Raw genomic sequence first — 144,179 nt, forward strand, 5'->3', positions numbered from 1 at the left:
AGTGTTGTGTCACTCTCCTTTCCCTACTTCTTTGAATAATAGACATGGACTTCCCTTTTCCAGAACTTTTCCTAGCTCTTTTCATGGTGGCTACCTTTGCTATATTTGAGGAGTCTTTACTTCAATCCTTGTAGTTTTCTTTGTCCTTGCCTGAGAAGCCCTAGCACTATGGAAAGAATGTAGGGAACAACCCAATGTCATAGGGCTTTTCCCAACAACACTCGAGAGCATAAACAGCTCAGTCGAGAAACCAGTATGCCATGGTTTAGCACACAAATGCAAAATTAGGGTGTGTCACCCACCTCGAGAAATTTGGTTACCTGGCATTCTTTGAAAAGATGCAGGGGAGCTTGAGCTCTTGCAAGCACACACACACTCACAAAACCCTAAAAGAGAACACACAAGTGAGAGGCTGAAAATCTTCTTCTTCTTCACACAAAACTCAACACACCATATACAAAGATAAGAGTACACACAATATGAAAAGGTACTCAACCAAATACATACTAGGGTTCTCTATAGTGTGAACCCAACTAAATGAGCCGGCGCTATAAATATGCGAGTCTCTAGAATGGCTCACACAGCCTGTCATCCCATTGGCTGCATATCACCCATTATCTCACCAACCATGCCAGTGGTGTAAGTGTGGGGCCTATCCCCCAGGTGGGTTATCAGTGTCCACCGCTTCACTAGATGAGCTTGATATCTCAACACTCCCCCTCGAGCTCAACTCCATCTCATGTACACCAAGCGAAGCCCTGAATCTACGGAGCTTCTGTACCCAATGCTTTGGTGAAGATTTCAGCGACCTGATCCTATGTGCTGACATAAACAAGGTCAACATCTCCTGCCAAAACCTTCTCTCTGACAAAATGGTAGTGGACCTCTATATGCTTCGTGTGAGCATGAAAAACTGGGTTCCTGGCCAAATGTATACTGCTAATGTTGTCACAAAAAATGACAACTTGTCTATCCACTGATAGACCCAAATCTGCAAGTAGCTTTCTCAACCAAGCTACTTACATGCTGCCATAGCAGCATCTCTGTACTGGATAGAGCAACCGTAGGAGGCTGCTTCCTGCTGCTCCAAGTCACAACAGCACTCCCCAAAGAAAACATGAAGCCACTAGTAGATCTTCTGTCTAAGATACTACTAGCCCAATCAGCATCTATGTACCCATGTACACATATCTCTGTCCCAGTTTCATAAAATAGTCCACAATGCAAAGTAGACCTCACATACCTTAGTATGCGTCTCAATGCATCCAAATGTGGCTTCCAAGGAACCTACATAAACTGATTCACCAATCCAACAGCATAGCTCAAATCTGGCCTGGTGATCGTTATGTAGATCAAGCTTCCTACTATGCGCCTAAACATAGTAGGATCCTCCAAAATCTCTCCTGAATCTGCACACTCAACTTGCCATTCTGATCCAATGGCATTGAGATAGGCTTACAACTTGTCATACCATACTTGGACAACATGTCCAAGCCATATTGTCTCTGTAATAATCCAATACCATGTGGTGACCTAATCACCTCAATGCCCAAGAAATATCTGAGCTCCCCTAGATCCTTCATCTCAAACTTCAATCTAAGCAAGATCTTTACATCAAAGATCTCTGCATCCTGGTCCCCCATAATGATCAGGTCATCTACATAGATGACAACAAGCACAACCCTCACTGTGTCTCACATACAGCGAGAAATCTGCATTGGCTACATGAAAGCTAATAGTGACAAGATATTCAAAAATCTTATCAGACCATGCTCTTGGTGCTTGTTTTAAGCCAGACAAGGCTTTCTTCAACCTGTAAACATGCTCGGGGTGACTCACATCCTCATAACCAGGTGGCTGCAACATATACACCTCTTCCTGCAAATCCCCATGCAAGAATGCATTCTTTACATCCATCTGATGTAAAGACCATTGCTTAGACGTAGCCACTGCTATCACAACTCTCACTGTTGCCATCTTGGCAACTGGGCTGAAAGTTTCCTCATAATCAATGCCATATGTCTGCGCATATCCTTTGGCTACCAATCTAGCCTTGTACTTGCTTATTCTTCCATCATTGGAGCAAAAGGGATACAAGTGTTATAACCCTGCTACACGTGAGTTGAGGGTAAGCAGGGATGTAGTTTTTGATGAGATGATCAGCTGGTATGCTATTAAAAAAGAAGCTGTTGATGTGAGTGGAAATGTGGTTGCACAGAATGCAAGTCAGCAATCACAGTCTTTGATGAGTGGACCAGGAGAGTCCTGATCTAGAGGTTCAGTTGGTAGACCATGGAGTGGCAGGCTGCGTCATAATACCAGTCTTGCAAATGTGATTAGTACATCACATAAAGGCAAAGAGAAAGTGGTTGAGCCCCTTAGTATGCCTAACATTTCTGCAGGGCATTCTCATGTTGATGGAGAGTCTAGTGGCTCAGAGATGAGCCTTGATGAGGATCTTGGGATACCAGCTATGAGAACACCTGGTGTAAAGAAGGCTATGGAAGCCATGAATGCAAAGCTGCGAAGATCTAGGGGAGTGAAGAATCCTGTGCAGAGGTTTACCTATGATGGTTATGTGGCACATCACTATGCATACATGGCAAAAGTTGTACAGGTTGTAGAGCCCACATGCATTGATGAGGCTATTGGAAATGTCTGTTAGGAGAAAGCTATGGATGAGGAGATGGATGCACTATATGGAAATGAGACTTGGGATTTAGTGTAATTGCATGAAGGCAAGAAAGCCATTGGATGCCAGTGGGTGTACAAAGTAAAAGTCGGCCACCTCCTTAGCCACGTCCACGGCCTCCTCTACCTCGTTCTCTTCCTGAACTTATGTAGAAGGCCTGTTGCTCTGAACTATTTTTGTTTTGTGAAGACTATTGGTCTTCACCCAAGCTCTTCTCTTCTATAATCAACATAGACCAAATCTGTGAAATTAGAAATGTTTTCTCGAGTTTGAATAGACATCTTGAACACCTTGTATTGTGGCCTGAGACCACGTAGACAGACTTTCACCTTATCATCCTCATCATCTATTGAAACGCTAATAGGATGCAAGGGATTCCACAATACCCTTGATCTTTAATGCATAGTCATTCACAGACATACTCTTTACCAGTGGTGGCCTCAATGTGCATACATACACCCAATGGCAAGTGTTTGCCCTCCTTGCAACACACACAATGTCTGCACAACCAATATGTCTTCTTGCAGTTCTTAAAGCAGAGTTCTGCATGCATACACTCAATGGCAACTGTTTGACCTCCTTGCAATACACACAATGTCTGCACAACCAATATGTCTTCTTGCAGTTCTTAAAGCAAAGTTCTGCATAGAATTGATGACTTACCCGCAGTGCTCGAAATCGCCTGCTTTTCAAAAAACGGAGGTCCTAACGCGCCCAAAACGCGTTTTCAGCCCAAAAGTTCTTTCCGATAGAGCATTATAGTTGCCCTATAGCTTTACTTCTGCGAAGAAAGCTCCTCAATCAGAGATCATTTGCCAGTGCCTCCCGTAGATCTCCCAATAAGGGTGTAGTCGCCAACACAAATAGGGAAGAGTAGATGAAACTCTTACCCTTGTACTGCTTTTCCTGTGCTTCTCTTGCTTGTAGCAGCTCAGCCCTTAGCATGAACCAGGCTCTAATACCATGAAAAGATGCAGGGGAGAAGAGAGATTGAGCTCTTGCAAGCACACACACACTCACAAAACCCTAAAAGAGAACACACAAGGTGAGAGGCTGAAAATCTTCTTCTTCTTCACACAACACTCAACACACCATATACAAAGATAAGAGTACACACAATACTCAACCAAATACATACTAGGGTTCTCTATAGTGTGAACCCAACTAAATGAGCTGGCGCTATAACTATGCGAGTCTCTAGAATGGCTGTATCATCCCACTGGCCGCATATCACCCATGATCTCACCAACCATGCCAGTGGTGTAAGTGTGGGTCCTATCCCCCAGGTGGGTCATCAGTGTCCACCGCCTCACTAGATGAGCTTGATATCTCAACATTCTTGTAGGTAGCATTGTCGTCGCGCAGAAGCACCCAAAAGCTCCACTCCACTATCACTACCGCCACCGCACTCTAATGGAAGCTTGACCCTCTTCACAACTCAATCTCACACTCACTCTCTCACATATAAGCAAGCACACATAAGAGCTCAAAGTCATATCATAAGATAGTAGAGAAGAAGAGAACTCTATTGAATTAGCATAAAAGAATGAGTGGTGAGAGTTACATTTTGGTTTTTATGTGTGGCTTCTAGGGTTTACACTCTTGGGTAGCCAAAGTTAAAAATTAGGTCCTAGGGCTTATTCGGTCACTCTAGCTTGTGTAAACACCTAATCCACAACTAGTACTCTCCACCTAAGATTAAGTTATAAGGCTCATTTGGCTACTTTAGCTTATGCAAACACCTAAGATCTTGTGGCGCACCTTTAATAGATAAGAGACGAGACAAGTGGCGATCACATATGCAAAATAATACAATATAAGAACATTTCAATAAAATCCAACATTTCTAGTGACTTCAACCAAAACTGTTGAAGATGGTAAGATGGCTGGCATCGGACATTATAGATCTCTGGCAGCAGTTTAACATGTCTCCCTTCCTGTTGATGATGTATATTCTCTCCCTCAAAAGATGTTGATGAGGATAAGTCGATGCCATATGAGGAAAGAGACACAAATCTTAGCATTATCCGCATAGCAACAAAAATAAAAAGGTTTTTGTTATGTGCATATACTAGGAGGCTAACCCACCCTAGATATATGAACATGGGAGCATGAGAACATGCTCTAGTGGGGCAAGAGTTAGGTCTAACCTTGGGTTGAGGTTAGGGTCAAGCAACCAAGGGTCACACATGGAAATGGAGTGTCAAGAGTCACTTGAGGGTCCTCCTATATAATAGGGGCATGGCTCTCAAGGGATGTTCTCTTGTGTAGAGCATTGTGTCTACTCTCTTGTCATTTCATGCTAGAGCTATGTGTTGCTGGAGTGAAGTCATATCTCTTGGTGGTATGAGACACTAAGGTAAGGTATGTGGTACTTCATTGTATTTATGTGTGCACCCTTGGGCTCGAGGGTGGTCGGATGGATAAGTATATGCCTAGTTTATGCATGTTTATGCATAGTTATTAACTAGAGAGATCTTTAGGGTTTTAACACTGGTATTAGAGCAGTCCCTATTTAATTTTTGATGCTTTTTTTCTATTATTTTTCTCTTATTATTCTAATTTTTTAGCATTTTTAAAGTAAATTTTAACATTTACTAAGCAAAAAATGTTATTCTTTGGTTTGTTTTGGTGGTCTATGCATTAGGAAAGTTAATATGGCGGTTAGAATGCGGTGCTTCTTGACTTGGATGGACATATCGATGTTGCGGGGAAATTTCGTGGAGTGGAAATGCTATTTTTCTCTATTTTTATGGGTTCAATAAGCATTTTATGAATTTTTTACAAAAATACCACACATGATATTGTAGGTGTTTTTTGGTAGAAAGGATTCCCTAAATTTCTACAATTTTTAGGAATTTCTCCTAATTATTTAGAAAATTTTAAGAGTATTTTATGGTTAAAAGGCATTTTTAATGCATTTTTGCAGGTTTCCCACGGGCATGCTATCAATTTTCTATCGATTTTTTGTTGAAATTCAGTAGGGGGCATCATGTTGATGCATCGGGTTCTCTCCCATGTGCGTGGCATTTCTTCCATCTCTCAAATCTGAATTTTCCTTCATTCTCTCTCTCGCATCATGGGAAACACCTCTTCTTTGGGTTGATTAATTATAATTTAATGGCTAATTAACCCACATGGCTAAATTGGATTATCTCATAATCAAGATTATACATTAATCTCTCTATTAACAGAGAAGAGTAGAGAGGAAGAAGATGGTGGAAGGGAAAGAGGGTGTGGAGATGGAGAAGGGAAAGAGGAAGGGAAGGCTCCCCCCTCTCCCCCTCAAATTCGTGCACAAGGAGGGGAGGGGGGGGAGGTTCTTTTTCACTGGCCACCGGCGCATAGCACCCCCCCCCCCTCGGTTTTCTTTTAAAAAAAAGCCTTGAAAAGCTTTTATTTAAATCTTTAATAATCTTTGATTAAAGCTCTTTAATAATCTTTGATTAAAGCTCTTTAAAACAAACCTTCAAATTCATGATTTTTAAAAAAAATCATGTAGAGCCCTTTGACCTTTGGGGTCCTTCTTTTTTACCTTCCATATTCCAGAGTTTTGTATCTTTTCATTTTCCACAACCCTTGGTTATCCACATTCCGGGGTGACTATTTAGATTTTGAAATTTTTTTGACCGTTTGTATTCTAATAAGTTCGGGTACAATCAAAATCTTGAATTTTTTTAAAAATTAGTGAAAAATTAGAAAAAGTTTATTTCTAATTTTTGGAATATCCAGGGTTATCGATCGGCATGTGGCATGTCCGTTCGGGCACTCGTGACAATTCAAATTCCTTAAAATATTTTTGGGCACCTCCTGCTCTTCTACCAAAACAGTTGCTCCGTCATTTGCACCAAAAGTGTACAGTGGTGAGAAAAAGGAGAAGACTCAAGAATGTGTCACTGGCTCAATAGGTGGACTACACTTTTGCCTTTCATTCATTCACTGATGCGCAAAAGCTGTAGATGGTGCAGGGGTTATTAAAAGGAAAGGTATTAACTTTGTGGAAGGATCTCAAAGAAGATTCCATTCCTATCACTTGGCAAAGTTTCAAGGAAGCTTTTAAAAAAGAGTTTGTCCAACCAGAGGATGAATTCGAAATAATTGCCAAGCTTGTTAAAAATAGCATGGGAAATCGGTCTTTTGAGACAATTATGTGCAAAAGTTTAGACAATTGGCTGCCAAAGACAAGTCTAATGATCATACCTTGTAAGATTCCCCCCTAGCCTCTCAAGATGTCCAACATCTTCCCCCTGTAATCAAATCTCTCTTCAGAAATATAAAAGATCTTGTTTCTACCTATTTTGACCTAGAGAGAGAAAATATTCTAGAGAGAGAATATTCAGATTTTGAATATTTTTGGATGGAAAATCTCTCTTCTTATTAAAATAAGTTCCCCCGAAACAGAAGTTCAAAAAGATTTTCAGAAGGTGCATTAGAAATCAAGTATAATCTGTTCAAGAGGCCTTACCTAGGGGTCCAGATTTTCGAAAAATTTCAAATCAAGGTTTTGAAGGGGCAATCAAATTCATCCAAATGTATGAAGAAGATAAATAGAAGAAATAAAAAAAATCCCCCCTAAAAATGAGTAAATACTCACATAAGATGAAGAGTGGACTAAGGACCAAAGCAAAAGCTTTTAAAAATGGATTTTTGACACCTCACAATGGGGATTCCCCCCTCATGAATGAGGCGCCTACTTCACATGTGGGGTGGAGTTTTAAATCTTCAAAAATTGAGATATTTCATCTCTCCTCTCCTTCTTCAAGTCTAGTTCCAAAAAGTAAGCTAAACTGACCTAAAAATGGTCAAAAATTGACCAAAAATGATTTGAAAAATTCTAGAATCAGTTTGCTTGGGTAGGAGCTCACTTTTTCCTACAAATAGAAGCCTCCCCTTTTGTTGAAAAATAATAGTGTTTATGCACTGTTACTCTACTCCTCTCCCAAGAGCCAAGAACTGTGAATTTCTTAATAATTCACTAGTTTTTGACCTTTCCCTCTTCTAAAGATTTGGTGGCCACTCTTGTTACAAACAAGAGTAGAACCCTCAAACCATCAAGCCAAAGGAAAGCTTCCAAAATTTATGTAAGTTAGAAATTTTATATTTTTCTTTATTCTTTTTATGTTTTTCTAATTTTTGTGTTGTTTGAAATGATAAATGGACGCTATGCCTTGGTCGAAAGGCTTTTCCCCTCTCTCTTCTTAAAATCAGTCCTTCTTTATCCTAGTTAAGTGATAATAGTTGGAATTAAACTTTTTATATTGTTTTCTCTTTTATAAGTGAATTTTGATTAGTCTAGATTACTTTAAACTAATTATTTTGTTTTCTCTTTTATAAGTGAATTTTGATTAGTCTAGATTACTTTAAACCAATTAGAGTTAATTTTAAGAAAAATTAAGTAGGAAAAATTACAAAATGGTCTGCCATACAAAGGAGATTATGGCAAAAATTTTCAAAAATTTGAAAATAAGTATTATCTCTTATTATTCTAAAAGAGTAATCCCTATCGTTTCTATATTCTAAAAGTGTCATTTTCATGCCTAGAAGATGCATATTGATTATTTTTTTATGCATAAAAGAATAAATTTTTTATTATGAAAGTGTTACTTTCATCAAAATGGATTTTTATGCATAAAAGAATAATTTTTTTATTATGAAAGTGTTACTTTTATCAAAATGGATTTTTATGCATAAAAGAATAATTTTTTATTATGAAAGTGTTACTTTCATCAAAATGGATTTTTATGCATAAAAGAATGATTTTTTTATTATGAAAGTATTACTTTCATAATCAAAATGGATTTTTTATGCACAAAAGAATATTTTTTTATTATTATGAAAGTGTTACTTTCATCAAAATGGATTTTTATGCATAAAAGAATATTTTTTTAATTATGAAAGTGTTACTTTCATCAAAATGAATTTTTATGCATAAAAGAAAATTTTTTTTATTATGAAAGTGTTACTTTCATCAAAATGGATTTTTAGTTACTTTCATCATTATTGATTTTTATGCATAAAAGAATTTTTTTAATTATAAAAGTGTTACTTTCATCATTATTGATTTTTATACATAAAATAATGCATAAAAGAATTTTTTTATTATAAAAGTGTTACTTTCATCATTATTGATTTGTATGCATAAAATAATACATAAAAGGAAAAAAAATTATTGTAAAAGTCTTACTTTCACTAATATCGATTTTTATGCATAAAAGAATTTTATTTTTATATCAAAATAATAGTTCTCTTTAATCTTATGTCTAATTCCCATGAATATTGGTAAATGATTAAGTAAATACTCTGTGAAAGAAAATCCTACCGTTTCATATTCTCTAAGATGACAATGAGTAAATTCAGTGAAGCTATCAAAATCGGAATTTTAGATAAATGATTCCTCATAGGAATTCGTGATTAGTTTTAAATTCAGTAAAGTAGTAATTGAAATATTTCCCTTTGATAAAGATAGTTCAAGAAGAACCTTTCCAGACTCAAAACCTGAATCAGACTATAACCAAGACATAACTCCTTCGGTCAATTTCAAGAAATGATGATGTGACCAGTTCCATAATCTACACTCAAATCACCCACCAAATCTGAAACTAAGTTGAGACCTTTGATTTTGATCTGAGGATTAAGAATTCAGAATTCGAGGAATTCTGCTTGGGAATCCAGACTGTGATCTAGAAGTCTTGGGATACGAAATTAAGATATACTCATTGTATTCAAAAGAAAATCAAAACTGAAAACTTACATAGAAACCCTGTTTTCTTAAAAGACTATCTTACACCAGAATGCTAGAGGGAGCATTTGGTATATGTGTTTTCTAAGGGAAGTTCGGTTGCAATAGCTGGGGGAGAGTGTTCAACGGCTCACGCGGCAAAGCCTGCCCAGGTCTTGACCAGCCTCGGTATGGTTAAAATGGTGCGCTTCTAGTACGATGGACGAGGGCCGACGAAGTGGTCTCTGAGTGAAGTGCCAAGACACCTAAGGAGGATCTTGGAGGGTTCTGACCAGGCGATGCACGGGCTCGCGATGCCGAGGACACCCATGCGTATGTCGAGAGAAGATATTGTATGATGGACCAATGTTTATTGTAATCTATTACTGGATCTCATTGTTGACCCACTAGTCTCAACGGAGAGTCGAGAGTGATACTGTTTTGTGAGAAACAAAGACTCAATGGAAATTTTGAGTTATGACATGTGTAACCAGTAATTGTTTGTCAATGGATTGTTTTATAAGTTAAAGTTTAAAGAGGAGTGTGTGCGTATCTGTATTCTAAAGTAAAAGTTAAGAAAGGCATTCAATTATGGGTGGGTCAGTACTTGTCTGGTTCTACTATTCCAGTGGTTGTTAGGCTGGAATCAGTAGAGTTTTAAAATAATGAAATTAATTAATAGGAATACGCTTAGAACTCGAGTAGTTAATTAGAATCCTAAAGAGTTCTCTAAAGAATAAATCAATGGCTGTGCCTAATTCAATAAGGAAAAAAGCGTTGATTCCTTCAAGTTAAGTCTATAATAGTTTTCCTTCTATCTGGTTTATTCAGATGAAGGTTAGTTCAGTATCTTGACCTCGTTAGAAAAATCCGTTAAGAAAATAAAAATGGTGGAATCGTCCCCGCTTTCTGGGCATGGAAAATTTTCCCGGTTTCGATTTTTGGAAGGACCACCAGCTAAGTCTCGTGCCCGAACATTCGAGGGCGAGGCCCCGAGTGAGAAACCCTGCCCCGCGTAAGAGGAAGGTACTTCTGCTACTACCATCTGAGAATCTGGTGCACAGAGAGGGCAGTGGGATCTCACATACCTTGTGTGGGATTTTCATCAATGGTCTAGCTCATAAGTATCAGTACGAGGTTAAAAAATTCAAGGTTAGAACGGCTAAGGATGTTATTCATGCAGCTCAGGTTTTTCATAAGACTATGGTCAGCACCAACACTTCAAAACCATCGTCTAATGAAAACAAATCCACATTCACTTTTTCACATAGTGGACAAAAAAGAAAGTTGGTTTTCACACCAAAATCAAAAAAAATTTGACAACACCAGCAAGAAGCCGAAATCTATGAGCAAGGATAAAATCACATGTTTCAAATACAAGGAAAAGGGACACATGAAGAAATTCTATCTTTTGAATGGAGCTACAGCACATTCGGTGCCTAGATAAAAGGCGGCACTGAAGAAGTTTATACCAAAGAAATCTGTACACATTACATAGCTTCAAGGTCAATTTTTTGAAGATAATATTACGCATCTTGAAGGAAGCCCCAATGTTCAGATTGTACTTTCAATAAAGACGTTTTTGGTCCAAACAAATTATTTCGTGTTTATGGATCAATAAATGGACATCAAGTTCATATTTTGTTTGATCTTGGTAGTACTCACAATTTTATTTTGTCAACATTGTGGTACAAAGGATGAAGCTGAAAACCACGCAAAATGATCATATGTACAAGGTCAGGATGGCTAGAGGACAAGTCCAATTCTGGGACAAGAAGGTGTCAAAACTACTGTTAGACATTCAGTTGTACTCAGATAGACTTGATTTTCATGTCATGAGCTTGTGTCATGTAGACATCATTTTAGGGATGGAATGAAAAAAAAATAAGGATTTTTCTATTGATTAGGTCAAACATTTGATGTCTTTCCATCACAATGGAAACCTTGTTACTCTTAAGGGAAACATTGTTGTACCCAAGGAAACTTTTATTAATGAGCTTGAGTTAACGAAAACTATGAACTTTTCCAATTGGTTATGGATCCAGTGTCTTCATGTGTTCATTTTGATGTAAACACTATTTCTTTGGATGTTTGGGAAAGTAAAGTGTTAAATTCCATTAAGAGCAAATTTCAGGATGTATTTCCTGATGAGTACCTCATGGATTACTACCTAAACAAGAGGTGGACCATAAAATTGAGCTAGTGCTAGGTGCAAAACCTCTTTGTATTCCTCCATATCAACTTAGCCAGACTGAGGAAGACGAGGTAGTAAAGAAACTAGCTGAATACTTGAGGATATGTCAAATTAGACCAAGTAAGTCTCCTTGGGGTGCACCAGTTCTCCTAGTTATTATGAAAAACGATCAAGGTACCTGGCGGATGTTTATTGATTACAAATGTTTTTACAAGGTACAATTAAGAACCAATACCCATTGCTAGATCAGATGATCTTATTGATAGGTTGCAAGGAGCTAAGTATTTCATAAAGCTTGATAGTGTTACCCTTTGGTCTCACTAATGCACCAGCAACTTTCCAACAGATGATGAATGATATGTTTTGGGATCTGTTAGGAAAATGTGTGGTGGTTTTCTTCGATGATATTTTGATATACATTAAAACTTTGGTTGCACATGAGGATCATCTTCTTAAAGAGGTTCTAAGAAGTCTCAGGAAGGAGAAATTGTATTGTAAATTATCTAAGTGTAATTTCTTTAAAAAGGAATTGCTATACTTGGGTCATAAGATCTCTCGAGATGAATTATAAAGTTTGAAATATAAAGTTCGAGATACTCCTGTATTAGCCTCACCAGATCCTAGCAGGCCTTACATTGTTGAGACTAATGCTAGTGATTTTATGGTAGGTGCAGCTTTGTTTCACGATGGGAAGCCTATGGCCTTTGAGAGTAAGAAACTCAATGATGCACAAACTAGGTACCCAGTTCAAGAGAAAGAATTGTATGCAATCATTTATGATTTAAAGGCATGGAGACAATATCTCTACGGGTCTTAGTTTATGGTCTTGATAGATCATCAATCTTTGCAGTTCATTTGTGATCAACCAGACTTGAAAGGTAGAAAGGTGAGATGGGCTAAATTGATGCAGGACTTTGATTTCATGTGATTAAATATAGAAAAGGTAGCTTGAATAGCATTCCTGATGCATTGAGTTGAATCGGTGAAGTTAATGAACTTAGTTTCATGGAAATTACTTCTAACTTGTACGATTCACTCAGGGAAAAATGCAGTACAGATATTTTCTTTGAAAAATATTAGAATTTAGCAAAATCAAGGTCCAACTCTTAGGTAGATCAAAACATGGTGAATGAAGGAAAAGCCAACCAATTTTTTATTCGGAATGGTCTTTTACTCCGAAATGATAAGGTTTGTGTACTGGATGAGGATCCTATTTGAGTGCCATGATGCACCATCGCAGGACATCTGGGCATACAGCGTACCTTGGCTTTATTTAGAAAGACCTTTTATTGGCAAAATATAAATAATTTTGTTCAAAATTATGTGGTCAAGTGTCATGAGTGTCAAATTAATAAGGTAGAGTGCCTTAAATCTGCTAGGTTATTACATCCTTAAGGTAGAGTGCTTAAATATGCTAGGTTATTACATCCTCTGGATATTCCGTCTTGAAAGTGGGAAAGTATTTCCATGGATTTTATTATGGGACTTCCACGTACCAACAGGGGTCATGATGCCATTTGGGTAGTTGTAGATAGATTGAAAAAGATGGCTAGGTTTTTACCCACAACGACAACGGTTAAAGCGTAAAAATTCGCTTACCAATTTGTCGAGTAATTGTTTAGACTATATGGTCTACCTCCTGATATTGTGAGTGATCGAGACTCTAAGTTCACGACTCATTTTTGGCAGGAAGTTTTCAAGAAATTGGAAACTATTTTGAGTATGAGTTCCTCTGATCAAACTTCTATTTGTAGTTGTTGGGAACTAGGTTCAACATTTGATCTAAAGTGATATTCAATTTCATCTTGCTGAGATCCTCCCATAAGTCATACTCCTTTATGGAACTGCTAATTTTCTCCTTGCTAGTGGGCTCATCTTAACCTTTGCATGTTCTTTCTTCCTCCTAGTTTGCTTCTTTCTCTCGTTCTTGACTTCCCCCTGTCAATTTTCCATTCCAAATTCTCTATATTTTCTTCTACTTCTTTCCTTGTGGTGCTGCTGCTCTGGGCTGTAATTGACTCCAATTGGCATTCTTGTGTCTTTCCTCCGGTTGCTCTTTTGTTACAAATCGACTTCTTTCCTTCCGCAATTTCCTCTTTCTTCTTGATCAGGCTTATCTTGTCCAAATTTCCTTTAGAGTTTTCCAGGCATGGGCTTTCCTATATCGTTCTCATCATTCCTTGTGCACTTTGCACTAGTTTGGTGATCTGGTACACGGACTTTCTAATGTCTTGCCCACTCCTCTGGCTTCTGTCTATGTTCTGGTTTGGCATTCTTGCCTATTGGCATCTTGACAAGTCCTTGTAATCTTGTCATGGCCATCACTTTTGGTGGCTTTCTCTTTCCTTCTCCATGGTCTATTTTCAGTATATTCACAGTTGCATCATTTCCTTTCGCGTTTGCCTCCCTTGCTGACCTTTTTTTTGCAGTTCATACTGGTGGCACTGAAATATGGGAAAATCATTCTGTCTATGCCCCAGACCATTGCAATCTTCCGTATGGTCTGTTGATTTGAGGTCCTATGGTGACGACTTGGTTCATAGCAGGCGCGTTGCTGCTACTGCCTTTCCACCACCTTTGGGTTCCTATTTCATATGTTATAGTAACATGTCTCTACATAGTGATTGTCCCTTCCACGGATGGTGCACACTTGTTGTGTGCCTCTTAACTGGAACTCCTCTTTCGTGTGCCCTTGGTTGTTGCACACATGTACCAGACATCTGGTCTGAGTACGGATCTTGCATATCCTCCTACAATCTTGGCTAGAGTGGCTCTTAGTTCTTCCGGAACTTTCTCTACCTACTTCTTGTCTTTCTTTTTTTAGGGCTTCCACTCCTTGGCATCCGACTCCTAAGACTGGATTCTTACTCTAAGGTATCCTCTCTAGAATGAGATTCCGAGGTTTCTTCCTCTTGTCCTTTTTCTTTTTGGAGTCTTTGTTTGTTTGCTTCAGGACTCCTTAAGCTCTAGCGACTCCTACCACCACTTGATCAAAGGTCAGGACTTCCAGGTCGTATGAGGTTGTTGCCATCTAGAGCTTCTCCCTCAATCCTCTCACAAACCATTGGCTCAGTGTGGCTGGAGTGGGATGGCTAGGCTGGTCCATGCGCATCAACATTGTTCTTAATTCACCTGCGTAGTCTTTTGTTGGCCTCTTTTTCTGTGTCATCCTCTACAACTTTTCTAGTGCTTCCATTATGGTCTTGTATTTCCTGAATCTCTTCAGGAAAGCCTTCTTCAGCTCCTCAAATGTCTGGAAGTTCTCCAAACCGTATTGGGCATACTAGTTGTTGGTGGCTTTGCTACCCAACATTGTAGTAAAATACTCCATCTTTTTTCTCCACCAGCGGAGCTCTGTTTGCCTAGAACGTGGTTTCAAAGGTAAAAATGTGGGCATCTGGGTTCTCCTCGCTCTTGCCTTTGAATTTTGGGTACTCGAGGGACATCCTACCTCCACAGCTGCCAGTTCTTCTCCTTCCTGAGCTTCCTGCCTCTTCTTTGGTGATTTCTAACGGTCTTCTTCCTGATTCTTTGGTGGTTCCGAAGTCAGTCTTTCTTGCTGCTATGGAATCCCGTCCAGTTCCTGATGATCTTCTTCCTGATTTCTTAGTTATTTCAGAATCAATCTTTCCTACTGCTGTGGAATCCCCTCAGCTAATCTTCTTGGTCAGCGTAGCAGACGATGCAGACCGTGTTTCTTGTTCTACAGCTTCCGCTTGTCTATGACAATACTGCCTTTGCCTATTTGAGCTTCCTTCGTTGTCCATGCCTGCTCCATTGCTCTTATGATTCTCTAGTTAGCATTCCTAACACTAGTTCACTCTTGTGACTGTGCACGACTTAACCTATACTAGCCCCTATATCTCTAATCCCCTTCCTGGCATATCGTTCCCCATCACGATCACCAAAAGTGTCGGTGTTTGGTCTAGACCCGGCACTTGCGTGGTTCCAAACCATCTGATCAGTTCCCGGAGGAGATGAGACTAATACAACTATGCCCAACACGATAAGTTAATGCTAACACACTATGCCACCAATCTGCCTACACCAAAAGAGTTAGTTTCAATAACGCCAAGGTTAGCTCTTGCATCTATTGAGATCCTGGGCTTAGCTCTTAATTCTGTTTTGAGATAGGAGTCACTTTTGGATAGGAATGACCTTAGACTTGGACTCCAATTAGAAGGCATGTTTAAACAGAAATCACTAATGCAATGTAGAAAACACATAGAGTCACACAATATGAAGAACTGCACCAATAATCACTTGTATATAACAAAGTCAAGACTTAACTCAAAGTACAATGCACTAGTCCACAGTCGACACTCCCTATTCTCCTCTTCTCAAATAGTGTTTCTTTTTCCTTTTACATCGTCATGGGTACTACCCATTGGCCAGATTTGGTTACAAGGTTGTTACAAGAAAGTTGTTTCTCAGGGGATACACAAGACGGGCAAGACTGGGTGCTGGCCGATGGTTGGATGACTCCCAACAAAGGCTACATTGATGGACATACCCTAGCAAACCTGTAAATTTGATTGCACACTTTAATGACACACATAAGGAAAATAACAAAAATGAAGATCAAATCTTATCGTAACGGTCATCGTCGAAAAGATGCAATGTGAATGCAAACTTAGACTCGTCATCACTAGGCCTCTCATCCTCATGGGGTACTCCTAGCTCATATGTTGTTGGTGGGGTACTTGGTAGATGTCTTAGGGCAACTTCACTATAGAATGGCATTTGGATGATAGGCAGGTGAGCTAAACATATATCCCCATGGAAACTATTAAGTCACCATTTTTGGACTTCTTTGCATCTACTTCAATCTTCACCTTTCCTCCGTGTAGGCCAATTTTTTATAGAACTTCTTCAAGTTCTCTGATTGCTTTTTTCCACTTGCATATAGGCATGAGCTTCCATGCAAATCTAGTATACAAGAATATAAGTTTTTCAATTGCTCTTAGATATACCTGTCATAAGCATGACTTGATTTGGTGCTTACATATATTCCCTAATTCCGCCCATTTGCATTTCTACATAGTGCATGTGGTATGCATATGTGTACCCTTTCCAACGTTATGTTCAACATTGGGTCTTTTTCATGCCTATCTAGTGCTATTGTCTAATTTTTTGAACCTAGTATCTTTGCAAATTGCATATATTGAAGACATGGACATTTGGCATTACCTTCTTTTGATATATTATACATGCATCTCAATGTCTTGAGATCACCTAAAACCAAGAAAAAGATGGTATTAATTACAATAAATACATTGTGAATGCATCATTTTATAAACAATCGTTGGTTTAGTACTTGCCATGTGCCATTCAATTGAGAAAACTCCAATATCTTCTACAAAGAATGCTTTTCTACAATGATTTTTGGAATATTGGTTTGGTGGAAAACCCAATAAAGCACATCATGATCTTTTCCATTTACCTATGATTAAGGCACTTTAATTATTACATGGGTGATAAATAAATAACAAAAATAACATGAGAAACCAACATACCCCAAATGATCCAAGCCACCAAATATTATTTTTTGATTGCACACTAAAGTACCTAGGATCATTGTTACTAATTTTTGTATCAAGAGCTTCATTCATCTATTCATCAATGTAATGGTTACTCTTTTGGCCTTTTTCTATTTGATCACTTTGTATTCATCAAGATTTATCACAAATTTGAGTACTCCTCCTTGTCTCTCAAGTGTTATAGAAAAATATTCATCATTGCTTTTTGTATTGATTGAAGGTCGAAGAATATGTTATTGGATTGATCATACTTCAGTTCATCTAATTTTAATGTGTAAATGGCCTTAATGTGGAATGGATGACCAATGAATCTAGCAATTCTTTCATTTAATGCAATGCGTTCTTTTGCAATGCCATAAGGTTTTGGGAAAATCATTCTTTGATATTGTTTCCTTTATGCTTTGTATGTATAAGTTTTAAAAAATTTTAGTATCCTTTTCTACCAATACCAACATCATCTTTTAAAAAAATTATATCAAGAGTAGAGACTTAATTCTAAGTTATAAAGTCTTCAATAATTGTTTGATTAAGTTGTAGAAGATAAATTATGAGTTATAAAGTCTTCAATAATTGTTTGCCACCAAAGTTATAGAGGATAAAAGCATTGAATATTATGTGGCGACTCCTATTGGTTTCTTGGTTTCCTTTTTAGGATGCAACCATGACCTAAATAAAACACATTTTGATATTTATTTAATACAAATATAGTGTTTCAGAAAGATGAATAGTTTATAAAAAAAGAACTCACTTACCTTGCTGTTTGGATCCGTTTTTTCATCCATCCACTGTTTGGATTAAGGTTTTCAATATTGTTCAAGTTTCTCAATCTTGTTCTTATGTCGATGCTCGTTTGCTTCTTTTGGGCTTGTTCCAACTTTGTTTCAAGTTTCTTAATAGTCTCATCTTGAGACTTGATCCTTTCTATCAGCTTCTCATGGCTTCGAGTTAGTGTACTATGAAGAACCCTCTGCTCTTATTGTGTTATATGATTGACATCTTTATAAACTTGTGTTGATGAACCAAGAGTATTACAATACCCAAGAAAGCCTTGTGGACATCTTTAATATATCTTATCAACAATGAAATAAGATTTTGAATGGAGGTGAGCTTAAAGTAAAAGGTTGCTTTGGATATAGTTGTCCATCATACCATAAATCAATATTCATTGATCCTGCCTGTCTCATATTATCCTTATCTTTACTACTTATTTAAATGGGCTTATTCTTCTTTTGCAATGGCTCATACTCACTCTCGAGCTCAACATGCAAATGATGGAATTTTTGTTTGAGTGACATGGTTGCATCGAGAAAATTGGATTATTAAGAACAAAACGACATACACTGTGCAACCAACTAATCTTAAATAAAAATCCAAAATAAGATGCATATGTTACCATACACTTCTTTAACAAATAAGAAATCAATTGATTTCGAGACGGAAGAATAACTTGATTCGTGTGAGAGTCCAAAGGCATATGAAGAACTAAAGAAATCCTTGCAAACTAGGGAAAAACTTTTATTACTTCGAATAGATTTATGTGAGAATCCATATATAGATGTTAATGTGCATGTGTGTGTGAGAAAGATAGAGAGAGTAAAGCATATAAGGTGTGCAAGGAGAGTGGGGGGATGACCAAGGATGAAAATTTTATGAGAGTTAGTGTATCAAGTTGACATGTGTACCGGCATGCAAAGTGAGGAAAGTGGGACCTATTTTGACATGAGGAAGGAGGAGGATGCAAGGATGTGGGAGGAAGGGGACATTTTCGAGGGACATGGATCACAACATTAGGGACCTTGATAAAGAAGTGATGATGAAGGAGACTTTTTTGAGAGACATGGGAAGAGGGGGGAGGAAGGGGACTAATTCAAGAGACATGGAAAGAGGGGGAGATAGGGGGACATGGGAAGAGGAGGGGGGATATCCGAGGGTAGGGAGACTTGATAAAGAAGTGATGATGAAGAGCACTGGTAAGGTATTATATTGGAGGTCCATGGGGCCGGTAAGGTATTATATTGGAGGTCCATGGGACTAACATATTGTATTATTATTTTTTTGAGACCTTGGGGGGGGATGAGCACCAATACCACTCATCAACAGATGGTATGAGGCTACAAGAAGTTATCAAGGAGAAGCAAGGAAGAACTCTTCTAAATATTTGTCAGCTCCAAATGTAAGAGGATACAATGTATTGTGTATACAGCACTCACACAAGAAGTAAGATCTTTCACAGCACAAAACTTTAAAACTCAAATTACACATAAAAGAGAGAGCAAATAATATTGTATTAGAACATAGATGATAAAGCCCTAAACCTGTGTGCTTTTATGAAGGGAACCTAGATTACTAAGATGAAAGTTGTATGCTCGTTGAAGCTAGGGAGTAAACTCGCAGTGATGACTAATGTGAATTCTAGAGTTGGTTGTGTATCCATATAGGTCTAGGGTAGCCATGACATGACCGCATTGGTCTCTCCATAGTCATAGTCGGTGTCACCATCCACACCATGGTGTAGACTCAACTTATAAAGATATACTAATAGAAATTCCTATGGCCATTCAGGCATATCTTAGGCCTCATTCTCCCACAATGTCACAATAGGGGGTCCAAGAGTAAAGTCTACCTACTATTGTTATAAGATAATAGTCCATAATGGTCTAGTGTGCAGCGGCATGTGGCCTATTTGTTGGTAGTGTGCCAAATCTAATACAAGTTGTCTCTAAACCATCTGGTCTCCTCCTAAGCCACTATCTTGTGTAAATACGTGGATGTTGGTGGCAGTGCCTGGGCTACTTCTCATAATGGGGTCCATACAAACATGAGCTAGTCACGGTGCTTAGATAACAATATAAAATGTGGGTGGAGAATTGATATCCAAACCCCCCCCTCATAAGGTGAACTACCTCTATGATCCAATGCTGAGTCAATGAAGATGCCACTCTATCTGGTCCATGCTAATAAGAGCCTTTTTGAAGATGTTTTCACAAATCTCTATCGTCTTGGCCTACTTGAACATGATAAGCTCACGCTGAATCTCAATGGCCATACAAATATGGTTGTCACATTGTAGCATCATAGCATTGCATTGTAGCATTATAGGTTGTTTCTGCACGACCTATAGAGTCATCCTTAGCCATAATGCCTCACATGATGCAAAGCATGCAATACTTAACCTTTGTCGATGAAGTGAAATAATGGACTACAATTGATCTAAGAAAAGCATCCCAAACCAACAAAAAAAGTAACCAGGTTACTTGTGCGTCTAAATCACCCACCCAATATGAGTGCCCACAACATAGGTGATGATCTACCTTAGATGTATCTCAACACATGGATACATTATTTAGATGTATCTCAACACACGCTAATGATTCTCTTGGGGCTTGTTCGAGAACTTGCTCAAAACACCAATAACAAACTGATGTCGTTTAGTATTACACAAGAAGATAAGGATATGTATAAGGTCTCATCCACCACAGGGATTGAAGTGTCTTCAATGAACAACGTTTAGACCAACCTTTATTGGGGTACCAAGCAACCTTGCATTCAATCATGTTAAATACATTGAGTACCTCAACTACATATTCTACTAAACCTCAATCCCCAAGCAATGCATACCCCAAGATCAATTGTTTCAAACAATAATGTATAAGCCCAAGATTAATCATGTGAAATAATAATGCATAAGCCCAAGATCAATCATCTGAAATAATAATTCATAAGACCAAGAACAATCATCTCAAATTTTGCACTAAGCATCTATTATGTCTATGAAGATATTTTTTGGGTAATCCCCTATCAAGATGGTCATCTACATATAGAATAATGACCACATACTTTTGCTGCTCACAAAATACATGCTAATTTACATCTGAAGGTTTGTGTAAGAGACCAATAGTCATAAAATAAGCATCGATCCTTTGGTACCATGGTCATGGTGTTTGTTTTAGCCCGTACAGTGCCTTTCTTAACCTATAAACTTTGTTTTTAGAATCGAGACCATGAAAGTTGGTGCTAGCCCTCCTTGAGGTTGAGGAAAAATGATTTTACAAAAAGGCCACCCCACATCTTTTATGTCTTGATATTAAATGTTTTGAGTAATATTTTTAAATATGTAAATGATTCTAGATTTAATCAATATTTTATTTTAGAATATATATAATATAAATATGATTTTTTTATGAAAGTAACAAATACTAAATATCAATTTAATCGATATTTTAAAAGGTATATAATATAAATATGATTTTTTAATGAAAGTAATATATACTAGATTTTTTTTTGTAGAACTATGACTGAACAAGAAGTTGACCCTAATGTGAATCAAGTTGAAGCTAAATGAATAATGGAAGAAGATTTCCAAGAACTTGGCCATTAAACAAACTTCAAGTTGTTAGATAGTCCAGATGACTCGATGCATATACAAGCCTCCTCTTTCTTTGAAAAAGATGTCATGGATTGCCAACATGTAGCCAAGTTCTTTTGAAGAGGTTTATCTAGATAAAGCTATTCCAAATCACAAACAACTTTCTATTTAACTTGTTCAACAAATTTGTGCACATGACATCCTTAGGTACATAGTTAATTGGAATAATAAGCTAAGCAATGCAGGCACAGCACAGACCCAACCGTTCGCACACAAGCACGAAGAAACAATAGGGCAACAAAATGAAATGTGTCTATTGTGACAAAAGCTCATCAAGTAATGGTATAATTGGTAACTCAAGGAGTGCAACACTCGCTCTCTAATGTCAATAGAAGCGTATAATATTTGTTAAAAGAAATTCATCAACTTTAAGAAAGAGTTATAAAGCTTGAAGCTAAGAATGAGAGATTAAAAAGACGACGTTTTAATGATGATTTTGATCTCGTAAATCTAGATGACCTTCTCATGAGTGAAATATTAAAGAGATCAGCATAATACCCAATATGAGACATCCAAAAGAACCTATTACAACTCATAATGATATAACTCAAAATGAAGAGGTAGCCAATGTAGATAAATAAGTATTCTATTGTAAGTGACGAACACTATACAAAAGATTTTTTATGTTAACCTCATAGTTTTGATGTTAACCATATGTTTTATATTAACCTCATATTTTTGATGTATATCATTTATGGCTTTACATATGTAACATTTGATGGTTTGAAAATATAAATCTATGTGAATTGTGAAATCTTTTGCTCAATCCTCTTCAATGAAGACAAGAGCAAGATCATCAACTTCCTTCATTTCACTATACTTTGACTCTAACTCAAATTCACCATCATACATTTTTCGATATTGCTTCATGTGTTATCCTCCAAAAGCGCGAGAACGGGGACAGTTGTATCACCCTAAGGCACTATAGTCAAATTTGGTAAAAGGCTTAACCTTATTGGCTTCTTGACATCGTCACCTTGTGATGCACATAAAGGTATTATTTGAGCATTATCCAAGATGTATATATCAAAGAATACATACACAAGGTTTGCAGCTTGAGATGCCTTTAATCTATAATTGCGACTTTTCGAATGAATGAAGTAAAATACATACCAATTTCTTTCACATCTTCGTGACGATGCTGAAACCAATAGTACTCATGTGCTAATGAATTAAAGTTCACATTGGCATAGACATTTTAGACACAGCTTTAATATGCCACAAGTCTCCAAACATACCCTCTCTATTTGCATATCTTACATGTTGCATAAATGCATTTTTACCTTGATCACCACTGCAAACCATTTTAAATTCTGTCATGAATTTTGCATTATTTGCTTGTTGATAAAGATGATATTTTGAATCCAAAACCAATGCTGCACCATGCAATGGCATATACATTTGTTTCCACCTAAAGTTTGTTTCTTGTTGCGATATCATTGATCTCTCTCTTTGAGAAAAAGCTTGAGTATCCTTTACTTATTGAATAGCATCAAAAAATATCTAATATAATTTATTGATAAAATTATCTTTAGCAATTAAGCTTAAATGTCTTCGCTGCATTATTTGCTTATTGATAAAGATGATATTTTGAATCCAAAACAAATGTTGCACCATGCAATGGCATATGCATTTGTTTCCACCTGCTTGTTACGCTATCATTGATCTCCCTCTTTGAGAAAAAGTTTGAGTATCCTTTACTTCTTGAACAGCATAAAAAACATCCAATATAATTTACCAATAAAAATCTCTTTAGCAACCAAGCTTAAGCACATTATAAATGGCTTCACCACATCAACAATTTTATCCACATTTTTCCAAAAGTTTATGCTATGAACAAGAGAAGCAGACTTCCTTGGACGTTCTACATGTTTTGGATTCTTTTCCATTCATATTTCCTACCTTCGATCTGCCACTATTTCTCCTAAACTCACCTTCACTCTTCCCAAATACTCCAAAACATAAAAAGCCATAGCAAACCTTGTGACATAAAAATTTGGAAGGTATAACTAAGAGTGTGCACGAAATAATGCATGTGTAAATTGATGCTCTTTGATAAATTGTGCTACAAAATTTGCATCCACCAAAGTAGATTGTATTAATGTGAACGTCCCAATATCCTTAAGGAGAAAATTAATCATATGAGCTACACATGGAACCCATGTTATCTTTGGATACTTTGTCATTACACTCTGTCTTGCTACTTTGTTATTTGATGCATTATCTGAAACTATTGCAATTACATATTTACTACCACCCACACCAGTGTGACGATCAAGCATTCATAAACCTTCCCAATATAATCAGCACTTTTTCCTCTCAGTGATGGGTCATTGCTTGATTATTTTCCATCCATCTATTGCAACAATACATCCATATGTGGACACATAATCAAATATTGTTCTTCTCAAAGTTTGTGCCATTGAATTTTTTATTTATCTAAATACTATGTGCGCATCTTACTATAATCTAGCAAAGTAAAACCACCTTTTGTTGTTAATATCAATGCATCTTGAAAAAAAGGATTACGAATGGCATTGAATGGAATACCACAAGCTACAAAGGCTTGAGTCCATTTCAAATGCAATTCCAAGTTTCCTTGCCACACAAAACCTTCTTTCAATTTACTTTGACTGTCAAGTTTTTTTGCACTCACCACTTTTTCTTGAATCCTTACTCCATTATCATAGTAGAGAGCTTCATAGTAATGGGGTGTGGAGGATGTGAGAGGATGTGAGAGAGACCCTGTAATCAATCCTATCTAAGTATACATCCATAAGCAATGCAAAGGCTTAGAAGAGATTATGCAAGAGAGTAACTAGGTGCAAAATAAAACACATAATTTTTTTATAGTTTCTAAAAATAATGATTGTTTAATAATCCTAAGGCTAATGTGCTAAATAAAGGTCAATTAATTTTCTATTTTTGGGATTTGTGCAGAGATTTTATCCCTTCTCAGAAAATCAATCCAATACTCAAACTTTAATCTAATTTATATCCCCCTACAAAAAAGAGTTCATTTGGGCTATTAAAGCTTTTTTGGTCACATAGCCTTAATAAAATCCTATCATAAGGTGTAGGTAGGTTTATCGAGGATACTACATACTAATTAAATTGATAATTATTAATTTATTTACTCAATTTTGATTTAAAATGATAAAACTCAATTCTTATTATGCAGGACATGGCAAGAAAAATAACAATATTTGAATATAAGAGTTGACAGTACCTTTTTGCCTAGCTTTGGGGGTCGGAGTAGAGCCCAAAGATGAATTAGATGTGCTGCATAGCTCCCTAAAAGTCCAAGATTTTTATAGCTTCCCTAGGTGATGCAATACCTCCCAAGACATTGTGGATGTGTAATTGAGGTACCCAAAGTGAAAAATCATGATTGTACTAGGTAAAACTGAAGTGTAGACACTAAAATTGATGCAAAGTACTCTCTCTTCTCCTCATAAAAAATGTGTATATTTCTAGAGGTAAAGGGGGTCTTTATATACTTGAAAAAGATGGTTGGCACTACGCATACTCCCCTAGTTAACTCATGGTTGGTAGCCCACCATATCTCATGCAACTTGAGCTAACTACGCATGCAAACATCCATTTCTCATGTAGCTACCTCTAGCTCATGCAACTAGCTCTTACAAACTAGCCCTTCTCATGCATGGCTCACCCCAACTAATAGTTTCCACACTTATCTCTTTATTTATTTAATTTCCTTGGTCTCAAAATTTAACCTCAGCCTATTGACCTTACCCATTTAACCTTAAGCAATTTAATGTACACATTCCCATTTACAATTGCCAAGGCTAATATTAATCCACTCATACATAGGTTTAATTTTTAATGTACAAAGGGAATATTTTACTATCATTTTTTCTCTTTAATTTACTTATTAAATTTTTCTCAACATTTTTAAAAGGTTTTTTTTCTCTTTAGCCCAATTAATGTACTGGGGATACACATGTGCATATTAGGAGGGTCCCAATAAAATTGCGCACTAACCACCTTAATCAAAATTCACTTAACATTAATCGTGATCATTTTTGTAATTTTATTTTCTCTGGGTCTTGAGCTTTCCTCATTAATTCAATAGTTCTCTCTATATATAGTCATTGCCTCTCTCTAGAATATACACCATAAAAGTAATACATGGTAAGAGGTATCTTAGAGCCAAAGTCACATATCCTTTTCCACTATCATTTGTAGATTTCCTGCTAGATACAATAGCATATCATAACATGTACTTCTTAATGGATCCAATGGGAATGCAATCAAGTACTTATGAATCCAGAAGATCAAGAGAATATCTTCCTTTGTGACTAAATGGGGAGTGTTTGCTTCTAATGTGATGACATTCAACTTAAAGAATGTTAAAGCCTTCAAGTAGTTAAAGTTGATGTTGATGGTGGTGGCACCCATTGTTCAAGTGTTGGATTGGTCTAAGCCTTTCCATTTGTTTATAAATTATTTAGATGTGGCCATAGGTTGTGCTTTGATGAAAGAATCTAAGGAAGAATGGTTTCGGCCTATCAATTATACTAGCTTTTCTCTCTCGGGAAGAGAAAATTTATTCTACCTGAAAGCGAGGCTCTTGGGATGATTTATGTTGTTAACAAGTTTAGGTATTACTTGTCGGGGAATGATTTCACTTTTCATATGGATCATCAAGCCCTTTTGTATTTGATCAATAAGATAAACTTGACGAGTAAGATGGCCTAATGGATGTTTTTGCTTCATGAATTTAATTTGAAAACTACTACTCTCCTAGGAAAGAGCAGGTGTGGTGCCTAATTTTTTGTCTAGAATCAAATCAAGGTATGCTCCTATCAATGTCTCCAATTCACTCCTAGATGCAAAGTATTTTGTCATAAAAGAACCCTAGTGCCCTTTAGATTGGTATAGTGAGATGATGTTGTTCTTAATGGGTCTTGATAGAGGAGACTTTTTTGCCTAATCTTACATGGGATTAGTAGAAAAACGACTAGCATTAAGGAGCAAAATCTTCATGATGATTGCTAGTCAATTATATAAATTGGGCATATATCAAATATTTTGAGATGATGTGTCTCACTGCATGAGTAACAAGCCATATTGGAAGAAGCCCATTAAGGAATCACAGGAGGACATTTTTTAGGAGATGTCAAGAGAACATTTTTTATAGGAGATGTCAAGAGAACATTTATTAGGAGATGTCACAAGGTGAAAAGTGTTCTAGGTAGGATTATGGTAGTTGATTGTGCTTAAAGATGCCTATAAATTGATTTGGGAATGTGTTGTGTGTGTCAATGACTGTATGAGTATATAAAAATAATAAATAATATGTGTGTATGTGGGTGTGTAGTTTTTTAAATGGGACTACATAAATATATACATATATAAGAAATATGTATATGTATATATTTGAGTATATAAATACACACACACACATATATGAGTACATATAAAGGAATATGTATAAGCATATAAATATGCATATGCATGTATGTAACTTTTTAAAAAGTTAAATAAGTATGTATGATGAGTGGGTGTTAAGACTTGATTGTCATTACAACAAACTGAGGATGGTGATATCCCATGACATTGTACTCTACAATGAAAAGGATGAGTGGTTCAAGAGATTGCGTTACTTCAACCAACATTGGTGCACTAAAAAGAAGACCCAACCTTTCATGATAGTAAATTTTATGGTCCAAAATTATGAACTTGATTGAGAGCTAACAATGAGGTTGTAATAGTTAATTAGGTGGAAAGGGTTGTCGAGGTCGAAATATTGTGGGGGAAGAAGCTATTGGGAAGGGTTTGAAATGCTTGTTCTTAAACTAGTAACCCATACAAAAACTTTTTGTTGCGATAAGGAAGCTAAGATTGTGAAATGGTGCCTTTGAGCTCCTTCCAAAGAACCTAAAAATAGGCAACCCTCCCCAAAATATTGACAAATTCTAACTGATTTTACGATGATTACACAAATGTTCCATCCTCTCTCTCTTTCTCTCTCTCTCTCTCTCTCTCTCTCTCTCATTTATATAAAGATGAGGTCTATCCCTTACACAAGTCACTCTCTCTCAATTAAACAAGACCCCTATTTTTTTATGGCAAGACAAGAGCAAGCCTTTCTTATTTTTCTAAAAAGTAATAGAATCCACGCTCCTTATAGCAATCCTCACTTACTCTCTCAATCACCGAGAAAAAAATAGGGTTTCCCATCTCTGTAGCTCATTTGCAATTGTTATGAGAATGTCTCTTCTATGCAACATAAATAAAGGAGCTCTATCCTTTGATTTACAAAGTTGCTTATGGAATAAGCTTGTAAGGATAAAACTTATCTTTATACATAAGTAATGAGTTGATCATGCATCATTTGCCAGCTTGGGTTCATTCACATGGAGTCCACCAATTAAGAAAGTGGATCCAAAATCCCTCCCTCTAGAGATAGAATAAGAAATCACTCTTCACACCTCACCACCACCTTGTCTTGCAAGATATGCACTTTCAATCCCATACACAAACACAATTATAACCATCACAATCATGATGATATTGAGAGAGAGAGAGAGAGAGAGAGAGAGCACTCAAGCACAACTGTCGACTGTCCACAAGAAAAGTCGCATAAGCATTGAAAAAAAGAAGGAAAGAAAGCTCAAGCATATGCATGGTGAGGAAGGTGGACGATGGAGGAGGACGTCTCACAAGACTATTAATCTCACATTAACCATCAATATGAAGGTGGTAGCGTATAGTATTTACTAGCATGAGAGTTTTAAACACACTTAGCAACGAGTATCTACACCAAATTATAACCATTAAAGTGTTAAATGGCTCCAAAGTTGCAAGCCACTTGTTATAATTACATGATCCATGTAAAGGCACCCACACGTGTGGGTGCCTGCACGTGCATACTCACCGACGCAACCAAAGTCTGGCTTAGATGCAACACATCCATTAAAGAGTGAATCAAATTTTTGAGAGGCCATCTATCTTGAAAAAGGTAAGTACATAGTCAAGGGATCCGAGCATCAAGGAGACTAATATTTTCAACCATAAGACTACCTTGTACTCAACCTACGCATTGTTGCGGTATGTAAAAGACATTAGGAAGCAAAATGCAAGAACAAAAGCTAGAATACAAAAGGTCAATAGAAAGGATTTTTTTTGCTCATATCTTTTAAAAATCCAAGATTTCTTTTTTCTCCCCTCTCCTTGTGCCTTGGTTGTCCATGGTTAATATAGCCTTGGTTGTCCATGGTTAATATGCAATAGATAAAGGGTTCCAGAACAATGAAAACAATTTCAGGTACAAACTCCAAAATGGCCATGAGTAGATCTGAGTGAATGGCTCGTGAGTATGTGAAAATGTTAACTAAAGTACACGCCCAGCCACCGTAGGCAAACATCGTTGCAGTAAAGGTTTGTGTAGACCTCTCACTTTAAAAGTTGAGGTGGAAGAAAATAAGGCCTACCGCACTCCTGCTCCAGCTTTCAGCTAGCTTTTTCCTCTTCATGAGAAAGAGGTGTGCTTTGCTATGCTGTGTGTGTGTGTGTGTGTGAGAGGAGAGAGAGAGAGAAAGAGAGATGCGATGCTATCTCCCCGTTCGTGTGTGTGTGTGTGTGTGTGTGTGAGAGAGAGAGAGAGAGAGAGAGAGAGAGAGGAGAGAGAGTGAGCGATTATGTGTGTGTGAGAGAGAGGTACATGGTTGAGATGTTCGTTGAGAGAAGTTCGTTCACAGAAAGGCAAGGTGCATGGAAGCCACATTTCTAGCAAAGTGAAATATACCCAACAGAAGAAAATTGCATATGATTTCTTACTTTTCAAAAGCACACCAAAAAAACTAGTAAACTCAAAAATATTCTCTATAAATTAATAGTATCGCCTCCTTTTTTTAATGCACATCTCTCTTTTTTTTTTTCAAGAAGGAGATTTCTATTAACTGAAACAAATCCTCATCCCAGAATATAGGGAGATCTCAACCAATCTGGGCATTACGCTACCAAGAGAGTCCCATTGCATTGAAGAGAAGAAAACACCATGATCCCACTCTCTCAGGTTTCACTTGCACAGCTCTAGATGGACCTTGTGTGTGTGGGCATAACAGTTTGAACCTGTCAGAATATGCAGCGGAGATGAAGACAAGATCTGAAAATACTAGAGCAAGTGAACAGCAGAAAAACGCAGAGGAGAGAGAGAAAGAGAAGCATATAACTCTGCTATATACACAAGAAAATCCCGGATACAAGAATGAAATGTGTGGGGGGCAAGGGGCCATATTATATGGCCCCAAGAAGCCAGTCGGCCTACTGAAAAACAGCTGACACGAGCAACAAATGTCCACGACCTGCTTTGGTGCAGTCGGCCAGCATAGAAGCAGTCAGCCGGGTCAGAGCACTCAGTCGTGAGAGAATCCAGCAGTCGGCCAGCACACACAGGTAGCTGACATGCACATGACAGCCTCCCACACCAAAAAGAATAGGGAAAAATATGGAGTGGGGAAAAATGAGAAAACACCTAAACCGGGCGGACACCCCCACAACAGAGACCCTGGTGTAAATATACAGACAAGAGATGACTGCTAACACCCCCTCTCAGCTCCTGGATGTGGAACCAACCCCAGTGAGCTGGAGTGCCATCGGGCATAGCCTGAGGTAGAGACTTCGTGAAGAGGTCCGCCGCATTGTCCTTCGTCGAACAATAAAGAAGCAAGATGTCACCAGCCAAGATCTTCTCACGAACAAAGTGATATTGTCTCTCTATGTGCTTGGTCTGGGCATGGAAGATCGGGTTCCGAGCAATAAATAGCTATACAGCTCTGGTTATCGCACTAGATGATTGTGGGCTCCTTCTCTGTGGAAACCTAATCTCGCCAAGCAACCTCCGCAACCAAACAACCTCGCAAGCAACACCACAAGCAGCCCGGTACTCTGCCTCTGTCGATGATAAGGCAATAGTTGGCTGCCTATTACTGCTCCATGAAACCACTCCCGAGCCGAGGAAAAAACTGTAGGCTAATGTCGATCTCCTCGTGTCTGGATCTCCTCCCCAATCTGAGTCACTCCATCCTTGGAGTCTGACTCTATCCATCAATCCCCTCCTGTGTAAAAAGAGTCCAAGGTCCTTCGTACCCTGCAGATACCGCAAGATCTGCAATCCTGCGTCCCAATGAGACTTCAACGGCGTCTGCATGAATGAGCTCAACAGCCCCACAGAAAAGCTCAAGTCCAATCTAGTGTTTAGCAACCAGATCAATGAACCAACCAGCTTCCGGTACAGAGAGGCATCAACTAGCTCACAAGGATCATTCACTGTCAGCTTCGTGTTCAGGTCCATCGGCGACGTAATAGGCTTGCAGTTCTCCATCCCAAAGGCCTCAAGCAACTCATGAACATACCGCTGCTGAGAAACAAAGAACCCCCTCTGGGTCTGCCAAATCTCCAATCCCAAGAAGAAGCGGAGTAAGCCTAAGTCGGTCATCTCAAACTCCTTGGACAAGGCAACCTTCGTCACTCTAATGTGCTCCGCATGACTGCTAGTGAGAATGAGATCATCCACATAAAGGATGATTAATGTGACCATGCCGCGTTCTCGAAAGAGATATAGGTTGGGATATGCAACCGATCTCTGAAATCCAGTCCAGAGAAAGAAGGAATCAATCTTCTGATTCCAAGACCTGGGAGCCTGTTTAAGACCATACAAGGCCTTCCTTAACCTGTAAACCATCCCTTCTGATCCTGGAACCGTGAAGCTTGGAGGCTGCTCAACATACACCTCCTCCTGCAGGTCACCATTAAGGAACGCAAATTTGACATCCATTTGATATACGTGCCACCGCTGAGAAGAAGCAAGGGCAAGAACGGTCCGAATCGTCGTTATCCTCGCTGTCGATGCAAAGGTATCCTCATAGTCGATGCCTGGCCACTGAGCATAACCCTTAGCCACAAGTCTGGCTTTGTGTTTGTCCACCGACCCATCTAACGCATATTTGGTCTTAAAGACCACTTGACACCAATGACTGACCGTTTCGACGGCCTCGGTACCAACTCCCAAGTGTTGTTCTTCTCAATGACATCCAGTTTCACCTGCATGGCTTTCCTCCAAGTATCCTATGAAAGGGCTTCCTTGACGATAGTGGGCTCTTTGTCCTGCATGATACGAGACATCAAAGCATAGTTTACCTGTAAAAGCTCCGCTGAATGACTTTTATCACGGACTCTGTGCGATCTTCAAGGTCCGTCCTCTGTGGTCCATTCGGAGGGAAGCTCCATGACACCCGACTCCCGAAGGGTGTCCACTAACCACCTGGGTGCTCGAACAAAACGCGGAGCCTCTTGCTGTTGCGGGGGCTCATCACCAGCTGCAAGCTCAACCCCCTGGACTGACTGAGGTTGTCTAGCTGGAACAATATACTGGGAATCATCATCAGAATCCTCTGGGTCTCCAAGCAGTGGCGGCTCGTCAACAGTGGAAACCGGAACATGCTCATCAAAGACCACATCCATGCTAACAACAATCTCCTTCCTTTCTGGATCAAATATGTAACGCGCGGAAGCTCTGGGTAGTCTTCTTTCAGCCCTAAACACTCTTGAAGACCTTCTGATGCAAAAACGCACCATGATGCAAAAACGCAGGTAGAGAGAGAGTAGAGAGAGAGAGTGAGAAGTGCTGGAATTTCAGTATATACTATGTACAAAAAAGGTACAGATCTTTGCAGCCATGGGCTGCCTTCATAAAAAGGTTCCTAACCCTAAATTCTGTCCCCTATGGGACCTCCTATTGACTCACACCCCTAGTGGGTGGAATGAATACAACATAGAGCAAAGGTGCCCTTTTATAGGCCTTGGAGCTTGTGGGGAACTGGCCGACTGCTGGTCGGCCAATTGTTAAGTCATAAAATCAATTTAAATGCTGCCGACTGTCTTCTGGATGCGCCCGCTGCCAGCACCTTCAGTCCTGCAGCCGACAGCCCCTTGGTCATGCTGATGTCAGCCTCCTTGCAGCCGACAGCCTTCTGATCCATGCTATGGTCCAAACCCTGCTCCATGTCCATCTTCTATGGGTTCTTAGTCTTTATCTGCTTGCCTCTTCTGGATCTAGCCCTGGAAATGTCCATGGCATCTGTGATGCACATGACATCCCCCTCTGCTAAACTTGATGACGGGAATCCAACCTGCTCTTGGATGACTGTCATCATTCCAATCCTGTTCCGAAGTCCCTCTGTCATCATCCATCCCTGGCAAACCTTTTTTCTCTGAAAATCCGGTCTGTTCTCCAAACCACTCTGTCTCTGATGAAGATCTGTGCATCTGGTCTTCCTCTAGTCCACAATCCATTCCTGCCCTGACTTTGAACACCGTCTTGGTCTTCGTTCCTGGAACTGAGTCTGGCACTCTCACATCACCCTTGGAGGATCAACCTCCCTTGGGACCGTTCCCTTAGAACCCATCTGGCTCACGGAACTGCCATCCCCATCTGGCACTGTGGAACACCACCAACAAACCTCCTGGGAGTTCTTCCCGATCTGTGTTCTGGCCTTGGGCTTCGAATCCGTGTACTTTCCTGTACCTTGGACCTATACACCATCATATGGGACTGAATCAGTGATTAGCTCGGCTGAGCCTGATGCTCTGATACCAATGTAACGCGCGGAAGCTCTGGGTAGTCTTCTTTCAGCCCTAAACACTCTTGAAGACCTTCTGATGCAAAAACGCACCATGATGCAAAAACGCAGGTAGAGAGAGAGTAGAGAGAGAGAGTGAGAAGTGCTGGAATTTCAGTATATACTATGTACAAAAAAGGTACAGATCTTTGCAGCCATGGGCTGCCTTCATAAAAAGGTTCCTAACCCTAAATTCTGTCCCCTATGGGACCTCCTATTGACTCACACCCCTAGTGGGTGGAATGAATACAACATAGAGCAAAGGTGCCCTTTTATAGGCCTTGGAGCTTGTGGGGAACTGGCCGACTGCTGGTCGGCCAATTGTTAAGTCATAAAATCAATTTAAATGCTGCCGACTGTCTTCTGGATGCGCCCGCTGCCAGCACCTTCAGTCCTGCAGCCGACAGCCCCTTGGTCATGCTGACGTCAGCCTCCTTGCAGCCGACAGCCTTCTGATCCATGCTATGGTCCAAACCCTGCTCCATGTCCATCTTCTATGGGTTCTTAGTCTTTATCTGCTTGCCTCTTCTGGATCTAGCCCTGGAAATGTCCATGGCATCTGTGATGCACATGACAAAATAACCTGTATCCCTTGGAAAGAGAGTTATATCCCACAAAGATAAGCTTTTGGGACTTAGAGTCGAGCTTCCCCCTCTACTTCTTCGGAATGTGAACATACGCATCCCTCCCAAACACACGAAAATGAAAGACATCAGGTTTCCTACCAAAATATGCCTCAAAAGACGTCATGTTCAGTACTGAAGTCATCGGAGGCCGGTTAAGGATATGGACAGCCGTAGCCACAACCTCTCCCCAAAGTGGACGAGGAAGATCACGATGCTCCAACATCGTCCTCGCCATCTCCACCACAGTCCTGTTCTTTCATTCTACTACTCCATTCTCTGACAGCGAACCTGTATTGGCCAGCTCCCTCTTGATGCCATGTTCCGCACAAAATCTCACGAAAGCATTAGAAGAAAATTCACCACCTTTGTCGACCCAAAGAGTCTTCACTTGCAGTCCAGACTCTTTCTCCACCATCACATGCTACTCCTTGAACCGAGCAAAAGCTTGGTCCTTCTGAGAAAGGACATAAACCCATGTGAATCAATCATCAACAAGCAGCATAAAGTACAAAGAACCTCCCAAGGATGCTGTCTACATAGGTCCACACAAGTCAGTGTGTACCAACTCCAATGGTTTCGAAGCCCGCCTGGAAGCCTGCTTCATAAAGGATTCCCTGTGCTGCTTACCACGTATGCAAGAACTGCAGCGTCCTTGCCTGCTGTCAACATCTGGCAAGCCAACCACCATTTGGTCTCGGAAAGCTCGCCGCAGCGCATCCACATTTCAGTGGCCAAACCGAAAGTGCCACAAGTCACCAACCTGAGAACCTGTCAAAGACGAGAGTGCGGAGAGTTTGTAAATACCATGCTCCATGCCGCCTTCCCAAACAACCTGGCCAATCTCGCGGTCCCGTAGAGCAACAGAATGCTCCTCAAACTCCACCCGGAAGCCAGACTTGCATATCTCATGCACTGACAATAGATGAAAACCAAGTGCTGGGACGTTAAGAACACGAGAGGAATGCTTACCCCCTCTGCCATTGGGAATGATCTCCATCCCACCCTCACTGTGTATCGGAATTGTGGAATTATCGCCAATGAAAATGCGACTTGACTACCGTTTCAAATCCACTATCAAGAATCCATTCCCAAGTATCCTTTGCGGTGAAGCCAACTGCCTCCTCGCTCGAAGAAGATGAAGCATCCGCGTCCATCATCTCTAAGTGCACAAAGGCTAGAGTCTTTGCAGCTGGAGCCTCACGTTCCTTCCGAATAGAGGGTAACTCCCCTTCCTCTAACCCCGGCCGTGGAACCCCAACAACAATGAAATCAACAAGGTCGTAAGACTCCAAAACAAATTCCATCATTACCTTCCATATGCCGTAGTTGTTTCCCCATTGCGGGGGTGTAATTGAAAAGGGAGGATGGGTGGGAAAAATGAAGAACTAAACCTGCAAGTGGCTGTCCAGCAAATCAGCCCACCTTCTTGCTCACACATCTCCCAAGATCTTCCAAGAGCCTAGAGCTCTGATACCATGTCAGAATATGCAGCGGAGATGAAGACAAGATCACTAGAGCAAGTGCACAGCAAAAAAACGCAGAGAAGAGAGAGAGAGAGAGAAGCGTATAACTCTGCTATATACACAAGAAAATCCCGGATACAAGAATGAAATGTGTGGGGAGCAAGGGGCCATTTTATATGCCCCCAAGAAGCCAGTCGGCCTGCTGAAAAACAGCCAACAGGAGCAACAAATGTCCGCGACCTGCTCTGGTGCAGTCGGCCAGCATAGAAGCAATCGGCCAGGTCAGAGCACTCAGTCGTGAGAGAATCCAACAGTCAGCCAGCACACAGAGGTAGCAGACATGCACAGGACAGCCTCCCACACCAGAAAAAATAGGGAAAAATATGGAGAGGGGGGAAAAATGAGAAAGCACCTAAATCGGGAGGGCACACCCACAACAAAAGCCCTGGTGTAAATATACAAACAGGAGATGACTGCTAACAGAACCATATCACTCCATATGTACATCTCTTTTTCAGGTGGAGATGTGTGTGTGAGCATTACCCGTCAGGTGGATAGGCTGAGTTGTGGTACTTGACCACTGTTTTGGTATAGGAAGATGCATTTTCAGTTGGCATGCTTAGAGTGGAGCCCCATGCTGACTTAGGGGACTTCTAGTACCTCTGCAAGTCTCAGTAGTAAGGCAGGCCGTGCCCAAAATAGACTACATAGCTACGCTAAGGCCCCACTAACCAATGAGGGGATTTTGGCTGCTGTATACAAAAATAAGAGAATAAAATGCCCAAACAAGAAAATCTCCTAGTCCTCCGTGGAGCACCGGTAAGTTGTGTTCTATGTCCAAACCCATGTGGCAGTGCCTGAGAGAGTGTGAAGTGTCTGCAATCTTGGTTACAAATTTCAAGAGCTCTCTTTCAATCTAGTGTGCAAATCAACTGGTAACTCATGGGGCACACAACATCAAAGCACCATTAAGCTCACTTTCAAGGGTCTCAATGTGTAGGCCAATGCCTTTTGGGTTGAGTATTCCATACAGTCCCAATAAGGATAAAATTAAGTAAAAGGGCATGCAGACTAAAATAAACAAATTGTAAAAAGACATGGTGTTTTCGTCATATTTAGCCATGCAGCATCCCTCCCCAACCCCTTCAATGATCCAAAGAGGACCATAATATGTCTGGGTGGGAAGAATGCTCTTACCTGGAAGCTCATAGGGAGATTAGACTTTGTTCTGTCTTTTTGCTTTCAACTTGCTTCATGCTACACATGATGCTGAATTTTTTGACAACCCAAAATGTTGTTCAGTCCATTTACAGAAAGTGAGGAGCTTTTTTGGACCAGTAGAATACTTTTACATTTGTAATATAGAAACAAATCAATTTCAAACTTCACTGGTGTAATGGCCAGAATGACTTGAAAACAGGAACATGTGACTAAGAATTTTTGCATCTGCAATCCCATGTCATCCGATTGTATGATGCCTGTAACACATAAACCATAAGACCGAAAAGAACACTTCAAGGTTACTCAAGCTGCTCCCTTCATGCACCTCTCAAGTTTTGCACTTTTCTGTAACATATATAACAGAATTCCTCCAGCAACTGCAACATTGAGTGACTCAAATCTGCCTGGCATGGATATTGAGACCAAACTGCAGGCAGCTCTAGCATCTTCTGATAGACCTTGCCCTTCACTACCCAATATCAAGCACATTGATTCTTCCTCTGGAATGTTTTTAAGAGTGTGTACCTTTTGGAGATGGACTGGGGTGGGTGTGCTACTTTGCTTCTCTTCTTCATTCTGCTGACTAGAACAGACTAAATATTTCGAATGACTAGAGAGTTCCACCAGGCCTTGTTTAAAAGGAACTATATTTGACTTGGGTTGAGGTTCACCTGCATAAAGCTTAAGCTTTTTTGAAGTTGTGAGGGCCTGAAGCTGGCTCCACTGACCACAAGCTATGGGAATCCAAAAGCATGCTCCTCGTGATGCTCGCAAAGCCTTCTCATTAAAAGGATCACAGCAACCATTCAGCAAAAAGACTCCATCCTGTAAAATGACAAAAAAAAAACCAACAGCCGCTTGTGTATGACAGGTCGAATAGAGCCTGCACGCGTTTTTTTTTTTTTGGGGGGCGTTTGGGGGGGGGGGACATACAGCTTAACATGGACTCCACTGCATAGAAACTCTACGGCATCACAAGGCATCAGAAATGTACATCCAGAAAATGCCTGGTCATGGTAAAAGAGTACGCTAAGGAGTAGAAACAAGTATGCAACATCAAAAATGTGACATACAGCCTAACATGAACTCCACTGCATAGAAACTCTACGGCATCACAAAGCATCAGAAATGTACATCCCTGGTCATGGTAAAAGAGTACGCTAAGGAGTAGAAACAAGTATGCAACATCAGAAATGTGACATACAGCCTAACATGAACTCCACTACATAGAAACTCTACGGCATCACAAAGCATCAGAAATGTACATCCAGAAAATGCCTGGTCATGGTAAAAGAGTACGCTGAGTAGAAACAAGTATGCAACTTGAAGAATGATTTATGCAATGAAGTGAGGGCCTGCTTATATAGTGCCTTGTGCTGCTGGTCGGTGGAGGATAACTTTTGTCGGCCAGCTTTAAATGCCCACAACCTGCTGATTTAAGCATTAAGTGTTGGCGCTTTTGTCTTGCGTGGGGCCTGGCTGATATGGCACTAATTGATGCCGGCCGACTGTATCCACACCTCGCCGACAGGGTTTTCTAGGCCCATGAAGTGCTGCCGACTGGGTCTTAGGGGCTGGCCCATGCTTCTACATGCTGTAATATGCTTTGTATATGCACCTGAAGGTGTCCCGGACTGGGGCTCACAATGGTGGGTCACAACATACGACAAATATTCCTAAAAAGGTACCAAATTTCTGCATAAGTATAGCACTATTGATGAGCCAATGTGTCACATTGCACCACAGTGCATGGTGCATGTGACAATGTCAAAATACAGGGCATTCGTACAGTTCACAGGTGGGTGTCCCCTGCCCATGAACTAGACATGTCATAGCAGGCAGTCACACAAAAACAAGTCACATGAAATCAGTTTCAAGCACGCAGAGACACATGCACATGCATTATGCAATGAATACATCTCTCATTCCTGGAACCTGTAGATAGCACGTCTTCCCGAGCACGGAACTCGCTCAGTGGGAAGCCTAAACTGGGATCTCCGAAAGTGGGTCCACATCCTGGTCACACTACGCGTGACATGAGGCCTGGCCTTCCATAGGTGCCACGAGTCCTGGCCTCCCGTCCTTTGGCACGAAATAGGGGAGAGCCACTTGGGTGCCAAATGGTGACACACGCTCTATCCGCCCTCTACTTGGTGCATCTGCCCCTCCTTGCACTTCGGCCGAGTGCCCCTTGCACACACAAGAGCTATCTGGTACAGAATTTGCAAAACGTAACCTTGATGAAAAAAAACCCAAACCTAAGTGACAACACAAATGTGATGGGATTTTTCGCGATGGATCTCCATGCCCTTGTGAGAGAAAAAGTGTAGCTTTTCTACCGTCAAAAAACTGATGCTCTGACACCAATATAACATGGGTGATTGTGGAAGTGTGTTTATAAATATTAGTGCCTAATCAAAGAATTAAACCCATGTTCAAACTGCTGCTTCATGCTCAACACATAGTAGAGAGAGATGACCTAATCTACCGTGTATTACTAACATAAAATGTATACAATGTAGAATAGAGATACTCAATGGTAGCATTGCTCCTAAGTTTTCAATGACTCAATGATGATCATGAATGAATATAGCTAAAGCCTAGACTCCTATTTATAGTGTCTAATGTTGGTGAGTTGGCTACCAACTCTACCAACCCTAATAATAATGTCCAACTAGTGTGCTCACACAATAACCCACTATCTCTATCCACACTAGGTTGCTCATTGGGCGCCTAGACAATATTACAAAGATTTGGCACAATAGCCCTTACAAATACATAAATCTGGCCACGTACTCGACCTCTGAGCTGGCCAATGGAGAGAAGCATGTCCACGTCACACCCGGGGGAGAGTGCACGTGACAAGTAATGACCAGGCTTGCATGCTCTAAAAAAGTGGCGACATTATTTGTATGGTGCTAAGTTTGAGGTCCGAACGGATCATGAAATTCTCAAATGGCTTTCAAGTCAGAGTGAGTTAAAGGGTATAAAAGCTCGGTGGGCAGAGATCCTACAGGAGTTTGAACTTACACTCTGTTACCAGAGAGGTAAATATAACATAGTAGCAGATGCGTTCAGCTGCATGCCGATGGTGAACAAGTTGAGCTTCACCACCTTTAAGAGTGAACTCTTGGAGTCACTATGTGGTTTATGTGAGCATGATTCGTCTTTTTGAAAGGTATGGCATGCTGTATGCGACCGCACTTATATACAATAGCAGCCACCTCCCTCGCCAGGAAGGAGTACTAGTTAGGAGAGATTAGTCGAGGTTTGTGTGCGAAGAGGAGCGAGGGCTAGTCCGAAGCGACTAGACGAGTCTCTTGGGTTATGTACCGAGATGGAGAGCTCGGAGGTGGACCCTTCATAACCATTTGACACTAGTTCACTTGGGAGTGATAAAGTTCATCGGGAGGAAAAGTATAGACACTATTCCATTCACGATGAGTACCTGCTCTACAAGGGTAGAGTTTGCGTACAAGCTATTGGTGATTTTCGGACCCAAATTCTTATAGAAAGTCACAATAGTCCGAGTGCTAGTTATCCCAAGATACAAAAGACCTATGTACTAGTGAAAAGACAATTTTATTGACCTAGTTTGTTTAAGGACGTCTAGGGCTTCGTGCTGAAATGCAAGAAGTATCAGGTCAATAAACATGAGCGCCTCAAGGTTGGAGGTTTGCTACATCCATTGGATATTTCCGAAGGGAAATGGGAAAGTATTTCATCACTGGTTTATTTAGAACAAATCGAGGGAATGATTTGGTTTGGGTAGTGGTCGATTGATTGACCAAGATGGTGAAGTTTATACCTACTAAAAAGACGATGAAAACACCTAAGTTAGCTAGGTTGTTCATCGAACATCTCTACAAACTATATGGCTTGCCCGCAGAGATAGTCTTTGATAGAGATAGGAAGTTCGGTAGTCAACTTTTGGAGGGAAGTCTTCAAAAAGTTGGACACTACTCTGAGTAAGAGTAGTGCTGATCATCCGTAGTCTGATGGTCAAACAGAAAGAGTCAACCAAGTGTTAGAAGATATGCTTCGTACGTATGTCAGCAAAAAGCGATCCAATTGGGAGGAGCACCTGCCGCATTTGGAGTTTGCTTATAATAGTTCGAAACATTCCGCGACTGGATTTTGTCCATTCATGTTGGCTTCCAGCCGAGATCAGTCTATCAAGGAGTTCCTTGAAGACATGCAAGATATGCTGCAAGCAACAAAAGATAGCATACGTAGCACACAAGATCGTGCAAAGACATATACAGACAAGGATTGTAGAGTAGTAGCCTTTGAAAAAGGTGACTTCGTATATTTGAAAGTCCTTATGAAGTTGAAGACTTTAAAGACGAGAAAGTGTGAAAAGCTTTCACCTAGATAATGCGGTCCCTTTAAAATCCTTAAGAAGGTTGGTGGACTAGTGTATAAACTTGAGTTGTCGGAGTGCTGGTGAACAAGAGGTCCTTCTCCTCAGTGCTCGACGCGTCGTTGCTACGCTAGTATAACAGGACCCCAGAGAGTGGCAGTGGAGAGACCCATTGATTCAAGATCACAAGGAGGCCATCCCATTCTTTGATTACTCTGCCCGACTCAAATCCAGGACATGCTCCATGTCATGTGCACAGTGGGTATCTACCGTGTGCTATACGCATGCAAGACTAGTTTCGAGGCTTGGGGAAGCTTGGAACTAGGCAGGCTGATTGACGAGCTGAGTTAGGGATATACTAACGGGCGGGCACCCAAGTATGGACGGGCGGGCGGCCAAGTGTGGACGCCCGATGACCGGCCAAGAGCCTATAAAAGGGTGGCCAAGGTTAGTTATTGATATAGAGAGTCTCGCGAGTTTGTGAGAGCTCTATGGTCTTGGAGCCTGGATCTAGTGCAGACGTGCACCTGCTTTATGCAGCCGAGGCCGGCAGCAATCTCGAGGCCCGCGAGGGCAGCTTCGCGGCGGTATGGGACGTCGTGAGGAGGAGATTGGTCGGTACGTCAACCTAGTTAGCTCAGCTCGTGGCTCGGTGGGGACAGCCAAGATTGTGGGCTCGCCCACGGCTGTCATGGTTGGGAGGTGAGTCAGGCCTGCACCCCCTTGCTTGTTTGTTGCAGGATTCGAGTTTCGAACCAAGATCGATCACGAGGGAAGATCCGTGGGGATTTGACAGTGGTATCAGAGCATACCTTGTGAACGAGCAAGTCGGTAGGTAGAGAAGAAGAGGTCGAAGAACGGTATGTGTTTAAAAACTTGCTGTTTTTTCTGTGCATACTGCAGTTTTCAGATTTTGTATGTGTTTTTCCTTCATCAAAGAACCCCATGTTGATGGGAGATGGTAGGTTGAATAGGGTTGATTGCTTTTGCAAGGAAGAGAAGTCGTGTTGTGCAGTCGCATGAGAGAAAACAGAAAAAAGAAGAGAAAAAGCATGTTTGCTTTCCTGTTTCGAACGTGAGAGAGAGCGCAAGAATGTTGCTTTCGTTGAACGCTTGAACGAGTGAGCACGTGTGAGAAGGTGGCTACGCGGGCAGGTGGATCGTTGGCATGTTTGCAGGCAACGGGCTGGGGGCGCCTCAGACTAGGCGGCCAAGCAACCAGGCCAGGCCGGCGGCTAGGCCAGGCCACGTGGCCTTGTGGCCAGGCTAAGGCAGCCAGCCTAGGCGGCGCTTAGGCCAAGTGGGCAACGCCCAGGCCTACGTAGCCTAAGGCAGGCGGCCCAGGCCAGCGCCACGCCAGCCACGCCTTGTAGGGCGGCCAGTGCAGATACCACATCCGGCTGGCGCAGGCGCGTGCAGGCTGGTGCGACAGTTCTGGCGCCGGCAGCTCCCCACGTCAGCAGCAAGCGCCGGCTAATCCAGGCGCCAGGAGGGATGCGAAGAAAAAAAAACCACACGTAAGAAAGCAACGTTTTTTTTATGCTTTCGTTTTGTTTTTTTTTAGGGGGAGGTTAAAATTTTAAATTTTAAAAGAACCCCCCTCTCTAAGGTTTCCAAAGGTGTCTATTTTTTTTTAAGAAAACCGAATATATATATCCATATATATATATATTAATAAATATATATATATATATATATATTTATTCAAGAAAAAAAAAGAAAAAAAACACAAAAGCTAAAGTAAAAGCTAAGCATAGCTTTTCAAGATTTTTTTGGCTTTTGGGAAACCTTTATAAACCCCCTCACGTGGGCTTCTTGCCACACATCTCTCGAGTTCTCAAGTTCTCGAGTTCTCAAGTTCTCAAGTTTTCAAGCTCTCAAGCTCTCAAGCTCGCTCGCACTTTTGTTGTGCAAAGACCAAATTTTCTCTCCACGTAACCTCTTCACGATGTCGACCCAAGAATCAGAGTTGGAGCCCCTCGTGGAACGCAAAGGCTTGCCGGCTACGGAAGGAACCGATGCCGATCTTTTTGACGAGTTTGTGTCAAAATCAGATTTCCAAGAGTTCAAAGTAGCTCTCGAAGCTTCTTCGTCGGAACGTCAGGCACAAATCGCAGCCCAGATGCAGGCTTTGCAGAACTCCATCGCTCTCTTGACCACTACCCTCTCTACTTTCTCGGGAATGAATACCTTGGCTTCTGCTTTAGGTCCCAATATTACTCCGGAACCGTTTGGGGGCGAGCAAAAGCAGCGAACCAAGGAGATCGTGGACACTTGGCTACACAAGTGGCAAGTTCACTTTCAGTTTCATCCATATGATGATGGAAAGAAGATACAGTTAGCAGCAGGTTTCCTGTCCGGCAAAGCTTTGCTTTGGTGGAAGGAACTGAATCCAAAGCCAATGACTTGGGCGCAATTTGAAGATATTTTCAAGAAAGAATTCCTCAAGAAAGAGGATGACTACGATGTTGTTGCCCGGTTTTCAGCTTTGACCATGACCTCGCAGGACCTCACTTATGAGGTCTACCTCCAGAAGTTTCGTGACTTGCAGATGAAGGCTACAAAGATGGATCCCACTACTCTGTTGGGGTTTTTCGTAGCTGGTTTACCCGACTTGTACCGATTACAGGTTAAAAATAACAAATGTAAAACATTGGACGAGGCCATTCATTCAGCTCGTATCTATGATGATACGATGGTCTCTTCCAAGTCAAAACCCGTTACCGAGCAGGGGAACAAGCATAAAAGAAAGTTCTCCGCACCTATGGCTAACACGAATGAAGGCAAGTCTTCGGACCAACCTTCGAAGAATACAAGTTCGACACCAGCGAAGAAGAAACGACTCCTTAGGGCTTTGAAGCTCAAGAAGGAAGGACGTTGTTTTATCTGCGAAGAAAAAGGACACATGCGTAATGAGTGCCCGAAGCAAACGGGTACCAAGTCAAACGCAGGACCCAAGCCAAAGGCAGCTAATCAGTTGTCTTTGACAGGTACGTCAATTACTGTACTTTCTCGCCCTAGTACTTGTTCTGATTGTCTGTTCAATTCTAAGGTATTTGGCATACATGATCTTCTCCGAGTTTATGGAGAAGTGAATGGCCATAAAATTCACATTCTTTTAGACCCTGGCAGTTCGCATAATTTTGTTAACTACAAACTTGTGCAGAAATTGAGTCTTGACACGACACTCAGCGACCATACCTATGAGGTACGTCTACCTGCGGGCAGACAAGTTTGGGATCGCAAGGTCGAGATGCTTCCAATCCAGATTCAGGACTACAAAGATACTCTGGAATGCTATGTCATGCATCTGGAAAATGTAGACTTGTTATTAGGTATTGAGTGGTTTAAGACTCTTGATGTCCAGATAGATTGGTCTAGTCATATTTTTTCTTTTCAGCATAGGGACACCAAGTATAGTATTTTAGGTGATTGTATCCATCCCTCTCAGGGACCTCTTGTAAATACAATTGATTTTGGAAATATAATGAATTCTTCTTTGTACACTGCTTTCCATTGTGTCTTGATTCCACTTTCTTCTTTTCTCATCCCTTCCATGGATGTGAATGAATTAAGTGTGTTTGAAAGCAAAGAATTACAAAAGATACTTGATTCGTTTCAAGATGTATTTCCTAAGGAATTGCCATCGGGTTTACTACCTGAACGGGCAGTAGATCATCGTATTGACTTGATCCCTGGTGCTCATCCTGTGAGTATTCCACCTTATAGGATGAGCCAAGCTGAGGAAGATGAGTTGGCTAAACAACTCGCAGATTATTTGAGGATGGGCCAGATCCGTCCAAGTAAATCACCTTGGGGTGCACCTGTGTTGCTTAGGAGAAAGAAGGACAATACTTGGAGAATGTGTATAGATTACAAAAGATTGAACAAGTTGACAATTAAGAACCGTTATCCTCTCCCTAGATCAGATGACCTAATTGACCGGTTAGCAGGAGCGAAATATTTCACGAAGATAGATTTGCGTACTGGCTACCACCAGATACGTATTCATGAAAGGCATGTCGAAAGAACCGCCTTTCGGACTAGGTATGGCCATTACGAGTTTCTCGTATTACCTTTTGGGTTAACCAATGCTCCAGCCACTTTCCAGCAAATGATGAACGATCTTTTTCGTGAACATTTGGAAAAATTTGTGGTGGTGTTCCTGGATGATATTTTGATTTATAGTCGTACTCTTGAGGATCATGTCAGATACCTCACGATTGTCTTATCTATTTTAAGACAGAATCGACTATATGCTAAATTGAGTAAATGTGAGCTCTTTATGACCGACATCATTTACTTGGGACACAAGATCACTAGAGATGGATTGAGCATTGACTATGACCGAGTTCAGAAGGTTTTGGACTGGCCTATACCGCGAACAGTGAAACAACTTTGTTCTTTTCTCGGTTTTGTTGTTTTTCTTAGGAAATCTGTACGGGAGTACTCTCAGCTCACACTACCGATGACCGACTTATTGAAAGGTCGTGGACGTAAGTCCAATCAGCCTATCACTTGGAATAACGATTTGGATATGGCCTTCAGACTTTTGAAAGATAAAGTCAAGGAAGCACCTATCTTAGCATTGCCTGATCCTAGTCGGCCTTATGTTCTTGAAACTGATGCCAGTGACTATGCTATTGGGGCTGCTTTATTTCAAGATGGTAGACCGGTTGCTTTTGAAAGTAAAAAGCTAGACGACACTCAATCTCGTTGGCCAACCCTTGAGAAGGAGCTTTATGCTATGATTCATGCTCTCAAGGTTTGGAGACATTATTTATATGGCTCCAAGTTTGTGGTATTGACTGATCATCAGTCAATCAAGTATGTGTGTGATGCGGATGATTTGAGAGGCAGGAAAGCTCGTTAGGCAGAGTTAATGCAAGATTTTGATTTTGAGATCCGTTATCGGAAAGGGTCCATGAATAATATTGCAGATGCGCTTAGTCGGATTAGAGAGGTGAATTCTTTGTCGTTCACCGAGATTTCTACTGACTTATTTCAGTCATTGAGAGGGCTTTGCAGGACTGATAGTTATTTTGGTCCATTTTGGCAGAAGATCCAGGACGGGAGCTCATTGATTGACCAAGACTCGGTGACTGCGCAGTCTACCATTCAGGCTGCAGGAGGTCAGTGGATGATTCGGAATGGTTTACTATTCCGTAATGACAAAATTTGTGTACCACAGATCCCGGACATTAGGTCCAAGATTCTGAGGGAGTGTCATGACGCCCCTTCTGCTGGACACCCTGGGGTACACAGGACACTATCATTAGTGAAACACACTTTTTATTGGCCGAAGATGAAAGGGTATGTAGAAGATTATGTTCTCAAGTGTCAGATTTGTCAGGCAAATAAAGCTGAACGCTTTAGACAGGCTGGGTTGTTGCATCCTTTGCAAATCCCAGGTAATAAGTGGGAAAGTATTTCCATGGATTTTATTACCGGATTGCCAAGAACACATCAAGGCCACGATTCTATTTGGGTTGTGGTAGATCGCTTGACAAAGATGGCTAGATTTTTACCGACCCGGAAGACTATTACAGCTACGCAATTAGCTTGGCAGTTTATCGAGCAATTGTTTAGACTGTACGGGTTACCGCAGGACATAGTCAGTGATAGAGACTCTAAGTTTACGAGTGATTTTTGGAAACTTGTTTTCGAGAAGTTGGAAACAACTTTGAATTTGAGTTCCTCAGATCATCCTCAATCTGATGGCCAGACTGAAAGAGTGAATCAGATTTTGGAGGATATGCTTCGAGCATATGTATCCAAAAGACAAAGTTCATGGGAGGATTATCTTCCTATGTTAGAATTTGCATATAACAGTACTAAGCATACGAGTACAGGGTTTAGTCCTTTCATGCTTATGTACGGTTTTCAACCAAGATCACCTGTTACAGTAGGATTCTCAGGACTTCAGCATGATGCAGCACGTAATTTTTTGCAAGATATGCAGGAAATGTTACAAGTTGCAAAGGAATCTATTAGAAGTGCTCAAGACCGAGACAGGTTTTATTCTAATAGACATCGTTCACCTAGAGAGTTCTCTGAAGGAACGATGGTGTATTTGCGAGTTCCGAAAGATTCCGAGACTTTACGGACAGGTAGATCTCCGAAATTATCTCCTAGATACTGTGGACCATTTCGTGTTACACGACGGATTGGTTCAGTTGCATATGAATTGGATTTGCCATCTCATGTGAAAGTTCATCCTGTATTTCATGTCAGTAGACTTAAGGAAGTACTGGGTGGAGCAGATCAGTTAGTTACTCCTCAAGAAATTATAGATGTCCAGGACATGACATTTATTCCGCACGAACCTGAAAAGATTCTTGGATTTCGTGAACGAAGATTGCGTCATACGCTTATCACGGAATACAAAATCAAGTGGAAGGATCGTGTTGAGGAGGACGCTACATGGGAGACATTGACTTCTCTTCAGAGAGATTACCCTGGCTTTTTAGTGAGCTCAGGAGTGAGCTCTTAGAGGAAGGGGAGTATGTCATGTGCACAGTGGGTATCTACCGTGTGCTATACGCATGCAAGACTAGTTTCGAGGCTTGGGGAAGCTTGGAACTAGGCAGGCTGATTGACGAGCTGAGTTAGGGATATACTAACGGGCGGGCACCCAAGTATGGACGGGCGGGCGGCCAAGTGTGGACGCCCGATGACCGGCCAAGAGCCTATAAAAGGGTGGCCAAGGTTAGTTATTGATATAGAGAGTCTCGCGAGTTTGTGAGAGCTCTATGGTCTTGGAGCCTGGATCTAGTGCAGACGTGCACCTGCTTTATGCAGCCGAGGCCGGCAGCAATCTCGAGGCCCGCGAGGGCAGCTTCGCGGCGGTATGGGACGTCGTGAGGAGGAGATTGGTCGGTACGTCAACCTAGTTAGCTCAGCTCGTGGCTCGGTGGGGACAGCCAAGATTGTGGGCTCGCCCACGGCTGTCATGGTTGGGAGGTGAGTCAGGCCTGCACCCCCTTGCTTGTTTGTTGTTCGTTTGTTTGCAGGATTCGAGTTTCGAACCAAGATCGATCACGAGGGAAGATCCGTGGGGATTTGACACTCCACCACCATTGAGCTATCTTTCTACGTAACATAGCTGAGGGAGACCTCTCGGTCATACTCATTAGCCTCCTGCTTGATATACTGGAAAGTGGAATACCATCTATTGGGGGCCGATGCTCCTCTCATTTTTCATGTTCCTTGTATTGCATGATGAGATTTCCATGGACATTTTTGTATCACTCCAATGAGAGAGTCTTGATTTGTTCTATTTCATTTTATGTTCCATGTTGAAATAACATTATTATATCACTTTGGTCTCATAGCCCCATTGGGTCTTAATATATCTTTCCTTCTTTCTTGCTTTCTCTCTCTCGTCAATCCCAACCACACCCATCTCCATGAAACGTTCTGTGGTGAAACGTTTCTGTGGAGCCTCTGAAACTTCTGCCTTGTCAGGTTTCAGGGTTTCGATTTTTTTTTTGGGGTTTTTTAAAAGTTTTCTTTCATATCCTCCTCATCACTTTTGCAACTCTTCTCCTTTCTCTAAAAAATCTCAAAACCTCAAATTTCAAGTTCCATTTTTTTTTTTGGTTTTTTTTTAATTGTTTTGCTTCCATCTCCTCCCTTCCTTCTTGTCTCCTCTTCTTCTCCTTCCTCTTTTCTTCCACTTCTTCTCCTTTTTTTTTCACCTCCTCCCCTTTTCTCTTCTTCTCCTCCTACCATGTCCTCTTCTTCTCCTCTCCTTCCTTCCCCTCTTCTCCTCCCTCCTTCCTCCCACTTCCTCTCCTTTACCCTCTTCTTCTCCTTCTACCACCTACCTTTCATCACGATTCACAATACACATATTACACACACACACACACATATATATATATTCATTCTGAAAACCTTCAGTTTTTTTAGTGATGGACGAAACCTTTCGAAAAAAAAAAACTTCAAAACCTCGAAACTTTCAAAACCCTAAAACGTTTCTTGTGACTATGTCTCCACTTCGCCCTCATGTGCACACCACCAACTGTCAGAATACGCAGCGGAGATGATGACCAAATCTGGGAACACGAGCAAAAACGCAGGCAGAAAAACAGCACAAGAGAGAGAGAGATGTAGGCGTGTAACTCTGCTCTATATACACAAGAAGATCCCGAGGAATGATACAAATGAGGTATGGGGGCTGAGGACCTATATATACCCCCCTAGAGGGCAGTCGGCCAGCATAAGGAAAAGCCCACGACTGATAAAAAGGTCCACGGCTGCATAAATGCAGTAGGCCAGCAATCTGGTGCCCAAAACTGATCAAAACCAGTCGGCCAGCAGCAAGAGTGCCCACGACTGATAAACACCCAGTCGGCCAGCACTATACTGCTCTTGGCACCCTCTGGCAGCCCTCCCAAGCCTCAGAAAAATGGGAAAAAATAGGGGAAAAATGCGGAGAGTGGGGAAAAATGGGAAAACACCTCATAAGGGCGGGCACACCCACAACAAAGGCCCTGGTGTATAAAACTAGACAGGAGATGATTTCTAACACCAACACCCCCACCACTCACTACACCTAGATCCATTTTGATCACGAGCTTGATGGCGTTTGTCACATGCACTCTGCACTCAGTGCATGGTGACAAACTGGCTCATCATCAGCAGTGCAACATTTGTACGTTATTAGAACCCAATAGGATGATATTTGTCATACGCCATGACCCCATTGTATATCCTCAGTCCAGGATAAGTCAGGCACGAGCTACCTAGGTCATTCCTCAGCCTTAGCGGGTTAGTCAGTCAGTCAAGTCCCTTAACCCACTTGGACAGAATCATTCATGCATGTAGAGTCAGTAGAAGCCTTAGGGTTTGCATCAGAAAGCACTCTGTATCCTGCATAATATGCATTCCTATGCCTGTGCATCATTTAGAACATCCCAGAAGCCTTAGGGAATTTACTAAGATTTATCTGGTATTTTTCCCATATTTTATGGTATTTATTTAGCATTTAATGTCATTTTATAAACATAAAGTTTATTAAATTATGACTAGCCAACTTGACCAACCCCTATCTAGTATAAATAGGCTTGCATAGGGCTTAGTTCTTCATTCAGTCCTCAGAATCCAGGCGCCTCATATCCTCGGCCCCAGGAGCATCCCCGCCCCTGCAGCCAGTCTCATCCGGCCCTTGGAGCTTCTGCGTTTGCTTCTCGAGCCCTTGAGAACCTGCGTTTTTGCTTCAGTCAGCCCTAGCAATCCAACCCAGCAGTACAGCAGTCCTTGTACCTCAACGCAACAGTTCAGTAGATCATTCATCAGTTCAACAGTCCCTACAACCATCAAGTGCAGCCATTCAGTACTTCCACAAGCCCCAAATCAACAAACACCTCTGCGTTTTCTGCATATATCACAGCCGGCCTGTGTACAGTTCAGTACAGCTTTGCGTTTTCAGTCCTACAACAGTCTACATCCTTCTATGCATCATCCACACATGCTCCAGTCATCTGGTGAAGGTAACATATCATTCATAGCATTTATAGCATAGTTACATAGCTTAGAACAGTCCACAGCAGTCCTTTCTCAGCCTCAGGTGTGCAGCCCTTCCTCATGCCCTTGGGAAGAGTGCATAGGCTCGAGATCAGTTCATCGAGGTGTTTCTACAACCGTGTACAGTTGAGCCAGGCTTCTGATCCTCCGAGATCTTGCGTTTGGCTTATCCATAGTCCACAGTCGTTCTCTCTAAAGTAATAAAGCAAATACTATCTCGTTATCGGGATAGGGGGCCTTTCAGTGGGTAATTCGGGACCCAATCTGGTGTACAGTTCTCATCTCTCTCTCATATCTCTTTAAAGTTTGAAGTATTAAAGTGGATTGCTAAACTCACGAAACTCAGGATACAGAAGACGGTGTGAGCATTTGTGTGACAGGATCCTTCCAATACAAAGACTTCCGCTGCATATTACAGCGTTTACTCAAAACACATTTATCGCCACCTCCAACGTGTGGACCCTCTTTCCCCCCTTGCCACCCTCAGATCCCAGCTCACCAACATCCTTCTCACATCTACCACCACCTCCATATGCACGCGACGCTCCACCACCAAGTCACCTTGTGGCACCATGCCCCAAAATGGTTGGTATGACGACGAATGCTGGGCCAACCGCTCCCGTCTCAAGCATGAGGTATGTGTTGGGCAAATCTCGAGCCACTTAGCACAACGGATTTCCCGATGCATTACCAAATGCAAGAAACGAGAGTTCTACACTCGGAAAGAGGATGAATTATACCCAATCTTCCTACGACCTAACTGCAAGAATGCTTGGAGAACTCCGTGAGCACCACCCCCCCACGCCCATCACATGCCCAGACACTTGGTGTCACATACACTCGTACTGGGTACATAATGACACTCGCATCATTATCAGTCAGCATTTGTATAGTAGTAGTACCTTTTTTAGGAACATTTGTCGTACGTCGTGACCCCATTGTGAGCCCTTAGCCTAGGGACAGTTAGGCACGAGCTACGTAGGTCAGTCTTTGAGCCATAAAGGTCAGTCTGGAGTGAATCCTCTTAACCCACATGGAGAAACCCATCAAATAAGTGCATGTAGCAGTCAGCCATAGCATAAGTCTTGCATTAGAAGCATTAGCAAGCATGTTGCATGCCTATAGGGCAGCCAAAGGCCAGCCCATGGCTATAGCATCGGTAGGCAGCCTGTTTAAAGACTGTTTACAGCCCTGGACAGCACCTAGAGCATAAAGTGTATAATAGGCAGCATGCCTAGTCCATAGAGTGGGGTAAGGTTCAGTCAGGCAGCATCAGGGCCTCCAACAAGCAATCGGCCCCAACACCATATAGCCGGCCAGTAGCATATGGGCAGCAACATCAACTTGTGCTAGCATATAATGCTCCATATTAAACAGGCTGACAGGCAGTAACTAGCTGACCAGCAACATATATTTGTTAGCAGTCATCTCCTGTCTGTACACTATGTCAGGACCTCTGTTGTGGGTGTGCCCGCCCGTATTTAGTGTCTTCCCATTTTTCCTCACTCTCCGTATTTTTTCCCATTTATATGGAGGTGTGTATGGGCTGTCGGCTGCCCCCAGTTGCTGGCCGACTGTGTTTTCTTGCTGCCCGACTGATTTGGTGCTGCCCGACCCATTCCTGAGTGCTGGCCGATTGGGTTTTCACTGGCCGACTGTCAGGTTGCTGGTCGTGGGCAGCCAGGACAGTTGTCGGCTGATTATGGGCTGGCTGACCAGCAGCCAAGTGCCATATAAAATGGCCCCTTGCCCCCACACTCCCACTTGTATATTATCCAGGATTTATTGGTGTATATAGCAGAGTTACAAAGCTTCTCTCTCTCTCTCTCTCTCATCTGTGTATTGCTCTCTACAGCAATTGTCTTCATTTCAGTTGTGCATTTTGACCAAGGTGGTACCAAACGTTATGTACTGTACGGATCCGTACGTACTGTACGTTGTTAGGTACGGAAAAAAATTTTGAGGTACGTAAAAATACCTACCGTTGGTAAAAATACATAAAATCTCAGAAATTTCAGCCACCTACATAAAATTTCAGTCCATGTCCACATTGACATATAAAACTTTCGAAATAGAGACACAACAAGGTCACAAACCTACTAATTCAAAAGTGAGAAATTAGAATCACAAGTCGTCAATCATACTTAATAAGTTAATCATACTTATTACTTAAGACAAGTCACATTGTCACAAGTGAGTCGTCCACAGATGGTGGGCTAAGGCTCTGAGAGAGAGAGAGAGAGAGAGAGTTATGTTGTTGCCTTGGGGGCCTGAGCAAGGGTGGGTGAGTTATATTGCCAGCCGTACTGGGCGCCAGTGGCGAACAGAGAGGGCGGCTACGCACAGAGGCGCGAAGCGAACAAGGGCGGTGAGGGCAGAGGCGAACTGAGGCGGCGGTGAGCGGGGGCGGCCCAGGGAGAAGGCGGCGACGACAGTAGCGAAGAGAGAGAGAGTGTGACTGTAGAGGAGAGAGAGCATGGCGGCTGGCCCTTACCGAAAGGTTGAGGTCGTACGGCCTCCAGAGTCCAGACGCAAGACGCAGGCACGCCAACCAAAAAAAACATACGGATCGATCCGTGCGTACAGATCCCCGTACCGTACGGATGTACGGTACCGATTGGATCTGTACGTACGTTTTGATCCTACCTTGATTTTGACATGGTATCAGAGCCCCAGGTGGCTTGAAGCTTGGAGACAATGGGAGGTCAAGGATTTGTTGATTGAGGTGCTGATTGGAGACTGTAGCCTCCTCCTCTTCTTTTTCCCCACCCACCCTCCCTTCACAAGACCTTGTGAACCCTTGAGATGGCAGATTTGCTTGAGATGGCTAAGAAGCACGTGAAGATCCCAACACTCCCCACGTTCCCGGTGGACCAATAGTTGGACGGGAACAACTACGGCATATGGAAGGTAATAATGGAATCTGTTTTGGAGTCCTATGACTTAGCTGATTTCATTGTTGTTGGGGTTCCACGGCCGGAGTTGGAAGATGGGGAGTTACCCTCTATACGAAAGGAACGGGGGGCACAAGCAAAGTTATGGGATCATGTTAATGCCCGAGTCCGTTCTTTCATCTTCCTGAATTGCACACCACGGGTGATCAATCACATAAAGCATATGACGCTGGCCAGAGGGATTTGGCAGCATTTGGCTTCTCTCAACAATAGGGTATCACCCATGAAGAGGATCTCCTTGGAAGTTCAGAGGCGGGTGATGAATCCTACAAAGTCGACGACGATGCAGGAGCACATCAACAAGTTGCAGGCTCTTCAACAGGAGGTTCTCCAGGCTGAGATATCGTCAACGGATATGGCCATAACGTTGTTGTCACACTTGCCCTCTCAGTACTCAGCATTTTACTCCTCTTTGATTACCATTGGCAGGCTCAGCACCATCACATGGGAGGAGCTTGTGCCCATGGTCTTGGACTAGGAAGAACGATTTACGAACCCTTCATAGGGCGGAAGTTCTAAGGCCTTGATTGGCCAACGGTCAAAAGGCCGTAACAACAAGGGCAAAGGAAAGTCTTCATTGGAGACGTCTTCTGAGAAGAAGCCTGATTCAGACCGTGAGAAACTGAAGGCCGAGAGGACCTGTAATGATTGTGGCGAGAAAGGCCACTATTGGAGGAAGTGTCCCAAGCGAACTGGGAAGAGTACTGATTCTTCAACTTCAACTGCAAAGACTCCAGTCTTTGTGCACTTGGAGATGTTGGACACCGATGCTTCATCTTCTTTGAGTGAGGACGCGGTTGGCTTCACCGCCAAGGATACTCGAGAATGGATTCTTGATAGTGGTGCTTCCAAGCACATGACTCCTTCTCGTGACTTCTTTCAGGATCTGAAACGGCAGTCAGGTTGCATTTTCATTGGCGACAATTCCACCATACCGATTCACAGCGAGGGCCGGATGGAGATCATTCCCGATGGCAAACGGGGGAAGCATTCCTCTAGTGTTCTTTACATCCCCGCACTTGGTTTTCATCTGTTGTTAGTGCATGAGGTGTGCAAGACTGGCTTCCGGGTGGAGTTTGAGGAGCATTCTGTTGCTCTACGGGACCGCGAGACTGGCCAGGTTGTTTAGGAAGGCGGAGTGGAGAATGGTATATAAAAACTCTCAGCACTCTCCTCTTTGACAGATTCTCAGATTGGTGATTTGTGGCACTTTCGGTTTGGCCACTTGAATGTGGATGCACTGCGGCGGCGAGCTTTCCGGGACCAGATGGTGGTTGGCTTGCCAGATGTTGGCAGCAAGCAAGGACATTGTAGTTCTTGCATTTGTGGTAAGCACCTGTAACACGCGGAAGCTCTGGGAGTCTTCTTTCAGCCCTAAACACTCTTGGAAAACCATCTGATGCAAAAACGCAGATATAGAGAGAGAGTAGAGAGATAAGTGCTGGAAAATTCAGTATATTCTATGGTACAAAAAGGTACCTAAATCTGCAGCCATGGGCTGCCTTACATAAAAGGTGGTAACACACCAAAAATCTGTCCCCTATGGGACCCCTAATGACCCAAACCCCTAGAGGGAGTGAATGCTTAAAACAATGAGCACTTGGGCTATTTATAGCTCTTGAAATCCATGGGGAACTGGCCGACTGCTGGTCGGCCAGTCATAAATTCATTAATGTCCTTTTAACGCAGCCCGACTAGATCTACTCCTTGTTCATGATGCGCCTGCTGTGCAGACACACTGCTGACGTCAGCCGACAGTCATCTGATCCACACCTGTCTCCAGTCTACACTGCCAAAGGTGATCTGCGCTCTATCCTCCTGGTCTTTCTCTGGCTGCCTCTTCTAGATCTAGCCCTGAGAATGTCCATGGCATCTATGATGCACATGACATCCCCCTCTGCTAAGCTTGATGACAGGATTCCAACTTGCTCTTGGATGACTGTCATCATCCCAATCCTGTCCCGAAGTCCCTCTGTCATCATCCATCCCTGGCAACCCTTTTTCTTTGAAAACCCGGCCTGTTCTCCAAACCACTCTGTCTCTGACGAAGATCTATGCATCGGTTTTCCTCTAGTCCACAATCCATTCCTACCCTGACTCTGAACACCGTCTTGGTCTTCATTCCTGAGAAATGAGTCTGGCACTCTCACATCACCCTTGGAGGATCAACCTCCCTTGGGACCGTTGCCCGGGAACCTATCTGGCTCACGGAACTGCCATCCCCTTTGGCACTGTGGCACACCACCAACCAACTCGTGGGAGTTCTTCCCAATTTGTGTTCCTTGCCTTGGGCTTTAAATCCGTGTACTTTCTTGTACCTTGGACCTGCACACCATCATCTGGGACTGGATCAATGTTTAGCTTTGCTAAGCCTGATGCTCTGATACCAATGTAATGCGCGGAAGCTCTGGGAGTCTTCTTTCAGCCCTAAACACTCTTGGAAAACCATCTGATGCAAAAACGCAGATATAGAGAGAGAGTAGAGAGAGAAGTGCTGGAAAATTCAGTATATTCTATGGTACAAAAAGGTACCTAAATCTGCAGCCATGGGCTGCCTTACATAAAAGGTGGTAACACACCAAAAATTTGTCCCCTATGGGACCCCTAATGACCCAAACCCCTAGAGGGAGTGAATGCTTAAAACAATGAGCACTTGGGCTATTTATAGCCCTTGAAATCCATGGGGAACTGGCCGACTGCTGGTCGCCGTCGGCCGCACTTCCCTTACGGCTGGCCGCTCTATGAGGAGAAGGCTATCTCATACAACCGGGGGGGGGGGAATAACCACACAGGTGGTCTGTAATGCCAAGTGGGATCACCACCTCTATTGGTGACAAAAGGGCCAAGCCGCCAGATCCTCAAGAAAGCTTCCCGCTGCTTCCGCATGTGTTAGATCCACCCTGCAACTTCCCCCACTAACTATGCTCCCGAGTCCTAATGGACTCCACAGGCGGAGTGTGGGTACCCTCGATGGCTTCGCTGCATCTAGCTCGCCATATGTGCCAGGCTGCAATGCTACTGCAAATCTCCCATTTCTAACATGAGCCCAGTCTCCATGGTCAGTAGATGGGGCTATGACTAGTACTACCGAAATGCAGAGGTGAGAGACTTGAAGTGCTAGCCCCCCACCATCCTCCAATGGCCAACCACTTGCCAACCGCCAAGCTCTTGTGTGCCGTCAGCCAAACAAAGAGGGTGATCTTTCGAGGCCAAAAACTGTCCCACATCCTCTTCCAAAAATCTGAGAGAAAACGCTAGGAGAGGCCCTGTAACTACCAATGGACTACTGCTCCTTGGGTGCCATCAATCTCTAGCATCTGAATCCTGCGGCCTAGCCGCACTGTGTATGTAAAAAAGGGGACATCTAGAGTCTCCTCCCGGTTAGCAAGATCATGCCAAGTCCACTCTACCGGGTCCCACTAGAGGCACATGAGAGGTCGGCTCTCCCATATCCATAGCTGCCAAAATCTCTCCTGGCCACCTTGGCCGACCGCCGGGGGGGGGGGGGATTCTATGTGCCACTCATGTGCCTGAAATCCAATCACCCTCACCCTCTATAAGGTGCAACCACTGAAATCCTCCAAGGGGGGCTCAGATCTCTCTAATCTACCATGGGGCCAATAGAAAAAGTGAGCAAACCACAACCCGAATCCGCTCCATGGACTGCCAATAGAATATCATGCCTAGTAAACACGCTTAGCCACAGTGGGGGGGTCGGGTCTGGGATAGGTGTCAGCTACTCCTAAGGAGTCGATGTCGATGTTGAGCCCGTCTCTACCCCAGATCCCTGCCAAGCATCTCTCCTGAACCTCTGGGGGTAGCTGCCTGTGTGCAAGCCAATCTCCAAGGGACTTGGCATGTCCTATGCTCAACGCGCCCTGTGATACATGAGGTGAGGCTCCCAAGATATGGCCACTAGGTTAACGGATCAAGGGGTTCCAGATCAGTGACTGTCGAAGACGCTCCTCTGAGGCTACCAGAGCTAGCTACCTAAGGGCCGGCCTAAGGTGATCCCAAGCACAAAGTAAGCTGGCTGCAAATCTATCCTCAAAAGCCGGGCTAAATCCGCAAGCCCACATCTCTGTGAAGATCCATCTGGTACTTTGTAGCCAGGGCCCCTTGACTCAAGGTGCGGGTTGAAATCCGGGCCAAGAGGAAGTCCTTCCAAGGCTCACCATCGGGAAGGAGTCCTCTAACAATCAACTTGCCCAGCAGGGCGCGGCTCTGAATAGCAGGGTCAATGACGTCTAGGCCCCCTTTGCGTCGTGGCTGAATGATCACTATCCATGCCACCTTGGCCCCGGCAAGCCTCTCGTCCTCACTGCCGGCCCACAAGAAGTTCTAGATTAACCGCTGTACTTGACCAATACATACTCGAGAGAAGGCCCAACAAGAAGTAATGTACCACATAGGAGGACCTCATTCGCCGCCACCACTCGACCAGCTAGGAAGAGCCTCGCAAAACTCCAATACAAAAGCTTCTTCCGAATGCTTAGATCTTTGCAGGCCCACAGAGGAGGCTAGCCTGAAGAAGATCTCTGAGTTGTCCGCGTGTAGGGTGGCTACCAACAATCTTGCATACCAACGTGGAAGCTTCTAGGGATGCAACAGTCGTAGCAAGAAGCTGCACATCCGCTTCAGAGAAAGAGACGCAAGTAACAGCGGCCTCGGTTGGGGGTGGCAGAGCAGCTGCCATGGAGTCCTCCTCGAGGTGAAGACCAGAAGAGGCCGAGACGTGATAAAGCTGCCCAAGAGCTGAGGGAACTGCTGGAGAAAAACGGAGGAGACGAAAAAAAAACACGAGGCAGAAGGGCGCAGGGCTCACGTCGGGGGGCGCGGGGAGGGGGGGGGACAGAAGGAAGGAAAGGGGAGGTGCACGCTAAGGAGGAAACCGGGGGAGAGGGTGCAGAGGGGGGAGCACAGGCAGATTGGAGGAGCTGCTGGCGGAAAGCGGGGATAGGAGGCACAACAGAAGCTGGCGAGAGGGGGGGGGGAGGGGGCAAGCGAAGGCGAGGCGGGGAAGGGGAAGGACACCGGCAGAGACAGAGCGAGGGGGGGAGTGCGCAGCTCAACGCACAACCATATTAACTGAATTTTAGCAAGTATGTTGCATGCCCCTGGGCCAGCCAAAGGCCAGCCCATGGCTACAGCATTGGTAGGGACCCTGTTTAGGGACTGGTTAGAGCCCTGGACAGCACCTAGAACTTGCCTGCAGCATAAAGTGCATAATAGGCAGCATGCCTAGTCCATATAATGGGCTAAGGTTCAGTCGGCAGCATCAGGGCCTCCAACAAGCAGTCGGCCAACACCACACAGTCAGTTGGCCAGCAGCATATGGGCAGCAACATCAAGTTGTGGTAGCATTTAATGCTAATTTTAGCATTTTGTGTCCATATTAAACAGGCCAACAGGCTGTAACTCGCCAACCAGCAGCATATATTCATATATGAGCAAGCACTTTGTATTCATCATCAATCATCAAGCATAAAATCAGAATTCAGTTCAAGAGTCAGCCTTCATCCTCTTCAAGCAACATTGAAGCCCCTCTTCAGCATTCAGCCAGCATATGGGCAGTCCTACAGCTATCTTGGACTTGCATAAGTGGCCTAGAAGAGTCTTCTACAGTGCCCTTGGATTGGTGGACTCTCAATCGATGCATGGTCTTCCTCGGCCTTGCATTGGGCACTCATAGCTCTTGTTCTCAAGCATTGTACTGAAGTTCTCCAAAGAAGTAATATAAGAAAATACTCCTGCTTTGCAGGGGGGGCCTTCAATGGGTATTTGGGACCCAATATGGTGTTGTCTACATTCTCTTCTCTCTCTCTCTCTCTACTCAATGAATGGATGCTAAAGATCTCACCAAAGTAAAGGTTTAAAGAAGGCTTTGTTGCATGTTACCACGGTCAACCTTAGTGCATGTAACCCTTGGTACTCATATGCACACTCTCTATCACATCCCCGACCAGCCACCTCTACCCCCCACCCCGCCACCTCCACTTTCTTCACACCGGGCATGGTACTCACCGCTATTCGTAGACTACGTAATGGGCGAGCACCGGATCACGAGGGACTCACCTCCGAACACAGTGGGTTGCTTTTTACTCAACCAAGATATGCATGAACTGCCAAGAAAAAAACAATTCCCACTGGTGGATTGCCCGGTATCATAATCACCAGCCCAATCTGAATCACTGTATGCATAAAGCTGCAAGCTGCCCCCCCTGGGATAGAACAAACCAAGATCCAGGGTACCCTTAAGATAACGAAAGATGCGTTTGACTGCTTGCCAATGCTTTGTGCCTAGGCTGTGCATGAATTTGCTCAACAAAGACACCCCAAAAGATATGTCTGGCCTCGTGTTACACAAGGTAAATGAGGCATCCCACTGCCTGGCTATAAAGGCCGGCCTCAAAAGGCTCTCCAATATCATGCATAGTAAGCCGTACACCTGATTCTACCGGAGTAGAAATGGGCTTACATTCATCCATGTGAAACCTTTTTAGCAAACTTTTTATGTACTTAGTTTGCTGCATAACAATGCCATCATCTGTATGCATAAACTGTATGCCGAGATAGTAGTGTAAAGGCCCCAAATCTGACATATCAAATTCAGATTTCAAATCAGCTTTGAAATCTGAAATTTGTGCTTTGCTTGTACCTGTAATGAGCATGTCATCTACATACAAGATGACTATGAGAATATCGGCATCGGTTTTCTTCACATACAATGTGCTTTCAGCTGGACTATTCTCATAACCTTGGCTGGTTAGATGAGCATGTATCTTATCATACCAAGCTCTTGGAGCTTGCTTTAACCCATACAATGCTTTGTGCAACCTGCATACTTTATGTTCCTCACCAGGAACTACAAAACCAATGGGCTGATTTACATATACTTCCTCCTGTAAATCCCCATTCAAGAATGCAGTTTTGATATCCAATTGATGCACTTTCCATCCTTTATGGGCAGCCAATGCAATCACAGATCTTATTGTGGTCATTCTCGAAGTAGGAGCAAAGTCTCTTCATAATCTATTCCCTTTTTCTGGGAGTAGCCTTTAGCCACAAGTCTTGCTTTGTACCTGTCAATAGTACCATCAGACTTTCTTTTGACTTTGTACACCCACTTTGTGCCAATTACATGCTTGCCTTTAGGCAATTCCACAAGATCCCATGTATTATTCTTCATGATAGAAGAAATTTCAGCTTGCATAGCTTGCAACCAATGCTCATTCTCATGTGCTTCTTCATAAGAAGAAGGCTCTTCTGAATCAAAGAGACCACCCATTGCGAATGCAGACTCCCCACGATGTACATTCAAGGCATCGCTGGAACTAGCCCTTGTTCTACCTGTGAGTGGAGCTGCAAGTTTGCTTTCTTGCAAAGTTTTCAGCAACCATCTTGGCACTGACTTGGCTGTGTCTATGGCTGTTTGCTCTTCCCTGACAAGATCTTCCACTTCTTCCACAGAAGGGGGCTGAATGGCTGGCTGGTCCACATGTTCTACATGTGGATTTTCTTGTGTAGGGGCTAGCTGATCTGAATCCCCCCTAATTGCAATGGGTAAAAGTCCATCAAACATGTCCTGTATGCCGTATCATTATTTTTATACAAGCTGACCATGGGCTGTTCTGAATTTTCAGCAAATACCACATCTCTACTCACAAAAATCCTTCGTGTAGTTGGATTATAAAGACGGTATCCTTTGCTTTCATTGCTGTAGCCCACAAAAATACATTTAATTGCTTTGTCATCAAGCTTTGTTCGGAGTTGTTCTGGCACATGTGCATATGCCAAACACCCAAATGTACGCATATAATCCACTGTTGGCTTTCGGCTATACCAAGCCTCAAATGGTGTTATGGTTTTCAAAGCTTTTGTTGGACACTTGTTCAACACATGAGTTGCACACATTATAGCTTCCATCCAGAATTTGTGAGGCAACTTTTGTGCTTTCACCATGCATCTTGCCATCTCCATGAGAGATCTATTTTTCCTCTCAGCTACACCATTCTGCTGCGGTGTATAAGGCACAGTACATTGGTGTTTGATGCCCTTTTGAAGCATATAATCCTTGAATGCATTTGACATGTATTCTCCACCTCTATCTGAGCGGAGTGTTTGGACTTTACATGCACACATATTTTCAGCCATTGCTACAAAGTGTCGAAAGTATGTAAACACATCTTCTTTCGCTTTCAAAGGGTAAGCCCAAGCAAACCTGGAGTAGTCATCAATGAATGTGACAAAGTAAAGATGCCCCCCTATGGATGGTGTCCGCATTGGACCACATACATCACTATGTATGAGCTGTAATTTATTTTCAGCTCTAACAGCTCCATCTTTGGGGAATGGTTTCCGATGCATCTTTCCCAAAATACACCCCTCACATACATGTCTTGGCAGAGACTCAAGAGGCGGCATATTATCAACCATATGATGCTTCTGCAAAAGCATCAAACTCTGAAAATTTACATGCCCAAAACGAGCATGCCATAGCTCTGCATCATGCATAGCAGGAGTGTGGGCAGCCACTGTATTTGCATCATAAGTGCGCTTGTCATAGCTGTCCAACTTATACAAGCCTTTGTATCGTGTTCCAGAAGTGACTATTTCATAACCCTTTGATGGGTCTTTTACCAAACACTTCCCATCTTCAAATTCAACCTTTAAACCTTGGTCGTTTATGGCTGAGACGGAGAGCAGATTTTTCTTTATCCCTGGAACATACAATACATTTTTCATACATATATTGGCACCATTGGCTGCAATAAGTATGACATTACCAATTCCCTTTACTGGATATGTGGTATGATCTGCACATGATACAGTGCGGCCATTTGAAGCATAAACCAAGTGCTGAAATACATCTTTGCATGAAGTGATGTGGCTCAAAGCACCACTATCAAAATACCATGATGCATTCTGTCTGTCAGATGCAATCCAAGACATATCAGTGTCTGAAGCACCTGGTGTGTCACTAGTGCATGTGACCAAAAAAGTGTACTCTTCCTGGATTACATTAGCTGATTGCTGTGCTTTGTCATCCGAAGAGTCTGCTACTGCATTGCCTGCTTCTTTCTTTTTCTCTTTTGCAATCCTTTTCCTACATTCACTGATGTAGTGTCCAGGCTTATGGCAGTAGTGACATTTGCCCTTCTTTTTGGGCTTGTTTGCATCCCCTTTGTCAGACTTTTCACTAGTAGAAGAGGGCTGTCCATGACCAGCCTTGCTAGACTGTTGTCCCCCATGCTTAAAGCTCTTTGCTTTACCCTTATCCTTGGCTGTAAATGCCTTTTCTCCACCACGGTTGCTCGATATGTTTGCTCTTGTTTGCTCTTCCTGCAAGAGTAAACCCACGAGCTCTTCAAAAGTGACAGGATCACCACCTCCTCTCATCGAGAGGTTGAGAGAGGTGTGAAAGCCCAAGTAGGAAGGCGGTAAAGAATGAAGAGTGTTGGTGACCATCTCTCTGTCTGGGATAACCTCATCAATGTTGAGCAATTGTTCCTGCAAATCTTTCACTTTGGTGAGATGATCTGCCATGGAGTCACCCTCATCCATAGAAAGAAGATCCAATTGCCTCAAGTAGGCAACTCTTGCCTCGTTGCGTACCTGATACATTGCTTCCAATGTGTCCCATGCAAGCTTCGATGTCTTGCATGAACGAATGTGCGGAATAATAGTCCTTTTCACTGAAAGGGCTATCAATGACATGGCCTGTGCATCTCTAGAGTCCCATCTCTTCTGCTCTTGTGTGGGAGCAGGATCTGCATCAGGAGCTCTTTGAGCACCTCCCCTTTGAGGCGTGGCTGGCTGAATGGTATGTGGGCGTGTGTCGTCACCACACACGATGCCCCAAAGCCCTTTGGCTACCAGCAAATTACGGCTCATAAAACTCCAGAGGGAGTAGTTAGATCCATCCAGCTTGTCCTCCTGGGTGAGCACACCAAATACATCCGTAGCATTCTGTGCCATGTCAACAAAGTATAACTGCAAGCAAACCAAGCACCAATGTGCACTGCCAGGCAACCAAATGTCCTGCGCAAATGTATGCCTGCAAACCAAAGCAAGTGTAAACCTGCACCAAATTGTCCAATTACACTCAATGTGTATACATACGCGACAAATCGCAGCTGTAATGCCCAATTACATGCTCCAATCAGAAAATCCCCAATTTTTATGCACTCCAATCGCTTCAATGTAAATCTAATTTGCCAATTTCCTCAAAAGCCCCAAATTTCTGCAAATGTATGAGCTTCAATTTGCCAATTTTGACCTCAATTTTGAAAACCCCCAAATTTCTGCAAATTAGAGAGGTTCAATTTGCTGATTTTGACCTCAATTTCAAAAACCCCCAAATTGCAGGCAAAGCAAAATGCCCAATTTTTTCAATTTGTCCTGAAATTGATAAATTCCCCAAATTTCTTGAATCCTGTACCACCTGCAAATTCAAATCTTCCTGGCAAACCCTATTTTGTTTACTGAAACACAGGTACCTGGGCAGCCGGGAAGACCTTGTTGAAGGTAGTCGTTGCAGGTGAAGGCGTTGAGGGAGTTGTTGTTGTAGAGAGTCGTTGCAGAGCACGGATGGCAAGACGGAGACGTGCAGAGTTGCAGATGGGTGCACACAGGTCACAAGGTGTGCAGAGGATAGCAAGGCGGAGCAGACGGAAGCGGCAGCCGTGGGTAGTCGAGCTGGTGGCGAGCAACAACCGTGGGCCAGCACGGGAAGCGCTGATTGCGAACAGCGTTGACGATGCGCTGGCGTCGAACAAAAGCCACGCTTGGGCTAGTGCTCTCGGAGGCCTGGAACTGAACGGCGACGGCGGGTGAGAGCAGGCGGCGACTGGAACAAAGACGTGCCGGAAGGGAGCACCACCAGACGCCGGACTTGGTCGACGGCCGGAATGGAAAGGTGTTGACGTCGACCGGCTGGGGGCTCTGACGGAGGAACGGAACCGACGGGCAATGGGCGGGTGGAGCTGACGGGACTACGCCGGCCGTCGATGGCGGGCCTGGAGCGCTGGGCGAGGCGACGGCGACGGAGGCCGAACGGGACGGGAGCCGGGGCGCGTTGGGACGGTTAGTCTGCAGGCGTCGACGGAACGGGACGATGCTGCGTCCGTTGGAGTAGCACCGGCCGGAACGGGGCGGCTGTAGCGCTGACGGAGCTGGTCGGCGCCGGCTGCAGAGGAAGCGCCGCCTGGGAGGCTGGGCGGAGGTGGTGGGCTCCCCACTAGTGCCGCCCGTCTCTGGCGGCCGGACGGTGGAGCAACTGGACGGAACCGACGGACGGACGTCCGTCGACGGAAAACACAGTGTCGACGGAAATTCGCAGTCGACGGAAATTTGCAGTAATTTTTCCAGCAGCAGATTTCCAAGGCCAGCTCCCAGCTCCCAGCTCTGATACCAAATGTTGGGTGTTGGACTCACACACTCACACACACAAACCTGCACATTAGGGTTACGTGCAGGGTAGAGAAGCTCACACACAGAAATGAGAGAGAGAGAGAGAGAGCCAAAAGTGTGGTATCCACAAAATGCAAGTCAACCCTTGCATGTGTGCCACATCCATATAATATAGAACTACAAAATATTATATGTGTCCTTTCACACTTGATGTCCAAGGGGAAAAACCACATGGGAAAAAGTGCCCTTGGTTAAGCCCTGTTCACACATAGCACTACCATAAGTGAGCATATGCCTACACTCCCATGCCGATGACACTTGCGCCCTCACGAGCCATGTGTGACGGATTCCCACCTTTCTGGTCCACTAACACAATCACCCCCATCCTCAAAGCCAGAGATCCACTTGACCCCAAAAACTACAGGACGATCATGATAGGCCGCACATTGGCCAAGCTATATGGACCGGTGCTAGAGACGAAGCTCAATTCCTTTGCAAAGAGAGAGGGATGTAGGGCCCCACAACAAGCATGCTTCTGGAGGAGCTACTCTACCCATGACCACACCTTCACCCTTCAAGCCATCATCGAGGAGGGCAGAGTAGGCCATCCGAGGATCTATTGCTGCTTTGTCATCTTCCGCAAAGCTTTTCCCGGGCCCAACTACTCAAGTGCCCACACGAGATCGGGGCTCCATCCGACATGATTTGGAGCATCATCGCTCTTTATGAGTCAGTCACAGGATAGATGAGAGCCCCAAGAGGGATGCCGATGTCACAAGAGATCTCTAGTACTATTTGTTAAAATATTGTGCATCTCGTTGATTTGGGAACACGGCCTTTTATTTGGCATACTATACATTTTTCTCATTTATGCTAGTCGTGGGCCAGTCGGTCAGCTCCATGGTGGCAGTCGGCCAGCTTCTTGCTCCCTTTCAAGTATCCAATCCCAAGCACATTGTAAACACCTATTTGTTGGCTATTGTCATTGTAAGCCTCTTGCTAATCAAAAGGTGATCTTGTCAACAATTGCTCTCTCCTTCTCTCTCTCTCTCTCTCTCTCTCTCTCTCCAGAGAGCAGAGACACTTAGAGCCCGCAAGAGACAGAGTGTTAGCACTTTCATCCCCAGTTTCTGCTCTGTATGGTGCCCATTTGGTCCCCTTTTGCATGGCCCTTGTTTGTGGGCTGGCCACCCCTTTTTTAGTATTTTTCTGGGATTTTTCCCAGCCTTTCTGGCATTTTTCTAGGGAGCTATGTCCAACAGCTCCAGTCGGCCTGTTTCCATGCTCCAATCGGCCAGCTCTTCCCCACTATAAATAGTGGGTGCTGGCCTCTCATTTTTCATAGTCTTGTACTTATTTGCTCCCTCACTTATGAGACTATAACTGTCTCTTGCTTGGGACTGTTTTGGTTCAGTATATTCAGCATAGTTTGCTCCATATCTCTCTCTCTCTTGCACTCTCTGTTCAGCACATTCTAGTGCCACTCTGCTTCCGCTCTGTGCACTCTTTCATGGTATCATCGCTCTAGGTTTAGCAACCTTTCTGCTGCCCCAGATTCAGCCCTGTTTTCAGCACTTCTCCTCTGCGTTTTCTTCCAGATCCATAGCTTTTTGCTGCTGCGTTTTCTGGACAGCACTCTGCTGGTCAGTTTTTCTTCAGATTGGCTTCACCGATTCAGCCGTCTGGCTCTTGGAGATCAGCGTTTCATTGCCCACTTGGAGATTGGACTGCAGGCGGCCTGTTTTCTACAGGACAGCACTTCTTCATTGCTGCGTTTTCCTCTCCAGTGGTTCTTTCCCTTTGCAGAGGGGGCTTGTGGTGTTGCAGGCTTTGGTGGCACACTTGGTACCTGTGGAGGACACCTTTTTCAGAGATTGTGCATTTCTTGAGATTGAGCCCAAGCTCTTGTGATGGCTGCTCCCACTTCTCTTCATATGTTTGCAGAGTCTGCCAAGTTGGATGGTTCCAACTACACCCTATGGAAGGTGAAGGTGAAATCGGCCTTACGTGGCGTGGATCTCTGGGATTGGCTTGTTACACCAGCCAATGCCACCCCTCCCACCCTTGCTTCCGGTGGTGTGACTCAGGCACATATTGATATTTGGCAGTCGAATGATCGACGTGTTTTTTCCTTTCTGATGTTGAACTGTCAGGATGCTGTTCTCTCTCATGTGCGTACAGCTGATGCTGCACATGAAGTTTGGAAGGCTTTTGCAGATCTCTATGAGATTAAGTCTCCGGGTCGGATTTTGGCATTGGAAAAGCAACTTATGAACTTGTCAGTTTCTGCGTTTCCATCTTTATCTGCTTTCATCTCGAAGATGAAAGATCTCCGGGACGAGCTTGCTGTTTGTGGCAAGGACATCTCCACAGAGGATATGGCTATTCGGCTGCTCTCCAAACTTCCAGAGAGGTTTGATGCATACTTTCAGTCTCTGGTTTCTTCTCCTCGTCCTGTTCCAGTTACTTGGGAGGATGTTCTCCCCTCCATTATGCAGATAGAGTCTCGCTTTGAGGAGCGGACTGGCACCTCCGGTGGCCCTGATGGAGCTTTGGCAGCACGAGATAAAGGGAAGTCTCAACAAAAGAAAGGTAAAGGGGGTTCTGACAAGAACTCCAAGGATTCCGATAAGGATAAAGACAACAAATCTTCAAAGAATAAAGACATTGAATGTCACTATTGTGGCAAGAAGGGTCACAAGTCACCCCAATGTCACAAGAAGAAGCGTGATGAAGCAGCAAAGAACTCTTCCTCAACGGCGGTGTCTCAACCCAAGAAGGATGATGGAATACTTCTCTTAGCAGGTACTCGGCGTATACTTGCTCTTGTGACTTCTCAGTCACGGTCTTGGATTGTTGATAGCGGTGCTACTGCTCATATGACACCCCATCGAGACTGGTTCGAGGACTTCACTGCCAGATCAGGCGAGATCACTCTGGGTGATTCTTCTTCTGTGCCAGTGCATGGTCATGGCACTATCCCCATCTTCCGTTCTGAAGAGGACAAGAGGTACTTCTCTGACGTTCTGTATATTCCAGATTTGGCTTTTAACCTTTTGTCAGTGAGTGCTCTTACAGCTCAGGGTGCAGAGGTGATCTTTTCTCGTTATGAGATTACCATTCGTGATAAAGCGACTGGTAGCATCTTGGCTCAGGGAGTCCAAGATAGTGGCCTCTACAAATTGACCGCTCTGCTTTCTTCTGGTGCTTCTTCTGCTCTTTGGCATGCTCGGTTTGGCCATTTGAGCTATCAGCTTCTACAGCGAGCTTCGAAGGATGGGTTGGTTGATGGATTACCAACCATCAAGGCTCCGTCTTCTCCTTGTTCCTCTTGTTTACAGGGGAAGCAGCACCGAGCCGCCTTTCCGAAGGAGGCGACACACAGATCTTCGACATCACTTGCTCTCATTCATGCAGACTTATGTGGTCCTATGAGTACCGCGTCTTTGAGTAAGGCGTTGTACATGCTCGTGATGGTGGATGATTTTACCAGATATACTTGGGTTTTCTTTCTGAAGACCAAGGATGAGACTTTTCATCACTTCTGTGATTGGAAAGCCGAGGTGGAAAAAGAGACCGGTCACTCGGTCAAGGCTCTCAGGACCGATGGAGGGAGTGAGTTTACATCCCAGGAGTTTAAGCAATATTGCAAGACACATGGCATTCGGAGACAGCTTACTACAGCATATACTCCATCTCAGAATGGAGTTGCCGAGAGGAAGAATAGGACCATTATGGAGATGGCCCGTGCTATGCTTGAGCATTCTTCATTACCTCGACGTTTCTGGGCTGAGGCGGCTTCCACTGCTGTCTACATTCAGAATAGGTCTCCTACTGCTGCTCTTCCCGACAAAACTCCATATGAGGCTTTCCATGGTGAGAAGCCCTCTGTTGTTCATTTCCGGATATTTGGATGTACTGCGTATGTTCATGTGCCTAAGGAGCACCGCTTCAAGTTGGACTCGAAGTCTCAGCGCATGACTTTTCTCGGATACAGCACTGTGTCCAAGGCATATCGTCTTTATGATCCTCAAGCCGGTAAAGTTATTGTGAGCCGTGATGTGGTGTTCGACGAGACTCCTACATCTTCAGAGGGGGGTGGTGAGCTTGGTGAGCTTCTTCTTCCTGCACCTCCTTCTCCTCCTCCTACTCATCCTCCTGCTCCCGCTGTTACTGTCACACCTCCAGCTGAGGATTCTCAGTCAGATGATGATGACCCTGCTCCTCCTCCGGCGAGTTCGAGCAGATCTGTACCTGGTTGGTATTATCAGACAGTTCGTGACTCTGGGTTACGTGAGCTTCCTTCTGCTCCTCCGCCTGGTTCTCTTCGGCGTTCTTCCAGAGTTACAGGGAAACAAATTCATGAGGGCAACATGTTTGTTAATTATGCTCTTATGTCTACAATTATTAATGGTCCTTCTGATCCCACTTCTGTAGACGAGGCTCTTTCACATGAGTCTTGGCGTCATGCTATGCAGACAGAGCTGGATGCTATCGAACGGAATGGCACTTGGATTTTGGTGCCTCGGCCTCTGCAGCGTAAGGTGATTGGTGTGCGTTGGATTTTCAAATCAAAGTTCCGAGCTGATGGCAGCTTGGACAAGCACAAGGCGAGGTTGGTTGCCAAGGGTTATGCTCAGCGCCCCGGTGTCGACTTCGATGAGACTTTCGCTCCAACGGCCCGAATGACTACCATTCGCACCGTTCTTGCACTTGCAGGACATCATAGATGGCCCGTTTTCCAGATGGACGTCAAGTCGGCTTTCTTGAATGGAGAGCTCACACAGGAGGTTTATGTTGATCAGCCGCCAGGATTTGTTGTTCCGGGCAAACAGGATCATGTGTACCGGCTGAAGAAGGCTTTATATGGTCTAAAGCAGGCTCCGCGGGCTTGGTACCAGCGGATTGATGAGTTCTTTCAGAAGCTCGGCCTGCGCCGCTCTCATGCAGATTCGAACCTTTATATCCTCCTTGAGAGGGGGTTGATTGTTATCATTGTGGTCTATGTTGATGACCTCATCTTTACAGGTTCTTATTCTGTGCGGATCCGTTCTGTTATGGATGCTTTGGAGACAGAGTTTGAGATGATGGATCTGGGCCTCTTGCACTATTTTCTTGGCTTTGAGATTTGGCAGACCTCGAAGGGCATTTTCTTCTCTCAGCAGAAGTACACTCGGGAGATTCTCGACAGATTTCAGATGACTGGGTGCAAACCAGTATCTTCTCCTTTGGATATTGGTGAGAAGCTTTCTTCAGTTGATGCTTCTCCAGGGACTGATCAGGGCCAGTATCGGGTTCTCGTCGGTTGTTTGCATTGGCGGTGTGCTCTCATAGTTCTTCGGTACTTACGTGGCACTCTGGATTTTGGCATCTTTTATGGCCAAGGACGCACTCTTGTTGGATGGTCTGACTCAGACTGGGCTGGAGATCCAGATACACGGCGTTCGACCACTGGTTGTGTTTTTTCACTTGGGTCTGGAGCCATTTCTTGGAGCAGTAAAAAGCAGCCTACTGTGGCGCTTTCCTCTACCGAGGCGGAGTACCGTGCAGTTTGCTATGCTGCATGTGAGGCGATATGGTTGCGGAGATTATTGGAGGAGCTTGGCTGTCCTCCTACCGGATCTACTCTTCTTTGGTGTGACAATCAGAGTTGCATCGCCATCGCCAAGAACCCTGTGTTTCATGCTCGTACGAAACACATTGAGATTCAGTATCACTATGTTCGTGAACGGGTTCTTGCTGGAGATTTGCGTTTGGAGTATTGTCCTTCCGCGGAGAATGCTGCAGATTTGTTCACCAAGCCGGTTTCTCAGGCTTCCTTGGCTCCTCATCTTCGGATTCTCGGAGTTTGTTCAGCATCTGGTGCTGAGAGGGGGTGTTAGCACTTTCATCCCCAGTTTCTGCTCTGTATGGTGCCCATTTGGTCCCCTTTTGCATGGCCCTTGTTTGTGGGCTGGCCACCCCTTTTTTAGTATTTTTCTGGGATTTTTCCCAGCCTTTCTGGCATTTTTCTAGGGAGCTATGTCCAACAGCTCCAGTCGGCCTGTTTCCATGCTCCAGTCGGCCAGCTCTTCCCCACTATAAATAGTGGGTGCTGGCCTCTCATTTTTCATAGAGTCTTGTACTTATTTGCTCCCTCACTTATGAGACTATAACTGTCTCTTGCTTGGGACTGTTTTGGTTCAGTATATTCAGCATAGTTTGCTCCATATCTCTCTCTCTCTTGCACTCTCTGTTCAGCACATTCTAGTGCCACTCTGCTTCCGCTCTGTGCACTCTTTCACAGAGGACACCTGGCTTTCAGACACCACGCCTATACCAGAGAGAGATGACAAAGATCAGAGCTCAGTTTCACAGAGAGGGTGCGGAGCGACTGGCTCGCTTCAGAGCACACCCAGGCATGTTCTTCAGGGAGCTGTGGAGACCCCCTTCACTGATGTATACCATTTTATACCCCCAGTATGGTACAGGATGGAGCTAGCTAGGTTGCATATCATGATTGTATACTCCATGCATATAGCTTTGCATTCTCCTAGTAGTAGAGCTCCATCCCCTGCACACCCAGATTCAGCTTTTTTATTCAGTACTTTTTCATTTTGTTGGGATGACAGAGGATACCCCATACAGGTACTCCGATTTGTCTCATAGGCCGAGTTCGGTCTTTTGGAAGACGTTAATAAAATCTTTCTTTCTTTCTCTCTCTCTCTCTCTCTCTCTCTCTCTCTCTCTCTTTTGTCTATGCTTCCGCCTGTGCATTACTCCAACATGATACCAGACAACTAGGTCCTGGCTGCCCATCTGTATTTTTTCTTGCTTCCTCTCCTTCTGCGTTCTCTGGAGTGCTGCATTCTTATTGAAGTGCTGCGTTTTCTGGAGCAACCAGGTGGCTGCACTTTTTTTCCTCCTCCTCACCCTCCTTCCTCTCAGCATTTTCTTCCTACCGTGCTGCTGCCCCCCTTGCGTTTTCTCATGCTAGGTGCAAAGGTGTTGTGTTGAGGTGCTGCGTTTTGCTTTCCTTAGCGTTTGCAGCAGTTTTGCGAGGAGTGTGGACTGTTTTACAGCAGGGACAGCTTCTGGAGGTGGTCTATTCACGTGGTTCAGTCCTACAAGCGGCCTCAACAACCCTGCTTCTTCCCCAGCTTCCCCTCCCTTCGGTTGGGTCTTCCCAATGCATTATGGTGGACTGTTTTGCTGCTGTCCAGCTCCTTATCTACCTCAGTTTTCAGAGGGGGCTGATTGGTCCTCATGCCTTGTTCCGTTGGGAAGTGCTCAAGAGAAGTCTTTAGAGTGCAGAGATTTGGGCTTTTCGTGGCATACTTTGTTGCTGTGGATATGGCCCCCCCCCTTACGAACAAGGAGGACAAGTTGGACGGAACCAACTATGCTCATTGGAAGCTAAATCTGCGGGTCTGGTTTATACATAAGGGTTTATGGGAGATTGTTCAGGGCAGTGAGAAGAAGCCCGAGCATCCTCAAAACTCGAGGCATTGGACCCAGGTTCAGGAGGATGAATTCCTTGCAAAATTGCAAGACTAGGAGGATCATGATTCGAAGGCGCACTCAGTGCTTGTGTCGACCATTACGAAGGAGATCTCACCGGCCATACAAACTCTTGCCACTGCACATCAAGTTTGGTCCAAGTTGGAGGATCTCTATGCTCGAGATTCCTCGATGAGAGCAGTTACTCTGCAAGGGCAACTCTACGATCTAGAATTTTCTAGTGGTAGTTCGATTTTTCAATGAAGGCCAAGGTTATCCATGACCAGTTTACTGGCAATGGGTGCTACCTTATCCTCTACTCGGTTGACTGCACTTATCCTCACAAAGCTTCCTTCGGAGTATGATGTGGTTTCTTAGGCTTTGCGATGCTAGGTCACGAAACATAAGTTGGATTTTGATGACCTTAGCTCCTTTCTCTTGGAAGAAGAGTCCATCCTCGTTTCACAGGGTAAGATCAAGGTGTCTCTTACTAGTTAGGATCAGGCACTTGTTTCAGTACAGAAGAAAGGTCGGAGCCGGTGCTACACTTGCAGGAAGAACGGACATTTGTCTAAGGATTGCTTGTCCAAGAAGAAGGACAAGGGCAAGTCTTCATCCCAAAAGAAGGGCAAAGACAGGACATCGGACAATGATTCAGATACTTCTAGTGACTCATTTAGGGCTCCCAAGGTGCTCCCGACTCAAGAGGGCCAGGATGGTGTTCTTCTCTAGTTAAACATATAGTTTCCCCCCATGTGCTTCCAGCCAGAGGAGGCTTGTGGGTGGGAGATAGGAACCGTGAGTAAGAGTTCCAAGCATAAAAATCTGGTAGGACAAGGTCGGTTTTGGGAGTAATGAACTAGATGTGTTCCAAGTTCATTGCTTGGTGTAGCAGAGACTATAGACAAGATGTGTTCAGAGTTTATTATTCAAGGATTTTAGGATGTGATGTGTTCATAGTCCACTATTGGGGGATTATAGGAATGGTTTGTCCTACAGCTTATCATTCTATATACTTGGAGTTCATTGCACACTGGTGTGGGACGTCAGAGCCAGGCAGATTTCTTTGCTATTCAAGGTGGCATTTTGTTTCAAGGAGCCAGGTTAGCAAGTGCTCTTTCCAAGGTGTATCCGGTACTGCGCAATACTTGAGTGTCCATTGTTGCATCTTCATCAGCTAAATGTTCTTCAGACTTTTGCACACACTGAGTTGCACAAGGGGTGTTAAAATATTGTGCATCTCATTGATTTGTGAACAGGCATACTATGTGTTTTCTCATTTATGCTAGTCGTGGACCAGTCGGCCAACTCCATGGTGGCAGTCAACCAGCTTCTTGCTTCCTGTATAAATGGCCTCCCGAGTCCCGACTCCCTCATCACTTGTTCAAGTATCCAAACCCAAGCACATTGTAAACACCTATTTGTTGGCTATTGCCATTGTAAGCCTCTTGCTAATCAAAAGGTGATCTTGTCAACAATCGCTCTCTCTCTCTCTCTCTCTCTCTCTCTCTCTCTCTCTCTTTTGTCTCGGCTTCCGGCTGGGCATACTCCAACACTATTGGGGTGAAACACAGCTGTCCGTTATCACCCACTCTCTTTAGCCTTTACATTGATGAGATCTCAAGTTTCACTGACAGATTAGGCAGGCCAAGTGCTCCACTTGCAGGCATACTCATTCCCCTCCTACTCTATGTAGATGACATTGTCCTCATATCAAATTCAACTAAGGGGCTTCAAAAACACTTGCATGCTCTACAGGTTTTCTGTACACAGTGAGATCTCACTATTAACCTTGGTAAAACCAAGGTCATGGTTTTCTGTACACAGTGAGATCTCACTATTAACCTTGGTAAAACCAAGGTCATGGTTTTCAACACCTCCCACCCGCCCCTACACATCCAGATTGAGCTTCAGGTGCAGGGGAGCTCCGGTGGAGATTCACATCATGTGTATCTTGGAGCTACTTATAGTGGCGCCCGCTTTACCATGACCACAGCAGCATGCACTAGAGTGACATGGGGATATGCAACTTTGGCCCTACTTGAGTGACAGCACTTCTAGGCCCATTTCCAGGAGCCCTGGATGAAGGACTGGCTCTTCGACACCCTCGTCGCACCAACCTTGATGTATGGAGCACCTTTCTAGCGACCAGACCGGGATTGGCAACATGTGGAGAGGCCCCACGTCATGATGTTCTCTCGCATTATTCGCAACAAACCATTGGTGCCACATGCAATCATTCAGGCATACATAGCACATGGATTGCACCTTCAGAGCTCCCACCGAAGATGCACTTCTACACAGATCATTTCCTCAAGCTCACAAAGGATGGCTTCATTTAGTAGCCATGCTACCTGGGTATTCACATGTCACATGCCATGCAGATCACGATTCGCCAGCTACAGGTATCCTCCACCATCTACTACAGGTGGAGACACAACAGGCAGAGTGCATATTCAAAGATGGAGAGCTCATACGAAGACCTCGAGAGAAGAGGATCTATAGATTATGCCACACAGGGGTCAAGACAAAGGAGCACTATACCTGTCACTTCCTTATTGTACTGTGAGATCTGCGGGACGTACCGTTATCTCTTCCCCAAGGGTTTTCTCCCATTATCCAATATCATGGACTTCTCGGACCAGCGTTGCCTGGGACTCTTCCTATTGGAGCTTCGCAGACACAGAGATACACTCCAAAGAGAGTGTCGGCCACAGCCACCACCCCTCCTTCATCACCAACCGACCATCACTAGTTTCTTACGGGCCTAGGCAGAGGATATCAGCATAGTGGACCTCAGCTCCACCCTGTCCCATCAGCTCCAGATCCAAGACATGCTCCACCACCATCACACCACCTTCCCACATACCGTGACCGAAGGAGACCTCTCGCCCATACTTAGTAACCCTATGCTTGACATACTTGAGAGAGTATACCCTCTCCTAGAGGATGATGTGCCCCACATGCTTCATATTCTCATGTACTCCATGATGAGTCTCTTGTACTAGTGCTTATACCCCATGTACTTCCCCATGATGATCATTGTATCAGCCTCTACTTTTAGAGAGCTATGTTATTTGTACCTGTTTTTTCTTTTCCATCATGAGCCATACCATGTATAGCATTGTAGCACTTTGGTCTCATAGACCCATTGGGTCTTTAGGAGACCTTTAATATAACTTTCTTTCTCTCAACCAACTAACCAACCAACAGAAAAAATGGCGTAGTTTAGGTAAGTACCCAATCAAAGGCTGCAGCTGTGCGTAATAATGTCCCTAGATTTCCAGGATCCTGTCAATGGAATATGGTGCCATTGATTAAAGATGCAGCGTGTCAAAAAACAGCAGTAATTAATGTTCATTGATATGTATTCTCGGTAGAGTAGCACTAGAGTACCTGAATGCCATCAAGCACGAGTAATCGTTGAGGGCAAGGGCACCAACTTGTTAGAGCTAATAAAAAATCTCCTGAGCTCTCCAACAAGCAAAACGAAACAGGAAAGGGAATGATCCCAACAGCATTGAATCCCTCTGCAGACTCCACCCCGGAAAGCTTGTGCATAACAGCTGGAGTCACCCGCACGACTCGTTCAGCGAATTCTGCAATGTCCGCACGTTCATTTGAGCTCTCCAGCACAAAGAGGTACTCTATGAAGGACTTCCTTCCATGCTTTGCTGGGGCAATGTCACAGAGCTCCCTTCACCCACCCCCCCTCCCACCCGCCCCCCCCCCCCCCCCCCCCAACATTAAAACACACACATACACACACAGGATATAGGTAAGACACCCAGCCGATGTGGGCAGTTGCAATATATCGAACAGAGAAAGGAAGTAAGAAGGTAAGAGTACCTGAGCGGCACATCTCCAACCACCACAAGGGAGCCACAGGCGTGCCTGTAGGAGGAGCTCTGCCTGAGCTTTACGACGTGCTTCACAAAGGCATTGCCAACGCTGGAGAGATGATGCACATGCGCTGGCAGCCTCACTTCGCACACCACCAGCCTGTAAGCATTACAACCACAAGAACGTGCTTTGCTCTTTGCGACTGCTTCGAGTCCCTGCTGTTTCCACATCCCGTACCTTAGAAGCATAAACTTAGACTGCAACTGGAAGGAAGCTCCATCGCTCTCCTTCAGTGACCATGTTTGAAATAATCTCAGTGCCATCTTACCATCCCTTCAGTTTCGCATTTTTGATTCCATACACTGAAAACCTCATACATCATTTTTTATTCCATACACTGAAAACCTCATCATAAAACCATCTCGAGGAAATAGCATGGTTACTTATGATAATATCTTGCTGCCATGCTAGGAAGGGAGATTGCTTTCAAAACGTAGCAAAAATGTATAATGTTGCAGCTGGACCTATGATAGGGTCCATTGGTCTTTTGTAATTATGGAAAAACTTGGATTTGGAACCAAAATGGCTACTTCTTGTCCTCGGGAGGGAAGTCCAATGTTTTGCTAAATGGAAGGGTAGCGGGAAGATTTGAGATCAATAGATCTGTGAGACAAGGATGTCCTTTGGCCCCCTTGCTGTTTGTTATTGCCTCTCATCCCTTGTTGGTGTCTCTAGAGAATGCTTGTAGAGATGGGAACATCATTGGGCTGAAATTGAGATACAATGAACAATTAGTGATACAATGCTTTGCTGATGATTCTTTGTTGTTCTTGAAGGCTAAGAACTATAATGTTAGACTTGCTTTGACTATCATTCAGGAATTTGCTGAGGCATCTGGTTCCAAATGTAACATTCAGAAATCTAGAATTATAAGCTTGATAGAAGACAATGACTTTAACATGCAAAGTGGGAATGCGAGGTGATCCAGAAAGGTCAAATTCTCAAGCTGCTAGGGATCCCTTTTGGGGTGGATGTCACAAACAAGTAGTTGACAGATTGGGAAATTAGTAGGTTTTTGGATAAACTGAGTAAATGGGAGGGAATTAGGGTACCCTTTCATAATAGGATTGATATTTGCAATGATGTCCTAAATGCCTATATAATGTATTTATGCCCAGTGATGGACTTTGGCAAGTGTCATTAGAAAAGGATTGTGGGCCCCATTAGAGACTTTCTATGGAGGAATAGCAGAAACTCTACAAGAACTCCTGCTTGGTTGGCATGGGACAAATTGTCAGTTCCTAAAGGGGAAGGGGGGATTGGAATCCTACATATGCCCACCCGTTCCTTAACAAGGGTGGCTCTGTTGTGCTGCCCAAATGTTTGATGCAAAAGGAACCCTGGACAATGATGGTTAGAGAACTGGTTCATGCTAAAGGCATGTGGATGGGCTTCGGATGGAGAGATAAATTGTTCTCTTTTACCCCTCTTAAGTTGATTGGGTCTCCTTTTTGTAAGCTACTATGTAAAAGATGGAAAGAGGGCTTGAACTTGATGATTTGGGATGGGGAATGCAGAGTGATTGGTACTCTATGCTTAGTTTAGGGATCTGGTGGACCCACAAATTTAACCCTCTCCTAGGATTACTATACCACTTTGCTAAGAGATTAAATCATTAAGGATTAAAAAGACTAAATGACTGCTGAGATTGGTCTGTGTTTGGGTGGAAGGATATAGATCAATTAACCTGGAGGTTTCATTTAACTGGGAGGGAAAGAGACTTGGTGACCCTTGTGATGAATCAGCTACAAAATGGATGGTGTTCTACAGTTGTGGGGGAGACTTGTTGGATTAAGGATTGGGCATGGGTCAATGGAGTCAAGTTAGCAAATGGCAAAACAAGAGAGTTATATATAGAGTTGAGAAGGGGAGAGAACAATGTTGACTACTGCAAGAAAATTTGGAGAGTGAGCTAGGGATCTGATAATTGGAAAAAGAGGTGGAACTTCATGTGTTTTTGTGGAGGGTTTGTATGTGGGCACTACCCATTTGATCTAAATTGCTACACAAAAACTTCACTAATGGAAGCTGCCCTAGATGTAAAACTGCACTAGAGGATGGCAAACATGCTTTTTGGGACTGCCCAGCCATCAGGGGAGCTTGGGGAAGAATTGGGAAATGGGTTGGGCAGGGTCTAGGAATCTAGAACTACTGGGAGGACTTGTTACTTGGAAAATGGGCATTTAATGATGAAGCTACATGTTTCTTATTCAACATTCTCAAAGCATGTTGTTTGTGGGAAATTTGGTCTTCGAGAAATGCTATTGTGTTTTAGAATGCTTCTTTGGTTGGTGTTGATGTGGCAATTGTAATGCACAAATGTATTAGTATGAGTTGGTCTGTGATTAATGTGAATAAACTGAGAATTCAGGGCCTGGACCAGCTTCTGATGAAACTGCAGATGAGCATCCACTAATTCATGCCTCTCTCTGGGGAAGTCTCAAACATATTGGGGGTTTTCCTAACCGATGACTTATTTTGCAAGTACATTATATTGAAGAAGGCAAAGCCAGATTACCTAGATTTGGTCCTAGGACCAAAAGGTGGTATCACAAGGAGAAACAAATTGATCACACCTTTGTTGCATTCATAGAGAATCCACTTGGGACCAGGCCCACATTTAAAATATGGTCTAAGAAAGGGGGAATTTTTGAAAAATAGACCCCAAGGGGGTGTACTACAGAAGCTACGATGGAAGCATGCATACTACTAGGGTACCAAATTTCTTGGGGATAGTCTAGTTTTCTGCTCGAAGATGAAAGATGGGTTTTACTTTGTAAGTTGTTAAATGATGTGAAAAGAGAAATGTAGAGAGATTGAGTAACTTTTTGATGTAATTGATTTACTGGTGTATTTGGCTTTTTCTGGTTAATACATATATTACTATTGATCCAAAAAAAAAACCATCCCTTCAGTTCCACATTTTTTAATTCCATTATCCATACCCTGACAACCTCATACATCATTAATAGACTCCATTAGGTCTTTCTATCAAAACTAGTGACATAAGGGTTTGGCCTTTCAAGTTTAATAGTGGGCAAGTCTATGCCAAATTGACTCGGCTCAAGAAAAAAACAACAAAGCTATATTCACTCTTTTTTATTCCATACATAGGAAACCTCATACATCATAGCTCATTAATAGGCTCTTCACTCCTTTGTTAGGTATATTATTCAAAGTCTTGTGCAATACTTTTAATTATTCAAAAGTACCTTTGTGTCCTACTGGCACAAAGGTGATCAAAGGTACCTTAGGGCTTACTACAGGCTAAAGGTACCTTAGGGTTTACTGCTGTAAGCTATGGGCATAGGCTTGCCACCTATGGAAGATGAAGGTAGGGGATTGTTGTCTAACACCAAGATCTACCAACAGGTGTCTAAGCTATACACACTCCACAGTCACTCTATAAAAGTGCCCCACACTCAACTTCATAGCTCAAAGTGACCACTATCGGTTGCTTCTTTAAGCCATGACCTACATGAATCACCAAGGTGAAAGAAAAAGCCACTAGTGGATTCTCACATGTCATAACATCTAATCAAATTGGAATCATGAAAATCATGTAGCTAAACATCACCCCCCTTACCATAGAATAATCCAAGAGACCTACCTGTATCCTAGAGACTAAGCCTACCATTTGTCTCTACTAGCATAGCAACAGACTTATAGTCTTTAAGATTAAACCGTGTAAGCATCCTTTGTATGTACTTTGACTACAACATCATAATACCATCATCTTATTGCATAAACTATATGCTCAAATAATAATGCAAAGAGCCCAAATCTATCATCTCAAATAACACATGTAATTTAGCCTTGAAGGTAAAATCTTCTCCTCATTAGGGCTTTGAGTAGCATGTCATTAACATATAAAAACAATGACCAAAAAACAATCTTTACTTCTCTTTACATAGAGCGTATTCTCAGTTGGACTATTCCAAAAACCATTTACAACCAAGTAGGCATTCATCATCTAATACCATGCTTTGGAAGTCTGCTGAAGGCCATATAAAGCTTTTCTTAACTTGTATACTTTAGATTCCTACCCCTTCCTCAACAAAACCATGAGGCTGAGATACATAAACCTTCTCATGCAAGTCACCATTCAAAAAGGTGGTCTCAATATCTAATTAACGTACATTCCAACTGTGATGCACTGCCAATACAATAATACACCTGATCGTAGTCATACAAGATGTGGATACAAAGGTCTTGCAGCAATAAGCCTTGGCTTTTATAAAAATCTTAATGCTACAGTTAGCTTTACGCTTATGCTTATAAACCGCTTCGTAGCAATGGCCTTTTACCATAAGACAAATCAGTAAAATACTAAGTGTCATTTTTAAGAATTGAGTCGTGCAGCTCATCTTGCATAGCCAATGATTATTCTCCTATGCTTCCTCAAAGAAAATAGATCAGGCTTCTCCATGGGTGCCTTCCCTTTCTCTCCTCTGCTTACTAGACTCACGCTTCTCCATGGGTGCCTTCCCTTTCTCTCTTTTCTTTTTTGCCCTAGTCTCCTTACCAGCTCCCTCTAATTCATATCTTTGTAACCTAGTTCTCTCATTTGCTAACATGGTTGCCTCATCTTTCTCTACGTCTTCTTCAATGGTTTCCAACATATGTTCATTTCCTAAAGGACCTTATGGTGGCACCTGTGCTTGAACCCCATTGTTCACCTCTCTATTTCCAACTCCCCTATTTCCTTCAGGCCTCTGAATTATTGGATATATACCCCCAAGTTCCCTCCTTGGTTGGGTACACTGTGGAGCAATATGTCCCCTTTCCCCATAGTTAAAACACTGAAAATTCTCCATCCTGTTTCTTAATGGTCTATCAGCGTGTGGTCTTCTAACTTGATTTTGAATACCTTGCACAGCAAGGTTCAAGTTCCTAATCTACTCTGTAAGCCTTTGGATCTCCTGATGTAGTCCCTCCTAATTTTTATCTTTGAATCATCCCAAGAGCCTCTCTTTCAGGTAGAATAAATTTTCTCTTCCCGAGAGAGAAAAGCTAGTATAATTGATAGGCCGAAACCATTCTTCCTTAGATTCTTTCATCAAAGCACAACCTATGGCCACATCTAAATAATTTATAAACAAATGGAAAGGCTTAGACCAATCCAACACTTGAACAATGGGTGCCACCACCATCAACATCAGCTTTAACTACTCGAAGGCTTTAGCATTCTTTAAGTTGAATGTCATCACATTAGAAGCAAACACTCCCCATTTAGTCACAAAGGAAGATATTCTCTTGATCTTCTGGATCCATAAGTACTTGATTGCATTCCCATTGGATCCATTAAGAAACGAGTACATGTTATGATTTGCTATTGTATCTAGCAGGAAATCTACAAATGATAGTGGAAAAGGATATGTGACTTTGGCTCTAAGATACCTCTTACCATGTATTACTTTTATGGTGTATATTCTAGAGAGAGACGATGAATATATATAGAGAGAACTATTGAATTAATGAGGAAAGCTCAAGACCCAGAGAAAATAAAATTACAAAAATGATCACGATTAATGTTAAGTGAATTTTGATTAAGGTGGTGAGTGCGCAATTTTATTGGGACCCTCCTAATATGCACATGTGTATCCCCAATACATTAATTGGGCTAAAGAGAAAAAAAACCTTTTAAAAAATGAGAAAAATTTAATAAGTAAATTAAAGAGAAAAAATGATAGTAAAATATTCCCTTTGTACATTAAAAATTAAACCTATGTATGAGTGGAAAATATTAGCCTTGGCAATTGTAAATTGGAATGTGTACATTAAATTGCTTAAGGTTAAATGGGTAAGGTCAATAGGCTAAGGTTAAATTTTGAGACCAAGGAAATTAAATAAATAAAGAGATAAGTGTGGAAACTAATAGTTGGGGTGAGCCATGCATGAGAAGGGCTAGTTTGTAAGAGCTAGTTGCATGAGGTAGAGGTAGCTACATGAGAAATGGATGTTTGCATGCGTAGTTAGCTCAAGTTGCATGAGATATGGTGGGCTACCAACCATGAGTTAACTAGGGGAGTATGTGTAGTGCCAACCATCTTTTTCAAGTATATAAAGACCCCCTTTCCCTCTAGAAATATACACATTTTTTATGAGGAGAAGAGAGAGTACTTTGCATCAATTTTAGTGTCTACACTTCAGTTTTACCTAGTACAATCATGATTTTTCACTTTGGGTACCTCAATTACACATCCACAATGTCTTGGGAGGTATTGCATCACCTAGGGAAGCTATAAAAATCTTGGACTTTTAGGGAGCTATGCAGCACATCTAATTCATCTTTGGGCTCTACTCCAACCCCCAAAGCTAGGCAAAAAGGTACTGTCAACTCTTATATTCAAATATTGTTATTTTTCTTACCATGTCCTGCATAATAAGAATTGAGTTTTATCATTTTAAATCAAAATTGAGTAAATAAATAAACCCCCAAAGCTAGGCAAAAAGGTACTGTCAACTCTTATATTCAAATATTGTTATTTTTCTTACCATGTCCTGCATAATAAGAATTGAGTTTTATCATTTTAAATCAAAATTGAGTAAATAAATTAATAATTCTCAGTTTAATTAGTATGTATTATCCTTGATAAACCTACCTACACCTTAGGATAGGATTTTATTAAGGCTATGTGACCAAAAAACATTTAATAGCCCAAATGAACTCTTTTTTGTAGGGGGATATAAATTAGATTAAAGTTTGAGTATTGGATTGATTTTTTGAGAAGGGATAAAATCTCTGCACAAATCCCAAAAATAGAAAATTAATTGACCTTTATTTAGCACGTTAGCCTTGGGATTATTAAACAATCATTATTTTTAGAAACTATAAAAAAATTATGTGTTTTATTTTGCACCTAGTTACTCTCTTGCATAATCTCTTCTAAGCCTTTGCATTGCTTATGGATGTATACTTAGATAGGATTGATTACAGGGTCTCTCTCACATCCTCTCACATCCTCCACACCCCATTACTATGAAGCTCTCTAGTATGATAATGGAGTAAGGATTCAAGAAAAAGTGGTGAGTGCAAAAAAACCTGACAGTCAAAGTAAATTGAAAGAAGGTTTTGTGTGGCAAGGAAACTTGGAATTGCATTTGAAATGGACTCAAGCCTTTGTAGCTTGTGGTATTCCATTCAATGCAATTCGTAATCCTTTTTTTCAAGATGCATTGATATTAACAACAAAAGGTGGTTTTATTTTGCTAGATTATATTAGTAAGATGCGCACATAGTATTTAGATAAATAAAAAATTAAATGGCACAAACTTTGAGAAGAACAATATTTGATTATGTGTCCACATATGGATGTATTGTTGCAATAGATGGATGGAAAATAATCAAGCAAAGCCTTTGATTGACCCATCACTGAGAGGAAAAAGTGCTGATTATATTGGGAAGGTTTATGAATGCTTGATCATCGTCGCTGGTGTGGGTGGTAGTAAATATGTAATTGCAATATTTCAAATAATGCATCAAATAACAAAGTAGCAAGACAGAGTGTAATGACAAAGTATCCAAAGATAACATGGGTTCCATGTGTAGCTCATATGATTAATTTTCTCCTTAAGGATATTGGGACATTCACATTAATACAATCTACTTTGGTGGATGCAAATTTTGTAGCACAATTTATCAAAGAGCATCAATTTACACATGCATTATTTCGTGCACACTCTTAGTTATACCTTCCAAATTTTTGTGCCATAAGGTTTGCTATGGCTTTTTATGTTTTGGAGTATTTGGGAAGAGTGAAGGTGAGTTTAGGAGAAATAGTGGGCAGATCGAAGGTAGGAAATATGAATGGAAAAGAATCCAAAACATGTAGAACGTCCAAGGAAGTCTGCTTCTCTTGTTCATAGCATAAACTTTTGGAAAAATGTGGATAAAATTGTTGATGTGGTGAAGCCATTTATAATGTGCTTAAGCGTGGTTGCTAAAGAAATTTTTATTGGTAAATTATATTGGATGTTTTTGATGCTATTCAAGAAGTAAAGGATACTCAAGCTTTTTCTCAAAGAGAGAGATCAATGATAGCGTAACAAGCAGGTGGAAACAAATGCATATGCCATTGCATGGTGCAACATTTGTTTTGGATTCAAAATATCATCTTTATCAATAAGCAAATAATGCAGCGAAGACATTTAAGCTTAATTGCTAAAGATAATTTTATCAATAAATTATATAAGATATTTTTTGATGCTATTCAATAAGTAAAGGATACTCAAGCTTTTTCTCAAAGAGAGAGATCAATGATATCGCAACAAGAAACAAACTTTAGGTGGAAACAAATGTATATGCCATTGCATGGTGCAGCATTGGTTTTGGATTCAAAATATCATCTTTATCAACAAGCAAATAATGCAAAATTCATGACAGAATTTAAAATGGTTTGTAGTGGTGATCAAGGTAAAAATGCATTTATGCAACATGTAAGATATGCAAATAGAGAGGGTATGTTTGGAGACTTGTGGCATATTAAAGCTGTGTCTAAAATGTCTATGCCAATGTGGTGGAAGGAATTTGGATGTTAATTAGTTGAACTTTAATTCATTAGCACATGAGTACTATTGGTTTCAGCATTGTCACGAAGATGTGAAAGAAATTGGTATGTATTTTACTTCATTCATTCGAAAAGTCGCAATTATAGATTAAAGGCATCTCAAGCTGCAAACCTTTGTATGTATTCTTTGATATATACATCTTGGATAATGCTCAAATAATACCTTTATGTGCATCACAAGGTGACAATGTCAAGAAGCCAATAAGGTTAAGCCTTTTACCAAATTTGACTATAGTGCCTTAGGGTGATACAACTGTCCCCGTTCTCGCGCTTTTGGAGGATAACACATGAAGCAATATCGAAAAATGTATGATGGTGAATTTGAGTTAGAGTCAAAGTATAGTGAAATGAAGGAAGTTGATGATCTTGTTCTTGTCCTCATTGAAGAGGATTGAGCAAAAGATTTCACAATTCACATAGATTTATATTTTCAAACCATCAAATGTTACATATGTAAAGCCATAAATGATATACATCAAAAATATGAGGTTAATATAAAACATATGGTTAACATCAAAACTATGAGGTTAACATAAAAAATCTTTTGTATAGTGTTCGTCAGTTACAATAGAATACTTATTTATCTACATTGGCTACCTCTTCATTTTGAGTTATATCATTATGAGTTGTAATAGGTTCTTTTGGATGTCTCATATTGGGTATTATGCTGATCTCTTTAATATTTCACTCATGAGAAGGTCATCCAGATTTACAAGATCAAAATCATCATTAAAACGTCATCTTTTTAATCTCTCATTCTTAGCTTCAAGCTTTATAACTCTTTCTTAAAGTTGATGAATTTCTTTTAACAAATATTATACGCTTCTATTGACATTAGAGAGCGAGTGTTTCACTCCTTGAGTTACCAGTTATACCATTACTTGATGAGCTTTTGTCACAATAAACACATTTCATTTTGTTGCCCTATTGTTTCTTCGTGCTTGTGTGCGAACGGTTGGGTCTGTGGTGCTGTGCCTGCATTGCTTAGCTTATTATTCCAATTAACTATGTACCTAAGGATGTCATGTACACAAATTTGTTGAACAAGTTAAATAGAAAGTTGTTTATGATTTGGAATAGCTTTATCTAGATAAACCTCTTCAAAAGAACTTGGCTACATGTTGGCAATCCATGACATCTTTTTCAAAGAAAGAGGAGGCTTGTATATGCATCGAGTCATCTGGACTATCTAACAACTTGAAGTTTGTTTAATGGCCAAGTTCTTGGAAATCTTCTTCCATTATTCATTTAGCTTCAACTTGATTCACATTAGGGTCAACTTCTTGTTCAGTCATAGTTCTACAAAAAAAAAAATCTAGTATATATTACTTTCATTAAAAAATCATATTTATATTATATACCTTCTAAAATATCGATTAAATTGATATTTAGTATTTGTTACTTTCATAAAAAATCATATTTATATTATATATATTCTAAAATAAAATATTGATTAAATCTAGAATCATTTACATATTAAAAAATATTACTCAAAACATTTAATATCAAGACATAAAAGATGTGGGGTGGCCTATTCTCCAAATAGATGTAAAATCATTTTTCCTCAAGGGTCACCTCAAGGAGGGCTAGCACCAACTTTCATGGTTTTCGATTCTAAAAACAAAGTTTATAGGTTAGGAAAGGCACTCTACGGGCTAAAACAAACACCATGACCATGGTACCAAAGGATCGATGCTTATTTTTATGACTATTGGTCTCTTACACAAACCTTCAGATGTAAATTACCATGTATTTTGTGAGCAAGGAAAGTATGTGGTCATTATTCTCTATGTAGATGACCATCTTGATAGGGGATTACCCAAAAAATATCTTCATAGACATAATAGATGCTTAGTGCAAAATTTGAGATGATTGTTCTTGGTCTTATGAATTATTATTTCAGATGATTGATCTTGGGCTTATGCATTATTATTTCACATGATTAATCTTGGGCTTATACATTATTGTTTGAAACAATTGATCTTGGGGTATGCATTATTGTTTGGGGATTGAGGTTTAGTAGAATATGTAGTTGAGGTACTCAATGTATTTAACATGATTGAATGCAAGGTTGCTTGGTACCCCAATAAAGGTTGGTCTAAACGTTGTTCATTGAAGACACTTCAATCCCTGTGGGGTGGTGGATGAGACCTTATACATATCCTTATCTTCTTGTGTAATACTAAACGACATCAGTTTGTTATTGGTGTTTTGAGCAAGTTCTCGAACAAGCCCCAAGAGAATCATTAGCGTGTGTTGAGATACATCTGAATAATGTATGCATGTGTTGAGATACATCTAAGGTAGATCATCACCTATGTTGTGGGCACTCATATTGGGTGGGTGATTTAGACGCACAAGTAACCTGGTTACTTTTTTGTTGGTTTGGGATGCATTTCTTAGATCAATTGTAGTCCATTATTTCACTTTATCGACAAAGGTTAAGTATTGCATGCTTTGCATCGTGTGAGGCATTATGGCTAAGGATGACTCTATAGGTCGTGCAGAAACAACCTATAATGCTACAATGAAATGCTATGATGCTACAATGTGACAACCATATTTGTATGGCCATTGAGATTCAACGTGAGCTTCTCATGTTCAAGCAGGCCAAGACGATAGAGATTTGTGAAAACATCTTCAAAAAGACTCTTATTAGCATGGACCAGATAGAGTGGCATCTTCATTGACTCAGCATCGAATCATAGAGGTAGTTCACCTTATGAGGGGGGGGTTTGGATATCAATTCTCCACCCACATTTTATATTGTTATCTAAGCACCGTGACTAGCTCATGTTTGTATGGACCCCATTATGAGAAGTAGCCCAGGCACTGCCACCAACATCCATGTATTTACACAAGATAGTGGCTTAGGAGGAGACCAGATGGTTTAGAGACAACTTGGATTAGATTTGGCACACTACCAACAAATAGGCCACATGCTGCTGCACACTAGACCATTATGGACTATTATCTTATAACAGTAGTAGGGTAGACTTTACTCTTGGACCCCCTATTGTGACATTGTGGGAGAATGAGGCCTAAGATAAGCCTGAATGGCCATAGGAATTTCTATTAGTATATCTTTATAAGTTGAGTCTACACCATGGTGTGGATGGTGACACCGACTATGACTATGGAGAGACCAATGCGGTCATGTCATGACTACCCTAGACCTATATGGATACACAACCAACTCTAGAATTCACATTAGTCATCACTGCGAGTTTACTCCCTAGCTTCAACGAGCATACAACTTTCATCTTAGTAATCTAGGTTCCCTTCATAAAAGCACATAGGTTTAGGGCTTTATCATCTATGTTTTAATACAATATTATTTGCTCTCTCTTTTATGTCTAATTTGAGTTTTAAAGTTTTGTGCTGTGAAAGATCTTACTTCTTGTGTGAGTGCTCTCTTGTATACACAATACATTGTATACTCTTACATTTGGAGCTGACAAATCTTTAGAAGAGTTCTTCCTTGCTTCTCCTTGATAACTTCTTGTAGCCTCATACCATCTGTTGATGAGTGGTATTGGTGCTCATCCCCCCCAAGGTCTCAAAAAAATAATAATACAATATGTTAGTCCCATGGACCTCCAATATAATACCTTACCGGCCCCATGGACCTCCAATATAATACCTTACCAGCACTCTTCATCATCACTTCTTTATCAAGTCTCCCTACCCTCGGATATCCCCCCTCCTCTTCCCATGTCCCCCTATCTCCCCCTCTTTCCATGTCTCTTGAATTAGTCCCCTTCCTCCCCCCTCTACCAATGTCTCTCAAAAAAGTCTCCTTCATCATCACTTCTTTATCAAGGTCCCTAATGTTGTGATCCATGTCCCTCGAAAATGTCCCCTTCCTCCCACATCCTTGCATCCTCCTCCTTCCTCATGTCAAAATAGGTCCCACTTTCCTCACTTTGCATGCCGGTACACATGTCAACTTGATACACTAACTCTCATAAAATTTTCATCCTTGGTCATCCCCCCACTCTCCTTGCACACCTTATATGCTTTACTCTCTCTATCTTTCTCACACACACATGCACATTAACATCTATATATGGATTCTCACATAAATCTATTCGAAGTAATAAAAGTTTTTCCCTAGTTTGCAAGGATTTCTTTAGTTCTTCATATGCCTTTGGACTCTCACATGAATCAAGTTATTCTTCCATCTCGAAATCAATTGATTTCTTATTTGTTAAAGAAGTGTATGGTAACATATGCATCTTATTTTGGATTTTTATTTAAGATTAGTTGGTTGCACAGTGTATGTCATTTTGTTCTTAGTAATCCAATTTTCTCGATGCAACCATGTCACTCAAACAAAAACTCCATCATTTGCATGTTGAGCTCGAGAGTGAGTATGAGCCATTGCAAAATAAGAATAAGCCCATTCAAATAAGTAGTAAAGATAAGGATAATATGAGACAGGCAGGATCAATGAATATTGATTTATGGTATGATGGACAACTATATCCAAAGCAACCTTTTACTTTAAGCTCACCTCCATTCAAAATCTTATTTCATTGTTGATAAGATATATGAAAGATGGCCACAAGGCTTTCTTGGGTATTGTAATACTCTCGGTTCATCAACACAAGTTTATAAAGATGTCAATCATATAACACAGTAAGAGCAGAGGGTTCTTCATAGTATGCTAATTCGAAGCCATGAGAAGCTGATAGAAAGGATCAAGTCTCAAGATGAGACTATTAAGAAACTTGAAACAAAGTTGGAACAAGCCCAAAAGAAGCAAACGAGCATTGACATAAGAACAAGATTGAGAAACTTGAACAATATTGAAAACCTTAATCCAAACAGTGGATGGATGAAAAAACGGATCCAAACAACAAGGTAAGTGAGTTCTCTATTTATAAACTATTCATCTTTCTGAAACACTATATTTGTATTAAATAAATATCAAAATGTGTTTTATTTAGGTCATGGTTGCATCCTGAAAAGGAAACCAAGAAACCAATAGGAGTCGCCAAATAATATTCAATGCTTTTATCTTCTATAACTTTGGTGGCAAACAATTATTGAAGACTTTATAACTCAGAATTTATCTTCTACAACTTTGGCAAACAATTATTGAAGACTTTATAACTTAGAATTAAGTCTCTACTCTTGATATAATTTTTTTTAAAGATGATGTTGGTATTGGTAGAAAAGGATACTAAAATTTTTTTAAACTTATACATACAAAGCATAAAGGAAACAATATCAAAGAATGATTTTGCCAAAACCTTATGGCATTGCAAAAGAACGCATTGCATTAAATGAAAGAATTGCTAGATTCATTGGTCATCCATTCCACATTAAGGCCATTTACACATTAAAATTAGATGAACTGAAGTATGATCAATCCAATAACATATTCTTCGATCTTCAATCAATACAAAAAGTAATGATGAATATTTTTCTATAACACTCGAGAGACAAGGAGGAGTACTCAAATTTGTGATAAATCTTGATGAATACAAAGTGATCAAATAGAAAAAGGCCGAAAGAGTAACCATTACATTGATGAATAGATGAATGAAGCTCTTGATACAAAAATTAGTAACAATGATCCTAGGTACTTTAGTGTGCAATCAAAAAATAATATTTGGTGGCTTGGATCATTTGGGGTATGTTGGTTTCTCATGTTATTTTTGTTATTTATTTATCACCCATGTAATAATTAAAGTGCCTTAATCATAGGTAAATGGAGAAGATCATGATGTGCTTTATTGGGTTTTCCACCAAACCAATATTCCAAAAATCATTGTAGAAAAGCATTCTTTGTAGAAGATATTGGAATTTTCTCAATTGAATGGCACATGGCAAGTACTAAACCAACGATTGTTTATGAAATGATGCATTCACAATGTATTTATTGTAATTAATACCATCTTAATTTTCTTGGTTTTAGGTGATCTCAAGACATTGAGATGCATGTATAATATATCAAAATAGGGTGATATCTATAACATATGGATAGGTACATTGACACCTGTATTACACATTCAGGCTAACAAAATGTTTTGTCTATTTGTATGGATGCAGGTATCAAGACCTATCTTCTCTTCTCTTATGGCTTCCCTTGCTATTTGAATTTTATTTCCACTAGATGCAACTTGTCACATCATTGACCCTAAAATGTACATGACTCATAGTTGAACTTGTTTCATGTATAACATTTCTTTAAATCAAGGTGGTATGGCTTCATGAATAGTTTTGTCTATTCATCTGTGGATATTGTATATATTTTAAACTAGCAACACACACACACACACACACACACACACACATATTGAATTTTATTTCCACTAGATGAAACTTGTCACATCATTGACCCTAAAATGTACATGACTCATAGTCGAACTTGTTTCATGTATAACATTTCTTTAAATCAAGACGGTATGGCTTCATGAATAGTTTTGTCTATTCATCTGTGGTGGATATTGTATATATTTTAAACTAGCAACACACACACACACACACACACACACACACACACACACACACACACACACACACACACACGCATGCACGTATGCATGCACACACGATGCACTCACACACACATGCATGCACGTACGCATGCACACACGCATGCACGCATGCACATCCACGCACGCACACACGCATGCACGCATGCACATCCATGCACGCATGCACGCATGCACACACACACACACACACACACACACGCATAAATACTTACTCTTACCTTTTTCTGGGAACTTTTGGTATGAAACGTAACTGGGACAGTGTGAGAGAAATAGAGAGAGAGGGAGAGAAAGAGAGAGAGGGAGAGAAAGAGAGAGACTATAAGTTTGTTTTCTATGTGTGATTGTGTAGAGGCAAGCACAAGGTTGATAGTAGCCAGCAAAGTTGGTGGTTTTGAATATCATTCTCTCTTTTACTTGAGGTTAGTTTTATTGTAGCCCTTTCTCTCTCTATTTATTTGTGTGTTTGTAGTTAATATGTGATCCATAGATAAATAGATTTAATTATGTTGATATGTTTGGTTAGATGAGAGAGAGAGAGAGAGAGAGAGAGAGAGAGTAGAGACTGCACATTAGAATACTTTCTATATCTCTTTATGTCTCATTGAATGTTTTAATATTGATAATTTGTAAGGAAAATGTGAATAGAATAATGATTTTTGCATGTTTAATACTTTATTGTGTGCACATAAATAGAGTTTATTATAGTGATATGCCAGGCTGGCTAAGCTAGAAACTTTTCATTTATTAGACCATTGCCTTTGATTGTAGAGAGAGTTCTATAGAGAGAATATATGGGCCTAAGAGAATATACATATGATAATTTGTAAGGAAAATGTGAATAGAATAATGATTTTTGCATGTTTAATACTTTATTGTGTGCACATAAATAGAGTTTATTATAGTGATATGCCAGGCTGGCTAAGCTAGAAACTTTTCATTTATTAGACCATTGCCTTTGATTGTAGAGAGAGTTCTATAGAGAGAATATATGGGCCTAAGAGAATATACATATGATATCCACGAAAGAAGAAGACTTCCACACTTTATCATCAATGTACTGGAGATGTGTCGCCATCGTACCATGTTACGTGGCGACGTCATACATTGCCCGTGGTTGATGGCTCTAGGAAGTAGAAGCTTGGCTTTTCTATTGATCACTAGCTGATCGATTAATTGATTCTCGCTGCTTTTACTATTCTATTTTTTTATATTGATCTTTTTTTGTTTTTTGGTATTGGGCACTGGTAGGTAACTAGATGCATACACACATGCACACTTGAGTAAGCACATACATATGTATGCCGATAATATGCATACAAACAAAAACTTTATGCCGCGGCAAGGCACCGTCACGTACTAGTTTTCATTAATATAGTCACAAGCAAGATCACATGAGTTGCATGTATTAGCATCAAAATTTTTTTTCTCTGTGATACATGAATGCGGTACTCTATACTTCCAAAGTGGTCACGAGGTTCTTTCTTGGTGCCAGGGTCGTTGCTGTATATACTACTGTAAACGCCTATCAAAGAGTCCACGGTCCTACAAGACGTGTGTTTGATAAAGCTATGTCGAGAAATTGGGCCTTGGCTTCAAGGACGTAGTAACCATCATTCATTCTTCAAGAACCTTGGCTTCTCGTTCAGTTCTGCAGATTAATTCGTAAGTTCAGCTTTAGTCACGCAAATATGAGTACAGGATATTGTACTAGTTTAATATATTCTACTGTGGAGAAGAGAGACAGAGAGTAAGTAGAGGCCTACCTCTTTGTTGGTGGATAATAGTTTCGACGTTTTCACGAATTGTGTTGCATATACTGCCGAGTGGCAAAATAGAAAATGGCTCCTCTATCAACACTCCGACCTGATTTAAATATGAAAATCGAATGGTCAAACCTTTTATACCCTAATTGTTGATGATTCGATGTTAAGAGCACAGTATGCCACCGATGTATTAAAGCTAATTATAAGTGATGATAATCAAATCTTGTTTGCTAACAATCTTGCCTCTTCGATACAAAAGAGGGCAGCCGCGCTTAAAAAGGTTGCTGGAATGGTAACCCAGGTGCATTGATCCCAAAGTGCCAGTGGAAGTAGTAGATGCCAGATCACTAAAATCCTTGACGTTAACCGTGTGTAAGATACAGGGATGGGCGTCGTAAAGATGCGTTCACATCCGCCTACGTTATCATGCAAGTTTGTCACGTTGGAATCCTGGTGAAATAATTACATTCGAGGTTAAGAATATGAGATTAGATGTAGCTCGTTAATTATTCAGTACACTAAAGTGTGCGGGTAGGACAAACCAGTAGAGCTTTCTGCATGTCACTTAAATGTGAGTTGTGGATTATCTGAGTCATTGTTTGCAGAACGTAATTGGGTCTATGAGGTGAGCTCATGACCCCTTGGAGGTCTGCTTCGTCTATTATCTCACTCAATTCTTCATTCAGGTCATCCTCACGGGTTAGGTGGTCTTTCAAGCAATAAGGGAAGACAACCTGCAACCAAAAATTCACGTACATGATGCGATCGAATTATCTACTTGATTCTTTAAAAGCTGCATTAATTCAACCACACTCACGAGGTATCGCAGGAGATCTTGCAGCTTGGCGGCGTCGGCGGGGTGGCGGAGGAAGGTAACGGCCTGCCTTGCCATGTCGCGGCTGCGGTTGACGATGGAGGCCCAGGCCTTGCGGGCCTCGTCGAAGCGGCCGTAGGAGGCGTTAGTGCGGAACACCAGGAGGAGCGCCACGGCGGGAGCCGCCAGTTGGAAGGGCAGCGAGGACACGTGGAGGAGTCCGGGAGCCCACCACAGGAGCGGGCAGGAGGCGGCGACCAACACGTTGAAGAGGACGAGGGCCGACGCGACCAGCGTAAGCTTGAGGACGGGCGGCAGCAGCCCCGCTACGACGCGCGACGTGGCGATGGCCAGCATGTGACGGCTGTGGCGGCTGTTGCTGCGGTGCCTGCTCCAGTCCCCGTGGTCGTAGATGGTCCTTCTGTACACCATGTCGTCCTCTTTGGCCGCCGCTACGATATTGTTGTTGCTCATAATATTGTCCGCGTAACGCCTCCTTGTGCCGGCGCGCTCCGGCGCGCTGGTAGGCCACGTACTACTCGACTTGGCAATGTAGGAACCGGCTGGAACGTTTTCCCGAAGCTTCTTCACTGTATTGAACGTGGTGGGCGACTTGGCTATCCTTATACGAGGGCAAGAGCGGTGGGTGAACTGCATGATCGACTGCTGATCGGACCGCTTCGCACTCATTAAAGGATGCACCAAAGCTACTTTCGCTAATTTCGCAGCTGTAGGGTGGTTAACGTGCAGAATCAAGCTTGGCCTGGTGCCTGCAAGCATGGTGACGGACACGCACACCTCTATATTATCATGCGCATTGAACCGCAATCTGCGATCATCTGCTGCACGTCCCCTCGGTGGTCGCCAGATTATCCGTGCACTGTTGTCGGCGAATACTCTGAATGCCAAAGGAACGACGACGCCTGGGAACTGATCTCGAGGTGCAAGGCTGTTGCCACTCCTACGTCCACAACAGATACGAATGCCACCGTTTCGGAAGTTGCAAAATCGCACAAATTGAGCAAGCATGTGAAAAGGGTATGCAGACCTTGCCACTCCGAATCATTTCCCAATTTGCACCCTCGGGAAGCGCTCATATCCCATAATCCCACTCGCCATGCTCTCGACGATCAGCCTTCTCTGTGCACGGACGCACGGCCGTGCAAAGGGATATATCGTGACGCTTTCCAATTCCTGACGGTTGACGGTTCCCCTCCCTTGGAGTTACTTTCAATCTTATTCCCGAATTTCGAAAGGGTGTACACTACCCATTTTCGTCTTCGAACAAAACCCCTTTAAAAAATTGGGTTTCAAAAAATCATTTCTGTAGTTACCTCTGAATTTTATCCTTTAATATACTGCGCTTTGAAAAAAACATTGGGTTTCAAACCAAGTAAAATTTTATGAGTAATAGGTTTCACATGAATGCCAAGGTACCTTGTAGGTCTTTAATTTTGAATATTCTAAAGTTCAGGGTTGTAAATTTCAGCCCAGCTACATGAAAACGTGTGCAAAGCAAACTAACGAAACAAACATCAAGAAAGAGGGAAGCCCATTGTAGTTTGAGAGAGAGAGAGAGAGAGAGAGAGAGAGGTTTTTGTGTGATGGGAACATGTGTTTGTATGATGATAATTAATTTGTTGAGATACATAAGTTTTCACAGGCACAAAAGTTTTTAATACACAAGATAATGAAGATGCTTATAACTTAGGGGAGGCTTGATTTGTAATAGGTGAGTGTGTGAGGGCTTGTCACAAGAATTCCAAGATAATGAAGACGCTTATAACTTAGGGGAGGCTTGATTTGTAATAGGTGAGTGTGTGCGGGCTTGTCACAAGAATTCCAAGACAAAACTTCTAAATAAACAATGCACTTTGTATAACCACTTTAATGTAAATAGACCTTTGCTTGTGTGTTCATATATAAGCAATGAATTGAACAAAAAATATACAAGCAAAGAATTGATCAAAACACAAAAATTCTTTGATACACAAGACAATGAAGACATGCTTATAACTTAGGGGAGGCTTGATTTGTAATAGGTGAAACAGTGTGACTGCTAGTCACAAGCATCCAAGACAAATCTTCAAAATAAACAATGCACTTGATGTAACCACTTTAATATAAATATGTTGTGGGAGGTTGACAGGAACCCAAATAATCGATTGCAAAAATATTAAGTATCAAGTATAAATAGAATAAACAATTACTCAAGACACAAGATTTGGTCTAATTTATCCCCGCACAAGAGTGAGCCCATGCTTTCTCTTGGTGTACTTAAATATATTTCTCAAGATAACTTTTGGGACTCAAAATAGTGTCCTTTTATAAATATGCCAACTTTTTCAAGAATAGGTCATTTCAAAAATAGAGTGCTTTATTAAGCGCACATGCTAATCTACTACAAAAATAGATATGAACCTAGAACCATATAAATGTGTAAATATCTTGTAAAATTAAATATGCACAAGGGAAATTTTACATATCCCAAATAATATATACATTGTCAATAGATATGGATGGTGCCCAAAATGAATCAATGGTGCTTGTTGTCATAAAATCAAATATTATTTGTTGACACTCAAAATTGATAATCTCAAAATATTCATGACCAGCTTGCCTCCATTATTTAATCTAATGATCAGCACTTACAAATTAGTTAATAAATTAATTAAAAAATATAAACAACCATACAAAACTCATAACATCAAGACGATGCAACTAATACTCCCATGCATGTATGGATTCACTTGCATACATGTAAAGTAAACTCCGATTGCCCGGATTTAGAAAGGCATCCCAATCTAAACCCGTCTATGTGAATTCATAAAAAATGAAAAATATGGGAATATATATTCCATGAATTAACTCCTCATAACATGCCCTGAGGGTGATAAGCAATTGTTCTGATTCGTCACAAAATCATAAATAATCATCCTGGGCTAGTATGAACATAAGATACAATCAAGGATGGACACGCAGTGAGGGCATGATCAGGTAACCATTGAGAATCTTTGATGGGGTGTCCAATATACTTCACCAAATATCGATGATAAATATTACCTCTTCTTGGTGTTGTCTAAATTTTTAACAATTAGGGTTAATAATACAAAAATATATTCAACAAAGAAATGTTTAAGTATTAGAGTGATATGCGAATAGATAGTTGGAGTAAAAAGTTATCATCTCCAAGTAGTGGTTGATGCTACAAAATAAAAGTGTGATTCTATAATCATCAAAAGACATGTACTGTATGAATCACGACAAATATCTTTTCATGGGGCAAGTGGGATTGAAGGAAATGTAAGTGAGAAAGAAAGTGTACACGACATACGGTGGTGTCATCTTCGTTTCTGTATCTGAGAATTATTCTGTGTTGCTCCATGAGTTAACAAAATTGACTATTTGGATGGAATATCTTAGGGAATATATGAGTGTGCCAATGGAGATCATGAAAAAACATGCTTCATGAACGTTTGTCCAGATCTTTGACCATCGGTCTTTGGGTTTGTTGTTGAAGATCTGTGTAATAATACCTTGAATAAGTGTGCATTGTGTCATGTTATGATCGTAACATAACTCATCATCATCATTACTCCACAATTGTGGCATTGTGGGATCCACTCAAGAGAGATACTCTGAAATGTTGACATATGCTTCTTGTACTAAACAACCCTCTACATGGATGCTTCCTTCTAGCATAACTCTTTGCCTAACAAAACCCTTCAAGGTCTTCATGAAATGCTCAAGGAAGAACATCCACCGAGTATGCACAACACCACGCACTGACACTTCATCTATCAAGTGTACCACAAGATGTAATTGACTAGTGAGGATAGTTTCTAAGAGGTTTTCCTCAATCATGTACACGGCCTCCACTACCATTACTTGGGTTGCATCAATAGTGGATGGATAGATCTCCTTGGAACTTATGTATGTAAGATGGAGTTGAGTCTAGTTAATTAGCATGACATGCCTTACAAACTAGCGCAACTATAAAATAAAGTCATGTTAGAATTTTACTTTTTCATATGTCACCGCTATCCCCATTTTGTGGATAGCCTCATGCACTTTTTGATCTCTACACTCGCAAATGCATATGGGAAGAATAAACTATATAGCACAAAACATTGTAATCAATGTTATGTAATTACAATGCAACACTACAACACGTCGGGGGTATAACAACGTTTTCTAGCAGTGCTTTTTTTGTCGAGATGTTGGGGATTCCGTTCGCTGCTCCGCAACAATGAAATTTCATTGATGAGTAGCGCTCCTAACAATGAAATTTTACTGCTCCACAGCGAAAGTACATTGTTGATAGGTGACTCATCATCTTCTTTCGATTGATGTTCCTCATGCTCTTTATCGGCCCCATCCAAATTTTTTCTTCATCGTCTTCTTCCAATGAGCCGATTTGAGGTAGTACTTGCACCTCATCCAGAGATTCAGCCTCCACATCTTGATCTTGAAAAATATATTTTGAACGAGGGAAACTTTGTATAACATACCACCACTTTGGATCAATCGATTGGCGTGAAACACAACCTAATATCACAAAGCAAAGGGGTTACACTTTTATTATACTACATCAAGATTTAATTTGGGATTGGTTGGGTTACTAACCTGTTGACAGTATTGAGGTAGTACGAAGGTATCTTTCTCATCATTCCAAAACTTGGTGGAATCAATTTGAAAGAACCCATTTGGATGTTTCTTCATGTTTGCTTGAGCACCTCTATATATCACCTTGAACCATTTGACATCAAAGATGAATAGACTAAATGCTCTAAATCCAACCTCAAGAATATCTTGAATAGTTCCACAATACTCAAGATTGTCCTCTATGACATTGGTATCATGTCCACTGGCTTGACTTTCTTGATCAAAAGTTGTCATCACACCACAATCAAATGTGTTTCTTTTAGTATCCACATGCTCCGTGCGAAAGTGCCTTCCCTATGACCATATTGCATTATATCGTTTGTACTAACATTAAACAAAAGCATGATATTTAGTATAGTGTATTAAACAAGGTATATACGTGAGATAGAGACGAATAATGTACTTACTTGAGGATCATATCCTCTTGCATACTCATGCTCTTATCTTGTGATCATCGCTCCATTTTGCAATGCCATCGATATTGCCATACGAAGCTATTCTATATTGATCACATTTGGTAGAGGTTCCAAGCTAGGTGGGAATGGCAAGTGTCTATTTGCTCTTCTGAAAGCTCTTCTCTAATCCTTTAATCTATTGATTGCATCCTCGTATTTCCCAATCCACTTCTCCATGATGGGACTATTTAGAATATAGAATGTATTCACCTTGTGGCATAATGCTTTATCTAGTCTTCGTTGCCTTCCTTTTCCCTGAGGTACATTAGTGATTAGTCGGTCATCCTCCTCATTTCTCCACAATCATAGCATGGAAGGATCTATGCGAGATAAATGTTTTGAGATATACACAAGAGACTCTTGCATCAACCATCCCTTTTCCATGCTTGCTTTTGGCCTTGCTCTTTGTCTCACAAAGTCCTTTAAGGTTTTCATGAACCTTTCAAGAAAAAACATCCATCGAACATGAACAACACCACATAACGCCACTTCATCAACCAAATGCACCACAAGATGCAATTGGCTAGTGAGAATTGTTCTAGGAAAGTTGTCCTCGATCATACACACTACCTCAATAGCATTGAGATGAGCCATCTCAATGGATGTAGGATCTATCTCCTTTAAGGTTATGTACCTACATACATAGCAATTATGTGTACTATTTACCAATACATAACTTGTGAGCGCATAAGAATTTCAAATAAGCGAATTGAAGAGAAGATTCATACCTCACCAAGCTTCCCATTTTGTAAATAGCATCTCTCACCTTCTTATCTCCACAACCAACTATAGCAATTGGAAAAATAAACTATGCATAGAAAAAAATGGAAGTTAGTATATGATCTTATAAATTATGTACCACAAAGAGAAAATAAAAAAGCAAATATTTATATACCTGTAGTATCTTGTGCCAATCATGTGTCTTGAGGCCATGTAATTGTTCCTCTCCTTTCTTTTTGGTATTTGTGAAAGGCACCCTTCAATGAATGCATTACTCTCATTGGTGTATGAAAAGAGACGATCACACTTTTCACCTTATTGTGCTCCCTCTTGGTTAATACCCATGGTGCCTTTGGTAGGACTATTTTGCCACTCTCACTTTCAATTGGCCATGCACTTTGAAGGAATCCAATGTTTTGTAAGTCATCCCTTGCACCCTTTGTATCTCTTTTAACAATTAAATGGTCCTAAATATTTGTTTGCCACATTCTTGAAGATATGCATGGGATCTAAGAGATGATTGATGTTCATGTCACACCAATATGGAAGTCAAAAGAAGATTGAGTGTCTAGACATTCCATTTGGTGGTGGATTGGGAGTGCTTCTCCATGCCTCAAACCAATCTCTACCTGTCATCACAAGTGGTGAGACATCATGTGACACATACTTGGGATGTGAAGGAGGGACAAATCGACGATGTTTGTTATACACCACCTTCTTAAGTGTAGAGGGTCTTTCTGAAACAAGTGATGGTCCATAAATCGGACATGCATGATGTCTAAAGGTTGCCAAACCTATTTTAAAATTAAGATGATTGAGATAGAATATAAAGAGAATGTGGGAGAGAGGGAGAGCTTCAAAACCTACCAAGCAAACATACACACACAAGAGAGAGCAAGACACAAGAGAGAGATGGATAGCTGAATTTTCTTCTATCTTCTTCTTCTCTACTTAACCAACATAACATAAAGATAAGAGTACACACTATATGGGTTAGTACTCTACTACTACAACATACAAGGGTCGGTCCATAATATGAACATGACTAAATGAGATGGTGCTATAACTATGCCAGTCTCTAGTAATCCAAAATGGCTGTCACATAGCCTGTCATCCCACTAGCCGCATATTACCCATAATCTCACCAACCATGCAAGTGGTGTAGATGCGGAAGCTATCACCCAGGCGTCATCAATGTCTGCCGTAGCACTAGTTGAGCTCTATATCTCAACATTCCCCCTCGAGCTCAACTCCACACACTGCACTCCAAGTAAGCTCCTAAACTTGTGGAGCTTCTTTGTGCCCAATGCCTTCATGAAGATGTTAGCCACCTGATCCTTTGTGCAGACATATACCAGATCTACTCTCTTGCTACTAGAACTTTCTCCCTCACAAAGTGATAATGCACCTCAATGTGCTTCGTTCTAACATGATATACTGGGTTACTGGCCAATTGTATGTTGCTCATGTTGTCACAATATATGACAACTGCCCTATCCACGGGCTCTCCCATGTCACCAAGTAGCTTCTGAAACTAGGCTACCTCATAAGCTGCCATAGCAACACCCTGTACTCTGCCTCTGTACTCGACAAGGCAACTGGCTACTTCTTATTGCTCCAAATCACAGTAGTACTCCCAAATATGAGAACATAAAACCACTGGTAGATCTCCTGTCTATAATACTACCAGCCCAATCAACATCTGTGTACCCATGCAACTGTATCTTTGTACTAGCCTCATAGAAAAGTCCATAATCAACTGTGGACTTTATGTACGTGAGGATCCGTCTAGCCGCATCCAAGTGTGGCTTCCTAGGGGCCTGCATAAATTGACTCACAAGTCTAACAACATAGCTCAAGTTTGTTGGCCTTGTAATGGTCATGTACATCAAACTACACACTATGTGTATGTAGTGGGGTCCTCCAAAAGCTCACCTGTATCTATGGAAAGCTTTGTGTTATGCTCCAATGGCACTGAAATAGGCTTACAGCCTGTCATACCATACTTGGACAACATGTCCAAGCTACACTGTCTCTGCGATAGCAAAATGCCATGAGGTGATCTCACCACCTCTATGCCCAAGAAATACCGTAGCTCACCCAAATCCTTCATCACAAACTTCTGCTTCAAAAGCATCCTAACATCATGTATGTCTGCATCACTATCACCAGTGATAATCAAGTCATCCACATAGATGACTAATAGCATGATCCCTCTATCTTTCTTTTTCACATATAGTGAAAATTTTGCATTGGATATTTGAAATCCAATGGTAACAAGATACTCCTTGATCTTGTTTGACCATGCTCTGGGTGCCTGCTTTAAGCCATACAAGGCTTTGCGTAACTTGCACACAGAGTGATAACCTGGTGGCTGCATCATGTACACTTCTTCTTGCAAATCACCATGCAAGAAAGCATTCTTTACATCCATTTGATGTAAATACCAACCCTTCGCCAGTCATAGCAATGACAACTCTCACAGTAACCACGCTGAATGTCTCCTCATAGTCTATGCCATAAGTCTACGCATATCCCTTGGCAACCAATCTTACCTTATACTTGCTCACTGAACCATCAACATTGTGCTTGACTTTATACACCCACTTATCCGTTGATTCTTTCCCATAGAACAAGAATCTCCCTGGGACTTACTTTAACTACCGTGACTTAAACATAACTGGACTATATTGTAAGAATCCACCCATCCAACCGCCCAACCATTGTATTGGTGGGATCCCTCTTTATAAAAATTAGTTGTATTTTGTCCCGGGTACCAGGGAAAAGAGTTTCCAGGTCCCCTAGCTGGCACTCATGCAATTATATTAACAGACACACCACTTACACACCCAATATGAAATTGCCTTTTTCTCAGATTCAACTATCTTCAAGAAAGAAAGAATTAGAATAAAACCATAGTGTTTCCATCATATTCAACTATCTTCAAGAAAGAATTAGAATAAAACCATAGTGTTTCCATCATAATCCTCAATATTCCAGTTCTATTTTTTTACAAAACAAGTCTCATCCAGACTCTCCGTTGAAGACTAGCTAATCAACCAATGAGATCCAATTTCATAGTTTTCCAGTTCACTTAAATAATTTCTCGCCAATCCATGAATATCTTTCTCGACATATGCATGGGTGTCATAGCAGCCCCCGCGAGCCCATGCATCGCCTGGTCAGAACCCTCTAGGATCCTCCTTAGGTGTCCTAGCACTTCACTGATGGATCGCTTTGTTGGCCCTCGTCCATCGTACTGGAAGTGCACCATTTTTAACCGTACAGAGGCTGGTCAAGACATTGGTAGACTTTTCCCACGAGAGATGTCACTCCTTGCCAGATGTTGTTGTAATGTAACTCTCCTTAGATTAAACAATAAGCCAAATGCTTCCTCCAGCATTCTGGCATAAGACGGTCCTTTACAAAAACAGAGTTTCTATGTAAGTAAGAATTTCCCATTGAGTTTGATTTCACAAGACTCTTTTTTTTCTCGAAACCCAGACTTTCCCAATGAGAATCACGAATCTCGTATCTCGATGATCCATCCATTAATTACAACGAAGTTCCAGCTTATTTCTAGACGATTTCGAGTCTCAAGGAAAACTTCTCTAGATCAGCCGGTTATCCATTCTTTGTACTAAAGAAATGGGAAATGGTCTCACAAGATTTGGCTTAATTTCTGATTCAAGAGATGGGTAGGCATCTTACTGACCCACCTTTCTCATGTGGTCATGGTCTAGCACGGAATTACTTGATTTTATTCCTAAAGATATTTCTTAAAGATATTTTTCATTTATCTAATAAAATAATTGTGATTTCTATTCATAAGGGTAAATATCCAAAATTATAAAAATTCATTCTTCCTTGGACATAATAGAACTATAAATAATTCTATTCGTGAATAATGGAATTTAACAAGGATATTTCTTTTTCCAATGATCCTTTTAATAAATATGCATACATCATTTATTTAAAATATTCACATAGAATTATACTAAAATATTATTTTCTCCAATTAGACCTAGGCATCAACATGCCCTAATTATCTACAAAAAATATGATGAAACTTTCTCTTTTTGATACCAAAATTTATTATGCATTTTCCTAAAGATATGATGAAAATTCCTCTTTTGATAAATAAAAATACCCATGTATTTACATACCATGAATATACCTATTTTAAAATATGACAAAAATTCCTCTTTTAATATTTAAAATATTTATGCATAGAATATCGTGAAAATTCCTCTTTTTGCATCTAGATTTTTATGTATGCACATACTATGAAAAATGTAACAAAAATCCTTCTTTTAGCATTAAAACATTTATGCATAGAATATGATAAAAATTCCTCTTTTTAACTTTTAAACATTTATGCATACATACTATAAATGTATATTCAAAAATGTAACAAAAATCCTTCTTTTAGCATTTAAATTGTTTATGCATAGAATATGATGAAATTCCTCTTTTTGCATTCTTAAAAATATACATAAACCTTCATTCTCTAATGATAAAATTTTGCCATAACTTCCCCACATTTTCTATGAAATGTGAATGCTTAAAGTTTCACTTTTAATATAAAAATTAGTATATGCATTAACCTAAGCATAAATATGAGCATAATTTCATCTAAGCATCCTATTTATTTAGAAAAATAACCAATTAAATCTTCCATATGAAAATAATTACAAGAATGTTAGCATAAACTCTTTCAACTTAAAATGAATAAATATGCATTTTCTTAACATAAAACTTAATACTCATTTTAATCAAATAAAAAATCATAAAAAATGCTTAATCTCCATCTCTAGCTTGTTAGGCCTAGAGTTTTGGGCAACAAAATGAGATCAGATCTATCCTTCCAAGAAGAATTTAGCCATATAGGTGAGAATTCTTTCAAAAAAAGAAAGATTTACTATTCAAAAGCATTACCTCTAAGCATAAGAGATTAACATTAATGCATTTAAACAACATAAACCAATAAAAACATGGTTTTAAGAAGAAACCATGGATTAAAATGCTTCCCACGTATTAGAGAGGTTGGGAAGAAGATTACCATTGAAGAAGAGAGTAAAACACCATTGTTTTAAGCTTACCCTTGGTTTTTGGCTTGATTCTTTAGAGAGAAGTGAAGCACACAAGAGGAAGCTTGGCCACCAAGAAGAAGAGGGTAATCTCCAAGAGAAGAAGAGAATTAGTGAAGCTCCAAAGCTTCACAATGGAGAGGCAAGGTAGAGAGATAACAGAAATACACTTAAATTAAAAATTAAACTAGCATAGATTTACTCCAATATGAAAATACAAAGGAATGGGGTTATATTTATAGGAGAGGGAGGCCACCAACCAAGTCCAATTGGGATCTAGAGGCTTTCAACTTCAGTTTTGATCCAATTTGGACAAGTTAGGCCCACTTTTTTGATCCAATTTAAAAGAGGAGAGAGGAGAGATTAAATATCTCATTTTTTGAACTAAAAATTAAGAGTAATGATGAGATTCTAGGTGCCTCCTTCATGAGCTCATGAGGTGTCAAAATTCCAAATTTTTACTAATAAATCCTCATTTTTTTACTATCAACTCTTCATCTTATGTGAGAATTTACTCCTTTTTGGAGAATTTTCTTTTATTCTTGTATTTTTCTCATCCCAACACTTGGATTAACCCCGTTGGCCCTTTAGAACACTCTTTGGACCTTAATCCATAATTTTCTGAAAATGTGGGCCCTTAGGCTAAGGTGTCTAATACACATATTCAATTAATTTCTAATGCATAGTAGAAAACTCTTTTTATACTTCTGTTTCACGGAAATTCATCTTAAATAAAAGGAATAACTTAATATCTAAAAATATCTCAAAACTGTATTACTCTCTCTTGACTAAAAACAAGGGAAAATAATGTTTTCTTGCATTCTGAAATAGGGGATGATTACAGGGGACTAAGAAGAGAACTTATAAATCTTTTAGGGGCTGAGAAGGAACCCTACATCCTCTCCCACTTGAAAAACGCGAGATGTCCTCATCTTGCAAAAAAGTGGAGGTAGTCCTTTATCAGTTCTTCTTCTTTTTCCCAAGTGGCGTCCTCTAAAGGATAGAACTTCCACTTGACCAGAAACTCTCTAAGGACTCTGTTCCTAAGAGCCTTCTCCTGAACATGTAGGATTTCTTCGGGTTGGAGTTCCATCTGGCCTTGGGTCGACAGTTCGTCAGAGAAGTCAACAGTTGTTCATCATCCAGCACATGACTCTGGCTGGGTACATACTTTTTAAGTAAACTGACATGGAATACATTATGTACTTTGAGATGGGGAGGTAGAAGAAGTTCATAAGCTAGATCTCCTACTTTCTTAGTAACGGCGTACGGCCCGCGGTATCTTGGAGACAGTTTTTTGTACTTCCCTAGAGATAAAGAACTTCTCTTGGGTCGTACACGAATGAAGACCATATCTGATTCTTCAAACACTCTCTTCGTTCTTTTCTTATCATACTGCTTTTGTCTATCCTCGACAGTCTTAATATCTTTGTGGATTGCCTGCATTTACTGCTCCATATCATCAACCATCTATTTGGACATCTCGACCCTGATCAATGGGTCGGACAAAGTTAATGGTGTGAGGCAATCTTGTCCGTACAGAGCTTTGAATGGGCTCATCCCGATACTTTGGTGATAAGACGCATTTTATAAGCAAACTCAACTAGATGTAAGTGCTTAACCACTTTTTGGATTCTCTTCCATAGTATGACTGAAGAATATCTTCAATTACTTGGTTTCCTCTTTCAGTCTGGCCATTTGTCTCTAGATGATAAGCTGTACTGAGATCTAAGGAAGTTCCCACTGCTTTGAAGAATGCAGTCTAGAACCTTGACGTGAATTTAGGATCTCTTTCACTCACTATCCTTCTGGATAAGCCATGCAGCCTGAAAATCTCCTTGAGGAAGACTCTGGCAACATCCACTGCATTGTAGGTTTCTTTTACTGGAATCAGATGGGCAACCTTGGTTAATCTATCAACTACCACAAAAATGGAGTTGTAGCCTAATTGCCCCACTGACGGTAATCTAGTAACAAAATCCATATTGACACATTCCCACTTCATCTGTGGAATGTCTAAAGGATGTAGCTTTCTTGGCATCGTAACCCTTTCTGCCTCAACTTTTTGGCATATTAGACACTGGCGCACATGATTAAGTACATCCCTTTTGAGTCCTGGCTAGAAGAAGCTCTTCTTTACAGACATGTAGGTCTTTATGAACCTTGGACGTCCGCTATCGGGCTATCATGGGCTTCCCTCAGAATTTTTCCCTTAGTTTCCTCATCATTAGGAATGCATAGCCGATTATTGTAATACATGCATCCTTCGTCTAATTTGTACCCAAGAACTCGACTCATTTTGCATTAGTAGGGTAGCAATAGGGGCAAAGAATCTATCCTACATGATCTTCTCTCTTGCTTCACTGATCAAGGGATTTGATACCAATGTTATTGCAAGCAAGGAGGCTTTCCTACTGAGCACATCGGCTACCACATTTTCTTTCCCTGGCCGGTACTTTATCTCAAAATCAAATTCTTGCAAGGTCTGCATCCACCTTCTTTGACGCATGTTGAGATCTCTTTGAGTGAAGATCCACTTGAGACTTTGATGATCTGTTATATCAAGGTGAATCTTTGTCCCCAAGAGATAATGTCTCCACAGCTTCAGAGCATAAACTACTGAGAGTAACTCCAAGTCATGGACAACATAATTTTTCTCATGCGTTCTGAGTTTTCTGGATTCATAAGCTACTGCATGACCTTCCTGCATAAGTGCATCTCCTAGGGCAAAACCACTGGCATCTCTCTCACTACCTCAAAAGGTATAGAAAAATCTGGCAATTTTAGGATAGGGTTGGTTACTAAAGCTCTCTTTAGCTTATCAAAAGCACTCTGACACATAGCGGTCCAATGAAATAGGGTACTCTTTTTGAGAAGGTTAGTCAAAGGGGATGCTATTTGTGCATACCTGGGTATAAAGATTCTATACCACCCGGTTAATCCTAGGAATCCTCTGACTTTTTTCACTGTCTTGGGCTCTGGCCAATCCGTTGACTGCTTGGATTTTAGCGGGATCCAGAGAAATCCAATCCTTAGGTACTATAAATCCCAAGTATTTGACATGGTCAGCAGTGAAAGTGCACTTGCTCTTCTTTGCAAAGAGTTGGTGCTTCCTTAGGATCTCCAGGACTTTACGCACATGAGCTTCATGATCAACTGCATTCTTAGAGTATACCAGGATATCATCGAAGAAGACCAGAACAAATTCATCCAAGTATTCTCTGAGAATGTCCTGCGCATGAGGCGATTAAACGTTGCTAGGGCATTTGTCAGCCCGAACAGCATGATTGTAAATTCATAATGCCCATAGCGAGTATTGATGACTGTCTTTGGTGAGTAAGTGTATGTGTGTGTGTGTGTGTGTGTGTGTGTGTGTGTGTGAGAGAGAGAGAGAGAGAGAGAGAGAGAGAGACCATCAAGTTGAAATTCTCTTGAAATGATCCAAATAAAAAAATCTTCCTGTAAGAGTGCGGTCATCCCACAGACAGTTTTTTTAATGGTGATGTTTGACATGACACAAAATTTATAAAGCCCCTTAGAGTCTACCCTGTGCTTAGGTAGTTTCCACCCTTTTTAGCACTGTAGGTGTGCTATCTTACTAGGCCTTCCCTCAGGTGCAGTTTGCTGTGCCCTAGATTTGAGGAACTTGGGCAAGCTGAACCTAACTATGCCAAAATCGGCACAATTGGGTTTCTCTTCTTAAACCTCACTAGTTGAATCAGCATGACATGGGATTGCAAAAGCTATGCAAGCATTAAATTTATCTTGAACTTGCATGGAACAGTTCACTCGGCCATGGAAAAGTGCTATTATGTAGTCTACACATTTGCACGATGGCTCCATATGTTTTGTGTTATCCTGTCCACATATGTATAGACTATTTTCTAGCTTACATGCCTCACATAAGATTTTTTTATCACTTTCATGTAGGTAATAATGTACTTTAATTAATTCAATCACTTATATAGGGCAATGAATGTACTTTCATGTATATATATATATATATATGTATGTATGTATGTATGTATGTATGTATGTATGTATATATATATATATATATATATATATATATATATATATGTATGTATACATATATATATATATATATGTATGTATATATATATATATATATGTATGTATGTATGTATGTATGTATGTATATATATATATGTGTGTATAAATATATATATATATATATCTATTGCCGCAGTAGGTCATTGGCGATGGGCAATGGGTAACCACACCACCTGAAGATGATGGTGATGATGTCCATGACATAAAAAAAATTGGTTTCGGGAGGCCGTGCTGCATTAGGAAAATTATGAGTTCATTTTGGGGCCCCTTTAAGGATTTTCATGCTCTTTCTCTCTCTAAAAAATGGGGCCATGGTGAAATTTGAGCACATCATTCCCAAATTTTTCGAAGTTGGTAGATTTAGAATGTACTCTTCACGATATTTCCAATGGTATATAACATGACGGGGTTCTAACATAGGATAGTGAAGCTCTCCAAAATGTGGTTTTAAAAGTGATGATGTGGCATGCAACGTTACATTTTGGCATCTTAAATTTTATTTGTGGTGTATCTTGAGATTTACTACTTGAAAGTTATCGGAGATTGTATATTTGAAATCTACTCATCATAAGCTTCTCATCAATGATATGTCACATGAAGGGGTTTTGACATAATATTGATAGGCCTCACCATGGCCCGTTTATAAGAGAGAGAAAGAGTATGAAACTCCTTAGAGGGCCCTAAAATGAGGTTATAATTTCCCTAATGGCACGGCCTCCTGTCGCAACTAATTTTTTTTTATGTCATGGACATCATCACCATCATCTTCAAGAGGTGTGGTTACCCATTGCCCATCATCACCCCACCCATCACCAATGACCTACTGCACCGAGAGAGAGAGAGAGAGAGAGAGAGAGAGAGAGAGAGAGAGAGAGAGAGAGAGAGAGAGATGAAAACTAAGGCCTGACAAAAAGCAACATTTATGTTCTTATAAGCACCCAAGCATAAGTTTCTCATGTGTTTTGAAAGAGTCCCAAAGACTCCCAACTCTTGGGTGGACTCTCTTGCCATCTAATGTCATAGCCATGTGATGTTAGGCCACATGGGTGCCATGTGGTGCTCACCCTAGTACAGTGCCTGATGTTATTCTTCAAGTTGCTGGTGGTGATGAGATCAATCTTTTACGTGTTGGATGTACCCATGCCCCTCTAGAAGCATAAAAAGAAGAATGAGCAGTCCTGTTGTGGATGCATTTACACCTACTAGTGGGTCCTTGTGGTATGAGACAATAGGGCTTGTGTGAGGTTATAGGATGGTGTGGGTAGAGCCTCATGCTTGTGGGGGATTTATAGAGGAACAATGGCTGGGAGGTGAACTAACCAGTCCCCCTATGAGGTTCCTAGGTCTAGAGATCCTTGTGAACCAATTCATGAAATGATCCACATAAAAAAATCTACTTGCAAAGAGGCTGCACCGGCGTGGCCTTCCGGCAGGCAGTGTTTTTTATGGACAACATACCATAGTTTCTTCTTCAGATGTATATGACATCATGCCATATTGCGTCAGTTTTTTTTGTGGACAAGATGTCATGGCCGCTTAAGATGTTGGAAATGCACATGTCATAGCCACTTTAAATGTGCATGACATAAAAAAAACTACTTGTAGAAGGCCGCACCGACACGGCCTCCTACACGTAGTTTTTTTTAATTTCATGTACATATGGGTGATGTTGGAAATGGTGAGCTTGTGTTGCATGCTCCTTATGATGTTTATTTGATAGCTCACTACATCAGTGTAACCCCCTATTTGGTGTACAACAAAAAGGGATGGTATTAACCCTCAGTGGCTACCTAAGAGCCTATCTAATGATGCTTGCCATTATTATGTCGGGCATGACACTATGTAGGTTATCTACTCGTAGTCTTGCTTTATGTAATCTTGGTGCTAATTGCCCTTCACTTTTTAGCTATTTGGACTGGGCTATCCAAGTATGGCTTATGTTATGGATGATGGATTTTTGGTCCTTGTACCACTTTTAGTAATAGCTACAAGTTCACTCTCCATTTGCATGCCATCATGTACTTGCTTGGTGAATGCTTCAACCAGGTTGTAGGAGTGGTCTCCATTGCTCTTTATGTGCTACTTTGGTTGTTGGAGTTGGATCAGGTCTTCATCTCCCTAATTGCTCTCAGCCAATCGTCTTTCTAGCAAGTAGATCATGTCTACTAGTTGCTATGTGCATTTTTTGTAGTGGCTTTTCTATGTTAAGAGCTCTTGGTCTTTGGCTCTTAATTCCACCTGTAGTGATGGTAGGATTTAATGGTGCAGCTTGGCGTTTCCTTTGTGGCAATGGTGGTTCAACATGGGTGTCTTCCTCTTCCTTCAAAGATAAAGATGAGAGAGCCTATCATTTTGGTAGGTGTGGTACTTATTTTGTAAAGCTTTCTTTCCTTTCTTCCTTATGATGATCATGATGATGATGTACATCTCGTGGGAGCATAATGTACACACACACACACACAGATGATAATTGTAGTTGACTAAGCCAAATTGCAGTAATGCTCATGTGGTACTTATGTCAAGTGTTGTGGTCTTTAAAAGGCATGATGTGTGTTATGGGTGGTGCTCCGATCAAGAAGTTTTGGGGATACTGATTCAAGAAATACTCCTTGTATTCAAAAGAAAATCAAACTGAAAACTTGTATAGAAATCCTGTTTTCTTTTAGGACTGTCTTACGCCAAAATGCTGGAGGGAGTATTTGGTATATGTTTTTCTAAGGAAAGTTTGGTTGCAATAGCAGGTGGGGAGTGTTCAAAAAAGGAGAGCTCATACGGCAACCAGCCTCTGTATGGTTGAAAAATGGTGCGCTTCCGGTACGATGGGTGAGGGCCGACGAAGCGGTCCCTGAGTGAAGTGCCAGGACACCTAAGGAGGATCCTACAGGGTTCTGACCAGGCAATGCATGGGCTCGCGGTGCCTAGGACACCCTTGCGTATGTCGTGGAAGATATGTATGATGGACGAAATGATTATTGTAATCTGTTAATGGATCTTGTTGGCTGACCAGTTGGTCTCAACAGAGAGTCCAGAGTGATACTGTTTTTTGAGAAACAAGGGACTGGATGGAATTTTCGAGCTATGACATCTATAACCAATAATTGTTTGTCAATGGATTATTTTATAAGTTAAAGTTACTGTATTCGAAAAAGGAAAAGTTAAGAAAGGCATTCAATTATGGGTGGGTGAGTAATTATCTGGTTCTACCGATTCTAGTGGTTAGGTGGTGGCTAACCCATAGGCTGGAATCAGTGGAGTTTTAATAATTAAATTGAAATAATAGGAATACGCTTAGAATTCGAGTAGTTAAATAAAAACCTAAAGAATTTCTCAAATGAGTAGATCAATGGTTGTGCCTGACTTCGGCTAGGAAAAAAGCGTTGATTTTCTCAAATGATTAGATCAACGGCTGTGTGCCTGATTTTGGTTAGGAAAAAAGCGTTGATTTCTTCAATCTAAGTCAGTGATAGTTTTCCTTCTATCTGGTTTAATTAGGTGAAGGATAGTTTAGTCTCTTTCCCCGTTAGAAAATTCGTTAAGAAAATCAAAAAGGTGGAATCGTCCCTGTTTTTCGGGCAAGGAAAATTTTCCCAGTTTCGGTTTTGGAATGACCACCAGATTAGTCTCGTGTGACAGATATTCGAGGGCGAGGCCCCGAGTGGAAAACTTTGCCCCGTGTAAGAAGAAGCTACTTCCGCCTGCTAGCAACCGGGAATCCGGTATGTGGAGGGGGCAGAGGGGTCTCACATTTTTGGGGCAAGGTCTCCAAATTTGGGGCATCGGCCTCGATTTGCGTGCCGGACTGCATGGTGGGTGAAAAAAACATTTCGATAAAAATGTCTAAGATGTTTCCCTGGTCATTGGGTATAGACTGTCCGTCAATCGGAGGCCCGGTCGTGCATTTATTAAAGTTTAAAAGTCGTCGTTTTTTAATTAAAAATAACTAAAATTCGCGTATAAGCTTGATCCGATGTTTTGGATGCTATAAAATACTATATCATGGTAAAATCGCACACAGATTCCAAATTTGGACCCGAAATTTGAAGATTCTAAGTGGAAATGTCTCGTTTAATAAAATCACTAATGTTTACACCATAAAAACTCATAAATTCATCTATTACATGGACATTTCCTTATTAATAAAGATGGGCATGTTACATTTCCTTATTAATGAAGACGGGCATGTTACATATTCTATGCTATCAGAGCTATAGTTGGTCTTAGCAACAACAATAGTACACAAAGTCTAATCTTTCTTTACATAGAAATAGCTTGGTAAGACAAGTTAGATGGAACAAACTGTTAGATGGGACAAACTACACTCTTAAGTTCAAAATCAATGCCATCCTTGATTCCTATGAGCTGTTGGAGACCATTCTAGGAACGAACAAAGAACCGGTGGAAACTATTAACCCTAGCGAGACGATAACACAAGAATGATTCCACCAAATGCTACTCTTCTTCGAGCATGGAAGCAGTGCAATATAGATGCACTTTGCGCCATTATTTACTAGTGCAAGTGATTATTTCTTATTCTAATTCAACACACAACCAAGGCATCCGTGGCTTGGGCCATGAGAAATCAGTATATGAGACCCAGAATCCTCTCGAATGAAAAACCTGTGAGACGAGATAGATGTTGTGGGAATCATGAAGACTTAGCTCAGAGATGCATCCGAATTCTACCGTCGATGTATGATGGCTTGGTTACGGCACTAAGCACCCAAGTTAGAGTACTGTCTCTTTCTTTTAAATAATTTAGTGCTATGCTATTTGAGGAGGAGATGTGGTCCAAGACCTATGTGATGGTGGTGACATTGCACGAGTTCTACCAAACACCGAGCGAGATTTTCTGAGCGAACCAAAATAATTGAGTGGAACCCATCAAAACGACACATGATCAACCAATATACAAGGGTATTTTATTGCTATGTAACAAAACCGAAAAACGAAGACAAAGACAAGATGCACCTATCACCAATGAAGATTTTGCATGTATACAATTTAGTTTCTTTTTTTCTAATGCATTGTACACAAAAGACCCTCAGTATATTTGTATCTTATGTGAGTTTAATATCGAAAGACTAACAATCAAACAAGATACTAGGAAAAAAGATCACCTCGCTGCCAACAAAACCAAAACACAAATATAAGACCTAATCTGAATGACTAAGATGAGTCCCACTCATCATCAATGAAGGCGTTGCGCCTTGGCCAATGTTGTTGGACATCCTTCTCGCGCTGTTCATCATCCGCCATAGATCTTGTCATTGCTTCAACATACGTCGACAACACACTTTTCCAAGAAACCAAAAATGATACGTTAACTTTCAGAAATCACCACCCAGAAGACAAACTAATAGCATCAAAACTAGAACCATGTCATATATGTCCATGATATGTCAAAACATATACCACATCAAAAACTCCTAGCAATAAAAACCTTGTCATAAATATCCATAAGTAGAAAGAAACGTGTAGCTAGTGAAGGTGTGGGGCTCACTAATCATCAAATGGGTTTGCACCCACATTTTTGTCTACATCCTCATCTCCAAACGATGTAGAATCATCCTCCCTAGGCCGCTTCCTAGTGTGAAGCAAAGGCTGAACATAAGAAGTCAGAAGTCTCTCATCCATGTTAATGGATGCACAAACACTCCCTGTAAGCAAACATGCCTTAAGGATGGGAGCTGTGCCACATCCCAACTCAAGGCAAATACATCCTCGTTGGCACAACAACTCTAGAAAACAACCAAGAAATCTCTGGCTCCTCTCAAGACTCCCTCACCATGCCTCTCTTAAGGGGGCCAATGCCGTATATGCATCTGGCATGTAGTGATGCAACACCATGTCTGTAGGCTGCATGCGTAAGCAATCAAAGTAGGGCAAACTATCACCGATGTAAGATGGCAGATGCATCCCATGATGATGCATCATTAAAAGCACATAAGTGTCACAATGAAATGTCAAGCAACATAATGAATATTAGCATGACTAAGACTAACACATTTTTAACAAAACATGAGAACAAGCACATACTAATCTTACCTCGATATGTAGCCCAGCAGTCTCAAGGTAGCCATATGTGTTGTGGTGAAGCACAATAATGGAACGGAATATCATCAAGTTTGAAACTCGATAGAACCTCTCCACCCACCCAATCGAATCTCTTGCGGCAAAGTGGAGGAGAAACGATTCATGAGGACAATATCAAATACACTCAATTTTCAAAAAAAAAAAGATGTACCTTCCAATGATGCCATAATAAGCAACCAACCAGAGTCTGAAGCAGAAAGGGCCACACTATAATGCACATGGTCCTCTATACACACATCCCAAACAAGGTGTGTGGTTGGTGCATGATGCACCCCTCCAAACAGGAGGTCCAAGAAGATGAAATCTACAACCCAACCCCTTGGCCTCCCCTTCCTAATGTACTCTCTGCCCTTTGGCTTAGTTTTGATCATATGCTCATGTATTGGTGCCCACCCAAGGTTTCTCATGTTGGATGCAAAATCACGGCCTATAGCACTGTAGTCGGTGGCTATCGCTATGCACTTGGCATCTCCAAGTAGTGGCAGATCACCATACACAAGCTTCGACACAAATACAAAAGGAGATGACTTTTTGACAATGATGGGCCTTTAAGGCGGCCTACATAAAAGCCAAATAACCTAGAATCAATGATGCGACCTTTAAGGCCTACATAAAAACCAAATAACCTAGAACCAAAACACAGGGCAAGACCCCAAATAATTGAAACACAATCACATAAAACACATAGGAATACAATAAATCATGATAGCAATACCATGTGGAGGTGGCACATCCTCTAGCACATTATCAACGTGCTACTCCGCAAAAGTCAAGGTGGGGAAAGCTTCACCTTGCCCCCCAATACCTTGAAAGCACACACATCATCCTTTTGAACATACAACCATCTGGAGAGACGGAAAACTCTCTCACTTGTAGCAAGAGTAGTATGATCCACGTGTAGCTCAATCCAATGGGATTTGCATCCCTTTCGGAGCAAGGGATTCAGCTCGTACCGGTGCACAAAAGCTTATCCATTTGATGGAGAGAATGCTAAGAATACTACTACTATTGACATAGACTTAACACACACACAAGCTCAATCTTGCCATTGCTCACTCACTCATCATCCCACTCATTCATGCATCCAAAACAAGAAGAAAGCTAAGCTATTGCATACACAAGCTCAAAGCATTCTTCATTCTCAAGCACCTACTTCCCTAGCATGCACACAAACCTTGAAACTATCAACAAAGAAACATGCACACTAGAGAATAGACATGAGAAGAGAGACAAACATCACTCATTGTATTGAATTAAAAAAAAGAACTTACAATAATGTAGATGGGGAGAGAGAAGAGCTTGCACCTCTATGGAAAAAGAGGGAGAGCTAGTCTCAAGAGAGCTCAAACATGAGTTTAGCCCAATGTGTCTAAGCTCTCAAATGAGCCACTTTTTATACAAAAACTCTAAAACTCCCAAAAGTTCCCATGTGGGATTATTGTCAAGCCCACTCCCACACTCATCTACAACTTGGAACTCTTTGCAAGAGCCCTAAATAAGCTCGTCACGCAACACTCCCCCCTTCCTATTTTGCGCACGTCCTCGAGCGCGGTAGAAGCAAAAGCTGCAAAAAACAATGGATACAAGTAAAGCTTTTTATTGAAGAAAAGAAAAGAAAAGAAAAGAAAAAAAACCAGCAATGACAATCTCACACGTGAGTATATAAGTGAAAGGTTGATTAGAGTTTTAAAGAGTGCTAAAATAGGAGAGTAAAGACTAGTCAAAGTGAGACTAAGTGGTAGATAGTGCTATGTAAAGGCAAGTGTGCTTGTACACCGCAGGTTATGACCGTAGTCTCAATGTCCTACAAGTATTTAAGTTATTCCTAAGTGGCAAACCTACTCCTAATTATGAGAAATGGTGATTGGACAACTTTTTTTTCTTTTTTTTTTGACGTGTGTGTAAAAGATGATAAAGAGGAAGGTTCCATCCTAATGAGACCCAAGCAATGGCCAAGAGACCTCCGCCAAGAGAATCTAAAGGCCGCTAAGTATCTCAAGGGTGGCAGACCCTTTTCTTTCTTTTTGTCATAAGGAGTACCCCATGAAGATGAGGGCATCGATCTCGAGGGCCCATAATGTACCCCAGAGTCCTACCAACATCTATCAAGGCGATAGAGTCCTTGAAGGTTTTTTTTTCTGAATCTGTTAGACGTCAGTGTTCACCCCATGGAAACCAAGGCATCGGCCCCAAGGTGCTAAGACAACCCCAAGTCCTACCAAGCATTCCACATGGCTGTAGACACGTCATGTCTCGATTCACTTATATATATTTTTTAGGTCATGGTTTTCGTGAATTTTTTATATATCCTAGCACCTAGCCCATACCTAAGAGGTAGCTACCACTAGGGATAACTAATATACTTCAAGAGCATAAGAACTTGGCATACTCCATTGGTATATATCCTACACTGTCTTCAAATAGAAATACCTTCTACTAAGTTCTCTAAGAATCTAGAAATCACTCATCACATTTTAACAACTAATCTAAAACTTAAACCAGCCAACTGTGTGTGAACATGCAAACAATATATCCAAAAGTTAAAAGCATATAAAGAACAAAAGAATATAATTTGAATACACCTGTTGTAGAGCTCGTTGATGTTGTGCGTTTGCATTGATACATTGCTGATGTTGTGCAGATTGCTTCTCTTTGCTCTTTGTAGGCGTTGCATGTCTCCCCCCTTCCTAATTTGTGTGCACGGTAGGTGGACTATTGGGGCATGGTTGTATGCTCTTGTTTAGCTGAGATCTCTGCAAAATGTTTATTAACAAACAAGAAAAGAAAAGAAAGGAATAAAATTTGTTATTGGTGCCAATCACCGAATATAGCCGAGGGAAAAAACCCAGTGGGAGAAAAGTGCCCTGGCTTGTTGATCTTATTGTGGAGTCGCTGAGCTTACCCTTGCACTGGTGGTGGATCCGTGTCCACTTCTGCTAGAAAGATGGTATCAATCACTTCAGGATGCAGGGACAACCCTGAACAAAAACCGGCCTCTGGAGAAGGTGGTAGAGGAAGGAGTGCTTCCTCGCTAAAATATGGCATTGGTTCTATGGGAAGGTTAAGCAGACAATTTTGATTTTGGAACTGCACAATATAGGTACTCATAGTGATCCAAAATTGACATGTTGAGGCTTGGGGAAGGAGGGCTTGCAAGATAGGTGGTTGCAAGTCATTTATGCATGTATCCCTCCATTGTTATGCTTGAACCTCCTCAGGTAATCTACGTTGATTTGGTCCTCTCTCTGGTATTCTCACGTTAAGAAGGTTATGGCATTGGGGTGTAATTCCAACAATTTGTTTCATTAAGCCCGTGCCATATCGTCTAAAGTAAGAGTGGCATATCCAATAAATATGTGAAGCTTCTCCTAATACGAGTCGTGCACACTCTTGAGACAATGTGGAAATGGGTGATGCTGTTGATAGAATAATGTGACAAAGTGATGCCCACAGCAATTTTCACCTAAGGGAGCATAAAAGTATCTAGAATGAGTTTGAAAAGGAGGAGCACTATAACCCCCACGATGTTCAGGTCAAGTACTATTAGGGTCAATGCATGGTGGACATGTATCGCGCCAAGTATCCATCAAGAGGTATCTGTTGAAATTTGAGCATAATGATGAGCTATGGTGGATCATACACTAGAATCAACATGATTAAGAAAGTGATTAAGAAATGATTAAGATGTAATTAGTGAATAATTAGCACATAGATTAATGTAGGCATGGATACTCAAAAACCAGCAAATTCTCATTAGGGCTATGCCTCAATTTATAGAGTTTACAAGATTTTCACAATTTTTATCAGCACAATTTTCCAGAAATTACACTAAATTAAGGGTAACCAATTTGTACGGGATGGTTGGAGTATCAAACCAACTCCGATTTGAAATCTGAAGTTATAGGGATCTGTATCAGATACCTAATGGTTAATTTGAACCCTCAATTGCACCCAAATACAGTGATTAGCATTGATTAATCACTGATTAGCAAATTAATGCTCTGGTTTGTGTGCAAAAAACAGAGTATGCGGGGAGCTCAGATCTGGTGCCTTCCACTTCAAATGAGCTCAAATGCTTTCAAAGGCATCAATAGCAATAAGTCTAGTAGAGGTTTAAGCCAAGAAACACAAGATTTGACCAAATAATGAAAGCTTAATCTCTGTTTTACCAAAGTCACCTGCTGTGCAGATTTGATGAAGAGCTTGGATCTCACTGTAGACTTGATGAAATTGATTTCTGTCTTCACCAGCTTGTAGAGCATGCTTGATTACCCCTTGGGCTAAGAGGAATTAGAGAGCTTTGATCTGTGGAAGCTGCAATGTCAAAAACATCTCAGAAAAACGTAGCCTGCAAATTGAGCTCCCGCCGGCGTTCTGCGTTGAATTAGCCCACAAGATTTGAGATGTGTGTAGCCCTATGAGTCTACTATGAGTACCTAAGAGGGCTTAGCCTAATGTTATGTGTGCAAGGAGAATGGAGTCCTCCACTGGCTGGGGGTGAAGGGGAAGATGAAAAACTCACTAAAAACTGATTTTTTTTTTGCTAATTACTTACTAATCCTGATTAATTCACTAATGGGCTCATAAATCTGGTTAATTCTAGGCATGGCTCTGATACCATGTTGAAATTTAAGCATAATGATGAGCTATGGTGGATCATACACTAGAATCAACATGATTAAGAAAGTGATTAAGAAATGATTAAGACGTAATTAGTGAATAATTAGCACATAGATTAATGTAGGCATGGATACTCAAAAACCAGCAAATTCTCATTAGGGCTATGCCTCAATTTATAGAGTTTACATCAAGCATCTAATCCCATTGATTTCTCCATGATTCACTCCCAGAATATCTCCACCTTTTGCCTGATTCTCTCCACCTCTTCTCTTTTCCCTGAATATCTCCCAGAATATCTCCACACTCCTAAATTCCCTCATGCTACCCATTATTCTCTCCCAGTAGATTCTTCTAACCTTTTCACAGATTCTTTCACAATTACATCTCCTTTTTTATAGACTCTAACCAAGAGCTTGTTCCCACACACACCCTATTCACTTGTATATTTCAACAGTATCTGGGCATAGAACAATGAAATTTAGAACACTCATACCCATCATTACAATCCCAAAAAACATTGTAGACAAGATCATCTCAAAAAGAACACAATTCTCTAAAGGCATAAGGAACCACATTAGTAAATGTGAGACTATTCAAACACTGATCTACCAAAGAGCTTCAATTGTAGTGTTAATGCCTTATCTTTGGTTTTGGGTATGTTCTTCTTAAGAGGTGGGAAGGTTAGCAATTGTCGAGGAATTTGAGCAAGATAAGAGGGTTTAAGCATTGAAGTGCTAGAATCTATGCTCAAAGGAGACTCATGTAAAGTTGGACTTGTCTTAGGTACACAAGTTGATGGTGGAATTGTGTAACAAGGAGAAATTGGGACAACTGGTGTTTCAATACTTGTTTTGGGAAGGTCAACACAAGGAGATTTGTAGGTGCTATCACAACCACCTATCCTATCTTGAAGAGGTTGTGTTGATTTCCTTTGCACCCACTCATATGGAAAACCAAGGGTGGTTTTTGGAATCTTATTGATACACTCTTTTACCCCTAGCAAACTATGGCATTTGGGAAGCCAAAGTGCTGTTGCACCCTCATAATAGCCTTGTTCTTTAAGAACATGCTTTGGGACCCAACAAGTAACAATATGAGGTTTAGGCTTGGAAAAGATGTGCTTTTTAGGAGGCTTAGCAACTAGGCTAGATGGTACAAGTTTGTATGCATCTTTGGGTAGCCAAATTGATAATTCCTTCTTGCTTGGCCTTCTTTGAGCAGTGACTAAAGTAGTTGGAACATGCCAGCCATGGCCCTCACTTGAGGACTCATCGATTATCCACATCATTTGTGTTGGAGCTTCAAGAGCAGATTTTGAAAGTGGGTTGTGTAAGGTAGAAACACCACCCTTTTGACATGATAAACCTCGTGGAGTAGCAGATCCCAATACGCAATCAGAATCAATTTGCAATTTATATTGTCTATTCTTCCAATCTAATGAACAATTGGTAGCACTTAACCATGATCGACCGAGAACAGCCTCTACCACTGCCTTGGACTTACTTGCCACATAAAAGGGAACTGACATCTGGTGATCGTGAATGGACATCATAATGACACATTTTCCCTCTATAGGGTTATCTTCACCTGAGAAGCTTCGTAAGTCAATAGGAATGTGCACAAGTGTTGGTTGTCCCAAGGCTATCCATGTGTCAAACGAGAGAACATTATAATCTGAATGAGAGTCAATTAAGGCCGAGACAAAGTAGGTAGTCTCATGAAGATGAAGGCACACTTGAATATTGAAAGGATCAACATATGGTTCATCAGTAGCCAACTGTAAGGCCAACATAGAAGCCTTGCGACGCTCCTTGGCTTTTGCAACTCTAGCTTTAGCCTCTTCTTGAGCCTGACGTTTAAGTAGGTCATGTGCTTCTTTCTGTGTGTGTGTGCAGCATGCATTTGTTGAAGCATGGCTTCAGTTAATGGTTCATTGTATTTCTTGAGACGACTTCCATTAATGAAGTTAGGCATTTGCTCAACTTCCTAGTGTCTCTAAACGCACTACACCACTTGGAGTAAGCTCATTAATCACAAACGGTCCTAGGCCACGTTTCTTGAGCTTTCTCTTATGCTTCTTAAGTGTGTACAAGAGCACAAGGTCCCCTTTTTTGAATCGGCCAGTTGTTACATTTCTATCATACCATTGCTTTTGTCTCCTCTTCTCGGCATACATCCCTATTACCGCCAATAAGCAGGTCTCATCAAGCTTTTCCAATTCATCAATGCATTGTGAAAGCTCATGACCAGTCCAGTCCGATTGTTTAGCAACCCATAGGGTAGGTACAAGAAATTCAATGGGAAGAATTGCATCTAACCCAAAAGCAAGCTCAAATGGGGTTGTGCCCACAGATGTTTTATAGGCTGTCCTATATGCCCAAAGAACTGAGTGCAACTTTTGCTCCCAATCCGTCCTATGTCCCTCAACAATCTTTGTGAGTGCTGTGCAGAGAATCTTGTTAGTACTCTCAGCTTGTCCATTGGTCTGGGGAATGATAGGGTGCAGAACGCTTGTGAATTACCATAAATTCTTGAAGCAAAAACTCTATGACCTCATTCACAAAGTGCACACCTTGATCACTAACGATTTCAATAGGTAAGCCATAGCGTGTAAACACGTACTCATATAAGAACTTGGCTGTGGTTCTGGCATCATTTTTAACTGTAGCCTTTGCCTCTACCCATTTGGTCAAATAGTCAGTTTTGTGACTATAATATATTCGGCATACATGTGACGAGCTGGAGGTTTAATGAGACTGACAAAATCAATACCCCATTTTGCAAAAGCACGTGTGCTTAACATAGGCCGCAATGGCATATTGTCCTTTGTGATGGGAGGTTTGGTCCTTTGACAATCGTCACAACGTTTTACATATTCTTCGGCATCCATTTGTAAGGTTGGCCCACCAAAGCCCAGACCACCTAATCAACTTAGTTGTGGTATTGCCCGAAAAGTGTCCACCCCCAACACCTGCATGTGCATGAGTCAAGATTTTCAAGTAGTCAGCTTCACATACACACATGCGTAAGTTGACATCCTTGCCTCTCTTGTAGAGTTGGCCCTCTATCAGCATATAGTTTGCTGCTTCAACTTCAATAGCACGCTTTCGATGTTTAGCAATTTTTTGATCAGCATGACCATGCTGAAGATAGTCCACAATATACTTACTCCAACTTGGTGTAGTTGAAATTTGGAATAATGTGACATTATGAATTGGCTGTTGAATTTGACATGAAGCACAGTTACGAACAAATTTTTCAGCATCCGCATGCATGGTAGGCCACCATTGCCCATCCTTAGATATACGTCACACACAAGTAGTAGCTGATGCATGGATTCCACCGATACCCGCATGTGCCCATTCCAAGATCTCCTCATATTGGTCAGGGTTAGGTATAAGCCGCAACACTCCATCATTACCCTGACGATATAATCTCCCTGAGATTAACTTGAATGGTCGCCATAGGTCCACATTAGGACCCGCTAGTTATATTTTCCCACTTGTCAAAATTTCTAAGATGGATTCAGACCATCTAGGAGTTGTCTCTACAAGGAAAAGTGTTGAATCTAACATATTATCATCCACACCCACTGGAGCTTCGCCAGAGGTGATTCGAGACAAATGATCTGCCCTAAGATGAGTTGTTCCTTTTCTGACTGCCACTTCAAAATCAAATTCAAGAAGGATGATAAACCACCTCACAATCCTTCCAATTGCACAAGGCTTATTGACCAAATATAGCAATGCTTGATGGTCCACAAAAAATACAAATTTGTTTGCCAAAAGGTAATGGCGAAACTTTTTCACTACATATATCATGGACAAACCTTCTCTTTCTGTTGTGGTATAATTCTTCTCAGCATTGTTCAACTGTCGACTAGCATTTGAGATTGGGAAATCCTTATTATGTTCTCTTGATTGAGCCAAAATACATCCAATTGCAAAGTTTGAAGCATCAATATGGACATGAAAGATTTGGTTCCAATCTGGTGCCCGTAAGATGGGTGCAGTCACTAATTCTTGCTTCAACTTTTCAAAGGATTCCTCACACTCATCAGTCCAATTAAATTTTACAAGAAGAGCATATAATGGTCTGGCTAGGACAGCGTACATGTAGATGAATCGACGATAATAGCCACAATGTCCCATGAATGTTTGTACCCCTTTAGGGTTGATAGGCTGAGGTAATGAGACAATGACATTAATTTTATCCATATTTGTTGAAATCCCATTGCGAGAAACAATATGGCCCAAAATTTTCCCTTGTCTTACCATGAACTTACACTTGTCATGATTCAAGCATATACGATAAACTTGACACTTTTGAAACACAAGTCTGAGGTGTTCGATATGATCATCACGCTCTTGTGAGTGAACACATAAATCATCCATGAAGATCTCAAGAAATTGCCTAAGGTACTCCTTGAATACATGACTCATTAACCACTGAAAGGTTTCTCGTGCATTTGTTAGACCAAATGGCATAACATGATAGGCAAAGATGCCATCTTCAGTAGCAAAGGCTATCTTGTATTGATCCTTTAGATCAATTGACACTTGATTATAACCGGAGAATCCATCCAAGGAACTATATGCCTTTTTCCCTGCAACGTGATCCGTGATTGGAAGTGGGTAATGATCACGTACAGTAGCTGCATTTACCTTCTTGAGGTTTACACATACTCGAAGTTTTCCATTTTTCTTGGGCACCACTACAATAGGGGAGACCCATTCAGTGTGTTCAATCTCATAGATAAACTCTGCCTCTAAGAGCTTGTCTATTTCTTCTTTTATCTTTCGTGCAAAATTCTCATTGTAAGTATAAGGACGTTGCTTGGAAGGCTTTGCATCCTCTCGCAATGGAATTGTATACTGACATATGCTTGGATCAACTCCTTTGAGGTCTTTATAACTCCAAGCAAAAACATCGCGATACTCCTTTATTGTTTGAATTAATAACTTCTCCTCATCTAAGGACAAGTCTGTGGCAATCCACACATAACGAGGTTCTTCTCCTGGCTTAGCGATATCAATCTTTTTTGCATCTTCTGGACCATCATATGAAACCCCTGGCATGCTTGGCTTTTGTCGCATGGGCTGTTGAAGAACAATCTTCTGATCTTGAAGAGTGTACTGTGTGAAGTTGGGGGGAACATTGAGACCTTGTTCTTGTCCACTTGAGTCATCACTCATTGAAGACCATGCGGTTTTGAGCTCTCCTTTGCAATCTTGCATCAGATTTTTTTGTTCAACCGTTGTCTTTGCACTTCCATCATTCTCTTTTGAATCGGTTTTAGACTTGAGTTTTGGTTTTTGTTTCTTCATTTTTTTGCGATTTTTGCTAACAGTTTTTAGCTTTTCTCTTAGTTGGAATCCATCTGATCGTTTTACTTGGTCTTTGATACTATCTTGTGCTTGGACATAGTATAGATATCCATTCTTTCCTGAGAAGTGAGGTGGTGGTCGAGAGTGTTCATTCTTAACCTCCTCCTTTTCTTTTTGTAGTCTCTCACATCGTTCCCTCTCATCTTGTTTGCAGATTCTCTTATGGCTCTTACAGCATTTACGTGTAGGTCAGCTTTGAGGGATCTCTACTTGAACCTCCCTTCCTCTCAAGAGCAGGCGTGCCTTTCCTAAATCTTCTTCAGGGATTATCACATCATTATCAAAATTAGAGTCCCATCCATCTTCCTTATCAGCATCATTAGCAGATTCGCTTGTTAAATCCTCCACTGATACTTCCTCTACATGCAGTGCTATTGTGGATGCATCCCCATAGTACAAAACATCTAGAAGATCACGTGGTTGTACCATTCGTATAGGAATAATGTCATATCTATCTGAGTCACAAAATTGAATTGGCTTAGGTAAAGCACATGTCGATAATGTTGCAAGGACATGACTCCATTCTAGTGGATCAATTAAGTGCTCAGGGAAGGGTTGTGAAATGTATGCCTCATCTGATACACTTCGATTACCCTTAAGTCTCTCAGTGTTGAAATCCTTACATGAGGCTCTGCACATCCACAGATCTTCTCGCCCATTTGACAATGTAACTCTTGAGTCCTTAGATGAAGCAGAATCAAACTCGTCTATTGGAGACCTTGTTACATCACGATATCAATGATTCTTTAGGTTGACCCTTGTGATGACAGAATCATGTTGGAGGTACAAATAATGTATCCCCAATCTTGAATCATTTGAAATTGTCGCATGAATGGTCTACCCAATATCACTTCATAATTTGGATGTTTTCCAAAATCCACTACTGCAAAGGTGTGCTCATATTCAATCCCACATGTGGTGACCAATATGTTCTCAAGCAGCCCAAGGGGATGTTCTAAGCTTCCATTTGCTAGCTGTAAGCACATCCTGGTACTCTTAATAGCTGGTTTGCCCCACTTTTCCCAAATGGACCTTGTCACAATGCCCACTCCTGCACCACTATCAAGTATTGCAGTTGAAGCTACTTTTCGCACTTCTAATGGGAGGGTAGCATTTCCCTAATCGTCCTCACAAAATTTTCCTACTTTGTTGATAGGAACTGGCATAACATGCTTTGTCTCAAGGTGTATAGTACAACGATGGTGACCCTTTTGTAGCAATACCTGCTCTAACAAACATGTGGCAATATCATTCCACAACTCAGATCGAAGCTTTATCAAATCAAGCAAAGGTAAGGTACAAGCCACTGGTGCTGACAGAATAGCTTGCACGATATCCATATCCATCTCCTTTGTCAACCTTTTATGCATGGAGGGTATCCTCAAGGTTTGAGAACAGTTCTCATATTCTCCCAAATATGATGGTAAGGTTTTCATTGTATGCTTAATTCTAGGAGAAACAATTATTTGAACTTCCTCCTGGATGCTTGGGCATCTAAAGTTGTTTTCTGTGCCCCTGGTAAAATCTACCTCTCAGAGAATGGAGGTGAAATAATAGAGGACATATTCTCATTAACTTTCTCATGAACTTCTGCCCACATCTCATTTGCCATATCCTCGTTAGCATCAATAACTTCATCATTGCATGGGAAGACAAGGCTAGGTGGTGGCAAAATACCTTCTTTCAATGGGGTGGCAATTGGTGCAGACTTCTCGCTACTATGAGCTTGTGAGATGAGCTCACTTTTCATTTTCCGACTTGATGACACTTCTGGTATGGTTTCTAATGTTGGCTTAAGAGAGGCTGGGCCCCGAGGAATAGGTGGAGGTGGTCCCTCAAGTATTGATCGAGCTTCCCTAATGAGTCGCTGATGTACAGCTAGATTGATCTTCTCCTCACGAGGGTTTGGGTATTCTTGAAGCTTCTTGGGTAGCTCAGATAAAGCTGCAATGCAACTTCTATGAGCATCGATGATGGCATCTAGAGTCTCATTCACCTTATCCACAAAAACAGAACCCCCAGAACTATCCTCGGTCGTACTAGCCTCATCTTGTTTAGCACTAGGCCCAGGTTGAGGTTGATGCTCCTCATGCACTTCTTGGGATGTAAAAGTTTGATCCTTCATGTTTTGTTTAGAGGCTTCTTGAGAACTAGTGGATGCACTTTTAGTTTGCTTGTTGCGGCTCTTTTTCCTCCTAGTGGTCCTTTTTCTATTGGAATGTAGGGTCTTGTCCACTAGATTTGCCTTTGCATCCCTAGTTCGAGGTGTCTCATCAGTCTGTATTTCGGCATTTCGTGTCTGTGATCTAGTCATGACTCTAAGTGGCACGACATCCTCATTCGCAGATGAAGGTGGCGATGGAACTGTCCCTACAAAGTTGAGTGAGACCTTTGGTTGAGAGGTGCCTTCCTCATGTGGTTTCAGCAAACAATCCTTTGGGAAGTGTTCTACACAACACCCTAGACAATATCTTTCAATTGGTGGAAACTGTGGTACTGTTATATTGGATCGAGCTGCTTGCCTTGAGCGAAGTGGACAATCACGAGCCCAATGGGGTTCTCCGCACTCATAACAGGGGCCCATTAGTTTGGCTTCTACTTTCCTTTGCTGCCATTGACCTGAGGGGCCTAGAGTCCTAGGTTGGTAGCCGCCTAGCAACATCAAAGAATTTTGTTCCCCTGGTTGAGCCCAGTGCTTGGCTGGGATATGCGAGACTTTCAAAGAGATTTTCCTTGGATGAATATGATGCATATTCCTCCTCCACATAGCCTGGGTTTATCAAGTCTCTACACATATTTGAATTGTCGTAGTCAACAACCCTCACAGAAGCAGTCCCAGGACCAGGAGGTTGAGCTCCAAGAACAGGTCGTGCTTGCTCTTGTGCCATCGGTGGCTTACATTCAAAATTAGTATACTATTGATGCATTTGTGGAGTCACTCCACCCCTTTGCTGCTCACGCTCCTGTCTCATTCTTGCAATGCGAGTACATTCCTGTGTGGTGTGGGTAAAGTTCCAAGCACAGGCTTGGTACCACTTCTTTGTGGGTTGGTTTGTGACTAGAGGAGAAAAGGTATTACATTCTTCGGTTTTATGGTTACCGCCACATGCTCCACAAAGATGAGGACCTGTAGGTAGTACACTCCTCATTCGCTCTGCTGCTGTTGTTGTGGCTGCATGGGTGGGTGATAGGTTTGTCCCAATCTCCTTAGTACTAGGTTAGCTATCTGGTCTAGATTTACTAGCGCACTAGACTCTGAACTTTGGTCATCACCCCACTGATCTCTAGATTTCACCTCAGGGCCAGTACCATCTTGGAATTTGAAGTTATCCATGAAATCCATAGCATCATGGCGACACTCATTGAAATTTGTATGCTGCATAGAGATGTGTATGCAGTGTTGAATTTTTTAGTCCTTTTAAGAAGAGAGAAATTAATCGACTCTGGGTGGGCTTCTCATCTTCTGGGCAATGATTAATGTACTGCTTCATCCTATTTACACAATCTCTAACACTCTCATTCTCGCCTTGCTTGAAAGAGTAGATGTTTGCTACCGTGTCATGTTGAATCCCCATCAAGAAAAAAGCAGCAATGAATCTCTCTTCCAGAACTCGTAAAGAAGATTTGTCTGAAGCCTCTAGTGCCTGAAACCAAGCAAGGGCCTTTCCCTCAAGAGTGAGCCCAAATCCTTCAATTTGAGTATGCTTGTCACTTGCTCAGCTCGAACAGCTTGCCTAAATGCTGCTACATGGTCATATGGATCTCCTGACCCTTCGTACTTCTTTACCAGTTTCTGAAGAGTTGATGGCCTTACTTGTCTTGAATACTCATCATAGGGCCTACGGCCTCTCACTCTTAGTGGGAATTGTTCCTCTCTTGGTAAGATGGGCCACATGTATCCCAAATTGGTGTGGGTCCCCTATTACCTACCTCACCAACCCCTCCAAAGATCTTGTTACCCGCATTTCAGGAGGTGCATTTATGGGAGGCCGAGTTGGCTCCCCTACCCTCCGATTGTCATAGTGAGAAAAACGTTGTTGTGGTGTGATCTGTGGTCGCACTTTTGGTGTAGGATAATATCTTGGTGCTAGAGTTGGGCTACTTGCAGTGGTCCACTTTGATGTTGAGGGTCCCTCTCTAGTGAACTCTCTTAGGGGAGGAGCAACAGTTTCTCCATGAAAGGCTGTCTCTCCTGGTTTAGCTGTATTTGTTGAGAAAACTTCCATGAATAATGGTTATCCTTTCCATGTGAGCTCCCGAATCTCCTTCCAATCTAAGGTTCAGTATTCATTGGCCCATTTATCAATGATTCGGTTCATGTGTCCTGCAAGCTTCTCGACTACCACCACAAGTGCTAGAGGAAGATCTAGCTCTGGCAATCTAGTTGTGGCATAATATCCTTCTAAAGAGTCCTTATAGACCTCTTGAAGTGGGTCATCATGTAAGACCTTTGTTACTAGAATTTGTTGTACAAACTCCCATTGGTTCTCAGCCCCCTGATCCATTTTGCTCTTGCCTTTCCTATCCCTCTCCAAATTTAGATCTACAAGAAGTAAATCATCTATGGATGGCTTTGAGGACTGGGCATTGGTGGTCCAAGCATGTCCGGCTCAATGAGCCAATCATCTCTAGACTCCCTTGCTCTGGAAAGCTTTGATAAGTCTAAGAACTCGCTTTTAGAGAGCTCCCCTAATTTGTCTACATTCTCTGGATGATAGGTGACTTCGTAGCAAACACCATCTCCACTCATGTACATGTTACCCTGGTCATTTACTAGAGGTGCTCTATCAAGCTCTAAGAAAAAGTCTGCGATCTTAACAAGATACCGTTGTTGTGGATCCCTAAAGATCTCAGCTCCTTGAGCATTCGTGTAGACATATTGAAGTCTCACATTGAGTGGTAACCCCATGGTGTTGGCTTCAAATGGATTAAAAGATCTTGTGGGTGTCCTATTTGGGGCTAAGGGATGACTATTTGACGGCCCTAGATTGTCCATGGACAATGAGCTAGTTGTTCTGGAAAGGGTATCAGATTGGGATTCAGAAAAGGTTTCAGCAATATCTGCCAAATTTCCTACCAATTGGGTCCCACTTTCCTGCGTAGATACTCTAGAAGGTGCCCTAGGCCCTATGGCAGTGTCTATATGCAAGTGCATAAGGTCAAAATTTTTTGGTTTTTTTTTGTTTTTTTGTTTTTAATATATATATATATATGTATATATATATATATATATTTTTACCCTACCTGACTACTAAATAAAACTAAAATGAATATGCGTATAAATACCTATCTTATTTTTTTAATTTTTTTTATTTTTTAATTTTTTTTTCTACTTACACAAAAATATGAACTATGCTAAAAAAATACTAATTATGCATAAAATTATAAAAATTTTAAAACAATGCAAGTTACTCTAATTATGTAAAAAATTATAGAAATTTTAAAATAAAAAATTACAGAATATGCAAAGAATATGGATTCCTAAAAAACACATAATTTATAGAATTTTTCTATTTTTATTTCTTTTCTTCTCTTTTTTTTTAAGTTTTCTTTTTCTTTTTTTATTATTTATTTTTTTAAATTCTTTTTTTTATTTGTATTATTTTTTATTTTTTTATTTTTTAAAAAATGCAATTAACAAGAAAATTAACAAAAATAAAAAATAAATAAAAAATAAAAAATAAAAAATAAAAAAATCACTAACCTTATATTCCTTATCAGCTCCGGATCGTGCGCCGGCTGCTTCGCCTTCTCGGTGCCTCCTTATCCTCTGCTTACAGCTAGAGCCGCCCTTGGGTTCGCCTTCACTGAAGCCACCTTGCTGTGCTCGCCTGTGTGTTAGCCTCAGTTGCGGCCAATCACCTCCACGCTACAGCCGTCTCTGCCTCCTTCAGATGCAGCCTTCAACGGCCACTCTGCTTGCAGCCGTGGCCGTTGGGATTTTGAGTCGCCTGGGCCTTTTGTACAGCCTTCGCCTCCTTCACAGCTCTTTCTCCTGCTGCATTCAACTCCACCCTCTACGCTTCTTTTTTGCTACTGCGCCACCACCCTCTACGCTTCTTTTACCTTTCTCCTAGTCTGCTGCTCTGCAGCAGTCGGCGGCCGCCGTCAACCTTCGCTGCCCCACTCCTTGGCCACTTCGCAGCCAGGCACCCTCCACGCTCCTGCCCCAGCGCCTCAGCCAATCCCCATCTCCAGCACCCGTTGCTGTCCGATGCCCCTTACTTCTCTTTCAGTCTTCATCACCCTGACATTTTGCTGCCCGCTTGCTACAGCAGCCAGCTGTCGGTCTCCGGCCACGCAACCACCTCTCGGTTGTTTTTTCTTCGTCTCCTTCATGCCTCCCACACGGCCAGCCTTTGACAGCTTTCAACGGCCAGCTAGCCAACAGCCGCCTCTCGTAGGCCAGTCAACTCACCGGTCTTCGCCTCACACTCCCACAACCGACGCCTTTTGTGTGTTTTTTTTTAAAAATATATATATATAACAAAAATAAAAAATAAAATTTGCAACCTCTCTCCTCCTCTTTTTTTCCTTTCTCCCTTCTCTTTCCCTCTCTCCTCTCTTCCTTAAGCGGGCTTCACACTTGGGAGCCTATGGAGCTTGCATAAGCTATGGAAGAGCTTAGCAATGCACCTCTTTTCTTTTTATTTTTTTACTAATTACATGTTAGCGAAAAGCATGAAATCATGAAATGACAAAAAACAATGAAGGTAAACATAATGAACGGAAAAAGAATAAAAGCAATAAAACATAAAAAAACAATGCAGGAGAAACCTCAACCGCTCAATGGGTTTTTCTTATACTAACCTTATCCACTCACACCGGGATCACACACCCGAACTTAACCTAATCACTCAATGGTTTTGCGACCAAAAGAGGAAATAGTGGTGGTTTCCACACACTCTCAACCGGATTTGAGTCTTCTCCTCGGCAGCAGCGGCGCCAATGGAGAGGCGGACAACTCTCTCACTTGTAGCAAGAGTAGTATGATCCACGTGTAGCTCAATGCAATGGGATTTGCATCCCTTTCGGAGCTAGGGATTCAGCCTGTACCGGTGCACAAAAGCTTATCCATTTGATGGAGAGAATGCTAAGAATACTACTACTATTGACATAGACTTAACACACACACAAGCTCAATCTTGCCATTGCTCACTCACTCATCATCTCACTCATTCATGCATCCAAAACAAGAAGAAAGCTAAGCTGTTGCATACACAAGCTCAAAGCATTCTTCATTCTCAAGCACCTACTTCCCTAGCATGCACACAAACCTTGAAACTATCAACAAAGAAACATGCACACTAGAGAATAGACATGAGAAGAGAGACAAACATCACTCATTGTATTGAATTAAAAAAAAGAACTTACAATAATGTAGATGGGGAGAGAGAAGAGCTTGCACCTCTATGGAAAAAGAGGGAGAGCTAGTCTCAAGAGAGCTCAAACATGAGTTTAGCCCAATGTGTCTAAGCTCTCAAATGAGCCACTTTTTATACAAAAACTCTAAAACTCCCAAAAGTTCCCATGTGGGATTATTGTCAAGCCCACTCCCACACTCATCTACAACTTGGAACTCTTTGCAAGAGCCCTAAATAAGCTCGTCACACAACACCATCACCAAAACAACAAACAAGAAACCTCACGAAACAAGAATTTATAAAACCTTTATCTCGAGGAGTCCGTATCCTTGCAGTAGGCTCTTCAACAGGGCCATTGCATTTCATTTGGTCATGAAGCTCCCTCTCTCTCTCAAGCACATGCCACAACACCATATCTATCCACCATGGGCAATTATCCAACTCCCAACAATGAGAGAGGTTGTGCATGTGTGGTGGATACATACACTCCTCCTCATTGTTGGGCAAGAGCCATTTTCTTGCTCTAACAGGAACCGAGGGAATGTGGTTCTTTTCTTTCAACCACAAAAAGAATCTGCACAATATGAAGAACAATCCAATGAGTTGCCATAAAGATGTACATGACTTATTAGGTTTCCATAGCAAAAAAAGTGAATATAAACTAGCCTTTGAGTCGACAATTGAATGAGGTCAAGCTTCTTAAGAGCTCTCAATTCAAGGCTCTTTTCCTTTGCCTCAATTCTACTGTCAATAGGCAAAATGTGCTTCCTAGCCTCAAGCTTCACCTCTTCAAAATAGTCAAACATAGGGCAATCTTGTGGAATAATAATTCCTCCAGCTACATTGATATAATCACCTAGAACATGTTGTTCTCTCTGATACACTTTATCATGCAAGCCCTCTCTTTGTAACCAACTACATCAAATGCTGAAACTCATTAGAGAAATTGGCAATGTCTAAGTGAAGCAATGATTTCAAGCACACTTAATGTAACCACCTAGAACATGTTGTTCTCTCTGATACACTTTATCATGCAAGCCCTCTCTTTGTAACCAACTACATCAAATGCTGAAACTCATTAGAGAAATTGGCAATGTCTAAGTGAAGCAATGATTTCAAGCAATGATTAATGTACTTACTTTCTAAATACATGATCCCAAGAGTAAGCCCATAAGCTACCTTTGTTACCTTATTAGCCTCTAAGAGAGACAACCAAAACACCTTTGTTTCAATTGAAACATCACACAAGGCCAACATATTTAGCTTCTCCAAAATCACGAAGCTATTGTGTCCCCATTTCAAAGCCCAAACTTTCTTCATCCGCCATCCACCACCAAGCTTAGGATCAATAATGTTAAGTATCTACAAACCGAGTCTACATAATTAGGACACATTCTCATATCACATAGTCATGCTTCTAGTTTGCAAGAGCTAACACTTTCATACCTTCCCAATACGGTCACCAAACCTAGATGCAAGCTTGACAAGCTCCTTCTCCTCCAACCTTTTCAACTCCTCCTCTGACATATTGAGCCTTGATTGTTCAAGCTTCTTATTTTAAGAGCTTGAGTCATTTGAACCCAGCATAAAAAGTCCAAGTCAAAAATTGGCAACAATCCACTACTTTTGTCATGGAAACAAGAGAAAACATTGTTGTGCATCGACGTTCGTACCACACAAACTTACATTATAAGCTAGTTTTCCCAAATACCTCCTTGTATACTTCTTTCTAATTTGAGCAATCAACCTCATGTCCCTCTTTGGCAAACCATATCCATGTAGTCACTATAGCTTGCCACACAAATGTTGGCACAGTTTATAATCTCATCTCTTAGGCTAGTGGCTAGTGCATGGGTGTTCAAACTTGAAACGAAAGAAAACAAAACAAGAGCATTGGTTTTCAATTTTCAACTAGATGGACATATGCAATGTGTAGACTTAATTATTTCCAAAAAAAGAACTCACAAGTTCATTCGTTTTGTAGACTCAAAAGCAAGGCAATCTCAGGTACTCTTGTTGGGTTGATCATCACGGTACACAAAACTCTGCAAAGCGTCTCTTTTGTTTGAGAGAACCTTTCCCTTATTAAAGATTGCCATGCAACTATCCTATGGTTGTGCCCTCCCACACATAGAGCATCCTATTTGACAACACATGGAGTTCTGGCCTTTCCTCTATCTCTGCTTCAAACTCCGATTTTATCTCGTGCCAAACAGGGTCCCATCCTGCCAATACCTCATCCCCGACCAAAGTCTCCTCTCTATGGTAGGGCCACACAAAAACACTAAATTCTCCTTTCTCTTGAACATAACCCTCTATTTCAAAAGTTGTCTTCCATCCCAAGACATCATCACACAATCCTTGAACTTTAGCATATGGGATGAGCCTACACAACGGGATGGGAGGACATTGAAAATAGCTAAACATCTTGGTTCGATGCAATATGTCTTCTCAAAAAAAGGAATTTCTTTATGCATATATTTATGCATAAAAATCCATTTTTATAAGAATAACGCTTTTATAATTAAAAAAATTCCTTTATGCATCTTCTATGCATAGAAATCAAATTTAATAAGAATAACACTTTTATTTTAAAAAATCCTTTATGAATCTTTCTATGCATAAAAATCAAATTTAATAAGAATAACACTTTTTGTAATAAAAAAATTCCTTTATGCATCTTTCTATGCATAAAAATCAATTTTAATAAGAATAACACTTTTGTAATAAAAAAATTTCCTTTATGCATCTTTCTATGCATAAAAATTAAATTTAATAAGAATAACACTTTTATAATAAAAAAATTCCTTTGTGCATCTTTCTATGCATAAAAATCAAATTTAATAAGAATAACACTTTTATAATAAAAAAAATTTCCATTATGCATCTTTCTATGCATAGAAATTAAATTTAATAAGAATAATACTTTTATAATAACAAAAATTTCCATTATGCATCTTTCTATGCGTAGAAATTAAATTTAATAAGAATAATAATTTTATAATATATATTTTTTCCATTATGCATCTTTCTATGCATAGAACTTTTATAATAAAAAAAATTCCATTATGCATCTTTCTATGCATAGAAATCAATTTTAATAATTAATATCAATGATATCCATGCATATTTATAGGTGAATATGTACATGGAGTAATTAGAATATTTCTTTTAGACGCAAAAATGGTGGGAATTACTCTTTTGGAATAACATAAAAACAAACTTTCTTTTTCACAAAATTTTAGAAAATTTTGCCATAACCTCCTTTGTATGGCTGACCATTTCTCATTTTTATCATTTTTTATTTAACTTAAATTAACCCAAATTAGATTTATAGAACTTAAATTAACCCAAATTAGATTTATAGAACTCTAATCTACATAATTTTCTAAATTCAAGAGAGTAAACAATAAGAAGAGTTTAAATAATCCCTTAGTTAATCTTTCTAGGATTGAGAGAGGTTGGAACGTAAAGAAGAGAAGGGGGTGGCCTTTTTATCAAAGGCATAGCATTTGAATTTATTTCAAACATTTGCAAAACATAAAAATCAAGAAAACCATAGATTTTTCATTAGAGTTTGTAAACAAAGTAAGAAAATTAGCGTACATGGAGCTTGTAAGCTCTCCTTTGGCTTGAGAGATTTGAGGGTTCTACTCTTGTTTAAAGCAAGAGTGGCTACCAATTCACTTTGGAGAGGATTAGGCTAAAAACAATTGAATTATTAAAAAATTCAATGTAGATGGCTCAGGGCACGAGTAGAGTAACAGTGCATAAACACCGTTAAGCTTTTACAAAGGGGAAGGCTTCTATTTATAGGAAAAAGTGAGCCTCAAACCAAGCAAACTAATTCTAGAATTTTTCAGATCAGTTTGGTCAATTTTTGACCATTTTTGGGTAATGATGAGAAAAAGGCGCCTACTTCATGAGGGGAGATCCCCACACTAAGGTGTCAAAATTTAGTTTTTTAATTCTTTTCTTTGGTCCTTAGTCCACTCTTTATCTTATGTGAGCATTTACTCATTTTTTGGGAGGGGGTTTCTTTTATTCTTCAATTTATCTCCTCCCTACATCATTTGGATTAATCTTATTAGTCCATAGAAACCTTAATTGGACCATAATCCAAAATTTTTAGAAAATCTTGACCCTTAGGCTAAGGTCTTTTGTGCACAATATAATTTATTTCTAATGCACCTTAGGAATTTTGTTTTAAACTTCTGTTTCGGGGGAATTCATTTTAATAAGAAGGGATATTTTTCCATCCAAAGATATCTAAAAACTAAATTATCTCTCTCTACAATATTTTCTCTTTCTAGGCCAAAATAGGTAGAAACAAGATCTTTTATTATTCTGAAAAGGGGATTGATTACAGGGAAAGAAACTGGACATCTTGAGGAGTTGGGGAGGAATCTTACATCCTCTCCCACTTGAAAAACGCGAGATGTCCTCATCTCGCAAACTAGGGATAATCCTATATTAGTTCGGCTTCTTTCTCCCAGGTGGCGTCTTCAAAAGGATAGAACTTCCATTTGACTAATAATTCTCCCAGAATTTTGTTCCTCCAGAGAACCTTCTCTTGAACATCAAGGATTTCTTCAGGTTGGAGTTCCATCTGCCCTTGGGTTGAAGAAGTTAAGAGTTCATCATTAAGCACATGATTTGAGCTTGACACATGATTAAGCACATGATTTGGGCTCGGTACATACTTCTTAAGTAGGCTGACATGAAATACATTATGTAATTTGAGATGAGGAGGCAAAAGAAATTCATAGGCTAAGTCACCTACTTTCTTTGTAATCAGATATGGCCCACAGTATCTTCTTGTACTTCCCAAGAGATAGAGAACTTCTTGTACTTCCCAAGAGATAGAGAACTTCTTTTGGGGCGTACTCGAATGAAGGCCATATCTGCTTCTTTGAATTTTTTGCCTTACCTCTTCTTATCTGCATACTGCTTCTGTCTATCCTGGGCAGCTTTTATATCCTTGCACGGATGGACTGCATCTGCTGCTCCATGTCGTCAAGCATCTGTCTAGACATCTCGACCCTAATCAATGGGTCGGACCAAGTTAATGGTGTTAGGTAGTCTTGTCCATACAGAGCTTTGAAAGGGCTCATCCTGATACTTCGGTGATAAGAAGCATTGTAGGCAAATTTGACTAGGTACAGATAGCTTAGCCACTTCTTGGATTCCCTGCCACCACAGCATGACCGAAGTATATCTTCAATTACTTGGTTCACCCTTTCTGTTTGACCATCGGTCTTGGGGTGGTAAGCTGTGCTGAGATCCAAGAAAGTTCCTACTGCTTCGAAGAATGCAGTCTAGAATCTTGATGTGAATTTGGGATCTCGATCACTTACTATTCTCCTGGGTAGGCCATGTAATCTGAAGATTTCATTGAGGAACACGCTGGCCACATCCACTACAGTGTAGGTTTCTTTTACTGGAATCAGATGGGCAACTTTGGTTAGTCTATCAACTACCACGAAGATGGAGTTGTAACCTGATTGCACTTAAGGTAGTCCAGTAATAAAATCCATACTGATACATGCCGCTCAGCCCTTAGCATGAGCCAGGCTTTGATACATGAAAAGATGTAGGGGAGAAGAGAGCTTAAGCTCTTGCAAGCACACACACACATACACAAACCCTAGAAGAGAACACACAAGGTGAGAGGCTAAAAATTCTCTTCTTCTTCACACAACAAAAGAGGTCTACAAAGAAGATAAAGTGACAAACACAATATAGATTATATACAAGGTAAAAGGCTGAAAATTCTCTTCTTCACACAACAAAAGAGGTCTACAAAGAAGATAAAGTGACTAACATACACAATATAGATTATATACAAGCTTTCCATAATGTGAACACGCTAAGAGGAGTGGGTAGGTATGGACTAGTCGGTGTAGTCCACCAGCCGTAGGATCTCTGGCAAAGATATGTCGGTACCAGCTACCAAACTCGCCAGTGATGTAAATGTCGAATGGTCATTCAGGCGCCTCGTGAGTGTCAGCTCATGTTGAGCTTAACATCTCAACACAAACAATTGTGCTATTCTTGACACACAAATAAAATTCCATGTCTGCAAACACGAGACAGTGATGCATGCAAGAAAATATCCCATCCATGGCGGATGGGAATTATCATTCTTTTGATCGCTCCATGGAAGTTGAGGGGGCTTCTTAAAGTTGCTTACTCTCTAACTTGTTTTTCATTATAAATATTTTGTAAGCTTATGAGCCCATCTTTTTTTATGTGATTCAATCTAGAGAGATTGATCAAATTTAATAGATCATCGCTAAATCACAATCAAACTAGAGGCCCAATCACATGAAATTTAAAACAGACACAAAGGACTTCAAAAACACAAAGATTGTTTTATTCCAATAGGTTTTTTGAAATTAATTAGAGACAATGACTTTGCATAAATAGAGGAAGAATTAATTCAAAAATATATTATTGGATGAGTAACTTACATTATAGCTGGAGATAGGGGCTTCATATAGATAGTAGGAGAGGAACTTACATGGTAGCTAGCAATGCGAATTGGAGTATTTTTTTCTCATTTTCTACATGTCTTTGTTTATACATTTTGAGCATCTTCTTGATTGCATGGTGTTCAAAATATGTATTTGTTCTGAGTACCAAGGTCATGGGCACATGTCACTTTATGAGTACCAAGGTCATGGGTGCAATTTTGAGGTAGGTGTATGGATATTTGTTATCACTTGCCGAGTGATGAAATGATTTCCCCATCACAAAAATTTTAGAAAAAACAAAAATGAAATTTTCATTTCAATTTCTATTTTCAATAAAATCTAAAACATTTCACTTATATTTTTCTCATGTCACTAATAGAATGGGTTCACCTAGCTTGTCAAAGGGTAGTAAATATTTTACAAGGTCGTGTTGCTTTGAACCTAAACGATCATGTGAAAACATGGAGGTTGAAAGTCCAAGACCTAACCGTAAGCAAAAAAATATTGTGCAAGTGCATTAGAGTGAAGTAGCAGAAGGTTCATCTACTATTGCTCGGGGTTTGTTTGAGCTTGGAGAAACCGACAATAAAGAGCAGACTCTTGTTAAAGAAGGGGAGGAAGGTGAGGAAGGAAGCAGAGGTAAGAGAGAAGGGGAAGGGGGTAGGGAAGAAGATAGAGAAGGGGAAGAGATAGGGAAGAAGAGAATAGAGGTAAGAGAGAAGAGGAAGGGGATATGGAAGAAGAGAAATAAGGGGAAGGGAATGGGGATGGGGATAAGGAAGGAGAGATGGAAGGAGTTAATATTGAAGGGGACGATGAAGCTCATGAAGGAGGGAGTGAAGAAGGTAATGATTAGGGGGATGAAGAAGAGACTGCAAAAGGTGTTGAAAAGGGGGAAATCACGAAGGAGGGGAATCTATTGAAAAATCAAGTGCTCAACAAGAAAGTGCACAGGAGACAAATGTGCCAAAAAGTGCGAGTCAGAGAAAGATAGAGATATTTGGTAAGCTCTTGAAAACTAGTACACCTTAAGATTTCCTAGAGAGAATTAGGGTGAATTTTACGACACCACCTGCAAAAATCCCTCTATGTAGGCTCATTCTAACAGAAGCAATCAGAAAATTAAGTCCATCCTATCAATGTCTTTTATGAAGATGGGTGGTTATACTTGGAAAGGAAGGGGTCCTTCATTGTATCCATCCTTGATTTAGAGGGGGAGGAGACACCCCCGACAGATGAGAGGAGGGAGTCTTGGATTGATGCATGGAAGACTATGAATGATACGTTTGAGCAACTCTTGAACACAAATGCAGAGTGGGGTCCATACCTTAGGGGAAAAATGATCCACATACTTGATGGAAACAATCGCCACACAAAGCATTCATGGATTGCATCAAAAGAGGTGAGTATTATATTATAATTGTTTATGTCTATGGTCAAATCTTGTCTTTTACTTATTTATAATTGTGTTCTTGATGTTGTAGAATACCAAAATGATTTGTTGATGCACTTCAATGCTGTTTGTGTGATTTTGTTTCATTTTAAAGCAATGATGTTGGGGAACTCTTGTTTTCTCTCACCCGATTGAACAAGTAAGAAATTTCTCTTTCCCAATTGAACTTATTTATTCTCTCATGTGACTGACCAATGTGCATTTTGGGTCATTGATTGAAATGTTGTCTTGTGTGTGGTAGGATGTATGTTCCCGGCACATTTGGAGATAAGCTTTTTCATATTAGGAAACTTGGGGAATCAAACTTACTACTCTTATTGTTGAATTTGATAAAGAAGATAAGAAATGGATTGAAGTAGAGTCGAGCAAGATAGTTCATGCAAGAAGAAAAAAGGGTTGATACAAGATTCAATTCAGATACTCACACCTTGTTTCAAGGTAATTTTCTACTCGCAACTTGCATTTCTAAAAATGACAGATTACATATATGTCTTCCATTTTCAAAGTGAAAACATGAACTTACGTTAATTGTTCTTGTTTTATTATATTATGTTTTCTATCAAAGGATGAAATGGAAAAAAAATGGATGAAAAGACAAAGGGCATGGATGATGAGGCCAGAAAAAGGTCATAAGAGAGGTGGAGGTGTTGTATAGAGGAAAAGCATGGAAGTATGTGAGGCTTGCAACAAATACTCGCAATGGTGAGTGTTACTGGCATGCTATCCTTTCTTTGCCTTGGCATGAGTTAAGTAAACACATTGCCATAGAGGAGAAATTGAACATGATTGCTATTACATGCATTAAAGATGAAGATAAATCCTTTCTTATGGGGATGCTTTTGACAATTCCTAATCTCTTATACGCACCTTGGATTACTTACCTAATGATAAGAGGAAGATACGAGATTGGTTGCACTTGTTTGTTTATTGGCTTCAAATTTCCAAATTGGGTATATCTTTAGTGCATGGCATACGTAATGTAGATAGAGTGAGGCTTCCTAATGACAATGTGTACACAGAGTATGTCATTGCATCAAAGAAAGTACTTTAAAAAGGCTTTTAAGACTCATCAAGGAAGCATTAGATTCAACAATGACATCGAGCATCAGCCCAATCTCTTCGCGCAAGGCTACACAATATGTTATTTACAGGTGAACTGCTTCCTATATACTTCTTAACCTCTTAAATTAATAATTAACAACATCTATTGAAATCAACTTATGTAATAAGCAGGTGGCTTCTTAAGCTTAAGAGCATACCTCCACTAGCAACCATATGGACTTGCAATGATACACCATCATATATGTATGAAGACTTGCAATTGGGAATAATACGTGTGTATCCTTTGAGTTCTTGTAATACCATAGTTCTTGCAATTGGGAATAATAAGTGTGTATCCTTTGAGTTCCCTGTAATACCATAGTTAACTGTAACTTTTTCTTATTCTTGTTACACCTATACATAGGCTTTTTCTATTATTGAGGGAGATCGTTATCCATGGTGGTTGGACATGGAAAAAAATATAGCACTAGATGAAGAGATGGATGTATATTAACAACATAAGTTTGTATTACTTCTATGAGCACAGCCTAACATTACAGATGAGGCAAGCAAGAATCATTTGTCTTTCATGTGTTATAATATAATTACATGATGTAACATGTGTTTGTATGTGTGTCGTATGTTCAGAATACTCCCATTACATCCCATGCCTAGTCTACTACATCGGCCACATTACTCACACCACTTGTGAACCTAGGAAGACAACTTGTAGAATAGGCTTTGCATGCAAGCAAGAGGCAAGTAACATAAGCAAGGAGTAGTAGCATTGCTGGAGAGGAAACTAAGAAGGTTGGAGATCCACCAATAGACATTTTGGAACTAAATGGTGAGTTGACTCTCCATACATATCACAATGAAGATCCCTACTTGACCTAGCCATGCTAACATTTAAATTTGTGACAAAAATTATATTTGCCTTTAATGCAAGCATTGTAGATCTTTGGATGTTCAGAATTAGAAGCAACCCTCCACCATCATGAGTGGAATTATGGCAAGGTTGAATATAATTTGTACTAAAGGCAAGGTGAAAGGGAAGATGTTGAATCATTGTGTTGAGCTAATATTTGGTGACTTCCCATCTGGCATTGTTATAGAGGGTTGTTCCATAAATAAGATTCCATCTTGGAATAGGATTGATGATAGTCAATATACCTTGGCCTTTAAATATGCCGACTTTTGTCTCTCTAATGTTGGCTTCTTTGCATGCCTATACACAATGGAGGAGTCTACAAAGGTGGAGAATTGTGCCTCAATTCAAAGTTTTGTAGTGGTGCATCACCAAGTTGTGAAGTGTACACCACCGATGGGAAGAAAAAAGCTACTAATGACAACAAAGGTAACCTTTCTACATAGAAGTCTACATAGAAGCTAATCTCATATAATAATTTATTTTCATTATCTTAATAAACGTGTAACATAGGTGACATGCCTTATCTTATCTGCATTTGTACGCTCTTCTTCACCAAAAAATGTATGCCCAATTCATAGTGCTCAAGTTAAAGACTTGAACCTTGGCGAGGAACCTTATGTGGAGCATGAACTCATTCATGATATGTATGTATTTAGTTTCAATTATCTTTGTTTCTGTCAAGAATTTGCTTAATTTTAAAATTGTTTCAACATGTATGTACTTATTTATCATTATCTTTGTGTTTATCATGTAGTTTAATTTTGAATGATAATTTATTGAATCACCAGAGTTCCTCCTGAAGATTTGGTCAAAAGAAAGGGTTCTTCTTGGAGAGGTGGTTGCCAGAGAGGCCAGAAGATCTGCAAGTATAGTGTTTCATTATTCAGCAAGCCTAGGGATACTGTTGTGGATTAGTTCTCTAGAACCGGGACACTTAGTCTTGCAAAAGTATATACGAATCACAATGTGATATTGTTAGAGAAGGATTAGCGCATTTGTGAGCGCCTACTAGAACCCTACTCTGCTAAGATCATAAGTATTTCCAAGCTTAAGTAAACTACTAAGGTCATAAGTATTTCCAAGCTTAAAGCTATTCCCACACTAATATGAATTAAAATATAATTTCCTCTAACTAACATACATATTTCTTTTGTAGATTTAGAACAAAACCAAACAACCTAGAATACCATTGATGCCTTCTTGTTTGGAACATCATTCCATGTTTTGATTCTTGTGTTTGTTTATTTAGATTCAGAAGCTCCTCTTACACTTAGAGCTTCGAACATTATGAACATTATCTCAGTTTCACTATTGTAAACATTTGTCATGATCAATGTAGGTTTCTTGCCTTTGTTTATTATGACTAAGAATCTCCTTTTACCATTACAGCTTCTTCAAACATCATGGACATTATCTCAGTTTTGCTATTGTGGGGACATTTTCTATAATTTAAGTAGATTTAAGATCTTAAACCCTTCTTATTTGTGAAGTTATTGTCAATATTATTACATTTTATAAATTCATTTAATTTTATGTTATGCCATACATTTTTCACATTGATGAGCAAAAAGTGGTTCATGGTTTGTGACTCATTAGTTTGTTGGATTCACTATTAACTTTAGAATGTAGATTAATACTTCTATTGGTATTGTCTCTTCTAGGCACTTCATGAAAGAGTGTAATCAATCAAAAAACTCAAATATGCTCACCCCATCATCCTCACAAACCCAAACCATTAAAAAAAAGGAAATCTACTCGCTCAATTGTGCTCGCTTTTTGGCCATCCTCGAGTCTACCTTTTTGTGGGGAAGGCATAACTTGAGCATATCAACTCCAAATTTGTAGGAGGTGGTAGATTTAGAATCTACTTTTCAAGGGCTTTCTAATGGTATAGCACATGTGAGCTTTTTGATGTAAGATATATAAGGCTCACCACGGTCCCTTGGGGATTTTGATGTAAGATACATAAGGCTTACTAGGGCCC

At 41.1% G+C, this 144,179-nt stretch overlaps 2 protein-coding genes across 3 annotated transcripts; both read right to left on the minus strand.

The window, feature by feature from the left end:
• Positions 1 to 36,306: 36,306 nt before the first annotated feature.
• On the minus strand, positions 36,307 to 76,587 carry LOC147640060 (tRNA/rRNA methyltransferase (SpoU) family protein). Of its 2 annotated transcripts, XM_086776638.1 has the most exons (5): positions 76,117 to 76,587; positions 75,664 to 75,964; positions 75,508 to 75,558; positions 37,200 to 37,353; positions 36,307 to 36,785 (listed from the first exon to the last, which is right to left on the minus strand). In XM_086776638.1, the coding sequence occupies exons 1-5, from the start codon at positions 76,431 to 76,433 to the stop codon at positions 36,565 to 36,567; spliced, it is 1,044 nt and encodes a 347-aa protein (XP_086632764.1). In that variant the 5' UTR covers positions 76,434 to 76,587; the 3' UTR covers positions 36,307 to 36,564. The 2 variants fall into 2 exon arrangements, with proteins under 2 accessions (XP_086632764.1, XP_086632756.1); XM_086776630.1 differs by having other exon boundaries at positions 36,643 to 37,353; positions 76,117 to 76,578.
• Positions 76,588 to 92,272: 15,685 nt separating this feature from the next.
• Positions 92,273 to 94,402, minus strand: LOC147640061 (voltage-dependent chloride channel 1, chloroplastic-like). The gene is made up of 5 exons (XM_086822953.1): positions 93,830 to 94,402; positions 93,555 to 93,746; positions 93,256 to 93,462; positions 93,013 to 93,112; positions 92,273 to 92,897 (listed from the first exon to the last, which is right to left on the minus strand). Exons 1-5 carry the CDS (start codon positions 94,298 to 94,300, stop codon positions 92,860 to 92,862), a joined length of 1,008 nt encoding a protein of 335 aa, XP_086679079.1. The 5' UTR covers positions 94,301 to 94,402; the 3' UTR covers positions 92,273 to 92,859.
• Between the last annotated feature and the right edge of the window lie 49,777 nt (positions 94,403 to 144,179).

This window comes from Cibotium barometz, chromosome 3 (genome assembly GCF_041138505.1).
Source record: "Cibotium barometz isolate CiBa-2024 chromosome 3, ASM4113850v1, whole genome shotgun sequence".
NCBI classification, from domain to species: Eukaryota; Viridiplantae; Streptophyta; class Polypodiopsida; order Cyatheales; family Cibotiaceae; genus Cibotium; species Cibotium barometz.

Excerpts from the sequence above, each read along its gene's own strand:
- LOC147640061 (XM_086822953.1), bottom strand. The coding sequence starts at position 94,300 with ATGAGCAACAACAATATCGTAGCGGCGGCCAAAGAGGACGACATGGTG. Across the intron at positions 93,463-93,554 it reads ACATGCAGAAAGCTCTACTG|GATTCCAACGTGACAAACTT; the intron begins GTTTGTCCTACC and ends TTATTTCACCAG. Across the intron at positions 93,113-93,255 it reads CCCTCTTTTGTATCGAAGAG|GTCGGAGTGTTGATAGAGGA; the intron begins GCAAGATTGTTA and ends TATTTAAATCAG.
- LOC147640060 (XM_086776630.1), bottom strand. The coding sequence starts at position 76,433 with ATGGCACTGAGATTATTTCAAACATGGTCACTGAAGGAGAGCGATGGA. Across the intron at positions 75,965-76,116 it reads GTTGGAGATGTGCCGCTCAG|GGAGCTCTGTGACATTGCCC; the intron begins GTACTCTTACCT and ends GGGTGGGTGAAG. Across the intron at positions 75,559-75,663 it reads TCGTGCTTGATGGCATTCAG|GATCCTGGAAATCTAGGGAC; the intron begins GTACTCTAGTGC and ends TTCCATTGACAG.